Here is a 144179-nt window from a genome sequence, read left to right on the forward strand (position 1 = left end):
AAGTGACTGTGTTTTTACTAATTTTCAGGAAAAATTCTAAGTACTTTACATGTGTTGACTACTTTAATACTGACAGAAATCAGTGAGTTAGGCACCATTTTTAATCTACATTTATAGATGAGAAAATTAAAGTATATAGATGTTGTTACTTGTTATCAAATCCCACGACATTGATTTGCAATGGTGTCAGTGTTAGAGTATACAGCCATAAGTAGAATACAAAGACTATACTAAAAATTATGTTATGCTTGGGAAAATATAAAATTAGTTTATGAGATATATTTTTAAGAGGATCCAAGATTAGAGACTGATGGGTTAATAATTACAAAAGGAAATAAGAAAATGTTTGGGTTGTCTTGTCCTAGGATATGTTTTTATGTGGATAAAAATGATTTGGGACAGGAAGGTAGCAAGAGAAAGTCAGAGGCACTGAGTATGAGATTGATCATACTATACAGAAGGTAAAAGAGTATGTACTCAACACTGAGAAGAGAAAAAGATGCAGATAGATTGGTAGACATGCAATCATGTTGTGAGAACCTCAAACTAAATACAGAGCCTATGTATAGATACTCCAGTAGATAGCCATAGCTGAGTTTCCAGCTGACAGATGGCATTAGCTAACTATCAGCCATGAGAGTGAAACATTTTGGATATCTAGCCTTCCTATGTCTCCAGTCCCAGCCACTGCTTTTGTTTTCTCTTCTTTTATTAGTTTCAAACAGCTTAATGGATTATCAAACCATTCCAGATCCCCTCAATCTTGGAAATAAATCAGCAGCACGAGGGAGAGGAGAAGCTTAATGAAAAAAAGATGTGCTGGGTTTTAAAGCTCAATCCAGCTTTAAAATTTATTTATAATCTGATGTCCATCTATCTCCCTTTGGCCCACAAAATTTCAGGTCTTTCCTGGAAACAGCATAGGCATCTCATTACCTTATGGGGTCAGCCCAATGATCTGCTAAGCCAGGTGTTCAGAAATACTGAGTCAGCAAAGAAAGGCCAAAAGCAGTAATCATCCATGCAAAGAGAGCCATTCAAAATCATGTATCAGAAACAGAAGACCCAGTCACAGTATCATACATGGTGTTTCCTATTCTGTTGTTCCATTGAAAAATGAGATATGATTCATAGACCATAAAGCATCCATTTAAATTGTCCAAGTTTTTTAGTATATTTACACAGTTTTACAAAAATCACTACAATCTGATTTTATAATCAGAAATCTCATACCCATTAGCAGTTAATCTCCATTCCTCAATTCTGAGCTTGAGAAAACTACTAATCTATTTTCTGTCTCTACAGACATATCTATTATAGACACTCCATGTAAAATGTATCACACAGTCTGAGGTCTTATGTGATTGACTCCTTTCACTTAGCATACTATTTTTAATGTTCATCCATGTTGTACCATTTGTCAACACTTAATTCCTTTTAATGACTGACTGATATTCTCTTGTATGGATATACTACATTTTATTTGTTCATTAGCTGAGAAATATTTGGGTAGTTTCCACCTTGGGCTATTGTGAATATGCTGCATTGATCATTTGTGCTTATGTTTTTCCTCTAAACACTTACTTTCAATTATTTTGAACATATTCCTTAGAGTGCAATGGAAATTGTTCAGTGTTTTGAGAAACTTTTCAAGAGAAACTGAACTATTTTTCATTTCCAAAGACAATGTATACGTGTTCTGATTTATCCTCACCTTTGTTAACAATTATCATTCATTGCCTTTTTCATTGTAACTATACAAGGGGGTACACACTGATGCTTCATGGTTTCCATTGGATTTCCCTACTTAGTAATGTTGAACATCATTTAATGTATTTATTGGCCATTTACTTGTATATGTTTGGTAAAATTATCTATTCATGTTATCTGTCATTCTAATTAACGTTTTTCCTCTTAAGAGTTGTAAATAATTCATACATAGTCTGGATATAAGTCCTCTATTATATATGTAATTTGTAACTTTTTCCCATTTTGTGGATTGTTCTTTAACTCTCTTGAGGTTGATTTATGAAATACAAACAATTGATGATGAACAATTTACCCATTGTCTCTTCGGTTTTTGTTTTGGGTGCTATTCCATCACATGAGGTCATGAAGAATTACTCTTATGTTTTCCCATAAGCTTCATAGTTTCAACTCTTACATTTTAGTCTGTGATCCTTATTTTCTTTTATTTTTTTATTTGTTCTTTTTAGTTATATGTGACAGTAGAATGTGTTTTGACATATCATTCATATATCAAGTATAACTTCCCATTTTTGTGGTTGTAAATGATGTGGAGTTACACAGGTTATGTATTCATACATGAACATAGGAAGGTTAAATGTGATTCATTCATTCTACCGTCATTCCCATTCCCATCCCCCCCATTTCAATATGATGAACCTCCCCTCCTCCCACCCCCACACCTATTTGAATCAGCATCTGGATATCAAAGGGAACATTCAACCTTTGTATTTTTAGGATTGATACTTCATTTTTAAATTGATTTTATTTTTAAATACATAACAGTTGAATGCATTACAATTCTTATTACACATATAGAGCATATTTTTTTCATATCTCTGATTGTATATAAAGTATGTTCACACCAATTCATGACTTCATACATGTACTTTGGATAATGATGTGTACCACATTCCACCATCATTGCTAAACCCCTTCCCACTCCCTTCCCCTCCCACTTCTCTGCCCTATCTTTGCTTATTTCATTTAGCACTATAATCTCCAGTACCATCTATTTATTGGCAAATGCCATGATTTCATTCTTCTTTTGGCTGAGTAATATCTATGATCCTTTTTGATTTAATAATTGCATATCATAAGGAGGGATACAGTTATCAGCAAATAGAGATAGTATGAGCTCTCCTTTACCTATTCATATTCTTTTTATTTTTTTCTTTTGTCGAATTGCTCTGGCTAGGTTTACAAGGATCATGTTGAATAGAAGTGGTGAAAGACAGCATCCCTGTCTTGTTCCAGTTTTTAGAGGGAATGTTTACAATTTTTCTACATTTAGAGTGATATTGGCCTTTGGTCTAGCATAGACAGTTTTTTTAATGTTGAGGTATATTCCTACTATCCCTAGTTTTTCTAGTGTTTTGAATATGAATGGATGCTGAATTTCGCCAAATGCTTTTCTGTATTTATTGAGATAATAATGTAGTTTTTGTCTTTAAGTCTGTTGATGTGATGAACCACATTTATTGATTTCTGCATTGAACCAACCTTGCATGCCTGGAATAAACTGACTTGATCATGGTGCACTATATATAAATATGGTTTTGTATGCAATTTGCCAGGATTTTATTATGAATTTTTGCATCTATGTTCATAAGAGATGTTGGCCTGTAGTTTTCTTTCTTTGATGTGTCTTTGTCTGGTTTTGGCATCAGGGTGATACCAACTTCATAGAATGAGTTTGGAAAAGATTCCTCTTTTTCTATTGAATGGAATAATTTGAGGAGGATTGGTGTAAGTTCTTTGAAGGTCTGGTAGAACTTGGCTGAGGATCCATCTGGGCTTGAGTTTTTCTTTGTTGGTAGGCTTTTGATGGCATCTTCAATTTCATTGCTTGAATCTGATCTGTTTAAATTTTCTATGTCTTCCTGGTTCAATTTGGGTGGATCATATGCCTCTAGAAATTTGTCAATGTCATCATGTCTCTCTGTTTTATTGGAGTCTAGAGTTTCCAAATATTTTCTGATTATCGACTGCATTTCAGTTGTGTCTGTGGTGATATTTCCTTCTCCTCATGAATTTTAGTGATTTAAAATTTTCTTTTTGTTAGCTTGGCTAAGGATTTATCAATTTTATTTGTTTTTTTCCCAAAGAACCAAAGTTTTATTTTGTCTATTTTTGGATAATATTTTCTTTCAATTTCATTGATTTCAGCTCTGATTTCAATTATGTCCTGTCTCCTACTGCTTTTAGTGTTAATTGTTCATCCTTTTCTGGGGCTTTGAGATGTAATGTTAAGTTATTTATTTGGAAACTTTCTATCTTATAGAATAAACTCAGTGCAATGAATTTTCCTCTTAGAACTGCCTTCATAGTGTCCTAGGGATTTTGATAAGTTGTGTCACAATTATCATTTACCTCTAAGTACTTTTTTATTCTCATTTACCTTTAAGTACTTTTTTAATTTCATCCTTGATTTCTTCTAGTATCCATTGGTCATTCAATGGTGTATTATTTAGTCTCCAGGTTTTAGAGTAGTTCTATTTTTTTATTGTTGATTTCTAGTTTTATTCTATGATGATATGAGAGAATACAAGTTATTTTCTCTATAGTTTTGTATTTTCTAAGAGAGCTTTATGGTATAAAAAGAAGAATTTTACAGAAGAATCTGTGTGTTGTTGAGAAGAAAGTGTATTAATCATTGATGAAGTAATCATTCTATATATGTCTATTAAGTCTAAATTATTAATTTTATTTATTAGTTCTATAGCTTCTTTATTTAGATATTGTTTGGAGGCTCTATCTAGTGATAAGAGATGCATATTAATATCACCCAGTATTATAATGTTGTGGTATATTTGATTATTGAAATTGAGAAGGGTTTGTTTGATGTATGTAGATATTCCATTGTTTGGGGCATAAATAGTTACAATCATTATGTCTTGTTAATGTATAATTATTTTAAGCAATATAAAATGATCTTCTTGATCCCTTATGATTAACTTTGACTTGAATTCCATTTTATCTGATATGAGAATAGAAACCCTTGCTTATTTACGAGATCCATGTGAATGATATGTTTTTTTTCCCACCCCTTTACTTTGAGTCTTTGGATGTCTTTGCTTATGAGGTGAGTCTCTTTGAGAGAGCATATTGTTGGACTTTTTTTAGTCCAATCTGCTAGTCTATGACTTTTGATTGATGAGTTTAGGCCATTATGTTCAATGTTATTATTGACATATAATTTTTATTCCCTGTCATTTTCCTTTATCTCTTGTTTTTAATTTGAATTGGTTTCGCCTTTGCTTTATTATTCTTAGTGTAGCTCCTCCTTTGCTGATTTTCACTTTTAGTTTTCATTTCTTCTTCATGAAAATTTTATTGAGTATATTTTATAGTACCAGCTTTCTAGTTGTGAATTCTTTTTTTTTTCTTTTTTTTTTGTGGTGCTGGGGTCTAGTTGTGAATTCTTTTGTTTATCATGGAAGGTTTTTATTTCATCATCAATTCTGAAGCTTAATTTTTCTGGTTCATAGTATTCTTGGCTGGCATCCATTTTCTTTCAGAGCTTGATACACATTATTATAAGATATCCTAGGTTTGAGGGTCTGGGTTGAGAAATCATCTGATATTCATATTGGTCTCCTACAAAATGTTACCTGTTGCTATTCTCTAGCAGCCTGTAAAGTTCTATCTTTACTCTATATGTGAGGCATTTTTCATAATAATGTGCCTTGGTGTGGGTCTGTTGTAATGTTGTATATTTGGAGTCCTAAAAGTTTTCTCTGTTGGTTTTCCATTTCTTTCTTAATGTCTAGGAAAATTTCTGATATTATTTCATTGAAAAGACTGTGCATTCATTTGGTTTATATCTCTGAGTCTTCATCTATCCTGATAAATCTTAAGTTTGGTCTTTTCATGTTATCCCACATTTCTTGGAAGTTCTGTTCATGGTTTCCCTTTCCCCATAGTCAACTTTATTTTCTAGATTATATATTTTGTTTTCATTGACTGAAACTTTGTCTTCCAAGAGGTCCAGTCTATTTGTGATGCTTTCACCAATATGATGAATTATTAATTTGGATGACTGAGTCTTTCATTTTGAGGAATTCTGACTGATTGTGCTTCAGGTATCTGTCTTCTTATTGAAGTAATCTTTCACTTGTATTTTCTCTCTGATTTCATTTCATATGTAATGATTTTCCTCATAGATCAGTTTAATCATGAACTTTCTCAATTATATCTCTGACATTTCCTCCACTGTAGTGTCTACCTACTGTAACTACCTACTATTAAGGTAGTCTGGGTTATTTGGGATGAATTTTTCCCTTGCTTTTTCATATTGTTTGTGTGTCTACTGATCTATCTGGATAGATCTGATGACATAGAGTCTCTACCTTATGGGTTTATGGTGTCCATCTATGTTACCTCACAGATTTTGGGGAGGCCCAATGATAGCAACAAATTATGCAAACAATATATAGCAGTAGACTAGATCCTTAGTTCCTATTTTTGTATCTAGTGGTAATAGGTAAAATATGTAGGGATAATGGGATCAGCAATTTTCATCAGTTAAAACAATACATATTCATGTATTAGGTATGGCTTAAAATCAGACAATAGGTGTTGTCTATGTTTTCCAATATATTAATTATTGATGTGACATTGGTGGTAAGGGTAGACACTATATTCCTCAATTATTAAGAAAAAAATGTTAATAACAAGTTGAGTATGTGTAAAGAATAATAGATAGAAGGGTAAAAAAGTGTTTGCAATTTCAAATGGTGCATAATGCAGATGGAAGTGGTAACTTAGGATATGTTGTTAGTTCAAAAATGGATGAAAAATAGAATATAGAGGAGTAAAGAGAGAAAAAATTGAATTTTATTGTCAGGAATAGAGAAATGGGAGTGGGAAAGAAGGGTGATAGAGTACTGAGAAAGATGATACAAAACAAAATCAAAATAAGGAATCATAAACCTAACACTCAAAATACAGAATATGGGAAAATAATACCTTCAAAAAACAAAACAAAAACCTACAACAACAACAACAATAAAGAACAAAAATGAAACAAAAAAATTTTTAAAGAAAAAATACAAACAAGGCTAGAAATAAGGAGAGAGCAAAAATTTGAATATGTGTAGGACTCCTTGAATCAGTCAGTACACATCCAAATAAAGGAAGAATCCAATATGGAAACCCAAAATCAAAAAGCAAAGCAAACTATTGCCATAACAAACAAGCCACAACAACAACAATAAAGAAATATCTTGGTGAAATGTTAAGAAATTAAGGAGTTGTATCCACTGTGAGTATATGTGTTCACTGACTGCGCCCACCTGGTTTTCCTTTTGTTTCTTCTTGAGGTTTGATCTAACCTTGTGAGTATGGGCTGTGGGTTGTGCCTCCTTCCTTTTTATTATGTTGCTCACAACGTTGGAGGTTGAGTTCAAGACTTCCTAATTCCCCTTCTTAGAAGATTAGTGTGGGTGAGCTGGGCTGCACACCTGGTGGCAAAGTAGTATGCTGGGGAATCTGGGTTGCATGTGAACAGCAAAGTAGGTGGCCATGTCTAGAGGGCAGGTGGATCAGGGATGGGTGCTAGATCCTAGGGTCCTGAACCAGGTGGGCCTGGTGGCTAAGTGGCATCAGGCTCTCAGCTGTTCTGTGCCAGTGGATCAAGGTGGGGCTCCAGGACTGGACCCAAAGATGGCCATGAAGTTGCATGCTAGACCAGGCAGGTCTGGCAGTGAAGCAGCCAGTGGATCTAGGATGGGCATCAAAATCATTTGGCCTGCCACAAAGCTGTGAGCAATAGGACAGGTAAGGGGCCAGGGAGGGTTGAGAGATTGGGGATTGGGAAGCTGGAGGATCCTGTTGAGTGCCGGACTGATGCTGAACCTGGTAGGTCCCAGGGTCAGGGGAATGCGAGGCTGGGGAGGGAGTTGGGAACCAGTAAGTGCCAGCCTGGGTGGGTTCTGAGAACCTCATAAATACCAGACCTGCTGATTGGGTGAGCCAAGAGCAAAATGCCCTCACCCCCTCTTACAACCTTTTGACTAGCACTGTCAGTCCCCACCTGCCTCAGGACTCAGAGCTGTGAAGAGCCTGATTCTCTCCAGCCTCTCTAACCTGTGTTCCCCTAGGCAAAATGCTCCCTTCTGATTTTCCATAGATTTGATAGGCTCACACAGGCTGACACAGACCTAGCTGCAAATTCATGGATCTAGGTTTCCAGTTTCCATAGGCTCCACCATGCTGTAGTACCAAGATGGCTCCTGGATCAACTGTTGGCAATGTTTGATAAACTCTGGTGGAGAAGTTTGTTTGTTTGTTTGATTTTTTTTTAATCCAATGGTTTGGCTATGGAAGATTGCCCTTCCAGTCTCAGGATTTTTCACTCTAAGCCTAGGGGAGACATGGTATTCCTGCTGTTTGAGTTCTGGGTAGCCCCTCTAAGAGAATGCTGCCTCATGCTAATCTGCCATCTTGCCCCTCTCCTATGTCAAGATTTATTGACCAAAATGTGAGGGCCTAATTCTGGACCCTTGATTAAATTACAGTGACATGTATATCCACATTTATGCTAATGCCACAATCTTTGATTACTATAGCTTTTTAGTAGGTTTTTAAATTGGGAAGTGTGAATACTCCAAATTTGTTTTTCTTTTAAAAATATTATTTTGATTACTCTGGAGCCCACACAATTCCATGTTAATTTTCAAATGCACTAGTCAATTTCTGCCAACACATGAGGTTACTATTTTAATAGAGATTGTATTGAATGTGTATATGACTCTGGGGAGTATTTTCATCCTAGTGATATTAAATCTTTCAATCCATGAATGAAGGGTGTCTTCCCATTTGTTTGGTCTAATTTAATTTGTCAGCAATGATGTGTAGCATTTAATATACAACTTTTACACTCTGGTGGTTAAATTTATTCCTGAATATATTTTATAATCTAAAACAATTAGAATAATTTAATAGAATAATTTAAACAAAACTGTTTTTTATTTTCAATTTCTTCAATACTTGTGTTTATAAAAATATTTTTGTACATTAATCTCATAATTGGATTCTTTGGTGAAATTATTTATTAGTTCTGACATTCCTGAGGATTTTGTAATGTTTTTATTAGTGCATTACAGTTTTACATAATGATGGGGTTCATTTTGACATATTCACATACACAAGAGATATAATTTGATTCATTTCAATCCCCAATAGTTCCACACTAACACTTTCTCTCTCCTCCTCCCTCTTTCTTCTCCCCCCCCTTATTTTTACTGGATATCCTTCTATTTATTATTTTTAATCAATACACAATGAAAATTTTCTATAGACATTTTACTTTTTAAAATTTAATGGCATTTTTTCCTCACCAAACAACCTTGAATAGAACATCTACTCCAATGTAAAATAGAAGAATAAGTGATATTTGATCTTTTGCACATTTTTTAGTATTTTATTATTTAGGATTGTTGCATCTATATTCACAAAGCATATGACATAAAGTGTTTTTTTTTTCTACTGACAATTTTGTGTGCTTCATGAAGCAGTATAGAGTGGGATGAAAATATCCCACCTCTTCTATTTTTGAGATTTTCTAAAATATTTTCTAAATTATTTTCTAAAAAATTGTAGATTTTGCAGGTAAAACTATTGAAGAAAAGAAGTTTTCTTTTTATGTACATGTTATTTTGTTATCAATTCAAAATTTTCACTTTTTATAGGTGAATTCAGATTTTCTTTCTTGATTCAGTTTTATTCATTAGTGGTATTTGGAATTTGTTCATCGATGTGCTTGTTTATAACATTCCCTAATAACAATTTGGACTTTTATAACAGACATTGCTTTCCCATGTTTATATATGAATACATGATCAGTGTAACTCCACACCATGTACAACCACAAGAATAGGAAGTTATATTCTTTTATGTGCTGAGAGCCTTTGCCAAGTAGGAATGACGCATCAAAATTTCCTTGCCAATGTACCCCATGTTGCTTAGAGGAAGGACTCGTGGAAATGGACTTGCCTTGGACATTCGCTGTGACATTGCATGTATGCTTTAGTAAGGTGACCTTGCTCAAGGACCAGGGCGGATCCCGGTTTAGAGCTGATCAGGTTTTAGGGAGTATCCCGTCCTTGGGTTTAGGGCAGTTCCAGGTTTAAGGTGTACCCTGCCAGGAATAGGGTGTATCCTTCTGCCTCAGGCACGCCCGATCCTTGAGTTCCCATTGAGTTCTCGTGGGATTGAGAAAGTATTTGGGATTCTAAGCCTGGTGGAGTACGTGCATTTTGCGGCAGAACGTGGATTTCAGAGAACGTGTTTGTGAGGGCCAGTGTGAGTTCGGGAATAAATATTGCTGTTTGAATCTACAAAGCTGTGAGTGGCTCGTGATTCTGTGCCCAGCCAGACTGCAGCATGTATGTATGTCAAAACCCACTTGAATCAAACTGTGAAATATGATATATTAAGAACTATGTAATGTTTTGAATGACCAACAATAAAAAAAAAACACATTGTACTTTCATGTATATCTACAAAGAATAAAGAATTTCAAAAAAGATTGATACTGATGCCTCCTCATTTCCTGATTTTAACAATCTATTTGCTCTCTTTTTGTCAGTAAACTCTTTTTGTTTCTATTCTACACTTAATTTATGTCTACTCTAATTTCAGTTATGTCCTTTTTTCTTGCTTTGGATTTAGCCCACTATTATCTCTTAATTTGAAAGATTAAGTTACTGATTAGAGATCTTTATTTATTATATGCATTTACAGATATAAATTTTCTATAAAATGTTCTTTACCTGAATATCATAAATTCTGTTTCATTATCTTTTAATTTTTGTTCTCTTCAAAGATTTTTATTCTAATTTCCCTAAGAAATTTTTGCTGGACTCATTGGTTATTTAGCCTTGGGCTAATTTTTATACTTTAGTGAATTTCCCAAATTTCATCTCTTATTATTTTCTAATCTCAGCCTACTGTGATCATAGAACATATGATATAGAATTTCATTCCTATTAAACTTGTTGCAGTTTTTATTATGTTTTACCATATTGTCTCTTCTGGAAAATATTCCAGGTATTTTCAGTAGTATGTGTTCTGCTGTTGAAAGGTTTTAGTATTTTGATAGTTAAAGATTATTTAAATTTTTTTTTTATCCTTATTGATATTCCCTCTAGTTGTTATGTCCATTAGTGGAATATTGAATATCTAGCTACTATTGATGAATTGTTTTATTTCTTCCTTCATTTTGCCATTTTTGTAAGTCTATTTTAAGTGCATATTTGCTTATAATTGTTATTTTAAACTCATAGCCAAATATTTTTTTAATATTCCAATGTCCTTTTTCTTTCTGGGAACATTTTTTTTTCTGTTCCAAAATCTATTTTATCTGTTAGTACAGTCACTCCAGCTCTCGTAAGATTGCTGTTTGTATGGTATACATTCCCCATAATTTTCTTGTTAATCTACTTATAAATAGAATCTGAAATATGTCTTTCATAAATAGCATGTATATGGATTTTATTTTTAAATATATTTTGACAATCTACATTTGCATTTTTTAATGCAATCATCTTTAGTTTTTTTATTGATATGACTGGATTTACATGTCATTTTAATTTTAACCAGCACTTTCCACTGTCTAAATCTTACTCTGATTACAGGTCATAGTTTCATATTTCTGTGCACTTCATTTTTTAATTCAAAGTCCACATTACAGAAAAAAATACTATTATAATGCTGTATATTATTAATCCCTGCAAGACTTCTTCTTGCTGGTGTTTATTTCTTCATTGACTTTGCTAGAATAGATCAATTAATTATTTTTCTCCCATAATGTCCAATCTTGACATAGTTCTCTGAGGTCCAAACCTGGCATGCACACAGTCTTCCTGACTTTAAGGGATTAGTCTAGTTTTAGCTGAACTTTGATTCCTCCTTTCCTTTATCTCCCTAGTATGCTTCAGATGGGTTTACTCTAATGTTATCTCAGTATGGTAGTAGCCTCCTAAACTGCAATGTAAAGACTTTTGTTTTCAATAATGTTCTCAGGCATACATCTGTCCAGTTGATTTTTAGCTTTGGGTCAGATCTTTGACACTTGTACTTATATTCTGGTTAGATTTTTGTGCTATGGAGCAGAAGCCAAGTGGAGAGAAACTTGCTTTTCAGTAGGATTCCCACTATAAAATAAGAGCTGTTGGGGATCCAGGAGGTAGACCAATGTTGCTGTCTGGTGGCTGCTACTATCTAGTTTGAAACTCTGGTAGCTGAGAGCCATAAAGATGGCAGTTGGATAGTATTGGCCACCTGTTGAATCTACTTGGAATATTTCTTTTATCATAGCCAAGCTGGAGAATATGGAAACTGCCATTTGCCTACCAATCCCTTTGAAGTAGTGCTTATGAAACACAGGACTTTGTGAATAATGGTTCTCATTCCAGGGACTTCTTGGCCCAGGTCCATTCTTTATAGCAAAAGTTGCAGGCAGAGAACCATGAGCCTCACAGATATGGTAATCAGGCAGAATATATTCCCAAAGCAAAAAGAAGCAAAAACTGGATCTCTAATAGACTCAGGGGTAACAGGAATCTAGGCAGTCAGGTTCTTTGTCTTGAAAATTCCAGGAATGAAATTCATGAACACAAGGATGAGAACTAAGTAACAAGACAGAGCTATCAAAAGGGAGGGTCCCCAAGAGAGGGATACCAACAGGTATCTGTTTTTTAGGGGTTTTAAAGGCATATATGATGACCCAATACAGGTGATTTGTAGGGCAAGGGATGTCAGCATGGATCAATCAAGCTGTTTAAGCTCCCAATTTAATAAGCCAATCAGAAGTACATATTTTCAATTCCTTATTTACATAATTAAGAGGACAGGATTTTTTTGACATGTTTATTAGAAAGAGGAAGCATTTAGGATGTAGGTTGTGGTTGGTCAATGCTGCTAGGTATAAGAGCAAGGTTACCTGAAGAAGGGCTTCTGTGGTTGAAGCTGTGGGGAACAGAAATGCTTATGTTAATGCCAGCAGGGAGTAGTGAGTCACAGGATCCCTTTGAGACCTGTGTCTCCTCTTAGGTTCGCATGATGTCCTCCTCCTCTCCAGGCCTTTCTCCAAGGCCCTTTTCCTGTCCGCCTATGGAAGATGTATCTTCCTGCTTCACTAGTTACAGAAACCACTCTGAACAACTACCACCCAAGGGTGCTAGGGGGAGACTGTAACTGCCACTTTACCTTCAGGTTTGCTGGAAGAGCAATTCAGAAAGGCAGAGCTGCAATAATATAGCTGTAGTCATCAGTTCAAATTTCATAGCCTGGCACAGGTTTTATCCAGTTTTTATGGATGTTGTCTAATAAATTCTTCTCAATTTGTTTTCAATCATTTGAGGAATCTCTACAAACTTCCAGTGATGGAGTTTTTTCATTGTTACCAGATTAATAGATGTTTTTTCAGGCTACAGTTTTCCCTAAGCTCCTCTTACCACCATTCAAGAAGTTCCATTCAACCACTATGAGTACAACTGTATATATTACCCCAGGTAGAACCACCTAGCTCCATCTAGTTGACACACATTAGAGATAATAAATTATTGTAAGCAGCTAGTTTTGAGGTTGTTTATTATGCAGTGATAGATAAATACAATACATTACAGGATTTGTTTCTATTTTTCTTATGTCTATTGGGTATTATATGAATCAAGTCTGTAAGTCTTCACTGAGACAGGAAACACCAACATAACAATTATTTTCCACACATAAACATATTAGTAAATATAGCTGTTTTCACAAGTTTGGAAATGCCATACAATATTCTATCATCACTGGGTTTCTGTAAATGTCTTTTCTAGAATAAAAAATGCCAAGAAAAAATGATATTTATAATCTTGTTTTAAACAACACACTCTAGGTTGCCTTTAAGATCAATCATCTGAAGTGCCAGAATTCTTCAGAATAGCCATAATTCTTTACTATCAATCTTGTCTCCTCCATAGTCCTTCTGTCTCACATATACCTACACAAAGAAGAAAGTGAGGAAGAAAGGAAGAACAAAAAGGAATTCCTTATTTGCATTTCTTCTCATGTAGATCTCATATTTCTTCTCTCTTATTATATGCTCTAGTTTTCAAGGCCTGCAAACAGAATTTCTTTCATAAACCACTCACCAATTTAGAAAGATGCACCTAGATTTTAACTGGCTTGAAAATATGTACTATATTTTGGCAGAAAAGTACTAATGTATTAACTTGAATAACAACACTTTTATATCCCTGACAATTTCAACTTAAGTCAGGCAGTATAAAATTAAAATAGTTTTTGTTAATTCTAAAACTAATAGTATTTGTTGAAATTATTTAAAATTTTATAACTATGTTTCCTACAGGAAAATTCTGATGTGATTTTTTTTTTTGTTTTTTCTAACTTCAGAATTGTTTATTTAAATAAGTGAAGAGCTAATAGTTGTGCTATTGGTGAGTTCACTAGCAAATAAGGGAGATTTTTATTCTTTTTGAGTAATGTGTAGATCATAATTCAGAGTAGTTGCCAGGGTACCACTTCTGCTTCTTTCACTATATATCTTTCCTAATGAGAAAAAAATGTGCTCTGGGATACCTGTGGCAGGTAGTTAAATCAGTACATGGATAAATAGTAGAAATTATTTACTTGAAAAGGTGGATAAAATACAATCCAATTATGTGATACAAGTGATGTCAAACCCTAAACTATGACATTTATCAAAATTCTCTTTGAACATAAGTTTCAGGGACTTATTAAATTGAGAAAGAAAAGCATAATCCAGTGTCTGTCAACATAAGAAACACTGAGCACAGAGAGAAAAATATTATGAAAATGATGACATCCCTAGTTGCTTTATACTAACCTACATCTTATATTTCCCTATTCTGTAGCATTTTGTATTTATTTTTATAATTTATGTTATTTTTATAATTATGTCAATGATTGTATACATTGAAACATTGATTAAAAGTGATATGGAATTTCCTTACATTTTAATGGCAACATGGGTAAGGAAAAAACTCATTGGATTAGTTAAGAATCATCAACTTTAAGGTAGAATTTATATCTTTTTATACTTTTTAAAACTCATATTTTAGAAAGCAAATCTCCTCAGAAATACTACCAAATCTGTGACAATCATAAGCTTATAGCACAACCCTGATCTACCCTGAAGTTAGGACAATCCCTTTGGAATATTTTCTTTTGCTTTTTTTTTTTTTTAATCAGAGGGACAGACTTCCCTGTAGGACTCCTTGTGTTTCCCAGTAATGACAGCTTGGCATCTGTGAAGAAGCACTCTCTGGCTTCCTATTTCTTTACTGTAAGACTCAACAGATCTCAACTTTATGAACCATATAAATTTATTGACGATCAACTGTGTGAAAACTTTAAGGCTAAACTCTGGGATGAAGAGTTCTTTAAGCCACTGTGCATTTTCTAGCTTGTATGGTAATTGCTCTCTAATTTAGAAACTGTGTGATTAACAAGTATTTCTTTAAAAATTCTATAATTAGAAAGAGGCATAAAATTTCAAATTACTCATATAAGCATATATTACATTAATACATCTGAATAAATGAAGCATGTAAGATCACAAAACAGAAACATGGACCTAAAACTCCTCACACAGCTATGAAAAGTGCTGTAATTACAAATCAAAATAATTGTCTTTTAGGTCCAAAGCATGAGGTTTCAAAGTCCTGTAGCTAATAAATGTCTATACCTTCTTTATTCCAAATTTATTGCTGTACATGCATTATTATAATTTGTTTGAAGGATCATGTGTTGATCTAATGTTTCATTTTAAACTACACTCTTAAAAGTACTAAGAATTTTTTTTTGTAACATCCATCACTAATAGTATTAGTACCATATTTATATGGTGAATTTTGAGCCTACAGGAGAAGTTTATTTAAAATTTAAAAATTATGTGTCACTGAAAAGGTAGGAGATATATTATATTAAAGGTGATCTATTTTCTAGGAAATAGGAATATGCCAAAGAAATTATTTCCAGGTATTTGGTCATTTTTGATGTACTAATCTGTGTGTAATAAATAAAATTTAATTATCTGCAGATTTATGGAACTATGCTTCAAAATAAATGTTGTTTTAGAAGGAATATTAGTGTATTTAGCTTCTACTTCTATGTCTAAAAATTTACATAATATCACAAAAATTACATGATTTGTGTAGAAATGCTATACACTGTATTTATATAGTATTTTGAGGAGATTCATGGGTTTGAAATTTTTGCTTCAAATATATTTTGTCAAAAATAAACAGAACTTGGTCATAAAGCTTTTTGTTTTATATTGTGTCATCAATTTATGGTGATATTATTATTCTCTTTCAAACACAACTATATATAAAAAATAGTGATTCTTCTTCTTGGTGCCATGTTATCTTCCAAAATTCTTTTTGAAAAAAAATAAATGGAATATTTTCTTGAGCTTACTGAATGGATCATAAATTTAGTTATTAAGTTCATAACTCCAGAATATTGTATATTCTTCAAAGTAGAAATTGATTTTAAAGACTTATTTTTAAAAGACCACTCTGTTCAAATGTAAAATTGTGTGATCCTTCTAAAAATCACAACAATCTTAAAACACTTAATAGACTCAACTCCACTTTTCAAATTTATTATTTTAGAAATATGAAACCTAAAATGTTGATTACACTCAGCAAGGAATACATAGCACTATGGTTTGAGTGCTCCCTCCAAAACTCAAGTTGTAATTAATTTGCCATGGAACGGTTTTAAGAGATGAAATATTTAGGAGGCATTTAGATGAGTCAGTGCTCTCATGAATGTATTAAAGCTTTTTTTTGAGGGAGAAGGTTGGCTATGACAGGACTGAGCTCTTGATGCAAGGACCAGTTTGGCCTAATTTTTTTTATCTCCTCTACCATGTTATGATGTAACAAGAAGTCCCTTATCAGTTGCCAGTGCCATAGACTAGAACTTTCCAGTCTCCATAACTATGAAAAGTAAGTCTTTGTTCTTTATTAGTTATTCAGTCTCAGATACTCTGTTAGAACAGGAAAAATGGGACCAAGACACAAACAAATTAAGTATGTGAATTCATAAGATAAATGTGTTTTTTCTTCCCATGTTATTTATCCTCAAAGGGGGGGAAGGATTTAGAAAATATTTTATAATTTTATATTTGAGAAATTATAAAATTATAAACTTGATATGTAAAAGGTCAATCAAACATTTTTGTCTACGTGGTATGCAAAGGAAATTGATCCTACTGCTAGTGTATGGATTGAGTTAACTCAAAAATATAGGAAGAACCTATGCACATCTGTAATCCTAGCAGTTTGGGAAGATGAGGCAGGAACATCACAAGTTCAAAGCCAGTCTCAGCAATTTAGAGTGGCCCTAAGCAACTCAGAAAGACACTGTCTCTAAATAAAGTATTTTTAAAAGGTCTGAGGATGTGGAATGTGGTTTAGTAGTTAAGGTCCCCAGGGTTCATTCTCTAGTACCAAATACATACACACACACACAACAGTGTTATAGTTTAAAATGTGCATGATTTAAACCATTGTTATATGTGTCAAAATATACACCAAATTGCTTAAGAATAGATTAAAAATCCCTGTGAATTTTTAAGGTCAAAACTTACAACTTCATTTTGAGTTTCATTAGTTTTTAGTGCTGCCTTTTGATAGGCCCTTGAAGTATTAAATACAACATGGCAACTTCTAAATTCTAAGAAGGAGATGGGGAGTTGCATAAGCAAATACTTAAAAATCTCAAAAGTTGTATTTTAAAACATTTTTTTAAAATAATATTTTCTTTCTGAGTACTAAGGGCTCCAACCAAACATCTACCCATTGAGGGTAGATTTGAACTGAAACAGACAAAACTCAATCAAAGATGATGGAATATTAATTTAATCAGGTAATATATAGTCGGTATACTTTATAGTAAAGTGCTTCTATTTTTAAGTGCATCAATATAATGCAAAAAATAATCTCAATAAAAAAAATTCCAGAAATATTGAATCATTTTCACATCATTGAAAAAAAAATGTATAATATTCTAAAGGATATATTTTGAAGGTGCATGTTTGAAACACTTAAGCTGGATTGGCTTAGTAAATTACTGTTAACTCATTATCTTAATGTTATTTGTATTATGATAATTAAAATGAAAATTAGTACCATCACCATTATTATTTTTGTTGTTTGTTTGTTTTTGTACCAGAGATTGAACTCAGGGGCACTTGACCACTGAGCCCCATCCTCAGCCCTATTTTATATTTTATTTAGAGACAGGGTCTCACTGAGTTGCTTAGTGCACCAACATTATTATTTTTGAATAGACAGTATATACACGTGGACTCAACCATGTAGAGATGTTTTAAGAAAGCTTATGTGTCACCCATGTCAGTTATTTTTCCAACTGTTTCTAAGTATCAGCCCTAGCTGCTACAAGATCCATCCTCTCTGGCCAGTGTACTGTACTTCATGGTAGATACAACTCTTCTTTTCTCATTCTGTTATACTAACAAATGTCTCATGGGTATTGTATAATTCAGTGGCATTTTGATGGAAGGTAGTTAATTTTCACAGAAAACAAAAATCAGACCCTAGAAATTGACCATTCCCACCCAGTTAATTACATACCATTCATCTATCTAGTCAGGTTTATAAATGATATGAGATTCAGGAGATAATCTTCTCACCCCTATTTCCTCATTTTTAGCTTTCTTTTATCTTGCTCTTTTCTGGTTTACTGTAGGTACACAATAACTCTTTCACTTTTGCAATTCTCATCTGCATCATTAACACATGAGTAGTTGTGAAGTCGGTCTTTCTCATTGAAAAAAATCCATTACAGCTCAACAAGTTATCATTCTCAGCAACAGAATGTCACTCTAAAAATTTATTGTACCACACCTCAAAAAGATTAGCTTATAATAATTTTTTCTTTGTTCTTGTTATCTTATAAATATCTGGATCAATTAATACATTTACTTATTTATCTTGTTCTTCTTGGTTCAACTTGATATATGTTGGTAATACACGAAAACTTATCTCTTACTTCTACCACAGGCTTGTCCAAGAGAGATAAATTACAACACATGTATAATAAAATGACTTGATAGGTGCTATTAGGGCAGTATAAAATAAGGATTCTATTCCAGAACCAAGAATATTAATTTTCAAAAATCAAAGACTTACACACTTTTTCAAGATGGAGTACAAAACACTGGATTGGTCCTTCTATCTGAAACAATTGGAAAATTAAAAAAAAGAATGAAATGAAAAATTTAAGAACATTAGCTGTCAAGCAACAGGTGAGTGATATTTGAGGTTAGGAAAACAAAATGAGGCCTATGATTACCCTTTAAGAATTTCCAGGCTGTGGTACAAAATTAGGAACTCCTATAGGAATCTGGCAATCCTGGCAATGCGAGAAAACAGAACTGTGATTTTGGAGAGAGCAAAATGGCTAGAATTGGCAGGGGAGAGTACTATAAAGGATAGAGTCTGTACAGAAAAACAACTCCAGAAATTAGCAGGGCCTTCTTTGTATGTACATTTGCATAATGACCAAAAGAAAAATAATGAAGGCATGGGGAATGAACAACCCCATAAATAACATTACAGAAAAATAATGACCAAAACTCATACAAAAACAGAAATAGTTTATACTCCTGCCAGGCAGAGTACAAAATCTCATAAATCAGGGGGCCTCAAGCAGAGAACATGGTAGGATTTTGCATCACCTGTGAGATAAAATTAGCCTTGAAAAAAGGCTACTCTAGTCTTACAAAACAAAGATAGATATTAATACAAATAGGAATTAGAAAACTTTTAGAAGTAATATAAGTAAATTTTGGAAAAAAATAGAAAAATATTTTTTTGGTGTCTTTCTCAGGTTCTTCTGTGTCTTAGATCATTTTGTGTTGCTACAACAGAAAACCACAGGCTGAGAATAAAGAGGTTTACTTCTCTCATTTCTGAAGGCTAGGAGGTTCAGTTCTAAAGAGGTACATCTAGTGAGAGCCTTTTTGATGACTAAATGATGAAGGGATCACATGGTGAGTAGCATGTAAGATACAGAGACATACTCACTTTTATAACCAATCTAATTCCCTGAGTATTAGATTACTAACTCACTTCTGAGACAAGGCCTTTAATCTCTTTATGAACACAGAGCTCTTATAACCTAATCATGTCTTAAACGCCTGCCTCTCAGTACTGTTACAATGGCAATTAAATTTGAACATGAGTTTTGCCTCAAACCATGGCATGCTACTATAACAAAAATGTCATGATTTTGGTGGCTTAAACAATAAACATCTCTTTCTCACAGTTTTCGAGCTTGAAAGATCTGAGGTCAGGGTGCCAGCATGATCAGTTTCTGGTTAGGGCACTAGTTTGGTTTCTTCCCAAGGAAGCGTGTGAGTTTTTGTTGTTGTTGTTGTTTTGTTTTGTTTTTTAATCTCTTATTATGAAAATCCCATCATGAGGTTTCTACCCTAATTACTTGATTATATTCCAAATGCTCCCATTTCCATGTATTATCACATAGGGGAATAAGTTTTGAACCTATACATTTGGGAGTACACATTCAGCCCATAGGAATATGAACACAGCAATATCTAGCAATATGGGCTGAAAGTATACTCACAAATTCATAGATAAAACTCCCTATGTCTAGAAACAAACAAAAAATATTAAGTATTAAAAGAAGCAGGAAATATAACACAATAAAATAATGACCAAAAATAATCACCAAAACTCATACAAAACTGATCCATTAAAGATGAACCAGAAATGACAAGGGAGATAAAATTAGTAGCCAATATGCTCAAGAAGCTACAATAAACAAAGGTAATATTAAGTAGAGACACATAAAATACATCCTAAAGATAATTTTATTGATGAAATTTCAATGACCAAAGTAGAAGATACACTGAAATTAAAATCAGTGAGAAGAAAAACTAATAAACTTGAACATATGCCAACAGAAAATATAAAAAATGAAGGAGAGCATGTACTTTGTGTGCTTGAAACCTGGGTACAATCCACAGTACCAAAAGAAAAAAAAAAAACATGAAACAGGGTTGGGGGGAAGACTGAGACTCCTAAAAGGCAAGAAGTAAAATCAAGAAATAATAAATGGCATGGCATCAAACTAAAAAGCTTCCTCGCAACAAAGGAAACAATAAAGAATGTGAAGAGAGAGCCAAAGAATTGGAGAAAATCTTTACCACTAGTACTTCAGATAGAGCATTAAGTTCCAGGACATACAAAGAACTCAAAAACTTTAACAAAAAATCCAAAAACAAAAAAACAAACAAAAAACAAATAAACCAATCAATAATGGCAAAGGGACTGAACAGGCATTTCATAGAAGAAGAAATACAAATAGTCAACAAATATATGAAAAAATATCCACCATCTATAGCATTAGAGAAATGCAAATCAAAACTACACTGATATCCCATCTCACTCCTGTCAGCATGGCAATTATCAAGAATACATATAACAGTCGGGCTGGGGATATAGCTCAGTTGGTAGAGTGTTTGCCTTGCATGCACAAGGCTCTGGGTTCAATCCCCAGAACAACCAAAAAAAATGTATACAAATAACAGTAAATGTTGGTGAGGATGCGGGGAAAAGGTTCACATATACATTGATGGTGAGATTGCAAATTGTTCCAACCACTCCAGAAAGCAGAATGGAGTTTTCTTAGAAAACTTGGAATAGAACCACCATTTGACCCAGTTATCCCATTCATTGGGTTATACCCAAGGGATGTAAAATCAGCATACTACTGTGACACAGCCACATCTATGGCTGTGTTTATATCACATATGTTTATGGCAGCTATCACAATAGCTAAGCTACAGAACCAACCTAGGTGCCCTTCAACAGATGAATAGATAAATAAAATGTGGTACAAATACTCAATATAATATCACTCAGTCATAAAGAAGAATGAAATTATGGCATTTGCCAGTAAATTGGTGGAACTGGAGACTATCATGCAAAGTGAAATGAGCCAGTCCCAAAATAGCAAAGATCCAATGTTTTCTCTGATATGTGTATACTCACATAGAATAAGAGGGAGGGTAGGGAAGAACAGAAGTTTATTGGGTTAGATGAAGAGAATGAAGGGAAAGGAGGGGGAATGGGAATAGATAAAAGACAATAGAATGAAATGCATATATCCTTCCGTTCTTATATATGAAAACATAACCAGTGAAGCTTCACATCGTATACAACTACAATAATGGGATTATAATTGGAACATATTATTCTTATTCTATATATGTCAAAATGCACTGTACAAAAAGAACAAATTTTTAAAAAAAAAGAATGACAAGAAGATCCAAGCTGGCAGAGTAGAGGAGAACCTATTCCTGGCTGCTCTGTGTGTGAATCCCAGAGAGAGGTCGGATGGTTTTCCCACTAGGGCTCCCATTGACAAATTGAAGCTTCTCAGAGCATGTGACAGGATACAGGACACTGAGTGTGCAAAATCACAATAGATCCACACCAAAACACATTACAAAGAAAATGTCCAACATACAGAACAAGGAGAGAATTTTAAAAGCCACAAGAGAAAAGAACCAGATTACATATAGGGGTAAACCAATTAGGTTAATTGCTGATCTTTCAACATAGACCCTGAAAGCTAGAAGATCCTGGAACAACATATTTGAAACACTGAAAGGTAATGGGTTACAACCAAGAATAATTATCTAGCAAAATTAAGCTTCAGGTTTAAATATTAAATAAAAACCTTCCACAATAAAGAAAAGTTAAAAGAATTTGCAGCTAGAAAACCAGTGCTTCAAAACATCCTTGGCAAAACATTTCATGAAGAGGGAATGGAAAATAACAACGAAAACCAATGGTGGGAGGTAGTACACTAAAAGAAAAACTAATCAAATAGGAAAAGCCAAGTCAAGTTAAATAACAAAAATAAACAAATATGGCTGGAAATACAAACTATATCTCAATAGTAATCCTAAATGTTAATGGCTTAAACTCATCAATCAAAAGACAAAGGCTAGTAGACTGGATTAAAAAAAATCCAACAATATGTTGCCTACAGGAGACTTATTTGATGGGAAAAGACATACACAGACTGAAAGTGAAAGGTTGGGAAAAATCATACCACTCACATGGACCTCAGAAGCATGCAGGGTGTCCATACTCATATCAAATAAAGTAGGCTTCAAGCCAAAGTTAATCAAAAGGGATAAAGAAGGACATTACATACTCCTCAAGGGAACCATACACCAACAAGACATAACAATCATTAATATATATTCCCCAAACAATGGTGCAGCTATGTTCATCAAACAAACTCTTCTCAAGTTCCAGAGTCAAATTGATCAAAACACAATAATCAAGGGTGATTTTAACACACCTCTCTCACCGCTGGACAGATCTTTCACACAAAAGTTGAATAAAGAAACTATAGAATGCAATAACATAACTAATAACTTAGATTTAATGGACATATATAGAATATTTCAACCAACATCAAGCAGATACACTTTCTTGTCAGCAGCGCATGGATCCGTCTCAAAAATAGACTGTATATATGTCACAGGGAAACTCTTAGCAAATACAAAGGAATAGAAATACTACCATGCATTTTATGTGATCATAATATAATGAAATTGTAAATCAATGTTAAAATAAGAAAGAAAAATCGCTACATCACATGGAGACTGAACAATTTACTACTGAATGAACAGTGAGTTACAGAAGACATCAAGGAGGAGATTAAAAAATTCTTAGAGGTAAATGAGAACATAGACACAACATATCGAAATCTCTGGGACACTATGAAAGCAGTACTAAGAGGAAAATTCATTGCATGGAGTTCATTCCTTAAAAGAAGAAAAAGCCAACAAATACATGACCACACACTACATATCAAAGTCCTAGAAAAAGAAGAACAAATCAGAAGCAAAAGCAGTAGAAGGCAAGAAATAATTAATCAGAGCTGAAATCAATGAAATAAAAACAAAAGAAACAATTGAAAAATAGACAAAACTAAAAGTTGGTTCTTTGAAAAAATAAATAAGATTGACAGACCCTTAGCCATGCTAACAAAGAGAAGGAGAGAGAACCCAAATTATTAGCATATGTGATGAAAAAGGCAATATCACAAGAGACACTACAGAAATACAGAAGATAATTAGAAATTATTTTGAAACCTATACTCTAATAAAATAGAAGACAGTAAAGGCATCAATAAATTCCTAAAGTCATATGATCTGCCCAGATTGAGTCAGGAAGATATACACAACTTAAACAGACCAATATCTAGTGAGGAAATAGAAGAAGCCATCAAAATAATACCAACCAAGAAAATCCCAGGACTGGATGGATATACAACCAAGTTTTTCAAGACCTTTAAAGAAGAAATAATACCAATACTCTTCAATTTATTTCAGGAAATAGAAAAAGAGGGAGTACTTCCAAATTCATTCTACAAGGCCAATATTACCCTGATTCTAAAACCAGACAAAGAAACTTCAAAAAAAGAAAATTTCAGACCAATATCTCTAATGAACACAGATGCAAAAATCCTCAATAAAATTCTGGCAAATTGAATACAAAAAATATCAAAAAGATCATGTACTATGACCAAGTGGGATTCATCCCAGGGATGCAAGGTTGTTTCAACATAGAGAAATCAATAAACGTAACTCATCACATCAATAGACTTAAAGATAAGAACCATATGATTATCTCGATAGATGCAGAAAAAGCATTCAACAAAATACAGCACCCCTTTATATTCAAAACACTCGAAAAATTAGGGATAACAGGAACTTATCTCAACATTGTAAAGGCTATCTGTGCTAAGCCTCAGGCGAAAATCATTCTAAATGCAGAAAAACTGAAGGCATTCCCTCTAAAATCTGGAATAAGTCAGAGATTCCCTCTCTCACATTTTTTATTCAACATAATTCTTTTGTTTTTTTTTTTGTTTTTTTTTTTTTTTGAGAGAGAGGGGGGGATTTTTTAAATATTTATTTATTTTTTAGTTTTCAGTGGACACCACATCTTTATTTTTATTTTTATGTAAAAATAAAAATAAAGACATACACAGACTGAAGGTCACTTACATGGACTTTGGAAGCAAGCAGAGGTATCCATACTCTTTATCAAATAAAGTAGACTTCAAGCCAAAGTTAATAAAAAGGATAGAACCCAGTGCCCCATGCATGCCAGGTGAGCGCGTTACCACTTGAGCCACATCCGCAGCCCTCAACATAATTCTTGAAACATCAGCCAGAGCAATTAGACTGATGAAAGAAATTAAAGGAATAACTATAGGAAAAGAAGAACTTAAACCAGCACTATTTGCTGACAATATGATTCTATACCTAGAAGACCCCCCCCAAAAAAAAAAAAACTCCACCAGAATACTTCTAGAACTAGGAAATGAATTCAGCAAAGTGGCAAGATATAAAATCAACACTCATAAATCAAAGACATTTCTGTATATCTGTGACAAATTCTCTGAAAAGGAAATGAAGAAAACTACCCCATTCACAATATCTTCAAAAAAATAGAATAAAATACTTGGGAATCAACTTAAAAAAAGAGGTGAAAGATCTGTACAATGAAAACTACAGAATCCTAAAGAGAGAAATAAAAGAAAACCTTAGAAGATGGAAAGATCTACCTTGCTCATGGATAGGCAGAATTAACATTATTAAAATGACCATACTACCAAAAGCACTATACAAGTTCAAAATGCAATTCTGATGAACATCCCAATGGCATTCCTCATAGAAATAGAAAAAGCAATCATGAAATTCATCTGGAAAAATAAGAGACCCAGAATAGCTAAAGCAATTCTAAGCAGGAAGAGTGAAACAGGTGGTATTGCTATACCAGACCTTAAACTATACTACAGAGCAATATTAACAACAACAGCATGGTACTGGAACCAAAAAAGGCTGGTAGACCAATGGTACAAGAATAGAGACTACCCACAAATTACAACTATTTTATATTAGACAGAGGTGCCAAAGACATGCACTGGAGAAAAGATAGCTTCTTCAACAAATGGTGCTGGGAAAACTGGAAATTCATATGCACCAAAATGAAATTAAACCCCTATCTCTAATCATGTACAACTCAAGATGGATCAAGGATCTAGGAATTAAACCAGAGAATCTGTGTCTAATAGAAGAAAATTAGGCCCTAATCTTCATCACGTGTGATTAGGCCCCAACTTCCTTAATAAGACTCTTATAGCACAAGAATTAAAACCAAGAATCAACAAATGGGATGGATTCAAACTAAAAAGTTTTTTCTCAGCAAAAGAAATAAACTGTGAGGTGAACAGGGAGCCTACATCCTGGGAATAAATTTTTACCCCTCACACATCAGATAGGGCACTAATCTCTAGGGTATATAAAGAGCACAACAAGATAATCACCAAAAGACCAAATAATCCAATCAATAAATGGGCCAAGGATCTGAACAGATACTTCTCAGAAGAGGATATACAATCAATCAATAAATATATGAAAAAATGCTCATCATCTCTAGCAATCAGAGAAATGAAAATCAAAACTACTCTAAGATACCATCCCATGACAGTAAGAATGGTAGCTATTATGAAGACAAACAATAACAAGTTTTGGTGAGGATGTGGGGAAAAGGTACACTCATATACTGCTGGTGGGACTGCAAATTGGTGCAGCCAATTTGGAAGGCAGTATAGAGATTGCTTGGAAATCTGGAAATCTGGACCCAACTATTCCTCTTCTTGGACTATACCCAAAGGACCTAAAAACAGCATACTACAGGGGCACAGCCACATCAATGTTTATAGCAGCAAAATTCACAATAGCTAAACTATGGAGCCAGCCTAAATGTCCTTCAGTGGATGAATGAATAAAAAAATTGTGGAATTTATACACAATGGAATTTTACTCAACACTAAAAAAGAAGAAATTCATGGCATTTGCAAGCAAATGGATGGCATTAGAGAAGATCATGCTACCTGAAGTTAGCCAACCCCCCACCCCCCAAAAAAATGCCGAATGTTTTCTCTGATATAAGGCGGTGGAGGTGACTCAACGTAGGGCAGGGAGGGAGAGCATGGGAGGAAGATTACCTCTAGATAGGGAAGAGGTGTTTGAGGGAAAGTGAGGGAGAAGGGGAATAGCAAGGATGGTGGAAGGTATGATGTCAACATACCTTATATACAATCAGAGATATAATATATTATGGTATAAATGTGTATGAAGAATTGTAATGCAAAAAAGAGAGAGCTCACATATAATGGCATAATTTGGCATGAACATACTTTATATACAGAGTTACAAAAAATTGTGCTGTAAATGGATAATAATGAATGTAATGCATCACACTATTTTCATGTATGTAAGAAATAAATTTAAAAAGACTGACAGAAAATTAAAATAGTAATATTTGGGAGAGCTTAAAATAACAATGTGAAGTTGGACACCCCAATGGAAGAATTAGAGGAAATGACACATATTTGAAAAAATAACACACAATTTTTAAAAATTGGTAAAAAGCATAAACCCCAAGTTTTCACAAAAGCTAGTGTGAGAAACTGAAAATAATTCATGCAAAAACATTTTAATCAGACTGCTTTAAAGTAATAAGTACAAATAAATTAAAGCAAGTAGACAATACAAGACATATTATAAGTAAAATAACATATAATATAAATCAAAGTAACTAAGATAAAAAGAGCACAGATTTTGTTGGTAGCAGCAATGATAATAATAAGGCTGTGGAACAAGATATTTAAAATATTGAAATAAAAATATCTGTCATTCTGTAATACTGCATATAATGAGAATTTTTTTCAAAACTGAGGGTGAAATAATGATTTTTCATATCTCAAATATGTTTAAGAATTGGAAACCATTAGAAATTCATAATAAGAAATATTAAGAAAGTATTTGTGGAAAAAGGGAAATGTGAACAGGTGGAAATCTTGGTGTATACAAAAGAATGACGAACATTGGAAATGGTCACTATATGGGACCACAGAATTTAAATATTAAATATCTTAAAATAACTTACTCTTCATAGCAAAAAACACTGAGATATGTATGTAAAATGTGCATGTTACAATGATTGCACAAAAACTTGAAGGAAAGAAATGGAAGGATAATGTTCTAGGTTTCTTATACATGAAGTGATATAGTATCACTAGAATATACTTGTTATAACTTAGATAATGTATGTTATAACCATAAAGCAATGACTATAATAATACCACAAAATAATTATAATTAAAAACAAAGGATATAAAATTAAATCCTAAAAAAATCAACATCAAAAATAAGGAAGAGGGGCTGGGGCTGGGGCTCAGCAGTAGAGCACTTGCCTCACATGTGCAAGACCCTGGGTTCGATCCTCAGCACCACATAAAAATAAACAAGTGAAATAAAAGTATTGTGTCCAACTATAACTAAAATATAAATATTAAAAAAAGAATAAGGAAGAAAAATTATAAAAGAGAGAAAATAACAAATGAGGTAAATAAGAAGGCAAGATGTTATATGTTAACCCAATTCTAGCAATAATCATCTTAAATATAAATGGTCTAATTGAGAAAATAAAAAGGAAGAGCCCATTGAATTTTATGACAAAGCAAGACATTATTCTGCCAAAATAAAACCTATCTTAAAAGCAAGATTAGGTTAAAAAAGGATGGGAAAATATGTAACATAGTAATACTAATCATAAGACAGCTGAAGTACCTAAACTAATGGCATACAAAATAAATTTCATAGCAAAGAATGTTACCATAAATAAAATGGACTATTTTCCAGTGATATATGGACCAATTCAGCAAGAAGTCATCATAATTCTAAAATTTTATGTACCTTAAAAACAGACATTCAAATTAAGTAATACAAAAAGTATTTGAATTGCATGGAGAAATATGAAATCCACAACTGTAGACAGAGATTTAAATATCTTTCTCTCTACATTTCCTGTCTCTACAAGCAGAGAGGATATCAAAAGTGATATAAAATTGTAGGATACAATAACCAAATTAACCTGAAATTTGTATAACATTCTACCCCATGAGCAAAATAATTTTTTTCAAGTGTGCATAGAACATGTACGAAAATAGAATCAAATCTAAAAATGTCTCAAATTATATCAGGTACTCACTTTGACGCCACTGGAGTTCAATCAGAAGTGAATTACAGAAAAAGACATCTAAAATCCTCAAATAATATACTTTTAAGTAACCTATTCACCAAATAAAGATAAAATGGAAATTATTTTGAAATATATGACAATCAACACAAAACGTAAAATGATATGTGGAATTCAGGCTAGGAAATTATTAGAGGGGGGCATTTTAGCACAAAATTCCTACTTTAGAAATAAAGCAAAGGGTCCAAAACAATTTCCATTTTCCCCTAAGAAACAAAAGAAGAGCCAACTAAATTTAAACTATGCCAAAGGAAAAAGACAATAGCAACAAAAGAGTGAAAATCAATGGAATATGTAGATGAGTAGCATTAGAGAAAAATTTAAGTGTGATAAAATTTTGGGTCTTCACTTTTTTTTTAAATGTGGCGCTGAGGATTGAACCCAGGCTCACTGGTAGAGCACTTGCCTAGCACAGGTGAGGCCCTGGGTTCGATCTTCAGCACTACATAAAAAATAATTAATTAATTAATTAAAGATATTGTGTCCAACTACAACTAGAAAATAAATATTTACAAAAAAACTTTGGTATTTTGAAACATATATTCATTACAAATAAGAACATGAAAAGATGATCTATGGTGCAAATTAAAACCTCAAAGAGATACCCTGGCATATTTAATAAGAATGGCTCAACATTTTTTATAAACTAACTGTATCAAATGTTGGCAAATAGAAGGAACAAGTGGAACTCTTATCTACTGCTAGTGAGGATCTAAAATGGTACACTTTCAAAAGAAGTTTAAAGCAGTCTTGAATAAACATTGAACTCATACATACACTATGATCTGGCATTCTGTTCCTAGTTTTTGCCTTAGTAGTAAAATTTATTTGTCTATACAAAGACATTTTCACAAATATTCCCAGAAGCTTTATTTATAAGGGCAACAAACAACACAAAAACACCACACACAAATAAACACCAAATATCCACTCATGGGTGAATAGATAATGCTGGTATATCCATTTAATAGAATATTACTCAACATAAATGAAGCAATAAACTGTTACATAGATAACAACATTGATGAGTCCCAAAATAATTACACTGCATAAAATAACTTGGACATTTATAGAGTATATACTATTTACCATTCACCTAACATTATAAAAAATATAAATATGTAGTGACAGAAAGAAGACAAGTTGCTACCTAGGGATGAGGGTGCTAATTAGTTATAGAAGGGAAGGAAACAAAATTGTAGGAGAAAACTTTGGGAATTATTTTAATTGTGATTGTGGTTTCAAATAAGTATAAATCAAAACTTTCAAAATTATACATTTTAAATATGTACAGCTCACTACATAATAATGATAACTCATTAAGCTGCTAATATTTAAAAACAACCAATCATACAACTTAATATTTATATAGATTACTTTATAAATGTCATAAAATATAATGGAGCAGTTCAAGATAAGATCCATGTTATGTTGGGGGTGGTTATTGCTTTTAAATAACATGTATTGTTTACTATACCTAGGCAGGATGACATAACTAAATGTAAAATATCATAAAATTCAAAACACTACAATAGTGGTCACTGCTCTTAACTACATATCCAGGTAACTTTGGGAAGTTTTTCTATCTTCCCTACTCATTTGTACTGCAATTGAATCCTGGGGTACTTTACCACTGAACAACATACCCACCCCTTTTAAAAAATATTTGAGATGGGGTCTCACCAAGTTGCTTATGGTCTTGCTAAGTTGCCAAGGCTGGCACTGAACTTGCAATACTTCTGCCTCAGCCTGCTGAGTTGGTAGGATTACAGGTAGGTCACAGTATGCAGAAAGTACATAAATTTCTTGTGGGGGTCATAGGTTTCAGTCATGTCAACACCTGCTCATAAATTAGAAAGAGTCAGATGCTTTCTACATGCTAAGTTCCCCAAAGGTACAAATTATTGAGAATGTGATATTAATAAAGTAACAAGAAAATGACCTATTTCCAGTAAAATAATTCTTTCTGATAATCTTTACATATCTCTCTATATTTTGAAATAATTTTCTTTCTTATAAGAGGGTATTTTCTTCTTTGTATTACCTCAAATACTTCTCATTTTAAATCTCACTTATTATGGTATTATTTAGGTTTCAAGTTCAACATTTTAGCACGGATCAAAATAATCACTAATTTTTAGTCTGAACTTTGACCATCTAAGTGTCTCATGATCAAAACCCATAGTTTCAAATATTTGAAAATTAAATAACAATTGTAACTTTTAAAAAACTTGAGATATACAAAAAAATCTTATGAGGTTGGTATTATTTAATTAACTGTTTAGATGATGAAATTGAAAAATAATGATTGTTATATTTCCTATATGATACCCTGAACACCACTCACATTTTCTCCAGATTGAAATAAAATATATCCCTTCATGGCACTTTTTAATCTTAAAAAACACTCATATTTCATAAACTATAATAAGATAAAAGCCTATAAATTTTTATTCCTGGCTTTCACCTTTCTTATTGCCATTATGTACAAAAGAAAAATTGCTTCTGACCTTGAAGTCAAAGTGTTAAAAATAAATCTGGACTGTACTGATGTTTCTTCCCTGTATCTGAAATAACTGTTTAAATTGACTCAGGGGATAATTCTAATGATTCACTAGCCTTTGATAACTACTGAAAAGAAGTAAAAGAGATGGTTGTGCAGGAAAGTATCTATTAGTTCCTAACATATTTCAAGGAAAAAAAAATATGTGTGCTTAAAGTATGCTAAGCATTTCCAGATATTCCATGTGACCTCTTTGACTTAGCATATCTACTACTGAAAGAAAGTATCTTTTCTAGTCTACTCAGTGAAAAAATAATCTCAGAATCCACAAGTCATATGAAATTCACAATGATAGCATATTTTTAAAATATTCATCTAAAAGCAAACACTACAAACACTAATTCAACTTGATGACATACAGAAAAGGTGAGATAAATCAAGCCTAGTGGTAAATGAACAAGTTTGGATTTTAAAAGTATTCTAGTTCTACCTCTTAAATAAGTCTAGATGCAAATTTAAATTAATAAATCTCACTAATATCTGCGTAACTGATCATTGTGTTCTATACTCATTGTAATATTGTTTTATAAAAATAATCATAAAATACATAAAAGAGGTAACATACAAAACATATTCTGATATCAGTGATTAGTGTACAACTGATTTCAACTCCATTGTAAGAAGTTGATTGTGATTACAAACACAATAGAAACGCTCACAAACAGTATCCAAAATGACCCATATGGAGACAAATATGAAGGATATCTTCACAAATAAATGTATTAAAACCAGAGAATCCTGTTTGAGTAATAAAAAAACAATAACAACAACCAAAAGAGGCCTTACCAAAATTACTCTTCTGGAGAAACTGATTTTAAAAGCCAAACATTATGCAAGAAGTTAATAGATTTAAAGAAATAGAGAATGAATAGACATGCATGAAGGAGGAAGGATATAAAAAAATGAAAGCCCATTTTCCTGAATTTTAGCCTGAAATAAGTTATAGTTATTCACTTTATAAAACAGCTGGGTAACTGTTGGGAAAAAACTACACTTTTTCTCATCTGGACTACCAGACAACTGAAATTGGGATAATATGGCTGAAGGAATACTTCATAGAATGTAACACCTAAAACTCTCTGCCCAACTCTGTGCCTGATATTTGACACCAGTATACAAAGACAAGATTCAGAGCAGTTCCCCAAATGACAAGAGATCTGAAGTGGTCTTCTGGCTACAACTGCCACTAGAAAAGGTGGTTTAATAAGACCATTAATTATTAAAAGGAAAGTCTAAGCATTTAGTTCAGAAAAAATAATTAATCAAAATTCCTAAAATTGATATTTATGTGTCCAAGATACAGTACAAATTTTTAAAGAAAAGAAGAAGAAAACTGGACTGGGGTTATGGCTCAGTTGTAAAGCACTTGCCTAGCATGGATGAGGCACTGGGTTTGATCATCAGCATCACATAAAAAGATAAATAAATAAGGTTATTATGTCCATCTGCAACTAAAAAATATATTTTAAAATGAAGATGGAAACTATGGAACTAGATGAAAAAAGTCAAACAGAGATCAACTATGAGGTGCATATTTTGAAATATCAAACACAAGGATTTAAAAGTAGCTTTTCTAATAATATATCAGGGGGTAAAAAAAACCTCAAAATGAATGAAAAATGAAAAAAAAAATGGGAAATTCCATAAAAATAGAAATAATAAATAAATTAACATGAAAATTTTAGAATTAAAAAGAAATTAAAGAGTAGACTATTGCGGAAGGTCAAGCCCAGAAGCTCAAAACCACTTACACCAGCTTATGCAAGACTCAGGCTCACAGGAGGACTGGTCTACTCCTCCCCAGGTGGGGAAGACAAATCCTCAGAAAGGGAAATGAGGAAAACTACCCCATTTACAATAGCCTCAAAAATAAATAAAATTCTTGGGAATCAACTTAACAAGAGAGGTGAAAGATCTATATAATGAAAACTACAGAACCCTAAAGAAAGAAGTCAAAGAAGACCTTAGAAGATGGAAAGATCTACCTTGCTCTTGGATAGGCAGAATTAATATTATCAAAATGACTATACTTCCAAAAGTACTATCCAGATTTAATGCAATTGCAATCAAAATTCCAATGACAATCCTCATAGAAATAGAAAAAGCAATCATGAAATTCATCTGGAAAAATAAGAGACCCAGAATATCTAAAGCAATCCTTAGCAGGAAAAGTAAAGCAGGTGGCATCACTATACCAGACCTTAAAATATACTACAGAGGAATAGTAGCAGAAACAGCATGGTATTGGCAAGAAAACAGACTGGTAGATCAATGGTACAGAATAGAGGAAACAGACTAACCCACAAAATTATAATTATATTTTTTAATGATTTAAAAAAATATATGACAGCGGAATGCACTAAAATTCTTATTACACATTTATAGCACAATTTTTCATATCTTTGTATATAAAGTATGTTGAAACCAATTCGTGTATAAGTATTTTATATTAGACAAAGGTGCCAAAAACATGCATTGGAGAAAAGATAGCATCTTCAACAAATGATGCTGGGAAAACTGGAAATCCATATGCAACAAAATGAAATTAAACCCTATCTATCACCATGCACAAAGTCAAATCAAAATGGATCAAGGACTTAGGAATAAAACCAGAGACCCTGCATCTAATAGAAGAAAAAGTAGTCTCTAATCTCCATCATGTGATTTAGGCTTCAATTTCCTTGATAAGACTCCTGTGGTGCAAGAATTAAAATCAAGGATCAACAAATGAGATGGAATCAAACAAAACGCTTTTTTCTCAGCAAAAGAAACAATCTGTGAGGTGATAAGAAAGCCTACATCTTGGGAGCAAACTTTTACCCTTCACACATCACATAGAGCACTAATCTCTAGGATATATAAAGAACTCAAAAATCTAAGAACAAAAAAATCAAATAATCAAATCAATAAATGGGACAAGGACCTGAACAGACACTTCTCAGAAGATGATATACAATCAATCAATAAATATATGAAAAAATTCTCATCATCTCTTGCAATCAGAGAATTGGAAATCAAAACTACTCTAAGATAGCATCTCACTCCAGTCAGAATGGCAGCTATTATGAAGACAAACAACAATAAGTGTTGGTGAGGATGTTGGGAAAATGGTACTCTCAAACAATGCTGGTGGGACTGGAAATTGGTGCAGCCAATATGGAAAGCAGTACGGAGATTCCTTGGAAATCTGGGAATGGAACCACCATTTGACCCAGCTATCCCTCTCCTCAGACTATATCCAATGGACTTAAGAACAGCATACTACAGGGACACAGCCACATCAATGTTTATAGCAGCACAATTCACAATATCTAAACTGTGGAGCCAACCTTGATGCCCTTCAGTGGATGAATGAATAAAAAAAAGTGGCATATATACACAATGGAGTTTCATGCAGCAATAAAAGAGAATAAAATCCTGGCATTTGCAGGTAAATGGATGGCATTGGAGAAGATAATGCTAAGTGAAGTCAGCCAATCCCCCAATAAAACAAATTCCAAATGTTTTCTCTGACATAAAAAGGCTGACTCATAGTGGGGTAGTGAGGGGGGACATGGGAGGAATAGATAAATTCTAGATAGAAAAGAGGGGAGGGAGGGAACGGGAGGAGACAGGGGATTAGCAAGGATGGTGAAATGTGAAGAACACCATTATTCAAAGTACGTGTATGAAGACTTGAATTGGGTGTCAACCTACTTTATATACAAACAGAGATATTAATCATTGTGATATATATGTGTAATAAGAATTGTAATACATTCTGCTGTCATGAATTTAAAAAAATAAAATCAATTTAAAAAAGATTTCATTTTACTCCAGTCAGAATGGCAGCTATTATACATACAAACAACAATAAGTGTTGGTGAGGATGTGGGGAAAAAGTACACTCATACACTGCTGGTGGGACTGCAAATTGGTGCAGCCAATATAGAAAGCAGTATGGAAATTTCTTGGAAAATTGGGGATGGAACCACCACTTGACCCAGCTAGCCCTCTCCTTGGTCTATACCCAAAGGACTTAAAAACAGTATACTACAAGGACACAGGCAAATGAATATTTAAAACAGCACAATTCACAATAGCTTAACTAGGGAACCAACCTAGATGCCCTTCAATAGATGAATGGATAAAAAATAATGTGGCATATATACAAAATGGAATATTACTCAGCAATAAAAGAGAATGAAATCAAGGAGTTTGCAGGTAAATGGATGGAGTTAGAGAAGATAATGCTATGTGAAGTTAGCCAATAGCAAAAGACCGAAATGCCAAATGTTTTCTTTGACATAAGGAGACTGATTCATAATGGGATAGGGAGACGGAGCATGGGAGGAATAGACAAACTCTTGTCAGGGCAGAGGGGTTGAAGGGGAAGGGAGGCAGCATGGGGTCATAAATGATGGTAGGATGTGATGATCATTATTATCCTAAGAACATGTATGAAGACAAGAATTGGTGTAAATATACTTTGTATACACCAGAAATATGAAAAAGTGCTCTATATGTGTAAAAAGAATTGTAATGCATTGTGCTATCACATAAAAATTTAAAAAAAAAGAAAAAAGAAATTAAAATTAAAAACAAAACTTTGGTAAATTTACCAGACAAAAGAGATGGCAGAGGGAAGACAAAATACATTTAAGAAACCAGTACATCAGCAACTCTGGAGGCTGAGACAGGAGTATCACATGTTCTAGAACATCTTCAGTAACTTAGCGAGTCCATAGCAACTTAAGGAGAACCTATCTCCAAATAAAACAGGCTAGGAATGTAGTAATGTGGCCCAGTGGTTTAGCACCCTTGGGTTCAATCCCCAGTACCAAAACAAAAATACAAATTTTTCATGTAGAAAGCAAAAAATAAAGTTCAAAAAATAAAAATTAGCTGAAGAGGAAATAATTAAGAGTTGAAATCAATGATATTGAGTATAAAAACTGATATAAAGATCAGTACAATAGTTGGTTCTTTGAAAAGTTGTACAAAATTGATAAATTCTTAGCAAAACTAATGAGAAGTGGGGGAGGGAGTGGACCAAATAAATAAAATCAGAGGTGAAAAAGGAGATATTACAACAGACACTTCTGAAATTCAAAGGAATGTTAGAAACTATTTTGAACATTTATATTCCAATAAAGCAGGAACATGTAGAACAAATTGACAAATTTCACTGACACATATGACCTACCCAAATTGAACCTAAGGATATAGAAAATCTTAATAGACCAATTTCAAGTAATGAGATTGAAGCACCAGATGGATTCTCAGCTGAGTTCTACCTGACCTTTAAAGAAGAAATGTCAGTCCTCTGCAAAGTATTCCATAAAATAGAGAGGAAATACTCCCAGTATCATGTAGCCAGTATTACCCTGATATCAAAACTAGACAAAAACACAAGAAAGAAATAAAACTAGATATCAATATCCCTGATGAATATAGACACAAAAATCCTTAATGAAGTACTGGCAAACTGCATTCAAAAATACATTAAGAAAATAGTGCACCATGATCAAGCAGATTTTATCACCTGGATGCAAGGATGGTTTAATATACACAAATCAATAAATGCAATTCACTACATAAATAGAATTAAGAATCACACAATCATCTCAATAGATACAGAACAAGCATTTGAAAAAATCCAACACCAATTCATGTTTAAAATGCTAGAGAAAATAGAGAAAGAAGGTTACCTCAATATTGTAAAAGCTATACAGAACAAACCGAAGGCCAACATTATGCTAAACAAAGAAAACTGAAAATTTTCCCTCTAAAATCAGGAACAAGACAAGGATGTCTACTCTCACCACTTGTATTCAAAATCGTTCTTGAAACTCTAGCCAGAGCAATCTTGCAAGAGAAGAAAATTGAAAGGATACAGCTATGAAAAGGAGAAGTAAGTGATCTGTTTTCTGATAACATGATCCTATATGTAGAATACCCTAAAACTCCATCAGAAGACTTCTAGAGCTAATCACCATATTCACCAAGTAGCAAGATATTAGATCAACATTCATAAATCAATAGCTTTACTAAACTTCAATAATGAATCTACTGAGAAAGATATCAGAAAACTATCATATTTACAATAAACTAAAAAAAAAAATACTTGGTAATAAATGTAACCAAGGAACTAAAAGACCTGTACATTGAAAACTTTAGAACACTGAAGAAATAAATGAAGGTCTTTGGAGATGGAGAATCCTCCCATGTTCTTAAACAGGCAAAATTAATATTGTCACAATGGCCATACTACCAAAATCTTTATATATATTTAATGCAATTCCCATCAAAATACCCAATTCATCACAGAACTAGCCAAAAAAATGTCCTAAAATTCTTTTGGAAGAATGAAAGACTCAGAATAGCCAAATAAATACTGAACAAGAAGAACAGTTCTGGAGGCACCACAATACTTGATCTCAAATGTTCCTACAGAGATATGGTAACAAAAACAGCATGGTGTTAGCATCAAAACAGACATACAGACCAATGCAAAAAAAGACACTGAGACAAATGTACATACAGTCATCTGATACTTAACAAAGGCACTAAAAACATTTTGGAGAAAAAAATCTTTTAATCAAATCATACTGGTAATAGTGAATATCCATATATAGAAAAATAAAAATAGATACCTATATTTCATCTTGCAAAAAAGTCAAATCAAAGTAGATCAAAGACTTAGGAATTAGATCAGAAAATTTGCAACTGCTAGAATAAAACATAGTTTTAATGCACCAATATGTTAACATAGACACTGATATCCTTAACAAGACTCCTAAGGAGATTAAAAACTTAGGAAATAAAACCAAGAATCAAAAAGTGGGGTGGCATCAAATTAAAAGGCTTATGCACAGCAAGGAAAACCATTAAGTTTATGAAGAGAAAGTCTACAAAATGGATAAAATTTTTGCCTGCTACTTCTGGGACAGGGGATTAATATCCAGAATATGTAAATAATTCTAAAATCTTAATAATAATAAAACAACTCAATTAACAAATGAAAAAATGAACTAAGCATACATTTATCAAAAAGTACAATACAAACTAAAACCAAAACCAAAACAACAACAACAAAAATGGCCAAGAAATATATGAAAAAATGTTCAAAAACCCTAGTTACCAGGGAAATGCAAATCAATGCTACAATAAGATTTCATCAAGATAATACAAATGGAAGAAATGATTTACAGTAGAAGGGGTAGAGAGAGAAAAGGGGAGGGGAGGGGAGGGGAGGGGAGGGGAGGGGAGGGGGGATAGTAGAGAATAGGACAGACATCAGAATACATCAGACACTAGAAAGGCAATATGTCAATCAATGGAAGGGAAACTGATGTGATACAGCAATTTGTATACGGGGTAAAAGGGGGAGTTCATAATCCACGTGAATCAAACCGTGTAATATGATGTATTAAGAACTATGTAATGTTATGAACGACCAATAAAAAAAAAAAGAATGGCTATCATCAAAAAAACAAATATTAAAAAATACTGGCTAGGATGTGGGTAGAAAGGTTCAAACATACGTTTTTTGTAAGAATGCAAATTAGTACAAACACTTTAAAAAGTAACACAGAGATTTCTTAAAACTCTAAGAATGGAACCACTATGAGATCCAATCATCCCACTCCTTGGTATTTATCTAAAAGAACTAAAATAGGCATTCCATAGTTACATAGCCACATCAGTGTTTACAGTGTTGCAATTCACAATAGGCAAGTGTTATGGTTTTAATATGAGGTGTCCCCCAAAAGTTTATGTGTGAGCCAATGCAGGAAAGTGTAGAGGTGAAATGATAAGGTTATGAGGCCTTAAGCATTAAGCCACTAAGAAGGATTAAGTGTAGGTAGGTAGGGTATATATATGTTTTCTTAAGGACTTTTTTATTTCTTAATATTTTATTTATTCTTTTTAGTTATACATGACAGTAGAATGTATTTTGACGTTTTTCACAGTGAGAACTCTCTCCCTCTCTGTTTCCCAGTGCCGTGTTCCCAGCTGCTTTCTTCTGCCAAGCACTTCTGCTATGATATCTGCCTCATCTCAGGCCCCAAGGAATAGATTTAGTTCTCTATGGAGTAGACCTATGAAACATTCAACTTCAAAATAAACTTTTCCTCCTCTAAGGTTTTTCTTGTCAGGTCTTTTGGTCACAGCAGTGAAAAAGATGACTAAAACAGCAAGTTATGGAACCAGCTGGGGGTGCCTGACAACAGATGAATGGATAAAGAAAACCTATACACAGTAAAATTTTATTCAGCCATAAAGAAGAATGAGGTCATGACATTTTCTGGAAAATGGATAGAACTGGAGAATATTATGCTAAGTGTAAAAGTCAGACTTATAAAGTCAAGGGTCAAATGTTTTCTCTCATATTCAGAAGTTAGAAAAAATAAGGGCAGGAGAGAGATCTTAGGAAAATGGAAGTGAGATCAGTGGGGGAGAGGAAGAGGAGAGAGGGGGAGGTTGGAGGGTGGAAATGGGAGGAACTGTGAAATAAAATTTACCAAATTATGCTATGTACACATATGAATATACACAGTGAATTCCACCATTATGCATATATATATAAGGCACCAATTTAAAAAAAACTGCTAAATAAATAGAAGGAAAACCAGTAAGACAGAGGAAGGGAACAGGGAAAGGGAGGAGGGGAAGGAAAGAGGAAGCACTGGGGACTGAAATGGAGCAAACTATATTCCATGCATCTATGATTATGTAAAAATGAACCCCAATATTATATATAACTACAATGCACTAATAAAAAATATTTAAAAATAAAGAGTCTCATAGATTGGTAAGTTAATACTAAATATTCTCTCCAACATATAATTGGAATTCCTCAAATAGAGGAATTGTAGAAAAAGTGTCAGGAGGAATAATTCCCAAAGTTTCTCATATTTAACTGAAGGTAGAAATTTACAAATATAACATGCATAAAGAACACAAATAAAATGACTGAAAGCTAGAGAAAAGTGCAAATCTGTGCTCCATGATTGTATAAATATGTCAAATTATACTCTACTGTCATGTATAACTAAAAAGAATAAATTTTAAAAAACCAGCAAATCTTGAAATGAGGAAGGAAAAATTCAAACCCTCTGCCTTATAGGACAGGAAAATTTTAATTAATAGCCACCTTTTCCACTGAACAGTATAGATGTCAAAACAGAGGATAACAAAGTACGTCAAAATGTAAGTAAACAAAAATATCAACATAGAATTCTACATAAACAGTATTCTATAAAATATCCTTCAGTAATCATAGTAAAATAAAAACATACTGTCAGACTAAACAAATATTTATTTAAAAAGTAAATAAAAGAAGTTTTTACAAGATATAAATTATAAGCAATGCTAAAGAAATTTGTACATGCTGAAATGGAATAATCTAGATGGAAATTCATGTGCTCAGAAAAAAATGAGAAATAGAAATCACCAAAATTGGGTATATGCAAATGACTATTTGCTTTCTTTTACTCTCAACTATATTTATACCAAATACTACTACATTTTTAGTGAACTTTAAAATATTTAGAAATATAACTCATAAAAAGTAACATGTGAGATAAGAAATATCTTTGGTTTTTCAGGCTATAAGGGTTCTGTTGTAACTACTGAACTGCCACTTTGCCATAAAATCAGTCACAGATAATATGTAAGTTGAAAGATATGATTGTGTTCAAATAAAACTTTATTTATAAAACAGGAAGTTTGAGCATGAGCCATTGGTTGATGAATCTAGAATAAGGACCAGAGATATATAGGACCTATAGGGCTGCAGTATCTATAATATATATGAAAAGATAAACTAGATAGCATAACAGAAGAGTAAAATTTAAATATTCAATTCTCAGAACACTCTCTAAAATAATGATGAATATAAATATGGCTAAAAAACAGGAAAATTGAAATACATTTCTAAGAAAAATAAAAATGAAAGTAGAGGCGAGGAAAGGAACAATGGGAAAAAGAGGGAAAAAAGGGCAAACACAATTGTAGATGAGGGCTGTGATTGTGGCTCAGCGGTAGAGTGCTCACCTGGCATGTGCTGGGTTCTATCCTCAGCATCACATAAAAATGAAGGTATTGTGTCCAACTACAACCAAAAAATAAATATAAAAAAATGTAGATGAAAACCAAATGATATAAATATTATATTTAAAATTAAGAATTAAATAAAAAGAGAGGTTTTAAGAAAAGGTTTTATAAAAGGAGACCTACCTTGCTAACTACAAAAATGCACTTTAAATATAAAGTGACAAATAGGTGGAAACTTAATTGATAGAACATTATGTGCCATAAAAGTCATATGAAGTAGTTGTATTAAAATATTTAAAATAAAATTCAAGACACAAACTACAACCAAAGATAATGAGGAATATTTCATTAAAATAAAGGCATGAATCAAAAAAATGAGATAATTAAACAAATAAACCAATAATTCCAAAATAAGAATTATATATTGCAATGTCCCTCTTGCAGTATTTAATGTAACTATGAAAAATTCAACTTGTAGGGATATGGCCAAGAGGGGCAGTGTTTGCCTACCATGCCAAGGACTTGGGTTCAATCCCCAGTACTGCAAAAATTACAGCAAATATACACAATAAAAAGAAACTAAACTATTTACCCATTGATTTGATTATTTATAGAACTCAAATGCAACATCATCAGAATACATAGTTTGGGACTGGAGTTGTGGCTCTACTTGCCTGGCATATGTGAGGCATTGGGTTCAATCCTTAGCACCATATAAATATTAATTAAACAAAGGTATTCTACCCATATACAACTAAAAACATACATAGTTTGTATATATGATACATAGCAGATAAACACACAGATCCATAAAACAAATCCAGGTAATATTTAAAACAATTAAATTATATAAAGTATGTTTCCTAAACATAACATTATTAAATTAAATATAAACATAGAAAATTCCAAAATATTTGGAAATTGATAAACACTTCTAAATTATGGATGGGTCAGAGAAGAGATAAAACATTAAATTAAAAAGTATATTGACCAGAATGATATGTGTGTGTGTGTGTGTGTGTGTGTGTGTGTAATTTTTTAGGCTGAAGTAGCTTTATTAAAAATAGTTAATATAAAATTCAAGTTGACTTCATATTCTGAAAATTTGCTAAATTCATTTAAGTCATGTGTAATATTAGGGTTCATTTTTATATAATTTTACTATCATGGAATATAATTTGCTTTAATTCAGTCCCTAGTATTTTGCCTTTGTCTTCTCTCCATGTTCCCTTTCCTCTACTGCTCTTTCTTCCATTTATTTATACATGTTTTTTTTTTTAGATTAGTGCCTTGTAGGTATACATAAAAGTGAAGATCATTGTCCTGTATTCATATATGTACATAGGAAAGTCTGGTCAGATTCATTCCACCATTTTTTCCTTTTCCTGTCCCTCCTTATCAGCAATCATTTTATATTTAAATAGACAGATGCTTTAAACAGGTACTTCTCAAAATATGTAAATGGGTACTAATAACATGGAAAGACACTCAAATTCTCTAGCCATTGGAGAAATAACTAGCCACGATATGAAAATGTTACACATATAGTAGTAAGGCTAACATTTTGACTATTGGAAATATTGAATGATATTTAAGATGTGAGACAAGTGGGCTCTTATACCTTTCTGGTAAAACTGCAAAATGATGACCCATTTTTAAAAACAATGAGACAGTATCTATAACTCGAAAAACTACCATGATCTGATCTTGGGTTACTTCTTAATTTACTCCCCATAGGATTTTCTTCATCACAGGTCAAAAACCCAAATAGTTCAGTATATATGTGCAGGAGGCAACATGAAAGGAAAGCAGTAGCCCAAGTACTTTTACTTAGTGTCTCAGTGTCAGGAGTCCACAGTGTGCTGGTGAAATAAAGAGAAAAAGCTTCGCGTAAGGACCTTAGAAAGTTATCCTACAGCTCTGTCTATCTGCTGCCATCTGAGCCCATGTTTAAAAATTCTCAACTTTTTAAGATCCGATTTTTATGTAAAATGTCATGATAAATAAATATCTGAAAACAATATTTACAAATGGTAAACACTGAGCAAACTAAACAAAACCTTCTAGCAGACTGATGTTGGCTCAGAAGCTCAGCAGAACATCCAATCTTTCTTCATCTAGAAAGTCTCTATGAATATTCTTGTGTATTTAATTTAGCCTCACGGCTAATAAACCCCCACTCTAATTTTCTCCTCTCTAACAAGATGTGGTTTGTATGCTCTTTATTTTTACTTCCAGGATAAATAGTTACTACTTACTGATTGTTTATTCTGCCAGATACTTAAAAGCACTTTACCAATACTACTTGTTTAATTTACCCACCAACACAGTGAGGTAGATGTTTTAATTATTCCCACTTTTCAGATGGTGCAAATGGAACACAGAGAGATTTAATAATAATCCAAAAATATGTTAGCTAGTAAATATTCAAGTCAGGATTCAAATCCAGGCAATATGAGAGACTACATTATTAACAACCACATGGTAAAGATTCTCAAATTTTATACCACAGTACTATAATCATTGGTGCGTATGTTTCCTCTGTGAACTGTTAAATACTTAGTAACAAAGATTGTGTTTTATTTTTCTTTTGTTTCACCAGTGCTGAAATTATTATGCACCCACTAAATATGAGTTTAGTGAGTGAAGGCATGCATGAATGAATGAATGAATGAGGGAAAGAAGCACTGATACTTTTCAATATTCCTGTAATTATTTTTGATTTTAGGAAGTTATATGGGCTCACAATAAAATTATAATATGGACATTTTTATACATTATAAAAATTAAAATTCCTCAACTTCTAATCCTCTCTTTCTCCTCATTCTAATTTTAAAACTCAGGTATAAATCATTAAGAATTTTAGGATTTTGTCATTCTTTTTTTTTTTTTTTTGGAAGACAGTTTGGCAGTTTCTTTTATTTTTTTTTCTTTTATTTATTGATTGTTCAAAACCTTACAAAGCTCTTGACATATCATATTTCAAACATTAGTTTCAAGTGAGTTATGAACTCCCATTTTTACCCCAAATACAGATTACAGAATCACATCGGCTACACATCCACATTTTTACATAATGCCATACTAGTAACTGTTGTATTGTGCTACCTTTCTCTCCTTGTTTTTTCTTCCAATTCCCCTCACAACCTCTTTTATGTAGTTTTTAATTCTATTTATTTCTAATTTGTTATATATGACAGCAGAATGGAATTCAATTCATATTACACAAATAGAGCACAAGTTTTCATGTCTCTGGTTGTATAAAAAGTAGAGTCACCTCATTCATATTTTCATGTACTTGTGTATTTTCATGTACTTTCAAGTGCATGTACATATTTACATGTACTTAGGGTAATGACGTCTATCTCATTCCACCGTCTTTCCTACCCCCATGCCCCCTCCTTTCCCCTTCCTTCCCTTTGCCCTATATAAAGTTCATCTATTCCTCCCATGCTCCACCCTGCCATCCACATTATGAATCAGCATCCTTATATTAGAGAAGACACTCAGTATTTGGTTTCTTGGGATTGGCTTACTTCACTTAGCATTACATTCTCCAACTCTCTCTATTTACCTGCAAATGCCATGATTTTATTCTCTTTTAATGCTGAGTAATATTCCATTGTGTATATATACCACATTCTCTTTATCCATTCATCTACTGAAGAGTATAAGTATTTCATCTCACTCTAGTCAGAATGGCAGCTATTAACAACACAACAACAATAAGTGTTGGCGAGGATGTGGGGAAGAGGGCACACTCTTATATTGCTGGTGGAACTGCAAACTGGTGCAACCAATCTGGAAAGCAATATGGAGATTCCTTGGAAAACTTGGAATGGAACCACCATTTGACCCAGGTATCTCACTCCTCGGTTTATATATACCCAAAGGACTTAAAAACAGCATACTGCAGGGACACAGCCACATCAATGTTTATAGCAGCACAAGTCACAATAGGATTTTGTTATTATTTAATAAATCTTTCAAGAGTCCTTTTAAATTGAAAAAGGGACTGCAAAATAAATATAAGTAAATAGTTTGGGTCTATTTTGAAAAAAATGCTCAAATTTTAGTCTCAGAAGGGACTGAAATCAACGTTCCATAGTTGCTAATTTTCTCCAAAATGAATAGAAAGTAAAGTACAGCTTATCTGTTTTATTGTGTTATTATTTTTGAGTTTTATTGTATGATTATTATAAATAATGATTATTTTAAAATTATCAATGCTATCAAATTTAAATTTGAATTTTAACTCATTTAAGAGAAATGAATTAGTTCAAACCCTGGTCTCAACTGCACAGAAAATTGCAGTCTAATCAGTGGGCTATAAGATGGAAGGAAAAAATAGCCAGAATATGTCCTCTCAATAGTAGCTGTTTAGCAACTCCAACTACAGTGAAAAGGAGGACAAAGATACCCTTCCTAGCTTCCCCAACCAGAAGTGGGGAAGGAAACCAATGGACCTTTGTGTACAGATTATTACTGGTAGGTAGCCCAAACTTTACATGTATGATTGGGATTCCACATGGCTTGTTAAGAAGAGAGAATTAAGAAATATACAAAAGCTAATCTAAAATAGGGAGGGGATAAGAAAAAGAGTAGAAGAAAGGTCAGTGGAGTAGACAAGAGGGAATGATGGAAAAGGAGGAGAGATGGGACAGGGAAAGACAGTGGAATGAATTTGACCTAACATTTACGTACATATATGAACACACCACAGTGAATCTCACTTTCATGTACATCCACAAGACATTAATTAAAAAAAAAACTAAGTAAACTGCAGAAATATCAGTAGTGTAGAGGGAAGGGAACAAGGGGAGGGTGGAGAAGGAAAGGGGAAGTACTGTGGGCTGAATTAGAATAAATTATGTTCCATGCTTTTATAATTATGTATAACTGCAAAGAACCAATACAATTTGGAAAAGAAAAGAAATAAAGGAGGAGACGGCTAGTACATGACCTCAGGCAATACCATATTACTATGGGACACAAAAAGTACTGACACTGAAAACAAGGCTTTACTGCTGCTAAATCAAATTTCCTAATAAAACCTCAAAACAACAGCAAACATACCACATCCCTTTAGAGTGTCTAAGTCTAAAAGGAGCTGGAAAATACTCAACAGTGCCTATAGCCTAACTAACTGACTGTGTCTGGTTATCCATCAATCAAGTAATTACTTTCCACAAGGATCCCCTACAGTCCACATCCACAGGGAAGGATCTCCACAGATCTGCATCTAAGCAAGAATTTGTGTCAGATACATTTTCAAACAGAATGCCAATTCTGCCATGCACATACATGCCCACGACCTAAAGCACTTTGCTCTCTTTTTAGTCAACAACACAGATAATCAGTGCTTTGGGCTTCTGTCAGGGATTTCAACCATAAACTGACAGAATCCAAAGCTTGCCAAAAACTTGTTGGCAGTATCTCTTAGTTGTGGGAGACAGTTAAGTATTTATTAAGTACCAATTAGATACCAAGCCATATTTTGTGAGAGAGCATTATGTATTTTCAGGAATATAAAAATTTTAGGATAAAAAAGAGTCTAAATTCATATTTTTGAAGAAAGACAAAATGAATAAGAATGATTTTGTTTATGGAAAAATGTGTGCTATATGCCTGATAATTTTAAACTTGTGTAGAAAAGTATTATGCAAGAACAATACTTGCTATTATTTAATTTTACTAGAAAAATAGAAATTGCTATGCACCTATAATAATATGGTACTACCTTCTACAGTGATTAATTTTAGGTGCAAATTTCCTGTGGCTATAATATATATGTAGCATCCTATTCCTCTAATATATCATATAAAGCATTTGTAAAAATTAAATATTGTCTTAATAGATTTCATTCTCGAAGTGCCAAAAACATTCATTCAAAAATATTTGTTGATTAAATCTTATATTTTGAGCATTATGCTATATACTGATTATGTAATGATAAGATACAAGCTGTTTTCATATAATATACAGGTGAATGTTGTAGATGGTCAATGCACAATGATAATAGATGATGCAAATAACAGAAATAAAGAAATAACAGTTAATGACAAATAAACAATAATGAAGTATAATTGAGATGATTTCTTCATTTGATGGGGTCTTCTCTCTCAGAGATCTGTTATAGGTGCCAGAGCATAGAGGGCAATGAGAATAACTTGCTATGTTAGCTATATTTTATTACTAAGATATTTTCCCTGAAAAAATATTCTGAAAATTATGTGTAGCCTACATGCTCCATATCTGAAAATAAAGCAAAGTAATCTTGGGAAACAGTAGTATGAAGTCAGAAAGATACCTACATCACTGTCCATTCTTTCTTGACATTCAATATTTGACATTTCTAGGAAACTATTGATAGCAGAGGCTGAAATCTGCTGCCAGCAGATACTTCTCCCTCAGCCTGGGAGCATGAAAGAACAGTGAAATGAAGGATTTTAGAAGTCAAGCATTCAGGCAGGCACAGGCTGCCATTTTTAACAGAAGTGTATGCTGAATTATATTAAGAAAATTAGTGGCTTCTTACTGCTGAAATACAGTCTCCTTATAACACTTGGCTCCATGTTGTGTTCATATCATTCTGTGAGCACTTTCTATACACGTCCCTCTGTGAAGGCTGTTTGCATGTAAATATTGTCTTTTCCAACAGGTTGGTAGCTTCACAAAGTTGGGGATTGGATGCTAATCCTAGGAAGAATGGCAGTGACTTATTATTCCTCCTTTGATACTGGCTACCTCTGAAGAAATCTGGTTAAGTGCAGAAAATTTTCTACAGAACACAAAACGTTTATCAAAAGAGGATTTATCTTTCTGTTTAAAAGAGGAATACAGTAGCTTAGAAATAGAAAAATCTATATTTAAGATTCATCATAAATACTAAAAATCTAGTAAATTTGTTTCAAGGGAATACAAACTGGGCCTTTTCCATTTTATTTGCTTTTCTGTTACCATTTAGGCAAATATAAAATTCACAGCTGGTCTCTCTTATGCTGTCGAAGCGATTTGGCTTTTCTCTGTGGATTTGACAAGAGGGAATATTCTTGTCTTGATTGCCATTAATAGCAATGTTACACATGTACATCAACTATGAATGAATCCCAAATGCTTTAAATAGGTCTATATAAAGAAATGTATGAAACAAAGGATGAAACGAAAGTACTACCAAGGGAAGGAAAGCTGCGGTTTTATGAAGTTATGTTATTAAGCACCAATTGATATTCAGCTTCCACATGACTTTAAAAAATGCAGCTAAAACATTTGTCCTCTGTGTATGAACTATTAAATGACAATCACCTTAAGACTAACTTTCTTTCTTGTTAGGATTTAAAATACACCAAGAATGAAAACTTGTATGCCTAACTTTGATTAAGAAAAATCCAGTCTTGCCAGGTACATTGGCATATGCCTATAATCCCAGGTACTCTGGAGCCTGAGCAAGGAGGATCACAAGTTCCAGACAAGACTGGGCAATTTAGCAAGGGCCTCTTGGAAAAAAAAAAGGCTGGGGATGTAGCTCAGTGGTAGAGCACTTGCCTAGCATGTATGAAGCTCGGAATTCAATCCCCACTACCAAATAAATGTTCTTGTATCAAGTTTAATATTCATTAAACAGGTGCCAACATTTATATTTCTAACTTTATACAGCCTACAATAAGGTAGTTGTGTCAGGTAATACACATAAATGATGTCTAGTATGGGGAATGACAATTGTAAATATTCTACTAAATTACCTACAATCTTTACTGTTATTTTTACCAACTGGTCAGTGCTAACTGATTATAGTATAGTTTTATGTATTAATATATCACACACATTCAAATACAATGACATCTATTACAAATAAAAAATGTATTTTAAAAATTAAATACAGTAACAGAGTGGAACATTTAAAAGATGATGTGCTTATATTTAGTTGACATAAAACTTGATGAATTTTCCTCATCTATATACATCATGGATGTCAAAGCCTATTGGGGCATGTATCTAAGTTAGTTAATACATGGTCACTCATAAAAGGTGAAGAATCATCTTTTAATTTTGACCTCAAGTGGACCTTATCACTTTGATCCTACTCTTAATAATTTTGGTCAATTAGTCATATATTATGTTTCAGCCATCATCTTCCAGAATATCAAATCCTTAATTAAAGAATATATTTTCACATGAAAGTCCTTATACTTACCTAATTACTTCAATTAGTCCTAGCTTTATCTGGTTATGGATAATATTTTAGGTAGAAATATCTACAAGCAGTATGTTGTCCTAGCAGTCAATGACACATAGATTTATACAATCTAAGTTCATATCCTATTTCTAACCATAATTGTGTTAGCTTGATTAATGAATGAATTCCTTTACTATTCACTTTCTTCACCCTAAAGTGGGGGGGCAGAGAATAGCAATGCTTTCATAATAAGGGTCAAAAGTTGCAACATAAATGGTGTTAAGTGTGAGGAATGACTATTGTAAATATTTCTTAAATGACCTACCATTTTTGGTTTTGTTGCTATTATCACAATGAAAAGATGAATGTCATATAAGTAGAGCCTATATCTGGATTGCATGTTTTACGAATAGGTATTTACCTTATATGAATGAAATTTCTACTCAGTAAATTAAGGAAATGATTTGAAAAAGAAAAATTTTAAATAATTTGATTTTATACACTTTGTTAAATTTAATAATATATTACAACTATTTTCATTTCAAAAGTTGACTTCCTAGTAGGAGAGGTATAAAAAGTACTGCCAATACCCTCCTTTTCCATATGTTTTTACTGTTTTAATAATGTATAATATTTTTCAAAAGTAGTAAATGTTACCATTTCTCATTTACACAAAGTGATAAGGTTCCCTTTCATCTAATAGCATAAATTCAAGTCATATTTTCATAACAAAATATTTTGTAATAAATTATGCTTACAAATGGAATGAGGAAGAAATTAGCACATTTTTAACTTATTTTCCATAAGGAAGTAGGGGAGTTATCAATATTAGGCAATATTCTTAATTTTATACCATGAAGAAGTCTATATTGTTTATTTGATGGGAGCAATGAATATTTTATAAATATTTCATGTGATATCTTTGACATATATTTAAATTTTCAAAATTCCCCAAATTATAAAAAAGATTACTTTTATTACCAGGTGGAATTTATCATGCAAAAAAATGCAATAAAGATAATAAACCAAGGCTACTTCTTCACAGGACTATTTCACCATCACTTTTTAAAACCACTTTTTCTGCCTTCTTGTTTTAACGCTTACAATAGAAAATTATTTTCTATTTTTTACTATTAATATAAAGTTAAGTTGAAAATAAGACCCAAGTAATATGATATATGGATTTCTCAGGAATTAAAAAATGACTTCAGTTTTTGCTCAACCTATTAGACCATAAGATGTCAATATTGCCAAAATATGATGATGATGACAATGACAATGAGGAAAGTGATATTTTTTTTTACTCAAACTCCCTGGGAAAACATCTTCAGCTTTTAAGGTGATGATAAGGATAGGAAATACACTTTCTTAGAATGGAAAACACTAAAGTCTACCCAAATTCAGAAATACAATCTCTTGACCTGGATATAAAAGCAGCTTTATGTGTTTGTCACTTTAATTGGTCTTAAAGTTTGTGAGAAAGATGAGCTACACTGTGATGAACCTGTAATCTTATTGGAGAGCTCTGTTAACACTTTAAGAGGAATAAATTACACATACTACTGAAGAAAACATGCAAAATCTGTGGGACACATCACAAACAAACCATCTTTGAGCAATATGACTGTTTGCATCTACTTAATTGTATGAGACACTATAGTCAAAGATTATAGCTTTTCCCCACAGAATACACCTCGTTAAGATCCTTTGTGTCTTTTGCATGGAAGTTTAAACACATCAGGTTGGAGCTGTCTTTTGGAAGTCAAAAGTTATACCCCATTTTATTTTAGCTGATCCAAGTAACACGATGTGTCAGAATTATTTTTCATTTTCAAAATATACATCTTGAATCAGTAGTTGGCAAGTCATAAGCAATGGTGCAAATTCAGTCTGTAAGTAAGATTTTATTGGAATACAGCCACTGACTCAGTATTGTTTCATGCTAGAACATAAAGTCTATTTGGTAGCTTGGGCATTTTAGTAACTTTTACTAAATTCACAAATGAACATTTAAATTTCCTATTGATGACATCTTCTGGGTTAGATTCTGCTTGCATGCTAGAGCAGTATTTTTGAATAGTTGCTACAAGAACCCTATGTAATGCAAAGCCTAAAGTATGTATTTTCTTGCCATTTACAAGAATGTTTGATTACCACTTACTTAAATATTCATACCAGCAAAAGGCAGAAATAATCATCTTTCCCAGAAACCAAGTATCCTTATGTGTCAACAAAATATCCTAAATATTTTCCTCAATGGGAAAATTGTTTGCAATGTGCCATTTTATATAAAATATAAAGCATTAATTCTTGATTATTTATATATTAGAAAAGTGTTAGATTCAGATATAACCCTCTTTGCTAACTTGGACATTTTGGTTACCTTCAATAAGTTCATAAACCAAAATTGAAATGTTTCCAACTTATGGCATCTGCTAGGTTAGGTTCTAGGAATAATGAGGTGAATAAAATATAGTTTGGTATTTGAGGTTTTCAACAGGCTGATGAGGAAGACAGAAACATTGGAAAATGAAAATCTAAAGAAATATATTAAAGGAAAATATAATCACTTTGTTCAAGGCAGTAAGGGTGGGTCCAGAAAAGAGCTAATATTTGACCTGAGTTTTGGAAGATTCTGGGTGATAATTAGAGAAGGGATGTGATAGTGTCTGGGTAGAGAGAAGAGGAAGTGAAAGGGCAGAAACTTGAAAGGATATACTGTGTGCTGCTTATTGAGGCAAGATTTATGACAATGACAAAAATCTTTTTTTTTTAAAGAGAGAGTGAGAGATAGCGATAGATAGAGAGAGAGAGAGAGAATTTTTTTAATATTTATTTTTTTTTAGTTTTCGGCGGACACAACATCTTTGTTTGTATGTGGTGCTGAGGATCGAACCCGGGCCGCATGCATGCCAGGCGAGCGTGCTACCGCTTGAGCCACATCCCCAGCCTGACAAAAATCTTAATATTTTGTGTGTCATGATTACACATGATACAATCAGAAGGCAGAGACCAAAGTCAAAAAGCCTGGTGTATGATACACTAAGAAAAGTAAGGATTACACAGAGAGAAATGTTGGAAAATAGAAAATGGGTTACTTTTCATGCAAATTTTATAAAATTTATTGATATACAACATCTAGGGAGAGGGCAATTAATAACTGAGGAAATTAATATAACAAAATTGCAGAAGGCTTCAAACTCTGAAGACAAAATTGACTACTTATGTCTGAATGAAGCTTTGGCTTCAGAGAATGATAATAAATATTAAGTTACTTGAAAGGAAACTAGAAGTAAGAAATAAAAGTATCTCTAATATCAGGAACATAGCATGGTTATCCTTGGTGCTTGGAATTTTCTGTCCAACACACAGAAATAATTTCTTCTCCTCTTTATACCTCACATTTTTCCTGGGAACTCTGGCATGTATGGATGACATCTGTTGGCTCAGGTGATCTCTCAGACCTGATGAGGTTGGTAAATGGGAGAATAAAGGCAAGGAGTTAAAATTTTCCTGCTTCAACACTGTGGGTACCATTAAGTCAGCTGTCTCTCTTAAAAGAATCTCACTCATTCTCTCTCAAAGAGGCTTCCTCTCTACCTCTGTTTATGAATAGTTAAAAAAATTCACTTTCTGTCTCTGGTCCTAGTGATGATGACAGCTCTGCTATTCCCATTTCTAGATTTCTGCTGTATTCTGCAAATTTATCTCCTTAAAAATAAGTTCTCCTTGAACTCTATTCAACTGTGGTATCATCTATTTCTTCTTGGGACCCTTACTGTTGCAATATTTAAGATTTATTAATTCTTACAACAAATATTTATTTTCTACCTACTTTTCTGTGTGTCAGTCTTCTTCTCGGTGGTAGAAGACAGCCTTGAACTAAGTGAAGTCTCTACTCTTACAGAAATAATAATCTAGGAAAGAAAAGCAGATAAGATGGAGAGTAAACCTCAGAAAATTAGTTCTGTTTTCTCTCAAGGATCCAGTACAATTACAGTATAAACAACAACAAAATAACCAATTATAAGTAAGAGTCAGAACTATCATTAGATGAGAAAAGTCAAATTCCAGAAGACAAAAATAATGTAGAAACATAAGATTAATTGTATTATACTATAAAGCAGCATATCATGGATATATAAGATTCAAGATAACCATGAAACTCACCTGAATTTCTCTACAGACCAATACTATGTCATGTAGCAGTCTGACACAATATGGCCTGGGGATTTCCAACCCTGACTTAGGGATTTCCAGGACACAAGGTCATCTCAGCACCGATGCAACTCTGATACACCTTAAAACTGGCGCTGATCATAATCTCAAAAAACAAAATACTGAAGCCACAATCCTGAATGTTGAAATGCCCAAATAAAACACCCTAAAGTCTAAACTTTCTGAAGTCTAAAATCTCCAAAGTCGCAATCTTGAAAGATTATGATCATAGCTACTAAAATCCCGGAAACTATGATTCCCAAATAAAATGACTCTATATGAAGAATTCTGGGAATAAATTATTATATTTTCAGCTGTATACAAGACAGTTGCATCAGACTAGGTGGAATAAATACCTGGACACCTGGTTAAGCATTATTTTGGGTGTTTCTGTGAGGATATTTCCAGAGAGAAATAGTGTGCACCTGAGATGACTAGGCAGGGAAGATTCACCATATAAAAAATGAATAGAAACTTATTAATATTATGAGGAGAGCTATTCCCTAAAACAAATCAAATAGCTATTTATTGCAATGCAAGATTTCACAATATATAATGAATGAATATTAAATTTGGCAACCTTTTGCAATATTCAATATTTCTTAATTCTTACAACAAATATTTATTTTCTACCTTGAAAAAATAAATGGGTCATTTATGGACTTCTTCTGAGTAATTTTATGAAAAAAATTGGTAAATGATCTTGACTGAATATAGGTATTAAAAATGGAAAGACACCTCAAACTCTGAGCGTCATCTCTGGATGGAGATTCTCTCCATCGTATGGTCATCTGACCCCAGACTTTATCTGGCCCATACCACTGAGCTGCCTCAGCAATCCATCTTGTATGAGCTCTGCAAAATAATCAGAGGACCAAGTCATCTCTAAGAGTCATTTTGACACAGATGAGACCAGAGGGGAGAAATTACTCCTGGGAAACTGTTTAGCCAGGACCCATTGAGAGCCCTGAACATGGTGCAAATAAAATTAGAACTCAAATAGACATGGAAAATAAAGAGCAAGAAAAGATTAAAACACCCAACAAATCAACTAATAGGTATCCCTAAAAGGCAGAATAAAATAAAATAAATGCAAAGAAAACTTATAAAGGAAAATAATAGAAGCCATCTTAGATTTCACAATATATAGTAAATGAATATTAAATTTGGCAACCTTAGTTTTAGAGATGAAAAAATCCATGAGCCCCCAAGAGTCCCTTACTGACATTGCCTTTAAAGTGAATGAGAGAAGAAGCCCCATAGCTTAACATAGTATCATGAACTTTGAGAATGACAAGGATGAAGGAAAGATCTCCAAAGGTTTTCAAATAATAAAATATCCAGAGATAGGTCACCAACCATTAAATGAAAACTTCCCTATAATCAAACTTGTAACTAGCATAATTGCATGGTTGTCTTCAAAAGTCTTGTGTCAGTGATTATTAAAATATGGTTTTGGACTAGGGATATAGCTCAGTTGGTAGAATGCTTGCCTCACATGCAAAAGGTCCTGGGTTCAATCCTCAGGAATGAAAATATAAATATATATTTATATTTATGTCTATTTAATCTATACATCAAGAGAGAGGACAAAGTTTGGTAATTTTCAAAATTAAAAGTTGAAGAAAGTTACTTTGCACCTCCTCTGAGTCTAGTCTTCTAAGCAACTAGAGTATGAAAACCAAGAAGCAAGAACATAAGAGTCAAAAAATGATGGAATTCTACCAGGAATCAAGTAGCAAAACATTCCAAAATGATGTCTCTTTATAGTAGGTCTAGAAAGTAAAGCTGCAAATTAAATGGGCAGTCAAATGTTGGTAAGAATAATTTATTCAAGATTACAAATAGAATTGGTCACAATAGTAAAGTATAATAGGATATAAATTATTAGTGACACTATGAAAAAGGTATAATCCCTAATCTGAAAACAGCAAGGAAAGAAAAAACAAATTCAAGGGTGGGTGGTATAGTATGATGAACAAAACATCAAGATTAAACTGCAAAACAAACTACAATATATTATGACTGATTTAACTGTAAAAAATTCACTTGATCTTGGTATTAGAAGTGTTATCTATGAGATGAGATAACAGTAAGAATTACAGGATTGGACCTATGCAAATAAAATACCATTTTAGCACAGTATTTTGTTGCATAGTGAGCCAGTTAGAATGAAATTCATCTAATTACCCTTTTCAATTTTTTAAATCAGTACCAAAAAATAAATAGGTCATTTAAATATTATTACTGAAATAGGAGTAAATTCCTATTTGCCTTGACAAATAAAAGATAAAGGAGAGAAAGAAATGAAATATAGTAAAGACACTAAAAGTGGATGAAAAGGTATGTTTACTAATGTATTATTACCCATGAAAGGGAATTGGAAATCCTAAGAAAAAATTATGAAATGAGTCAGTGTTGATGTCTGTTTCTTTCTTCCAATTTCAAAGGTAAAAAAAATAAAAATATAAGGAGTATGGACTACAATGGGAAATCAGATGCGGTGTGACTTATATTCTTATATTTTTGTCATGGATAAAATAGGTTTTGTCTACTGGAATAAGAAAAATTGTGATAAATTTTTGCGGTTAGGAAGTTACTATTCAGAAAAAGTAGAACAAAACAGATGAAAGTGCCAGATTCTGCTATGTGGAGACAGAGCTTGGTGGGGACATTGAAGCCTGATGCATTTATTACCTCATGCATTTATTTAATATTTTAAATAGAAAAGTATTCAATAGTTTGTTTTATGTGAACTTCAAGAAATGATGAATTTGTACTCTCTCCGAATCTCTAAATTTTGAAGATATGTTTACCAATTATGTGTTTGTGCAAAGAATATTGTCTTCATAGAATAAATAATGATATAGCAACTCTTATCAATTTAATTCAAAATAAGTAAGGTATTAATCCTCTAATTGTGCTTTAACAAGTAGGGAATATTTATTTTTATATTAGTGCAAAATAGTTAATCATAACATGGGGTGTTCATTTAGATATATGCACATAACATAATTTGCTCCCCTTCAATCCCTATTACTTTTACTTCCTTCCCCTTATCTTACCCCTGATTGTTAAATACACTGTATTTTATACAATTGGAAACCATTTGATAGGAAGGAAAATAAAAAATGAAGTATTTTCAGTGTGACCTGTTTTCCTTTTTAAACTTCTCAGGTATTAACAGAAGTAAAGACTGTGAAAATAAAAGCAGTACATATAAACAGTACAGCAACTAATATTTGTAATAGAAAATACTGCTCAAAATAAAATTTTCCACTTTTTATGTTTTACAGTATACAATTATATACACACATACTTATATTAATTTGGCAAGATAACTATACAATAGAAATAACAGTTCTCTGAATTTTATCTACCTAAAAAGAGAGCAATTATGCCTCAAATTTATTTGACCTATGCTTTCTCAAAAAGCTATAATGGCAATAAAACTATGAAAGCTCATTTTAAAAGTTAATATTTTAATGGAAGAAATAGCATGACAGAGTTTTTCCTCCATAATCATATATACATAGGAAATGAAAGCCCAGAGGATGGTTCAAATTCTTAATTACAGAAAGTACTACCAAAGAGAAAACGAATGTCTGTACAATAGCCAAAAGTTTTATCATGATCAGACATGAAGGTCATTGTCTTGACACGATTTTTGTAATATCCTATCCTTAATACTATAGCATCTTTATAACTAACACACACACACACACACACACACACACACACACACACACATCCCTCCCTCTGTTCCTGGCTTCTTAATTTGATGCTATTAATGTGTCTATTCCCATTTAAATACCATACTTTTTGAATTGAAGTAGTTCTAAAATCCATTTAGCTAATCTAGTAGGTAGCACAAGTATCACAACCAGCTTTGTTTCTTTCCTGTTCCTCCAGTCATTCATTAATTCACTTACTCATTGATTCATGATAATATTGCATGTTAGTCTGGTTGATAAATTTTATGCAAAACTTGTCAATTTCTACCTAGTACCTATTAAGTTTCTAATTAGACTGTCTTCCTGAGTTAAGTCAACTCGTGTATTTATCTTTACTTTTGTCTGTTGCAACTAATGTAATCACAGAAATAATTTTTTGAGAAAATCACATTGATAAACTTTTCCTAAAATATTGTACATTCTTTATAAAGATTAAAGAAAAGTATCAGCAATGGGAAGGAAGGTAAAAGTATCTTTTTTCAAGAAAATTGCCTAGACTATAATGCTAGAAAGTAGGATTAGTGAAAGAGGTTAAATATAAAAGTATTATTGAGATAAATAGAGCTTTTTCATTTGATATAAATCTTTGCCTAAAGTCTGGAAGTTTAACTCAGAGTGCTATTAATATCTGTATCCCAATTTTAGACAAACAATTTTATCAACAAGTGTATGAAATGATGGATAAAATCACTAATAATTAGGGAAATGCAAATCAAACTTAAAATGAAGTAACACTTCATTATAATAAGAATGACTATGTGAAATAAGTCAGATTCAGAAAGACAAGGATTCAGTATTTTCTCTCAAATGCAGAAGCTTAAGCAAAGTAAGGGGAAAATGGGGGATGACAGGACAAAGGGGAGATAAGTACAGTCAAAGAAGGGGATCGAGAGAGGGGAAGAAGGATTGGGAAAGGGAAGAACAGTGGAATAAAATTAACCAAATTACACTATGTACATATATTAATATACCATAGTGAATTCTACCTTTATGTATATTTATAGAGCATCAATGGAACCGTTGTGAATTTGCAATATGTATAACGGGGTAAAAATGGGAGTTCATAATCTGCTTGAATCAAATGTATGAAATATGATATGTCAAGAGCTTTGTAATGTTTTGAACAACTAATAATAAAAAAGAAAGAAAGAAATAAGAAAAAAATCCTCTTATAACAAAAAAAAGAATAATAAATAAATAGAAGAAAGACTAGTAGAGAGCAAGAAGAATGGAGGAGGGAGGAGAGGAGGAAAAGTAGAATCACTGTGGACTGAAATGGAGCAAATTATATTCCAGGCATATATGATTATGTCAAAATGAACCCCACTATTATGTATAACTATAATATACTATTAAAACCATGAGAAAATATAAAATATAACAAGTTTTAGTAAGGATGTGGAGAAAAACAATGCTTGGAGCCTACTGGTGGGAATGTAAATTAGTACACACATTATGGAAAATAGTAGCAGGTTTTCTCAATAAATTTAAAATAGAACCATCAAAAGATCCAGCAATTCCACTCCTGGTTATACATCCAAAGGAAGTGGAATCATTATTTTGAAGAGACATCTTCACTTCCATGTTTATTAAAGTACTTTTCACAATAGCCAAGAAATAAAAACCACCTAAATAGCTATCAACTGATAAATGGATAAAGAAAATATGTTCTATATACATAATGAAATACTACACAGACATAAAGAAAATTGTGTTACTTGTGACAACATCAGTGGAACAGAGACCATTCTGTTAACTGAAATAAACCAAGCACAGAAAATCATGTACTACACAATCTCACTCATATGTGGAATCTAAAAATGTTGATCTCTTAAAAGTTAAGAATACAATGGTGATTACCAGAGTCTGGGGAAAATAGAGAAGGAATATATGGGGAAATGTTGATAAATAGATAGTTATGGTTAGACAGAACTGAGAAACTCTGGTGTGCTACTGTACATTAGCATGACTACAGATAATGATAATATACTGTATATTTCAAAAGGCCAGAAGAAAGGACTATGAAAGCTTTTACCATAAAGAACTGATAAGTGAGGAGATGGATACCTTTAAAACTGATGTGAATATTATATAATATATACATGTATTGAACCATGTTACTTCATTAGTATATACAATTATTGTGTCTTTAAATATCAGTTAAAATGAACTTTAACAAAATTTTTAAAAGATAGGGGATAAAAAATGCTAGTGGGATACAGAGGAAAAAGAATCTGTGCAATATTAATGTTGATGGGAAGGTAAATGAGGACAACCAATATCAAAAATAATATGGTGATTCCTCAAAAATTTAAACAAAAAACTACCATTTGACCCATAAATCTCACTTCTAAGTATATATGCAAAGGAAATGAAATCAGTGTGCTAAAGATACATCTGCACTCCCATGTTTATTGCAGCACTAATTATGATGGCCAAGATCCAACATCACTTTCTTCTACAACTTACTTGACGATTCCTATTCTTGTAATCTATTGCTGTATTACACACTCCTCTATATTTAGCAACTAAAAACTACTGCGGTTGCTCAGTTTTGTGGGCAAGGAATTTAGGAAAAGCTCAATTAGGTGGCTCATCTCTAATCCATTGATGTTTTTGCATCAGAGGGTGCAGCTGGAGTGGCAGGTTCCAATTCCAAGATGTATTCTTTAATAATGATTGGTTCTTCAGTGTTCCTGTTTCTGCTTGTCTTTTTTTTTCTGTCTCTCTTAATGGTGTATCATCCTTCAATACTCTGTACTTGTCTTGTGCTTCTTAAAGAAAGATACTTTCTTGGAAGACATATTTCTCTGTCTTAGTAGGCATAGCAGCTCTATTTCAAGCATAAAAGGGTCCAAAATTTAGGAGATTAATCTTCTAGTACTTTAAAGCCTAGGCCTAGAAACTTGCACAGCATTACTTTCTCCAGAATTATGCTACTAAAATTATTCATAGTGCTTTCCTTACTTCAAGGGGATGTGTCACCTCATAATTGAATAGCAGAAATTTCAAATAGTGTGTGGAAATTTTTAATTCCCCCCTAAGTTCTAATGCTTTCATTCAATATAAATTTATTTTTTTAATTCTCTTTAGTTGTGATACAGCATCAGGATACACCTTGACATAAATACAAAGCATGGAACCCAATGCACTCTGATCAGTCCCCAGCACTCCCTCCCCATTCCGCTCTCTCCAACTCTACCAATCCCTCTTCAATCCATTTACAGTTTACTTTAACAAAAAAAAAAAAAAAAACTAGTGTCCTGTGGATACAGCTGATGCTGGGACCCACCATGCCACATCCGTGAATGCACATACTAACATTTGGTCAGATTCATTCCACTGTTTATCCCTATTCCTGTTCCTTCTTCCTCTTCTTAATCCCCATTCAACTATTATACTAACCTTCTCATTGTTTTGATGAAATTCCCTCACTCCCCTTTTATTTTCTTTCATCTCCACATACTATTCACTATTAAGCTATTGCCTAATTTTACAAAATTATTTTACCCTAACATCTAAGAAAATTGGTCCTCTCAACATTTTTCTTTTATCTTATAAATGCACCATAATCCCTCAGCAATTCAGATGCATTCAGACTTCCTGGTTCCATTGGAGACAATAACAAGATAATAAAAGCTCCATTGTCAAAGTTGGTAGTTTTGCAAATTAACTATGTTCAATTTTTGACATTAGGGCTATGTTTTAATAACTATTTCCATTATGTAAAAGTACTTTAAAATAAGTAAAGTTCAAACAGTTAATATCAGCATTCAAAGCAAAACAAAAAAAGTTCCAGAGGAAAAAAGCAAAAAACATATTTTATGTATGGTAGAACATGTCTTCCTGGTGACATTTTACAGTCAATTCAAACATGTACAACTTCTGATACATAGCTATGGAGTGCCAGAGCAAGTTGCTCTGAAGTATCACCAAGGAACAGAGAGATACCTTTAAGTTTATAATACACTATTTGTGAACTAAAAATATTATTGTAAGTTTATAGAACATTGTGAGCTCTGTCACTACATAAAGTTTGTTCTTCATGAATATAGGTTCATATGTAATCTCAGTATGTATAAGGGTAACTTGATGGTAGAATAAAAATTTCCTGAATACTAAAAAACAATTATGGGGTAGATTTATTATTTCATATGAATGTTCATACCTGCATAAGAATTCCTCTCTAGTTATGGAATTTCATATTCCATAAATTCTCCCTCTAAGAGTTTTTTCTTCTTTGAAGACAGCTATATAGCTACACAATACACTGCTGAATATTTTACAGATAATTCTGAACTCATATCTGCCCCAAGGTGTCCCAAATATTCTACCCAGGTAGATTGTGATGAAATAGGGTTATGGCTCAAATTTTGATTTGGAAAAATATCTTCTTCAATCATCTACACAAATTCCAACACAGATAATGCACTTGATCTTTAAAATACATATCAATACTCATGGAATCAGAGTACCTTCAAATATTATTAGTTCCACCCTAATAGACTCACAATTTTTGCACAGATTATTAAATTTTCCAAACTACTCAAAAGGAGAAGCATGACATCACTATTTTTTTTTTTTTATGCTCCACAGGTTCACCAAGAAAGCTGGTGAAATGTACCTCATAACATTAAATTATCAGGCCAGGGAGTGAGAGTAAGTTCAAATCCAACTTTTCCCTCTTATTAGAAAAGTGAAAGCAGGCGAATTATCTTAATTCTCTGTGCCTTAAATTTTCAACATTAAAATATAAAACATTATATTATTTGTCAGGATTAATTTTTATATTAATAATTTTAATTTATATAAAATTTCATTATATAATAACTCTCAACCAACAGTAGATATTTTACTTTTACTATTAATATTTTTGTGGTTGTATTTTCCTGGGCTCCATTTTCTTTCATCTGACTTTTCTCAGAAAACATTGAGATTACATACTTTTAAGAGCATAGCCTTAGTATATAAGCAATCCAAATAATTTTTAATATCAATTTTTCTGAAGGCATGACACAAATAGCATTTATCTACTATGAATTTATTAATAACATGTGAAATGTATCAATGATAATACAATATGAAGCACAAAAGCCCCTCCTCATATAGAACTAATGCATAGCATATGTAAATTGCTTACCCAATGTAGCCTTTTTTAATCCTTACCTCTAATGTGAAGTCAATTTTATTATTATGTGTACTTTATAAATAAATCCTCATGAAAATTATGATTTATTCAAAATTTGGTAGCTAGAAAGTATCACAAATAGGGAAGCTATTATAATTCATCTTCATTTTATTTTGACTTTCTGGTTTTGACTATTCCAGAAACATAGCAAGCTAGTTAACCATTTAAAATTCAAGCTCCCTTTCTGAAACATAGGGAGGGTTGATTCAAGGATAAGGCTGCTCAACAAGGAATTATTATTCTTATTCCTCTTATAATCAGTTGGTGTCATGGGCTTTGTTCTGTCTTTATGGTGAGAGATAAGGGCTTAAATTTCATTTTCCTACATATGAATTTCCAATTTTCCTAGCACCATTTGTTGAAGAGGCTACCTTTTCTCCAATGTTTTTGGAGGCTTTGTCTAGTATGAGATAAGTGTGTTTATATGGGTTTGTCTCTGTATCCTCTAGTTTGGACCATTGGTCTACTAGTCTGTTTAGGTGCCAATACCATGTTGTTTTATAACTTTGCTTTGTAGTATAGTTTACAGTCTGGGATTGTGATGCCTCCTGCTTCTTGCTAAGGATTGCTTTGGCTATTCTGGGTCTCTTATTTTTCCAGATAAATTTCATGATTGCTTCTTTAATTTCTATGAGGAATGTCATTGGGATTTTGATTGGAATTGTATTAAAATTGTATAGTGCTTTAGGTAGTATGGTCATTTTGACAATATTAATTCTACCTATCCAAGAACAAGGGAGATCTTTCCATCTTCTAAGGTCTTCTTTAATTTCTTTCTTTAGCATTCTGTAATTTTCATTGTAGAGGTCTTTCACCTCTCTCATTAAGTTGATTTCCAAGTGTTTTATTCTTTATTTTTTAGGCTGTTGTAAATGGGGTAGTTTTCCTAGAGGATTTGTCACTGATGTTGTCACTGATGTACAGAAATGCCTTTGATTTACAGGTGTTGATTTTATATCATGCTACTTTGTTGAATTCATTTATTAAAATTCTAAAATTTTTCTGGTAGAACTAGGCAGCAAAATTAAGGCCCTATCTCTCACCATGTACAAAACTCATTCAAAATGGATCAAGGACCTAGGAATTAAACCTTGAACCCAATAGAAGAAAAAGTAGGCCCAATTCTCCATCATTGCAGATTAGGCCCTGACTTCCTTAAAAAGACTCCTAAAGCACAAGAAATAAAATCCAGAATCAATAAATGAGATAGATTCAAACTAAAAACTTCTTCTCAGCAAAAGGAACAATTAGTGAGGTAAACTGAGAGCCTACAGAACAGAAACAAATTTTTACCACACAGACATCAGATACAACACTAATCTCTAGGATATATAAGGAACTCAAAAATTTTAACACCAAAGAATCAAATAACCCTACCAATAAATGGGCCAAGGAACTGAACAGATACTTCTCAGAAGATGATATACAATCAATCAACAATTATATGAAAAAATGTTCAATATCTCTAGTAATTAGAGAAATGCAAATCAAAACTACTCTAAGATTTCATCTCACCCCAGTCAGAATGACAGCTATTAAGAATACAAACAAAAATAGGAGTTGGTGAGGATGTGGGAGAAAAGGTACATTCATACATTGCTGGTGGGACTGCAAATTGGTGCAACCAATAATGTAAAACAGCATGGGGATTCCTCAGAAAAGTTGAAATGGAACCACCATTTGACCCAGCTATCCCACTCCTTGTGTTTATACCCAAAGGATTTAAAAATAGCATACTACAGTGATGCAGCCACATCAATGTTTATAGTAGCACAATTAGCAATAGATAAATTGTGTAACTAAACTAGATGCCCTATGGTAGATGAATGGATAGAGAAACTGTGGTATAATACACAATGGGATATTACTCAGCATTAAAGAGAATAAAATCATGGCATTTGAAGGTAAATGGATTGAGTTAGAGAATATTATGCTAAGTAAGCCAATCCCCAAAAAACCAAATGCTGAATGTTTTGTCTAATATGTGGATGCTGATCCAAAATGGGGGTGGGGGGAACATGGGAGGAATAGAGAAACTTTAGTTAGGGCAAAGGGGAGGGAGGGTAAGGGAGGGGGCATAGAAGTAGGAAAGACAGTGGAATGAGATGGACACCATTACCATAAGTACATGTATGAACACATGAATGGTGTGACTCTACTTTGTGTACAACCAGAAACATCAAAAAACGTGCTCTATATGTATACTATGAATTGAAATGCATTCTGCTGTGATAAATAACAAATTAGAATAAATACATAAAATTAAAATTAAAAAAATGTTAGTGTAACAGGGCACAGTGGTACATGCCTGTAATCCCAGCAGCTCAGGAGACTGAGGCAGGAGAATCACAAATTCAAAGCCAGCCTCTATCCATTCATCTAGCAAGGCCCTAAGTAACTCAACAAAAAGACCCTGTCTCTAAATTTTAAAAATTTATAAAAGGAATGGCAATGTATCTCAGGGGTTAAATACCCTTGGATTCAATCCCTGGTACCAGAAAAAAAAAATACTCAAACCCAATTTTTAAAAAAAAAGTTAATGCCATGATGTGGATCCCTATTGATCTTAGGGAAACTGGAGCCTTCTCCACACTTTTATTCTTTAGCAGCAACAATAGAGGTCATGTATTGTAAGGGTAGAAAATTCACAACTGAATGCTTAAATTCAGGATAAATACTGTAATCACTCTTGATTTGTAGTTGAGAACATATTTTACATGTCCCTGGTTATATAGGTATATGGTTAGAAAAGAGTTAGAAAAGTACAAGAGTGCAAAAAAAAAGATAAGCAATATAATATAGAGTTGAACAAAGGTGAACACAGAGGGAGCATAGAAAATAATGGTGAACTCTGGATTCAGAAAATATTCTTGAAATAAAAAGATACTGTAAATGGTCCCCTAAAAATGAACAGACTCTGCCACACAGAGAAAGGGAATGGAAACTCTGAAATGACATTTTTTTCCTATCCCAATAAAGAAAATAAACTTTCTAGTGATGTGATAGTCTTATTTTGAACATGGTTCTCTATTCAAATACCTTTCCTGTTATCTACTGATGTTTAACAAAGCATCCTTAAACCTAATAGCTTAAAACAACAATCATTAGATAACACATGACTATAATGCAAGCAGAGTTTGATGAAGAAAGCTAATGTCTGCTCTATCTGGCATAAATTGAGGGGGTTTGATTGAGATGGTAGAATAGAGGACACACTCCAAGATGGATCACATGCTTGGTTGGCAAATTGGTGCTTAATATTGCAAAAGTGCTCAGCCTGGACTGAAGCCATGTGAGCCTTTCTATGGCCCTATGATTCTTCAGAGGATGATAGGTGAATTGTAGGTCAAGCATACAGAGATGGTGGGGGAGAGGAGTAGGGAAAGAAAATGCAAGCTAGAAGCTATATCATCTTTTATGACCTAGCCTGAATAATCATATAATGTTACTTCTGGCATAGTCTTTGAGTTATGATGTCCCACATATAAATTTAAGAGAAGGGGAACAAGCATATCTCTTGATGAATAAGTGTCAAATTACTGGAAAATAAATCTGATTTATAAACAATCATAGCTGAGAAAAATCTAAGGATATGATATGGTGAGTGGAAAATCTGTGCTAATCCCCAAGTGTCATGCCAAATTGACAAAACAAAGTTCAATGTGTATTTCAACTTGACTGTACAGAATTTCAGAATTTTAAGTCTGTTTCATTTCACCTTTCATATGAAGTGCTTTAGGTTGACAATACCTGACATACTACTAAAAGTTATTGATATATACTTTCCAGGTTGATTTGAAGCTTGACCACATATATTGAGAAAGTTGAAGTAGATGATTCTCAGCCTTCAAGAAGAACAACTAAATTAAGTGCTGTGTTGGGAAATATTTGCAGAGTAAGGCAGTTAAGACTCTAGAACAGCTTACAAAAATGGGATGACTTCTAGACATCTTCAAGAAAATGTGCAAACCTTTTTATTGAATTGTTTCATCTCTACTATAAACAAGAATTGAAAGGCAGATGTAATTGCCTTTACCTTCTTAGTCATTTGTCATTTACACCTTCAATGTTTAAATTTTAAAAATAGACTTCAGATTTGCAGACTTAAGGTTGAATAAGACCTTGTTCCCTGACTCTAGGGTACATAGTTTAAGACACAAAAGAAATGCAAGAGAATGGGATAAGAATTATGATACTTTAGGGTTTGGGGGATATAGTTCAGTTTGTAGAGTGCTTGCCTCACATGCACAAGGCCCTGGGTTCAATCACCAGACCCAAAAACAACAAAAAAGAATTACGATACTCTGTGTATGTATACAATGGAATATTAATTAACCTCATAAAAGAAAGCTGTCCAGAAGAGGCAAGATGGCAAAATAGAAGTTCCCTTCACATGACTTGGAGAGTAAGCAAAGCCAGACCAACAAAGGTTAAACTATATCCCAAGGAAAGAAAGGGAGGAAAAAATCTGAAGAACAATAAAAAGTGACAGCACAGCGAATCCAAAATGTAATGCAGAGGAAAGTGAAACACAACTCTGTTCTCTGATGAGGGGATGGGAATCATGCACAACAAGTATAAGGTAAGCTGAACAGTATATTCAACTATGATAATAACTTCAGAGTAGCAGACCTGACTGCAGAAGAAATTTATGTTTCACACAAACTTTATATCTAGTTAAGAGATGTGTGGTCTGAGTCTCCTTCTGCACAGCAAGCATACTTAAGAATAAAGTCAATACATTGCACAGAAAGCTCTAAAAGTGCTACAGCCAGATGTTATCTTGACAGGGGTCCTATTGGTAAGGACCAAACTGCTATGGGGAGAAGGAAAATCTGAGCAATCACAATTCAGGATCACTATAGACACTCTACCACAGACTGAAAGGAAGACAATCACACAAGACAGTTACAATTAGGGGGAGAGATAGACATGAAATCACCAAGTGGTTCAAACAGCAGAAAATATGGGCAGTAGAGGTCAGTGGTCCCACATTCTAGGATGAGTATTGAGATCAGTTGCATGTGTTTTATCAAGGACCCACATATGAGACTGCCAAGATCAAGGGTGGCAAAATGCATATTTCCCAGTCCTTCCTCTCCAGAGAAGATTTCACTACTTTGATTGTTCCCTCATTTCAACTTGGGGCATCCTAGGTGTATACCGAAGTTTGGATATATTCCATACGCTCAGATGCACGGACTATAGTCAGTTGTACCAAATTTATATATATATATATATATATATATATATATATATATATATAAAGAATATGAGGGCTTGAAGCCAAAGTAGATAAATTAACATATTTACATTGTGATGAATAAAATATGACACAGAATGAAGAGAATATGTAAGACCTATGGGACTCAAATGATTAAACATGTAAATTATAGGTCTAGGTAAAGGAGTAGAGGTACAGCCTAAAGGCATAGAAAATTTATTTGGTGAAATAATAGTAGAAAATTTCCCAAGTTTGGGGAAAGATATGAACATACAGATACAGGAGGTATTTAGAACACCAAATAGATAAGACTTAAAGAACCTCTACACATTATCTTATAATTAGATTACCAAAGTACAGATCAAAGAAAGACTATTCAAAATTACACGAGAAATGTGCCAAATTCACGCATAAACACAGCCCCATTAGAATAACAGATTTCTGAGCAGAAACTCTAAAGAACAGGAGGGTATGGAATGATATATTTTGAAATCTAAAAGAAAATAACTACAACCTAGGGTACTCTATCCAGAAAAGTTATCCTTCAGAAGAGAATTAAAAATAAAGAAGTTTCAAGGTAAACATAAACTAAAGAAATTTATGAACACCAAAACAGCTTCAGAAAAGACACTTAAAGGAACACTACTGGGAGAAGAGGAAAGAGGAGAAGAGGAAACAAGATAAACAATCATGAGAGGATAAGAAAGAACAAATCTTTTTAGAGTAGATAAACAAGTAGTAAGAAAGAATCAAACATTATTCATTCAGTAAAGCATGAAAACTCCAAGATGAATAAGGGAAGAAGAAATAAAAATAGATTATCTTAATTTGACTGGATTAAGCAAACAAGATCCAACAATATGCTGCATGCCAGAAATTCACCTCAACAATAAAGAAATACACAGCCTGAAAGGAAAAGAATGGAAAATCACATTCCAATCAAATGAAATTCAAAAGCAAGAAGAGTTATTATTTTATTTTATAGGACATATTTTAAGCAAAATGAATAAGAAGAGAGAAAAGATCATTACATATTGACAAAGGGAACAATCAATCCATTAAGAAGGATAATAATTATGAACGTATGAACCAAATGGCAGATCACCCAATTTTATAAAACAAACACTACTGGACATGCAGAAGGAGATAGGTTCCCATACATTAATAGCAGGTGAGCTTGGCAGCCCATTTTCACCAATAGATAGATCATCCAGACAAATAATCAACATAGAAACATGAAAGATATACTGTAGATCAGATAGAATTAGCATACTTCTACAGACTATTCTACAGCTACAGAATACACACCCTTTCCATTTACTCATAGATATTTGTGAATACAGAACACATTTTAGGCCACAAAGAAGGACTAAACAAATTTTTAAAAACTGAAATAATTTCTTGCATCTTATCAAATAATAATGGAATGAACTAAAAATCAACAGCAACAGTAGCTACAGAACATAAAAAACATACTTTTAATTCAATAGTAAGTCACTAAATAAATGAGGAATTTTAAAAATGTTTAGAATAAAATGAAAATTTTAACCCAATAGTAAAACTAGAATTATGGGATACAGTTAAAGCAGTACTAAGATAGAAAATTATAGTTATGAGTGCCCACACATAAAAAATGAGAGATCACAAATAACCCACTGATAAAGCTCAAGGTCCTAGCAAAACAAGAACAAAACAAACCAAAAAGCAATATAAGGAAATAAATAATAAAAATTAGAGCTGAACTAAATGAAATAAAGACTTAACAGAACAATATAAAGGATCACTGAAACAGAGTTTGTTCTTTGTAAACATAAACAAAATTGACACACCTTTAGCCAAACTGACCAAAAGGAAGACACAGAAGACCCAAAGAAATAAAATTGGGGTTTTAAAGGAGGGTATTACAACAGAAACTACTAAATTTTAGATGATAATTTGGGGGCTGTTTTGAAAAATTTCATTCCAATAAAATGAAAACATACAAAACATGAGTAAATTTCTAGACATATGACCTACCAAAATTGAACCAAGAGAATATAAAAACCTAAACAGATCAATACAAGCAATGAAATTGGGGCAGTAATAACACTCTCCCAACAAAGAAAATCTCAGGAACAAATAGATTTGCTGCTGAATTGTTTCAGAATTTAAAAAATAACTAACACCAGTGCTCCTCAAACTATTCCATAAAAGGAAAGGAACCATTCCTACTCATTCTATGAAACAAGAATCACTCTACTACCAAAACCTTATACGAATAGAACAATGAAAGGCAAAGTAAAGTCAAAGATGATTGATGAGCTTAGATGCAAAATTCTGAGTAAAATACTTGCATTGAATTCAATAACACATTAATAAAATTATACACTGCTATCAAGTTCCTTTATTTCCAGGATACAAGGATGGTTAAACACATCCAAATCAATAAATGTAATACAGAACATAAATATAATCAAGGACAAAAATCACATGATCATCTCAATAAAGAAAAAGTCTTTAATAACATTCAATATCCCTTCATGATAAAAGTCCTGAAGAACCAAATATAAAAATATCAGACCTCAGCATAATAAAGGCTATATATCACAAACTCATAGCTAACATCATACTAAATGGGGAAAAATTGAAATAATTTCCCTTAAATTAGGAATGATACAAGTGTGTTAACTCTCAGCACTGTTACTAAATACAGTAATTGAAATTTTAGCCAGAGGAAACAGGCAAGAAATATAAATAAAAGGGATAGAAATAGGAAAAGAAGAAGTCAATTTATCCCTGTTTGCAGAGGACTTATTTCTATACTTACAGAAGACTAAAGACTTCACAAAAATACTCTTATACCTGATAAGAAAATTCAGGAAAGCATCAGGATACAAAATCAGTATATGAAAATGAGTAGTTTTGGGTTGTGGCTCAGCAGTAGAGTACTAACCTAGCATGTGTGGGGCTCTGGGTTTGATCCTCAGAACCATATAACAATAAATAAATAAAATAAAGATATTTTGTCCAACTGCAACTAAAGAATAAATATTTTTTAAATGACTAGGTTTTCTATTTTCAATGAAAAACTTATTGAAAAATACCAGTAGATTAAGAAAATAATTCAATTTCAATACCTAAATAAAAATACCCAGAAATGAATCCAACAAAGGAAATAAAATACCTCTACATTGAAATTATTAAAAAAAGGTGAAGCAATAAAAGAAGACACTAGAAAATGGAAAGATCTTCAATGTTCATAGTCTGGGAAAATAAATATTTTTAAATGGCCATCTGAATTTTAAGAATAATACAATGAACTCATGTATTCATTCAAACTAATTTTATCCATGGTTAAAATTTTGCTAAATTTGTTTCATATCCACATATTAAATACATACAGTCATCCCCCCTTCATACACACACACACACACACACACACACACACACACACACACCACAATTTTGCTAAACTATGTGAAGTTTAAAGCCATTAAAGTCATTCACCACTAAATTCTTCAGCATTTATATTCTATCAGGACATTCTTCTCACTTTTTAGAGAAATATTTTGTAATACCTTTTGATATTATAAAATTCACAAAATTAGTGGGGAAACTACAGAATACTTCAACTGTAATGATATGGAAAATATTAGGACAGTGAATATAATGGAAAAATTAAATGATAGTCATCTATACTTGATGTAAAAAAATTCTGTATTAATACCTATTACAACCAGTGGCTTTTTCAAAATATTCTATTCTCAATTAATATGAAACCACAAAAGACCCCAATAACCAAAACAATCTCAAGAACAACAAAGCTGAAGGCCTCTCACTTCATTTCAAATTAAATTGCAAAGCCATAGTAATCAACACAGTATGGTACTTGCATAAAAACATACATAGCCTAATGAAACATAATAGCTCCAAAATAAACCCTGGCATACATGGTCAGTCAAATTTTCAACAGGGAGAAAAGATACTCTGTTTAATGTACAGTATTTGTAAACCAGATATACATGTGAAAAAGAATGAAACTGCACATGTATTTTATCCTTTATACACAAATTTAGCTGAAAATAGATTAAAAACTTAAAACTAAGCCCCCAAAATATATAACTCTTAAGAGAAAATATTAACAAACTTCTGCACAGAACCAAACAAAATGTAAGCTCCCTTTACTATACCCAATCATTGAATTACTGGAGAATCCATGGAATATTTTAAAATAATAATAAAATGTTTGTGTTGATCTATAAAACATGTCTATGCTCAGACATATATAAGCAAGCCTCTTTCCTTTGTGAGTATATGACTACAGGGCATTATAAAGTTATACGCAAGAGAAGCACAGGGCTCTGTTAGCTATGTACTACAGGATCCCCAGCATAGGTGATCTTGCCCTCTTAAAGAACTCCTATAATACCCCAGAAGCTTTTTAGGGAAGTACAACCCTTATTGGGAATAAGTGATTTAAACAGAGCAGAATGAACACAAAATGTTATTTATAGCTATTAGGCATTCATTTTTATTAAATAGTCACATGACATTCATTTACATATTTATTTATAAAACAACTCAAAAAAAATCAAAACTGCATGTATTTGACAGAGAACAAATTTAAGGCCTAATAACCTACCTTTATATAATTCCTGTAATACTAGTAGGTATAAGAAGAAAATTTTTCTATCATAACTACCTATCATGAGCCTCCAGATAGAGCACTAGTACAAATGATAGAATAAATGGTAGATCCATTAAGTCACCTTGATTAATTTGCTATTTCACTCATTCTGTACCTGCCTTCAAAAAATACTCCATTTAGAGAGAATTTCTATAAAAATGGTAAAAATATTTCTCCCTTTGTACCTAAGTAACTCCCAGTGTGAAACTAATAACATATTTTAAACAAATATGAGCAATTATATACCAAATATCTCTAGTAGTTTGATATTAACATATTGTATCAAGTGCATACTGAACTTCAGTACCATATGTGGATTTTCTTAATTCATAGTAACACTATCCATGATTATGGGTAATTGTACTGAGATATAGGCAAATATACCAGTACCTGATATTAATTTTGTTTTCATGATTAGGATTCAGTATTCTCTTTCTTCTCAAGATATACTTTATAAAGCAAACTTTGGAATACAAAATCATTCTACAGTAACTAATTTATTCAGTTAAAAAGGAGTAAAAGTTGTACAGTTCATAAAATAATATTTCAGTAATACTATTTTATCAAAATATCAAGGGGGTAAATTGTGAAAGATTATATTTTTAATTTCTATTTCCATGTTTATTAATTATGATCAGAAGCATGTAACAGAACCAAATGAAGAATCTTAATAACAAAATGTCAAAATGTTCCTCCCTGACCTAAATCAGATTTGACAAGATAGTAGACATTTTTTCTCTATATGTAACTTACATACTATATAAAAGAATCATGAACTAGAAAAAATGATCCCAAGGTTTTTTCAGAATGGTGTAAAATAAAAAATGTCAGTGATATATTTAGCCACTGACCTCTATTCATTCCTAGTTATGATGTAAAGAGGAATAAAATCACAAATGCAATTCAGATATTTTTCCACCCAGGAAGTGTTTTAGATTAAAGAGAAAACAAGCTTTTGTTTTATGGCCACTTGTACAAATGCCAGTAATGTAGACATCAAACTTTAACATAATATAAGAGTAAAATCTATGATTTAGATCAACATTATTTAATAAAAATATATTGAATTCACCCAAAATTCTAATTCAGTTTAGACACAGGTATTTTTAAAAAGCCATCTGGCCTCCAAATGGGTATTAACTCTACCAAAACATGAAATTAACCTATATATCCTATACCTAAGAGTACCACTTCTGTTTTTATACTATAAGCAACTGAAGAAGATATAAACATTCAACTTCAGTGTGTATGTATATGTATGCATGTATGTATTTGTGTGTGTCCCTAAAACTCCTTGAATGACACCACCAGGATTACAAAACAGCACAGAAAATTTTACTATCTATATGCCTGTAAATATGTAAGTATGCACATCTACACACACACACACACACACACACACACACACGCACAGCCTCACATCCTGACAGCAAAAAGCATATTATGATTCAGTCTCTCAGCTCTACAGAGTGTATTCCTTCAACAATGTCAAATGTGATTATACTTTATGTCATATTGACTTTGGATAGTAGATTGAATTCAACAGCTTTCAGTGCAGGTTGTGATACAGTTGTCAAATACCAACCAGAATCACATTTCAATTTACAACCTAGAACTCAAAGGTCTTTTCAACCTATTGAAATGAATAGAGGAGGAAAAAGATTTAGAATGAATTTTGACTTCTGAGAGTCAATGATTTAATAAAGTCTAGTTAAAATATTTATGTATAAACATTATTTTCTTAGACACAAGTCAATGAACATTTCTAAGTAGTCTATTTATGGCAGAAAGTCATTTATCACTACAAACTATGAAAACCTACAGGTAAAATTTACCCAGAAGAATATTTTTCGAACTATGGGTATTTTTTTGTTTAAAAATTATAATGATTTGCAAGCATGGTCACACAATTATTTCTGGTAATAATATTTCATTATGAGTATAAAGTAATTAAAGTGTTTACTCAGGCATACTTTCCAAAATCAGTTAATGGCATTATCTTAAAATCATTTACATTAAAAATATTTAAATGTAAAAATGTTATAAATCAATATGCAAAAATATTATTTTAAAAAATATACCTTAAGAGAATAAAAATATTTTAAAAATTGAAAGAATTTCCATATTATAGTAAAATTATAGGTGATATTTTTCCCATGCTTATTTTTTCTCAAATTTTCTATGTTAAATTACTATTACCTTGGTAACAAAAGAAAAGCAAAATATCTACATACCTATGAAATGGTATTCTCTTTCTCTAGACGTATAAAATTGTATAGATATGTCCAGTGGGTAACAAACCCACCAATCATATCAGGGAAATGGCTGGAACAATCAGAATTAGATATGTTTTCCGTTTTGTGTCTGTATTGTATGGATGGTCAGGGGGATGCATTCTAAAAAACAAATACACACACAAATGCATGCATACATTCTGAAAAACAATTTTTTTTGCAAAAAAAATCAGACTAAATTTTTTTCTTTCTTCCCATAGATGGTTTTTTGGTTCCTTTTCTGTAGTTCTATATTAAATTACCCCATCCAAAGAAATGAAAAGTTTTCCCACCTTTGGATTTCTTGCTAGTAAATTGATCTCTTCACTCAGACCAGAAAGTGAGCTTTCTAACACTTCAAGAGAAAGCCAAATCAATATATAAAAACCAGAAGGAAAATTGGAAATATTTCAGAAAGTCCTCTTTTAATGTGTGAAGTGAGAGATTAAGTTTTAGCAGTTTCCTATAACTGGTCACAGCCTTCACCACTGGAATGGGGAAAGATTGCAGCAAAGTTCTATCTTCAATTTAAAACAAAATCCTTCAAAGCATTACTGTTTGGTAGAATTAGCTACCATGATGGAAATGTTCTATAGCTTCCCTGTGCAATAATATTTTCAATCGACATATGTAGCTAGTGAGAAACTGAAATGCAATTATTACTGCCCTAAAGAAATAAATGTTTAGTTTCATGACACTTAAATTGTTACATATGACTAGCATATGTAAGATACATTCCATGTAAGACTATTTAATGCCCATGATCCAAAGGAAAGAGGTTAGTTTTAGAGTTAAATGTAGTAAACAAAATGACAGGGTATACTTGATAGCTTCATTAAGATACAATTTTTATGCCATAAAAATCCATCCACTTATTTTAATGATTTTAGTACATTTACTAAGTTTTACAATTATTACCACATTTCTTCACCCTGAAAAGAAACCCCATACATTTTTAGTCATGCCCTTATGCTTCTATTTCCATCTCTACAAAAAAAGAATATACTATGTCTTTGTACATTTCTATATTGTGGACATTTCATGAAGTGAAAGAATGTGCCACCCTTGTGACTAAATTTGTTCACTTAGCATGTATCAGTATTTCAATATTTTATTACCAAATACTATTCAATTTAATGAACATAAACACAATTACCTTATCTATGGATCAACTGAGAGACAATGGAGTTGTTTTTTTACATTTTGGATAACATGAACAATTCTGCTATGAATATTCTTGGACATGTTTTATGTGAGTATGAGTATGTGCTTTCAAGTTTCTTATACATATATTTAGAAGTAGGATTTCTGAATCATTTGGTAACACAGTGTTTAACATTTGAAGGAATACCAATTTTTTCAAAGCAGTTGCACCACTTTAAAATCCTACCTGTAACATATTAGTGTTCATATTTTCCAAATGCTCACCAATTCTTCTATTTGTCTGCTTTTTTATGGCTATCCTCATGAGTGTGAAGTGGTTTTTTATTGAGCTTTTGATTTTCAATTTCCTATTGCAAATGATGTTGAGCAACTTGGGACTGATTCTTTTTTTTGAATAACGTCTCTTCAAATCTTTTACACGTTTTAAATTGGGTTATTTTTTCCATTTTTGACTTATAAGAGTTCTTTCTATATTGAATATAAGCCCCTTATAAGATATATATTTTGAAAATATTTTCTCCATTCTGTGGGTTTTCTTTCACAGATGGTATTATTTGCCCCATGAAAGTTTTTAATGCTTTAATTTTTTCTTGGTTTTGAATAACATATATTGATGATATTAATAGTGTTCAATGTGATAATTCAACATGTTCACATAGCATTGATCAAATCCAGCCTCCCTTTATCCGTACCTTTTCCAACTTCTAGTAATCACTATTCTACATTTACATTGATTTCTTTTAGCTTCAATATATAAGTAAACAAGTAGTACTTGACTTTCTGTGTCTGGATTATTTCACTTAAGATAATGATCTCCAGTTCCATACATTTTGCTGCAAATAACAGGATTTCCTCCTTATTTATTGCTGATTAATATTCCATGAGTACCCATATTACAGTTTATTTATTCATCTGTTAATGAATAGCTAGGCTGATGATCATATCTTAAGTTTTTGCAGTGCTACAATAAACACAGGAATGCAGGTATCTTTTTGCTCTGCTGATCTCTTTCCTTTCAATAGATACCCAGAAGTGGAATAGCTGGATCATATGGTATATTGTGTTTAAATTTTTTAGGAATCTCCACACTGTCCTCAATAATGGCTGTACTAATTTACATTTCCAACAACAGTATATGAGATTTTGTTTTACTCCACATCCTTGATTGCATTTGTTATTATTATTATTTTTATGATAGCCATGATAATTGGGGTGAGTTGATGTCTTTGTAATTTTGATTTGCATTTTTCTGATGGTTGTTATTGGACATTTTTAGTATCTTCTGGCAATTTCTATTTCTCCTTTTCAGAAATGTCTATTCAAATATTTTTCCATTTTTATTGGATTACTTTTTTTTTCTTATGTTAGGTTTTTTGGGTTACTTATGTATTCTGGATATTAATCCCTGTTTTAGTCAGATTTTCCACTGCTGTAACTAAAAGACCTGACAAGAATAATTTTAAGGAGGAAAATTTTATTTAGAGGCTCACAGTTTCAGAGATCTCAGTCCATAGACATCTGGCTCCATTTCTCAGGGCTCAAGGTGAGGCTGAACATTGTGGCAGAAGAGTGTGATAGAGGGAAGCAGCTTGCAATGGTGATCAGGAAACAGAGATTCCACTTGCCAGATACAAAATATATACCCTGAAGCCATGCCCCCAATGACCTACTTCCTCCAGCTACACCCAAACTGATTTCAGTTACCACTTAGTTAATCTTTATAAGGGGATTAATTCACTGATTGGGTTATGAGAGCTGTAACCCAATCATGTCACACATAAACCTCCTTGCATGGTCTCACACATGAGCTTTTGGAGGACACCTAATATCCAGGCCATAAAAATATGCCTCTGGGCCCCCAAAGCTCATGCTCATCTCACAATACAAAATAACATTTAGTGCATCTCCAAGACTCTCCATAGTCTCAATAGTTCCAGGATTTCCCAAAAGTTCAAGTCCTAATTCTTTGAAACTCAAGGCAAACTCTCATGATGTGACTCCATAAAAATCAAAAGTAAGTTACATATATTTTGTATATACATGCATATAGTAAACATTTCAATTCTACAAAGAAGAAGTAGAAGAATTGAAAGAGGGATGAGACCAACACAGGACCAAAAAACAGCTGGCCAAACATGTCCTGTAGCTCCATGTGCAGTATCTCGGACAGATGCCATTATGATATTTTCTCCAAAGGGCTTGTGTAGCTCTGCCCCTGTGGCTTTGCTGGTTGCAGCCCACATGGCCTCTCTCTTGGCTTAACTCTGATATATTCTTGCAGCTTTCCTAGGCAGATGTTCCATGGTACTGGTATTTCTTGATCTCAGGGGTCTCCACTGCAGCTTCAGATTCCTTTTCATATCTCCACACATTACCCTATCAGGGGCTTCCCACAGGAATTCCAACCCTGCTGTACTTTATCTGTTCTACCAGGCCTTCCTTTGAAATCTCACTGGAAGACTCCATTACCCCTAACTCTAGTATCCTACAGAGCTGCAAAACCAGTACTACATGGTTGCTGCCAAGGTCTTCTGCTATCTTGTGCAGTAGGCAAGCCTCTGGAGACCCTGACTGCAGCAGCCTCTGAGTACCCAGGTGGCTGACCATGGTGAAAAAGCTTCCTAGGCCAACCTGTGCAAGCAGAGTGCTCTACAGGTCTCTTCTCAAAGGAATTTTTGCTTTTTCTTCATTAAGCCTGAGATGGGTATGGTATTTCCAATTCATGAGATGCCCTCAAACCATCTTTCTTATTTTTCTCTTTGCAAAGTCTTTAGCATTTCTTCAATGACCATAAAGTCCTTAACAACTTCAACTTCCTTAGCCCCAGTTTTACTTCCAACTTTCAAGTTCAAGTTTTTCAAATATTTTTTCTCTGCTTTCTGATCCTTATAACAATAAACTTGGCTAAAAGCCACCAGCAATATCCATGCCACTGCCTGAATGTTATGCTGCCTAAAAATTTCTTTTGCCAGATTAAGAAATCCATTGCTTTTAAAATTAGCCTCACAGAAAATCTCAGGACATGCCAGTCAGGGTGATGCATGCCTGTAACCCCAGAAGCTTTGGAGGCTGAGACAGGATGATCACATGTTCAAAGCCAGCCTCAGCAAAAGCAAGACACTAAGCAATTCAGTGATACCCTATTTCTAAATAAAATACAAAATAGGTCTGGGGATGTGGCTCAATAGTGGAGTGCCCCTGAGTTCAATCCCCAGTGCCAAAAAAAAGAAAGAAAAAAATAGAATGTCTCAGGACAAAATGTAGACAACTTCTCAACCAGAACATAAAGCAAGTCGTCTCTAGTCCAATTACCAATAGTGTCTTCCTTTTCCTCTGAAACCTCTTAACCCTCTCTTTACTATCCCCAGTAGTATGGGAATTCTAGTCATCTGAGCTCCTGCAAGAATTGCCTTTTAAACTCTACTTATAACAATCTAAAGCTTTTCCAGCTTGCATCTCTAAACTTTCCAACATTTCTCCCACAGACTGCAAAAAGCTCCAAAAGCTTCTAAACCACATGGTCAGGTTAGTCACAGGATCATGATTCTAGGTACTAATTTCTGTTTTAATCAGCTTTTTCACTGTGATTAAAATACCCAACAAGAGCAATTTTAGAGGAGGAAAAGTTTATTTGGGGAGACATGGTTTTAGAGGTCTCAGCCCACAGACAGCTGGCTCCATTCCTCAGGGTTGGAGGTGAGATTGAATATCATAGCAAAAGTGTGTGGTGGAGGGAAGCAGCTAAAGACATCATGCCAGGAAGCAGAGAATCCACTTACCAGATACAAAAGATATACCCATAAAGACATGCCCCTATTGACCCACCTTCTCCAGCCATACCCTACCTGCCATCAGTTAATTGCTATTGGGGGATTAATTCACTGATTGGGTTAAGGCTCTTACAACCCAATCATTTCTTCTCTAAGCCTTCTTGCATTGTCACACACATGAGCTTTTAGGGGACACCTCACATTAAAACCATAAAAAATGCTTTTTTAAATGAATAGTTGGCAAACATTTTCTCCCTTTCTATAGGTGGTCGGTCCTCTATATTGTTTCCTTTGCTATGCATAAGTGTTTCAATTCAATGTAATTTCCTTTGTCAGCTTTTACTTTTGGTTCCTGTGCTTTGGGGTATGTTCTCCAGAAAATCATTGGCTATACCAATGTATTGAAATATTTCCTTGGTTTTTTTGGTTTTGTTTTTTGTTTTTTGTTTTGGCACTGAGGATTGAACCCAGAGGTGCCCAACCACTGAACCATATCCCCAGCACCTTTTTATATTTTATTCAGAGACAAGGTTTGTCTAAGTGCCTTGCTAAGTTGCTGAGGCTGGTTTTGAACTTGTGATCCTCCTGCCTCAGCCTCCCAAGCCACTGGGATTATAGGTGTGCACCACCACACCTGGCCATTATATTTTAGTAGTTTCATGTCTTACATTTATGTCCTTGATATTGGTGCTATTATAGAGTGAAAGATAGAGGCCAACTTCCTCTGTGGATATTCAGTTATTCCAGAATCATTTTGGCACCTCTGTTAGGAATCAGATAGCTCTAGATGTGTACGTTTCTTTCTTATTTCTGTTGCATTGAATCTGTGTGCCTGTTAGGCCAATAAATCTTTTTTTTTATTGCAATGATTCTGTCATCTCTTGAAATCAGGTACTGTGATGATTTTAGCATCATCCTTTTTGTTCATGCTCAATATTGTTTGGATATTCAGTATTTGGGTCTTTTGTGTTCCTATATGAATTTCTGTGAAGAATGTTATTGGTATTTTGATGGAGACTGCACTCAATCTATAAATCAATTCACATAGTTTAGATAATTTAACAGTATTAATTTCTCCATCCATGAATATGAAAGGTCTTTTCATTTTTTGGTGTCCTTAATTTCTTTCATCAGTATTTTCTAATTTCCATTGTAGAGCTATTTTACATGTTTGATAAAATGTATCCCTACATATGTTATTTTAGTAGGTAGTGTAAATGGGATTTTTTAACCTTTATTTTATTTATTTATTTTTATGTGGTGCTGAGGATTGAATCCAGTGCCTCACATGTGCTAGATGAGCACTCTACTGCTGAGCCACAACCCCAGCCTGTGAATGGGATTTTTAAAATATCTTTCTCAGCATTTTCATTGGTTTATAAAAACCCTACTGGTTTTTGTATGTTGCTTTTATATTCTGCAACTTCACTGGATTCACTAAATCCAGTTCCACTTATTCTTTTGTCAAAATTTTGGTTTTGTATCTAAGAGAAGATTGCCTAACCAGATTCATAGAGATTTACCCTTTGTCTTAATCTAAGTATTTTTTATATAGTTTAAAATCAGACATTTAAGTCTGTTTTCCATTTTGTGTTAAATTTTGTGTACAGAGTAAATGAGAAAGCTCATTTCACTACTTTGTAAGAGAATTTCCAGTTTGTTCAGCACATTTTCTGAAAAGGTTATTCTTTTGCATGTTTCATTGTCTCAGAGCACTTCTTGAAAATCAGTTCATCATAAATATAGTTGTTATTTTGGGGATATGAATTATATTCCATTGTTCTTTATGTCTAGGCTTATGTTAGTACCATGCTCTGTGATTACTGTAGCTTATTTTTAAGTTGTAAATTCAAGATTTGTGAGGCCTTTAACTTTATTCTTCTATTTCAATATATTTTGGTCCTTTGAACTTCCATATGAGTTTCAAGTTGTCAATTTATACAAAAAAGCCACTGTGATTTAGGAAGGGAATGTATTGATTATATAGATAAAGGTTGGAAGTTTAGTCATATTGACAACATTGAATCTTCTAATATATGAATTTCTTCTAATTTATTTAGACTTGAAATTTAATAATCTAAAATATAAATTTAGATTTAATATGAATCTAAGTTTAATAATCTAAAAATCTATGTAAATAGCATCACCAAGAATAAAAATGGGAATGAATTGAACATACAAGACTTTTACCACAAAAATAGTAAAAAGAGATGGGTGTGGTGGCTCAGGTCAATAATCTCAGCAGGTTAGGAGGATGAAGCAGGAGGATCACAAGTTCAAAGACAGCCTCAGTGAGTTAGTAAGGTGCTAAACAACTTAGAATGATCCTGTATCTAAATAAAATTTTAAAAAGGGCTGGGAATGTAGATCAGTGGTTGAGCATCCCTGGGTTCAATTCCTGGGAAAGGGGGAAGAAAAATATTGCTAAGTAAAGTTAAAATTATATCCATGAATTTCATCTGTCTTGATTCTGTTCTTCCTTTACTGATTATTTTTAATAAAACAAATATTTTCTAGTGTAACATAGTAATTCATTTAGTGATTTTTAATTGAATGTTTAAGTTATATATTATTGTATACCTATAGCCTGCAATATGCTTATTAAATCATAAATATGTAATTGATTTACAGTCACATAATTCTAGTGAGAAGTGGAAACTTTACTTGTATACAGTTCTGTTTTCTACCCTCCTATTTTACAATATTTTGTTAAAGATATTTGCACACACTTAAAACCCAGTGATATATTGTTATAATTACTACTTTATATAAATTACCTCATTCAAAGAAGCAGAGACAATGCATAATAAGTAGATATTTACACAATTTTTAATATTCTTTTTATCCCTTCTGATTTCATTCCTTCCCTCCTTCCATCTGCTTAAGTATCAATCTTTTAATATTTCTGAATTCCAACAGTTTTGTTCCCACCTACCTCCTTTGTGTTTTTAATGTGAAATATGTTATATTTCTACATGGTAAAATCTAGCAATATTATTAAATATGAAAACATATGCAATGGCTTTTAAGTCAGTTAAAAGAAGAGAGAAGTGGGTATATATAAAGTTGTACTGTCTTTAATTATCTGTATAATAACTTTACAAATCCTGATTTTTTGTGTGTGGATTCAAATTATTATTTGGTGTCATTTGCCTTTAGTATGAAGAAATTCCTTTAGTTTTTCTTTTAAGGCAGATATGATAGTGACAAATTCAGTTTCTTTAACCTTATTTATCTTTCACTTTGAATGTTTTGTTGTACATAAGATTTCTTGGTTATTATTTTCTTTAGAATATGTCATCTCCCTGAATTATGGTCTTAATCATGACTAATGAGTCTGCAGTTAATCTTCTTACTGTACACTTGTATCTGATGCATATCTTCTTGCTTGCTACTTTCATGCAATTATTTATTATACAGTGAGATACTGATTTCCATGTTTATTTTGCTAATAGCTATGGCTCTCCTTCGATATTTAGAATAATGTTTTTGATCAACTTTAGAAAGTTTTCAACCAATACATATTTGGGTATTCTTCTGTACCTTTATCTTCCCTTCTTCTAGTTCCTCCCTAGAGAGGCATCTATAACAAATTAGCCAAAGTAATCAGGACAATAATGTGAAGTTTCTATAGATTCATCAAAACTTCACAACAAATTCAACAGCATCTTTTGAAATTCAGTAATAATAGTGAGAATATATGGGATTTGAGCTAGGTCACACTTATCCGCCCCTCCCACCACCAGTTATGCCTTTTCAAGTACAATCAGCAGCTGGAAGCTTGTTACTTTCTTCAGCTTCCTGGGGGTAGAAAAGCTTAATGATAAAATAGTTCTCATTAATTGTGAGTTTCTATTGTGATAAGTACTTAACAGACATTATATTATTTTATTTCAGTTGCCACAGTACTCTGGGTTGGAAATAATTATCACATTTATTGTCATTATTATACCATAATAATTCTATAACATTGGGTATAAATGCCAATTCAAATATAACTACATTAAGAGTTTAGTTGAATGAATTTTAGACATATTTTTAAATGTTGAGTTTTTGACTCAAGGTCAACATTTCTTTGGGTTAGGGTTTTGGCTACTATGTGCCTTAGGATTTTAGTGTTCTTTCCGTAAGTTTGTTTTTTTTCCTAAGCCCTGGGATGGTTAGTGCATAATTTAAAAAAAAAAAAAAAACAAAGTCTTTTCTATAACCCCTATTCAATGCCATATAAGAAACATTTTACATTAAAACTATGACTTATAATTCCAGCCTTGGGGCTGGGGTTGTAGCTCAGTGGTATAAAAGTTGCCTAGCACATGTAAGGATCTGGGTTGAATCCTCAGCACCACATAAAGATAAATAAATAAAGTAAACGTATTATATCCAACTACAATTACAAAAAATATTTTAAAAACCCCAAGCTTACATCAGATTCATGAATTGATACAGAGTGATATAATTATTTTAAATTGAACAGTAAAGTGAATCAGACACAGCATTCCTATGTTCATATGAATACACTACACGACCAGTGAAACTGAAGCCAGATTTAAAGATAGGTAGTTAGTGTTGTTAGGTAAATTGGGTCTAATATCGAGTAAAATAGAAAATGAAGGCCATATTGAGAATGGAGCCCGGGAAAGCAGAACAGCACTTGGGGAAATTGAAATGTTAATGTTCCTTTTTTAGTGCTGCGTAATATTCCATGGTGTATAAATGCCACATTTTTTTATCCATTCATCTATTGAAGGGCATCTGGGTTGGTTCCATAATCTAGCTATTGTGAATTGTGCTGCTATGAACATCAATGTGGCAGTATCCCTGTAGCATGCTCTTTTAAGGTCTTCAGGGAATAGTCCGAGAAGGGCAATAGCTGGGTCAAATGGTGGTTCCATTCCCAGCTTTCCCAGGAATCTCCATACTGCTTTCCAAATTGGACGCACCAACTTGAAGTCCCATCAGCAATGTACAAGAGTACCCTTTTCTCCACATCCTCGCCAGCACTTGTTGTTGTTTGACTTCATAGTGGCTGCCAATCTTACTGGAGTGAGATGGTATCTTAGGGTGGTTTTGATTTGCATTTCTCTGACTGCTAGAGATGGTGAGCATTTTTTCATGTACTTGTTGATTGATTGTATATCCTCCTCTGAGAAGTGTCTGTTCAGGTCCTTGGCCCATTTGTTGATTGGGTTATTTGTTATCTTATTGTCTAATTTTTGAGTTCTTTGTATACTCTGGATATTAGGGCTCTATCTGAAGTGTGAGGAGTAAAAATTTGTTCCCAGGATGTAGGCTCCCTATTTACCTCTCTTATTGTTTCTCTTGCTGAGAAAAAAATGACAAAATCATGGAATTTGCAGGGAAATGGATGGCACTAGAACAGTTTATGCTTAGTGAAGCTAGCCAATCCCTAGAAGACATTTGGTATTTTTTTTTTTTTGATATAATGAGAGCAACTATGAACAGAGCACTGTGGAAGAGCAGGAAGAAAAGATTAACATTAAACAGAGATGGGAGGGAAAGGGAGAGAAAAGGGAAATTGCATGGAAATGAAGGGAGACCCTCATTGTTATACAAAATTACATATAAGAGGTTGTGAGGGGAATGGGAAAATAAACAAGGAGAGAAATGAATTACAGTAGATGGAGTAGAGAGAGAAGATGTGAGGGAAGGGGAGGGGGGATAGTAGGGGATACGAAAGGTAGCAGAATACAACAATTACTAATAGGGCTTTATATAAAATTGTGGATGTGTAACCGACATGATTCTGCAATCCGCATTTGGGGTAAAATTGGGAGTTCATAACCCACTTGAATCTAATGTATGAAATATGATATGTCAAGAGCTTTGTAAGGTTGTGAACAACCAATTAAAAAAAAAGAAATGTTAATGTTCCCAAGGCCCAGAGCCCATTCTAAAGAAAAGTTACTGGAGCAGCTCCAAGCAAACTGAGAGGTGCTATCAAAAGCCGCCCCAGGCCCTTCCTCCCAGATTACTCCTCAGGCCCATCTGCCCCTCACCTTTTGGGTCTTCCGACCCACATTCTAACACTGCAAGATAACAGAACAAAGGACAGGAATGCTGACAGAAATGTGGGAAAGCTGAAAGAAGACCTTAGCTATAAAAGAGGGAAGACATCAACTTCCACAGATTCCATCTCTTGGGTCCCTTTCTTCCTCCAGGGAGAAGTTTTTTCTGCTGTCCTTTAATGAAGCTTCTACTTTCCACTCTAAACTTGCCTCAGCGTGATTCTCTGGTGTTATACTTCAGCATTCAGGGAAGCAAGGAGTCGTCACCAGTAAACAATGGTAACAAAACTCCACATCACATATAACCATAAGAATCGAGAGTTATACTCCATGTATGTATGATATGTCAAAATACATTTTACTGTCATGTATATCTAAAAAGAACAATTTTAAAAAAAAAAAACAAGATTGAACAGTAACAAATATGAATTGGCATAATGAGAATATGTATTTAGACTATTTAGCCTCTCCACATAAGCTATAATCAAGTCCTAAAAAAATTTTATCCCTGATTTTGAAATGCAGTTTTGAGTTATTACTAACAAATAGCTATCCCTTTCAAACAAGTATGTGTATTTGGGATTTACCCTATAATGAAAAATAACTTAAGCAGAGTTAATCTACCAGTTTTTCTAAGAAATCTGAAGTTCGTTTCCTACCGAGGCTGGCATTCAAAGCTAGAGAAAAAAATGTAGAGAGACTGGACATCACTCTCTGAAACAGATTTACTTCATAATTGAGCAACTTTCTGAACAAAGAAAATTGTCCATTTGTTTGCTTTTCTCTATTTTGCAAACTATTCTGTGAGATTTGCTGGACATTTGAATGCAGATAAAGTTTAATAGTCATTTAAAAATCTAAGTTTTGCTACAATTTTGACCTGTTGCTTGTTTAAAAGATTACCACTTAAAATCATTTATGAAACTGATTTTGTGAAATAAGTCCAAGATCTGGTAAGGAAAGGATAAAAACCTAATGAAACATCACAAAGATGATTTAAATTGATTCATCGACAACCCATAAATTATCCATTTTTTTGTGTTTGACAAAGGAAAAACATAGAATGTTAGAATGTTTTGGGAAAAACGTAAGAGGTAGCAGACTTGTCCTGTAACTAAAAATATGAATATAATCCAACAGGAGTTTGGGATATAGCTCAGTGATAGAACAAATGCTCAACATGTATGAAGCCCTGGGTTCCATCACTAGCAAAGCAAACAAACAAACAACAAAAGGAATATAACAAAAATATATGAGGAAATTGTTTTCAGGAATTGAACAATAACAAGTACAAGACTGTGATCCTTTAATAAAGGGAAACACAAAGGGAGCAATAGTATCTCCCTATATTTCTGCCTGGAAGTACATTCTTTCTGTGTCAGGATAATATATCTCATGTCATGCTGGATACTGCCAAGCAATGGTGGCAGAGATGAAATATGATGGTAAAATCTGTGCATCTGTGGGTGTCATTAAAAAAAAAAGAATTAGGCAGAAGGAGGGCCCTGTAAATCTGCCTGGGGATTCACCACCACCACTCATCACTAGTCAATAATAGAGTTTCACCTGTGTAAAATTGTTGATACCTTAGTTGAAATCATCTGTTGTTTTGCTGAACATTGAGCAGAGTTAAAAACGTCATGTAAAGCTAGGTGACATTGAAGCAGATGAAGTAGAGTGGAAAGGCCTCTTTGAACACTTTGGGATGTATACATTCTTGATACCCAAGGAGGATCTTGCCTTGGCAGTATGCCCCATGTCCTAGAACAACAGCCCTAGCCTAGGACTAAGTTAAAGACCAAATACCATTCAGTTAATAAAGAATGTAACCATATCTAATATATCCCAAATAAGCTACCAATAATTTAACAATCTGAATAAAACTTAATGCCCTTTTAAAGAGGATGACTTTCCCTAATATATTATTCATTCTTCCATCAGATATTTTTTCTCTAGGTGTAAAAAAAGGATGAAATGTGCTTTACACTTAAGGTTTAGAAGAATATCAATGTACCCTCCAGGAAAAAAAATCATACCTCTGTTTAAACATGTCTAACATTTCTCATTATATTTTTAATCATGGCCAGCCAAGCTTCTCAACTATTTTTAGTTTAGTGACTACAAAAGCTATATTATTTCATTGAAAGCAATTTTGGCTGAGTATTTGGTAACACATAATTCAGGGTATCACCCAAATCATGTTACTCCTTCATCAAACTTGAAAACGTGATCAAGATGCCCTTCAGTGGATGAATGGATTAAAAATGTGGAATTTGTACACAATGGAATATTACTAAGCAATAAAAAGAATAAGATCATGGATTTGCAGGGAAATGGATGGAATTAGAGAAGATTATGCTATGTGAAGTTACCAGTTCCCCCCAAAAAACAAATGCTGAATGCATTTTCTGAAATAAGGGGGGTGTCTCAAAATGAGGTTGGGAGAGAGAGCAAGGGAGGAAGTTTATCTCTAGATAGGTAATAGGGGTGAGAGGGAAAGGGAGGGAGAAGGGGAATAGCATGGATGGTGAAAGGAGACCCTCATCATTATACAAAATACATGTATAAAGATGTGAATTTGGTGTCAATATACCTTATATATAATCAGAGATATGATAAATTATGGTATAATGGTGTATTGAGAATCATAATGCAAAAATTAATTAATTAATTAATTTTAAAAGAATGTAGTGATGATTTTTAAGTTCATATTTTCATATATATTAGTGAATCATTCAATGAGAATGTTGGAATTGCTGCTTTCCTTTCAAATAAATGTTTAAAAGATTTTAAATTGTGAAAATATATTCAGCAAATAAAATTATAAATCAATTTAAAATTTAAAAAAAAGAAAAGAAAAAGTGATCATTCCCTAATTTGAGTCTGGGGTTTTTGAGGAAGTTACTGTGGTCATTGGGAATCTCAAGCAACTAAGGATTGCTAAAAAGAGGTTGGTAAGCTTACCCACACTTGTGGTTTTCTACATAAAGTTTTCCAAAGATTCCATTTAGCTATAAACAGAGATCTCTGACTCAGTTATAGGTACACACATTACCTATGTATCTTCTAATATCTTCATGTAATAGCTTATATTATTCACTTCTATTTCTTATTAATTTTATGTTTATTAGCAGGATGGTTATTACCAAGAATATAATTTACTAGAAAAAAATGTCTAATATTATTTTCTCTCTTAAGCTGGCCCTTTGTCCAAATTTGATAAGTCTATGAGCATGTAATAATTTCCTCTTCTATTTTCCAAGCATAACTTTTCTTTAAACTCCACATGCCAATGAACGCTTACCAAATCCATCACTTTAAAAGCTGTTGGTAAAGCCCCTGCAATGAGATAGCAAGCCTAACAGCTACTTTAATAAATTATTTTAATTGTTTTTATTCTTCTGCTCCTATGGCTGGGTAGAAGAATACTATTTTTTTAAATTTAGTAAATAGTCATATTTTAGTTGTACTATAGATAAAGTACCTTATAAAATTAAATTTCCCTAGCTTTAGGAATTACATATTTCTACAACTTAAAGTCAACCAAATTTTCGAATTTCAGCTGCTTCCCAAGTGCTAAAAGAATGACACCTAGCTCATGACTATACCTCTGACCATAACAGTTCCAAATCATTCCTCTCTAACTTCCTGAAAATGCTAAAGCCCAACTCACATCTCATGTGCTCCTTGAAGCCTTCCCTTCAAACATACCTTCATTGGTCCATTTTCTTCCTCATCTAATCCTCAATGATATGTCCATATTTTTCCCATGAATTAACCACAATGTTATTTACATAAATGAAATTATTACATAAAATAATTAGATATGAAATCTATCAACTGGACATAAAAACATAAAAACATGAATCATATTTCATATTTCCTTGTATCCACTGTAACAATATATCTTGCACCTAACATATCCCCCTACTCATATTCTATCTTTAAAAGTTTAAAAAGTGAAGTTTTGAACAAAATAAAATCTATGCTTCAGAAAAATTGACATCATTAATATTTAAAATTATTCTTTAATAAAATAATGAGGAACAAATCCTTTTCTAAATATTTGTTTCTAATCTCAATATCTTCTAAGTAGTAATTACCTATTTTTAGCATGGTAATATGTTTTGTATCCCTTTTCCCCTTTCCTTACATTTATTTATTTTTCAGTTCTACTCATCATTTTATAATTCAAGGCAAATTTAAAAGTTCAAAACTATATAATATATAGTTAAAGAATATCAAAATTTGTTTCAAAAATTATCTCATAACCAGGTCTGTAACTGTAGTGATTTGCTCTTTTTCCACAGAAAAGCTAAAGGCTAGCTTTATAGTAATAAGATTGATAGAACTTGTACAGTCTACCTGATAAAACTGAAAGCTTTATGCTCACTTTTTGTTCAACTGTTTATCATCAGACAACAATATTTTTTTTCTCTAATCCCTGATCTGCTGTATCTCGGTAGTCTATCCAGGTTTCAAATGCTCTTTACTGAGCATTAATTTTATTCAGTGTTCAGGATTCTCTTATGTGCTGCTTAAGACTAACTTATTTAGTTGCATTTTTTTCCTGGAAGAAGCATATCAATAAAAAGGAGAATATTGTTTTTTTTCAGGTTCCCACTGGGAAGATAAAACTCAGTAATCTTTTTGCATAGCAGAGATGAAAACAGACAAATGTAGTCAAGCCAGAACAATACACACGAGAATTCAATTTGATGTCCCATGAGGGCCATGGAAGGTAGATGCATGCATTTTCTCTGCTCAACAATTTAGAACCAATCAAGACAATTTGCATATTTATATGAAAAGCTATGGTGAATAAAACAGAATATTTACTTTTACTTTTCAGATGCTTTTGATGTAGAGAAAACAGAAATATTAGTCACAATATATTTTATAATATAATCCATTTAACAAACTCTTACCAGAACACACTAAGGCCTCTCAAAGGGAAAATGTTAAAGGTCTCGAAAAACTACATTTAATCCTATCTTCCATGTTGAACTCCTGTTATTTAAAGAACACAGTTCATCATTAACCTTCAATATTAAAGAAGCATAGTACAATTATGCATCTCACAGTATTCTTTTCTTAATCATCTTTTCCAAGCACAAGTTAAATTCTAACAGAATCATTAAGTCAACTGGAGAAAAACAGACCTGTATTGTTTCTTTTATTCCACCTGGGTAAGAATGGAGTAAAAAATGTTCATCTCCTCTGTAAGCTTCCTTCAAGGTTCCCTTTCAGTAAATTACCATAAAAGCTAAACCTGGAAGAATCAATAGGCTTTACTCAACATATAAGAAGTGCTGAAACAGAGACAAATAAAAAAGCATCACAAGTCATAAATAATAAATTAGTTTGACTGCAGTAGTGACATCAGGCCACTGTGAGGAAAGACTTGATTCTGAGCTATTTAGTCTCTATCACAGTAAAACAATTTCACTGATGAAAGACAAGTTAAGCACAATAACATGTTTCTATCCACCTGCACAAAATAATTTCCTCTTATCTTCGTCAACTTTTTAAATGAAGAAAATAGTAGAAATTTTTTCCCACTTAACTATCTGTTTTAGGCTCTTCTAGCTAAAGCAACATAAGCATGTAATGCTAAGAAAATCATGAAACAGTTTCCTATATGAATTTAATGCAATATTCTGTGAACCCATAAAACAGACACTGAAATTAGGGAAGATTTGGGATCTTAAAAGAAAGAAATATAGCAAAGAAATGGTTGGTGGAAGATTGATTTCAAAATTATAAAACAAGCTCTAAAAATCCATGAGTTACAGATAGATATTTCAAATATATTATTTTCAATGAACTGTAATTTTCATACAATAATCTCTCTGCTGCTAGTTCATTAGCATGTCAGATTCTTCCACCTATGTTCTGCCTAATACTCTGAGTACAAACAGAAGCATAAGTACAGAATCAAGTTAATCACCAAGTTCCCTTTACATCTGAAATTCTCACATGCTTCAAACCTTTATTATTTGAACAACAAATATAAGTCTTTAGTTTTCTCAATGCTTATTGTCTCCACAAATTTTTTTATCAGAATTTCCATTTACATGTATAGCCAGAGACTTTGAATACCTAACTTACTGTAAAAAGACTACTATATAATCTAATTTATTTCCATAATATACCTCCTTCATTGTTTTAACTGACCCCTGATTTTCTTAGAAGATGTACCTTTACCAAAAATCCCTCAAAAGTAGAGGATGTTTCTCTTGTACCACACTAGAGATCACCACAGAGATGTGGTTCTGCCATGGTCAAACTCTCCAATGTCAAGTCTAAATCATTCTTCTTTTACCCTCAGAGAAAATACTTTTGAGAACAGGCACATTATGCAACAATACTCTTCTAGTGTCACCCTCCTTATTTTCACATGTAGAGTTTCTTGCTACTATATCTTCATTATGATTTTTATTCCTAAGCTTTAGCCTTTTCCACAACCCAAAATCCTTTCATCTAAAGATAGGATAGAAATATATATTCTATTTACCATTTCTGCATCCTCACATCTCATTTGGTCTTCAATCCACTGAAATCTGTGATTTCATTGACAAGACTCTTGCTAAGTTTCTCAATTTCACAATAATTTGCTTAATCTGTTAAGCATGTTTTAGCTATTGTCTCATTCAACCTCTCTGCATTATTAATATTGAATGCTACTCACAGTTTCTGGAATCTATCTCACCTGAGTTTCTAAGACATCATTTCTTTTGATTCTATGCTTTCTCTGTTTGTTCTTTATCATATTCATTCACTGACTTTATTTTCTCAATAGAAATTAGCATTCTCAAGCATTCCGTCATTATATGTCATCTTTACTCAACTTACACATTCTCCTATTTTGTTTTCATATTCATGGTGGTAGTGAATACCTTTATGCTTGTTATACTCTCAATACATCATTAATATTCACCTATTTCTAGTCTCAGTCATAAATAACCAATTATTCAAAAGGATGCTTCTATTTGCAAGGATCATAGGAATATAAAAATCAATATGTCCAAAATTGAACTCATTTTCCTTGAGCAATCTTTGGGTATAATTATCCCAGGAGTTGTAAGACCATAAATCCATATATATCCTAGCCATTAAATAATATGTAAAGTTTTGGCAAAACTTTTTTGCAGAAATTGATTTCTCCAGTGTTATGCTTACAGCATTCCTCTATTAACTGCTCAGTAAGTTTATCAAAGGATAGACAGTTAAATTAAATATTTATTCTTTGGAACTGGAGATTATCATGTTAAATGAAAAAAAGCCAGTCCCCAAAAGTCACAGGTTGAATGTTTTCTCTGATATGTGGAAGCTAATCCAAAGTAAGGGGGGGGGAGAGATAGAGATAGATAGATAGATAGAGATGAGAGAGAGAGAGAGAGAGAGAGAGAGAGAGAGAGAGAGAGAGAGAGAGAATACATAAGGGAGAGGGAATATCAGTAGACAAAGTTGACTGAGGAAGAGGAAGAAGGGATAGGAAAAGAAAAGAACAGTAGAATGAATCTGACCAAACTTTTATATGTGCATGCATGTATGTGGCATGATGGATCCTGGTATTGGGTATATTCACAGGATACTAACTTTTTAAAAAAAGTAAACTATAAATAGTTTAAAGAGAAATTGTTGGAGTAGAGGGAGGAGCCTTGGCAGGGCGCTGGGGATTGAATTGGCGCGCGTAGAGATCCATACCTGTGTGATAATGTCAGAGTATATCTTGGTATTGTATATAACTAAAAAGAATACAATTGATTAAAAAGTTCATCCTTATTAATAAAAATATTTTAGATAGCAACTAATAAAATCAAGATTTTAATTAGATAACAGAAATATAATATCTAATTCACAAGAATGTATAGTTTTCTCATTTGTAGAACCATATCTCGGTATGTACCTTCAGTTTTGTATTGGTTGTCATTTTTTTTAAGAGAGAGAGAGAGAGAATTTTTAATACTTATTTTTTAGTTTTTGGTGGACACAACATCTTTTATTTTATTTGTATGTGGTGCTGACGATCGAAGCCAGCACCATGTGCATGCCAGGTGATTGTGCTACTGCTTGAGCCACATCCCCAGCCTTGATTGTCATTTTAATAGTATGGATAGAGTGAAAAATAGACTAAAAATATCACAAGAACATTCAAAGGGTTGAGTATGAAAAGAAAAAATCACAAACATCGAAAGGGTGGTTATATTACTTCTAAATGTAGAAAGGGGAGCATGAGAAACAGTTTATATTAGAAAGAAGGCATGGCCTTTCATAATGCCATTGTCTGTCTGCCTTATAATCTCCCAAATTTTGTCTCTCCGGGGTTGTTCCAAAGGAGGCAAAAGAACATTTACAAAATTCACTGTGGAAGAACATGCCATTCTTTGTATGAGACTGACTTAATGACTACATAATCATCTTATAGAAATTATATTTCAACTCTACACATGGAGCAATTTCAGTTTAATACTCTACTTCTTACTAACTTTAAAATAGGTTAGACAAGTGAAACTTTTCTTCCAGTGTCTTAAAAACCTTATTTTGAGATAAGAAAATAACTTATAATAAACTTTAGCTACAATTCATGACATTTAAGATTCTTCACTATCACCTCCAACTTCTCTCAACAGTGCTCAAGACCAGCTTACCATTCCTAAATCAAGATTTAGCTATTCTCTCCCTTTACTGGGAAAGGTAGAAAAATAACAGGTTATTTTTAAAAAGTAGTACATTTGCCTCTACTCATTAACTTTACGAGAATTCCCAATATTTCATCAGGTACCTATGGGCAAAACAGAAAGTAAAAAGTCTAATTATTCAAATAATCTGTTCCTTCTGCACTAAGGCATAAATAGCTCACTAAACCATTAGAGACTCCAGAGAAAGTAAAGTTACAGTTCTTCTTTACAAAAACATTAACTATATACTTATTTAGCTTTAATTCTGGATCAGGCTCTTAAGTGCAATACTTTTTGTATCTTTCACTTAACAGAAAATATTTTTGTTATTTACATTATTTTCATTTGCTGATTCAATGTACCTAGCATTTCAAAGTCATTGATAAGAATAATACATTTTTAAAACATGAGCACATATGTGGTCTTCTCCCCCACTTTGAATTAAAGACTAAAAATTAAATATTTTATGGGTTATGGCTTCAAAAGACCTTCTTTGTCATTTGCAAGTTAAACAAACATGTATATGTTCACAGTTATTACTGTTGATTCAGGTCATAATTCATAACTTTAGTACATACCAGAACATCCCTTAATTTCCTTTCAGCAGATCTGATCTATCCTTCTCTATCTCCTTCTGTATTGCAGCCAGAGTAATATTTTAAAACCCCAGGGTCTAATCACCTTAAGTCCCTCCTTATTTAAAATGTTTCAGAGTCAGCGGCCAGCATCCGGGAAAGCTGAAGGATACACCGCCACTCTCCTTCAGAGTGCGACATCAAAACAGGTCGGTGTCATTCAGCTCACCCCCCAGACAGCGGGAATTCGCATAAAATCTCTCCTAGGCTTGCCGGGAGAGGGAGTATCAAGCTGAACCTCCATACAGTCTAGGGGGAAACCAGAGACACCTGACCTCCAACCCCTCCTCCCAGTAGCAGCCAAAAGGAAACCTGGCTAGCCAGCGCTGGGGGAGGGGCAAGCAGAAAAAATCAAAGTGATAGAGTGCCAGGGATCCCAGCAGCCTGCAGCAGGGCCCGGAGAGCCAGGCCAACTGATTTGCGTGGCCTGCCCTGCGGCTACAGAAGGCGTGGCGCCTCAGTGAAGCCATTAATTGGCAAGCAGGGAGGTTAGGGAAGGCCATTAGGTGGAATCCCACCAGCCAAGCCCACACGGACCCTTGGGCCGAGCACGGGTTCTCAGAAGGGGAAGGAAGCGGTACAGTCCCATCCCCCACAGCGGACACCCCGCCGAGGCAGTCAGCGGCCAGCATCCGGGAAAGCTGAAGGATACACCGCCACTCTCCTTCAGAGTGCAACATCAAAACAGGTCGGTGGCATTCAGCTCACCCCCCAGACAGCGGGAATTCGCATAAAATCTCTCCTAGGCTTGCCGGGAGAGGGAGTATCAAGCTGAACCTCCATACAGTCTAGGGGGAAACCAGAGACACCTGACCTCCAACCCCTCCTCCCAGTAGCAGCCAAAAGGAAACCTGGCTAGCCAGCGCTGGGGGAGGGGCAAGCAGAAAAAATCAAAGTGATAGAGTGCCAGGGATCCCAGCAGCCTGCAGCAGGGCCCGGAGAGCCAGGCCAACTGATTCGCGTGGCCTGCCCCGCGGCTACAGAAGGCGTGGCGCCTCAGTGAAGCCATTAATTGGCAAGCAGGGAGGTTAGGGAAGGCCATTAGGTGGAATCCCACCAGCCAAGCCCACACGGACCCTTGGGCCGAGCACAGGTTCTCAGAAGGGGAAGGAAGCGGTACAGTCCCATCCCCCACAGCGGACACCCCGCCGAGGCAGTCAGCGGCCAGCATCCGGGAAAGCTGAAGGATACACCGCCACTCTCCTTCAGAGTGCGACATCAAAACAGGTCGGTGTCATTCAGCTCACCCCCCAGACAGCGGGAATTCGCATAAAATCTCTCCTAGGCTTGCCGGGAGAGGGAGTATCAAGCTGAGCCTCCATACAGGCCAGGGGGAAACCAGAGACACCTGACCTCCAACCCCTCCTCCCAGTAGCAGCCAAAAGGAAACCTGGCTAGCCAGCGCTGGGGGAGGGGCAAGCAGAAAAAATCAAAGTGATAGAGTGCCAGGGATCCCAGCAGTCTGCAGCAGGGCCCGGAGAGCCAGGCCAACTGATTCGCGTGGCCTGCCCTGCGGCTACAGAAGGCGTGGCGCCTCAGTGAAGCCATTAATTGGCAAGCAGGGAGGTTAGGGAAGGCCATTAGGTGGAATCCCACCAGCCAAGCCCACACGGACCCTTGGGCCGAGCACAGGTTCTCAGAAGGGGAAGGAAGCGGTACAGTCCCATCCCCCACAGCGGACACCCCGCCGAGGCAGTCAGCGGCCAGCATCCGGGAAAGCTGAAGGATACACCGCCACTCTCCTTCAGAGTGCGACATCAAAACAGGTCGGTGTCATTCAGCTCACCCCCCAGACAGCGGGAATTCGCATAAAATCTCTCCTAGGCTTGCCGGGAGAGGGAGTATCAAGCTGAGCCTCCATACAGGCCAGGGGGAAACCAGAGACACCTGACCTCCAACCCCTCCTCCCAGTAGCAGCCAAAAGGAAACCTGGCTAGCCAGCGCTGGGGGAGGGGCAAGCAGAAAAAATCAAAGTGATAGAGTGCCAGGGATCCCAGCAGTCTGCAGCAGGGCCCGGAGAGCCAGGCCAACTGATTCGCGTGGCCTGCCCTGCGGCTACAGAAGGCGTGGCGCCTCAGTGAAGCCATTAATTGGCAAGCAGGGAGGTTAGGGAAGGCCATTAGGTGGAATCCCACCAGCCAAGCCCACACGGACCCTTGGGCCGAGCACAGGTTCTCAGAAGGGGAAGGAAGCGGTACAGTCCCATCCCCCACAGCGGACACCCCGCCGAGGCAGTCAGCGGCCAGCATCCGGGAAAGCTGAAGGATACACCGCCACTCTCCTTCAGAGTGCGACATCAAAACAGGTCGGTGTCATTCAGCTCACCCCCCAGACAGCGGGAATTCGCATAAAATCTCTCCTAGGCTTGCCGGGAGAGGGAGTATCAAGCTGAGCCTCCATACAGTCCAGGGGGAAACCAGAGACACCTGACCTCCAACCCCTCCTCCCAGTAGCAGCCAAAAGGAAACCTGGCTAGCCAGCGCTGGGGGAGGGGCAAGCAGAAAAAATCAAAGTGATAGAGTGCCAGGGATCCCAGCAGCCTGCAGCAGGGCCCGGAGATCCAGGCCAACTGATTCGAGTGGCCTGCCCTGTGGCTACAGAAGGCGTGGCGCCTCAGTGAAGCCATTAATTGGCAAGCAGGGAGGTTAGGGAAGGCCATTAGGTGGAATCCCACCAGCCAAGCCCACACGGACCCTTGGGCCGAGCACGGGTTCTCAGAAGGGGAAGGAAGCGGTACAGTCCCATCCCCCACAGCGGACACTCCACCGAGGCAGTCAGCGGCCAGCATCCGGGAAAGCTGAAGGATACACCGCCACTCTCCTTCAGAGTGCAACATCAAAACAGCGGACACTCCATCCAGGCAGTCAGTGGACACCATCCGGGAAAGCTGAAGAATACACCACCACTCTCCAACAGCTTGCAACATCAAAACAGCCAGCAGCAGGACCCCGGAGATCCAGGCCAACTGATTCGCGCGGCCTGCCCCGCAGCTACAGAAGGCGTGGCGCCTCAGAGAAGCCATTAATTAGCAAGCAGGGAGGTTAGGGACTGCCATTAGGTGGAATCCCGCCAGCCAAGCCCACCGCCCACGCCCGGAACAGGCCCAGCGATCTGCCAGCATTGTAGTCACGACACCCCAATTGGAATAGGGACAGAGCAGAGCCGCCTTCCACTCCCGGAACAGGCCCAGAGAGCCGCCAGCGTGGTAGACACGTCACCCCAATTGGAGTAGGGGCACAGCCGCCGCCCGCACCTGCAAGGGAGACTTTTCAAGTATACAAGAGCAACATAAATAAATAGGGGGTAAATTTCAAAACACAACAGTTGCACCAAGCAGAAAGAAACGCGAGCAGTATGAAAAGACAAGGAAAGAAAGGTCCACAAGCAATGCAGGTCAACTCAACTTTAGAAGAGGTAATAGCTGCAACAGATGGAATATCAGATAAAGAGTTCAGGATATATATGCTTCAGATGATCTGGAGTCTCAAGGAAGACATGAGACAGCAAAATCAGACAATGAAAGATCACATTGACAAACAAATCCAGGAAGTAAAAGATCAATTTCACAGGGAGATAGAGGTAATAAAAAACAAACAAATTGAAATTCTAGAAATGCAGGAAACAATAAACCAACTTAAAAACTCAATTGAGAATACTACCAGCAGAGTAGATCACTTAGAAGAGAGAACATCAGACAATGAAGACAAAGTATTTCAACTGGAAAAGAACATAGACAGCTCAGCAAGTCTGCTAAGAATCCATGAGCAGAACATCCAAGAATTATGGGACAATATCAAAAGACCAAATTTAAGAGTCATTGGGATACAGGAAGGCACAGAGCTCCATTCCAAAGGAATAAACAGTCTATTCAGTGAAATAATACGAGAAAACTTCCCAGAATTGAAGATTGAGACAGAATCCCAAATCCTAGAAGCCTACAGGACGCCGAATGTGCAAAATCATAAGAGATCCACACCTAGACACATTATAATGAAGATGTCCAACATACAGAATAAGGAGAGAATTTTAAAAGCTGCAAGAGAAAGAAAGCAGATTACATTTAGGGGTAAACCAATCAGGATAACAGCTGATCTCTCAACACAGACTCTGAAAGCTAGAAGATCCTGGAATAACATATTTCAAACACTGAAAGACAATGGGCTCCAACCAAGAATCGTGTATCCGGCGAAATTAAGCTTCAGGTTAGAAGATGAAATTAAAACCTTCCACAATAAACAAAAGTTAAAAGAATTCGCAGCTAGAAAACCATCTCTTCAAAAAATCCTTGGCAAAACATTACAGGAAGAGGAAATGGAAAACAACATTGAAAACCAACAATGGGAGGTAGGACAGTAAAGGGGGGAAAGTAGTCAAAGAGGATAACAAATCAGGTTTAGTAACATCAATAAACAAATATGGATAGAAGAACAAACCATATCTCAATAATAACCCTAAATGTTAATGGTTTAAACTCACCAATTAAGAGACATAGGCTAGTAGAATGGATCAAAAAACAAGACCCAACAATATGCTGTCTACAGGAGACGCATTTGATAGGAAAAGATATACATAGACTGAAGGTGAAAGGTTGGGAAAAATCATATCACTCATATGGACCGCGGAAACAAGCAGGAGTGTCCATACTCATATCTAATAAAATAGATTTCAAGCCAAAGCTAATCAAAAGGGATATAGAAGGACACTTCATACTGCTCAAGGGAACCATACACCAACAAGACATAACAATCATAAATATATATGCCCCAAATAATGGTGCAGCTGTATTCATCAAGCAAACTCTTCTCAAGTTCAAGAGTCTAATAGACCAACATACAATAATCATGGGAGACTTCAACACACCTCTCTCACCACTGGACAGATCTTCCAAACAAAAGTTAAATAAGGAAACTATAGAACTCAATAACACAATTAACAACCTAGACTTAATTGACATATACAGACTATACCACCCAACATCAAGTAGCTACACTTTTTTCTCAGCAGCACATGGAACCTTCTCAAAAATAGACCATATACTATGTCACAGGGCAACTCTTAGACAATACAAAGGGGTAGAGATAATACCATGCATCTTATCTGATCATAATGGAATGAAACTGAAAATCAATGATAAAAGAAGAAAGGAAAAAGCAAGCATCACCTGGAGAATGAACAATAGGTTGCTGAGTGATCAATGGGTTTTAGAAGACATCAAGGAGGAAATTAAAAAATTCCTAGAGTTAAATGAAAACACAGACACAACATATCGGAATCTATGGGACACATTGAAAGCAGTTCTAAGAGGAAAATTCATTGCTTGGAGTTCATTCCTCAAAAAAAGAAAAAACCAACAAATAAATGATCTCATACTTCATCTCAAAATCCTAGAAAAAGAAGAGCAAAACAACAGCAAAAGAAGTAGAAGGCAAGAAATAATTAAAATCAGAGCTGAAATTAATGAAATTGAAACAAAAGAAACAATTGAAAAAATTGACAAAACTAAAAGCTGGTTCTTTGAAAAAATAAATAAAATTGACAGACCCTTAGCCATGCTAACGAAGAGAAGAAGAGAGAGAACCCAAATTACTAGCATACGGGATGAAAAAGACAATATCACAACAGACACTTCAGAAATACAGAAGATAATCAGAAATTACTTTGAATCCTTATACTCCAATAAAATAGAAGATAGTGAAGGCATAGATAAATTCCTTGAGTCCTATGATCTGCCCAGATTGAGCCAGGAGGATATAGACAACCTAAACAGACCAATAACAATAGAGGAAATAGAAGAAACCATCAAAAGACTACCAACTAAGAAAAGCCCAGGACCGGATGGGTATACAGCAGAGTTTTACAAAACCTTTAAAGAGGAACTAACACCAATACTTTTCAAGCTATTTCAGGAAATAGAAAAAGAGGGAGAACTTCCAAATTCATTCTACGAGGCCAACATCACCCTGATTCCGAAACCAGACAAAGACACATCAAAGAAGGAAAACTACAGACCAATATCTCTAATGAACCTTGACGCAAAAATCCTCAATAAAATTCTGGCGAATCGGATTCAAATACATATCAAAAAAATTATACATCATGATCAAGTAGGATTCATCCCTGGGATGCAAGGCTGGTTTAATATACGGAAATCAATAAATGTTATTCACCACATCAATAGACTTAAAAATAAGAACCATATGATCATCTCAATAGATGCAGAAAAAGCATTTGACAAAGTACAGCATCCCTTTATGTTCAAAACGCTAGAAAACTTAGGGATAACAGGATCATACCTCAACATTGTAAAAGCAATATATGATAAGCCACAGGCCAGCATCATTCTGAATGGAGAAAAATTGAAGGCATTCCCTCTAAGATCTGGTACAAGACAGGGATGCCCTCTCTCACCACTTCTGTTCAACATAGTCCTCGAAACACTGGCCAGAGCAATTAGACAGTCAAAAGAAATTAAAGGCATAAAAATAGGAAAAGAAGAACTTAAATTATCACTATTTGCAGATGATATGATTCTATACCTAGCAGACCCAAAAGGGTCTACAAAGAAGCTATTAGAGCTAATAAATGAATTCAGCAAAGTGGCAGGATATAAGATCAACACGCATAAATCAAAGGCGTTCCGGTATATGAGCGACAAATCCTCTGAAATGGAAATGAGGACAACTACTCCATTCACAATATCCCCCCAAAAAATAAAATACTTGGGAATCAACCTAACAAAAGAGGTGAAAGATTTATACAATGAAAATTACAGAACCCTAAAGAAAGACATAGAAGAAGACCTTAGAAGATGGAAAAACATACCCTGCTCATGGATAGGCAGAACTAACATCATCAAAATGGCGATATTACCAAAAGTTCTCTATAAGTTCAATGCAATGCCAATCAAAATCCCAACAGCATATCTTGTAGAAATAGATAAAAGAATCATGAAATTCATATGGAATAATAAAAGACCCAGAATAGCAAAAACAATACTAAGCAGGAAGTGTGAATCAGGCGGTATAGCGATACCAGACTTCAAACTATACTACAGAGCAATAGTAACAAAAACAGCATGGTACTGGTACCAAAACAGGCGGGTGGACCAATGGTACAGAATAGAGGACACAGCAACCAATCCATAAAACTACAACTATCTTATTTTTGATAAAGGGGCTAAAAGCATGCAATGGAGGAAGGATAGCATCTTCAACAAATGGTGCTGGGAAAACTGGAAATCCATTTGCACCAAAATGAATCTGAATCCCTATCTCTCGCCGTGCACAAAAGTTAACTCAAAATGGATCAAGGAGCTTGATATTAAATCTGAGACACGGCATCTGATAGAAGAAAAAGTTGGTTATGATCTACACGCTGTGGGATCGGGCTCCAAATTCCTCAATAGGACACCCATAGCGCTAGAGTTAACAAATAGAATCAACAAATGGGACTTACTCAAACTAAAAAGTTTTTTCTCAGCAAAAGAAACAATAAGAGAGATAAATAGGGAGCCTACATCCTGGGAACAAATCTTTACTCCACACACTTCAGATAGAGCCCTAATAACCAGAATATACAAAGAACTCAAAAAATTAGACAATAAGATAACAAATAACCCAATCAATAAATGGGCCAAGGACCTGAACAGACACTTCTCAGAGGAGGACATACAATCAATCAACAAGTACATGAAAAAATGCTCACCATCGCTAGCAGTCAGAGAAATGCAAATCAAAACTACCCTAAGATACCATCTCACTCCAGTAAGACTGGCAGCCTTTAGGAAGTCAAACAACAATAAGTGCTGGAGAGGATGCGGGGAAAAGGGCACTCTTGTTCATTGCTGGTGGGACTGCAAATTGGTGCAGCCAATTTGGAAAGCAGTATGGAGATTTCTCGGAAAGCTGGGAATGGAACCACCATTTGACCCAGCTATTCCCCTTCTCGGTCTATTCCCTAAAGCCCTAACAAGAGCATGCTACAGGGACACTGCTACATCGATGTTCATAGCAGCTCAATTCACGATAGCAAGACTGTGGAACCAGCCTAGATGCCCTTCAATAGATGAATGGATAAAAAAAATGTGGCATTTATACACTATGGAGTATTACTCTGCATTAAAAAATGACAAAATTATAGAATTTGGAGGGAAATGGATGGCATTAGAGCAGATTATGCTAAGTGAAGCTAGTCAATCTTTAAAAAACAAATACCAAATGACTCCTTTGATATAAGGGGTGTAAACAAGGACAGGGTAGGGACGAAGAGCTTGAGAAGAATATTTACAGTAAACAGGGATGAGAGGTGGGAGGGAAAGGGAGTGAGAAGGGAAATTGCATGGAAATGGAAGGCGATCCTCAGGGTTATACAAAATGTCATATAAGAGGTAAGGAGGGGTAAGTCAAGAGAATACAAATGGAAGACATGATTTACAGTAGAAGGGGTAGAGAGAGAAAAGGGGAGGGGAGGGGAGGGGAGGGGAGGGGGGATAGTAGACAATAGGACAGACAGCAGAATACATCAGACACTAGAAAGGCAATATGTCAATCAATGGAAGGGTAACTGATGTGATACAGCAATTTGTATACGGGGTAAAAGCGGGAGTTCATAATCCACTTGAATCAAACCGTGTAATATGATGTATTAAGAACTATGTAATGTTATGAACGACCAATAAAAAAAAAAAAAAAAAGAAGCAGAATAAAAAAAAAAATAAAATAAAATGTTTCAATGCCTTTGAACCATTCAAAGAACCCATACACACACATATGGCTGAGCCTACTCCTCCAGGCATTATCTATCCCCCTCTGTGATACTGCTGTATTGCAATTAGTTCCTATTCCCTCCAATCATTAGCTCTTGGTTGAAACTCCCCTCCTCAGAGATGACTACACTGACCTCAGTTTAGTTCAGAATACTATTCATGGGCTCTCATAAAAACCATTTTTCCTTTCTTCAGAGTTTTTTTTTTTTTTTAGAGAGGGAGGGAGAGAGAGAGGGAGTGAGGGAGGGAGAGAGAGAGGGAGGGAGGGAGGGAGGGAGAGAGAGAGAGAGAGAGGGAGAGAGGGAGGGAGAGAGAGAGAGAGAGAGAAAGAGAATTTTTTAAAAATATTTATCTTTCAGTTCTCAGCAGACACAACATCTTTGTTTGTATGTGGTGCTGAGGATCAAACCCTGGCTGCACGCATGCCAGGCGAGCATGCTACCGCTTGAGTCACATCCCCAGCCCTCTTCAGAGTTCTTATCTTGAATTTTATTCATGTATTCAATAATAGAATTGTTTAATGAATGCCTATTTCATATACTAACAAAGTTTCTCCACTGGAGACATTATTGCTATTTGGGCTGGATAATTCTTTATTATTAGTGGCTACTGTGTATTTTGTAGAATGTTCAGCAGCAGCGCTGGCCTCTACCCACTAGATTCCAGTACCATAGCCAACTCTGCACTTCATTATAACAACCATAATGCCTTCTTCAGTCACTCTACTGACCAGTTGGTCTAGGGAACTGCTATCAAACCATTAACTCTATAAAAGTAGTGACCCATGGTCTTGTTCTCCATTTTACCCCTACACTGAGCATAGTGGTAGGTTTTGGTGGGGCCTTAATAAATATTTTTAAGTGATAAACATTGAGTCATGAAGTTATTTCTATACTAGATAATGTATCATAGAAATAAATAAGCAGTGACACAATTCATTTTATTTTTTTTCAAATGCTAAAGAAAATACCTATTATTACATTCATAGTTGAGTTCATTTAGCTCTGTTTTAAGCATTTCTCCAGAAGCAACTATTTTTAATATTATAATGTAAAATGTGAGAAACCTATCATTTAAAAAAGTTCTGCCTTTTTATATCACTGTACTACTGTTCAAAAGACTTACAAAGATTCTCAGATTGGTAAAGGTAAAATATTATACTAACTCCTATATATTCCTTTGCTTAATCTTATTTTCAAATAATTAGCTGAAATTATTTTCTACATGAGTAGAAACAGAGATGAAGTTTGGGCTACTAAAAATAGCACCATATTTTGAAGTGTTTAATGTTTTTAAACATTTAACCATTGAACAAATGATTGATATTATACCTTGAGGAAATTATGCCTTTTATGCTTTGTTCTTTTTTTTTTCCAAAATAGAAACTCAGCTAACATTCATAAAAGTATAAATAAAAATTTAAAAGGCTAAAATCAAGAGATTGTGTTATGATGAGAACAACTTCAATATTCTGTCTTTAATTTATCACATCAGACCCAGGTTACTGGATTTGTGTTACTGCATTCATAATAATTAAGTTAATCATGGGTGTAATAGTTGTGATTTATTTGAATGCATCCACTCAAACTATACTCCCAAGCTCTTTAGACCTATAAGTAATTTATCTGTTCTTATACTTGCTTGGTATTCAGAATAGGAATGATTACCACTTGAGATGAGACAAAGCACAGTTTTTATAAAGGTTGTAATAAAGGGTTCTGGAAAAACCGCATGGCAATCACTTATTTTACTGCATACAAGAGGAACAGTCTTTAAAAGGGTGATCTGACTGAGGTACTCAACATTTTTCTGCATGTGTGGCTGTGATTTAGGTAGAGTAGCTAAAAAAAGAGGATAAAATATAGAAAATTTTTTTCTTTCTGTTGTACCATACTTCGATACTTTAATATTTTTCTTGAACACTGTATTATTCTTCAGTTAAAATATACTGTTTAACTACAGAAAAATGACCCCTCATATAACTCAAGAGGTGCATAATGTCATTTGAAAATGAAAGTGCAAGGTAATTGGGTCAAAGGAAACCAAGCTAATTATCAAACTGACTTTGTAGCTATATTATACTGGATGAATCTATGAGGAAATATGTACACTACTCTTCGTTATTTTTACCAGGAAAGTAGAGCTAAATCTTAAAACTGGAGTTTAGTTCTGAAATTGAACAAAAGTAAAAAGCTCACATATTCAAAATTACCATTAAAAATCCCTTAAAATATTTCTCCTTGGGATCCAACATTGCTCAATAATGGCATTATAGTGGGGACAAAGATCTCATTAAGTGCCACCCAGGCAGTTTTTCCTAAAGCATGGTTACAAATGGTTATTTATTCAGTGTGATACCATAAGAATTAGTCAACTGATTAGCTGTTATGGGCCATAATATCTGAGTCATACTCAGGAGAGTGAAGTACTCCCATTCTGAAAGGGCCATGGAACTTCAATCTTCTGAGATAAAAGCAGAATCACATCTCTTGCCTCAAGCTTCCTCCAGGATATATGCTTATAAATGAGAGGAGGAGAAAATGCCCATGATATTTATCTCTAGGTTCACCCTACAGTAAAATTTTTCACATATTAAATGCATGTTTTACTAACCCGGAGTAATAGAAATAGGTTTGCATTCATTTGTATCTTCTAATATAAACCTAAAGTGGAAAGCTACATACACTTACAAATCATTTACCAAGAAAAGAGTTTCATCCAAGATCTATATAATCATCACCAAAAACATAATTTTATTTCTTGCATCTTCACATTGTGCTTATGCCTCCTCTTTGATACTGATCTCCCCATCAATAATTTCATATTACCCACTGTTATAACATGGCAAGTCATATATCCTCCAAAATGTTTCACTTTTCTTACCTCACATAATAGCTATTAATACCTCTTAATTTTATTCATAATGTGTATTCCAGTTACAGCCATGTGCATTTTATATATGATTTTATTCAATCCTTAAAATAGTGTAATATAGAGATGATGATTCTCACATTTTAATAATTTATGCTAAAATTTGGGCTGGAGCTGTAGCTCAGTGGCAGAGTGTTTGCCTAGCATGTGTGAGGCACTGGATTTGATCCTTAGCACCATATACAAATAAAATAAAGGCATTCTGTCCATCTAGAGCTACAAAAAATTATAAAAATAATTCATGCTAAAATTTAAATATCTTATTCCAAGCCAAAAACCACTAGTATAGAGGAGCTGTGATATGAAACCAGAACTCTTTGACCTTAACATTATTTTCTTTCTATATACATTATGAAGTCTCATTCCCTTCTTGTGCCTTTCATTCTGACTTATTAAAATTGTTTTTTTTTATTCTTAATTATAGTTTTTTTTTTTTTAAATATGTGGTGCTGGGGATCAAACCCAGTGCCTCATTTGTGATAGGCAAGTGCTTTACCACTGAGCCACAACCCCAGCCTCTTAATTTGTTTTATATGAGTAATATTTCATCAACTAGATTTGCTATTAAAAAAAGTCCAGGAACACAGAAAGTGTTCAATAAAATTATTGAACCACCAACTTCTAAAATAAGCATACAGAATTTGTATGTTCCTTTCTAGCATACTTCTCTGATTTCATTCTTAGCAAAATACAGCATTTCATTAAGTAACAATGCAAATAAAAATTCTTAAAGAATTTTTCTAAACGTTCATGTGATAAAACTTCATTTGTCCCTGTAGGCCTCAGGTTCCTTATCAGTAAAATGAGTTCAATTCTAAAGTCATTACTAGTTTCAGAATTCTGGATAAACTCCTAAGATTATTGGATGATTCAATTTAAATGAATGTAAATGGACTTTAAAATAAAATATTATGAAGACCTAAATATATATTACAAGTTATGGTATAATATTCACAGCTGAATACATTTATGTATACATTTGTACACCAAAAAATTCATTTGCAATATGTGCTACTAAATAGGGCATCTGATATTCTCAGTGGCCCTAGTGTTGGAAATTTAGAAATTGTATAATAGTATTTTTTAAAATATTTTGTTTTAGTTGTAGATGGACACAATATCTTTATTTTATTTTTATGTGGTGCTGAAGATTGAACACAGTGCCTCGTATGTGCTGGGCAAGCACTCTACCTCTGAGCCACAACCCCAGCCCTGTATTATAGTTTTATCCTAGAATGTTATAACAATATATCAAAATCAGATGAAAAGCCATGTAAATACTTTTATACATGCTGTTACTAAATTCTGATTTTAAATATTAGGAAATACACTATACCAAATATTAACAATAGGTGAGTTTTTCATTATTTTAATCATATATATAATAATTAGCCAACCGACATCTTGACTTGAATATTTCCAAATACTTTTGTCTTTTGTTTTTGGTTTCTGTGTTTTACTTATTTCATAATAATTTCATAAGGAAGAAAATGGCACAAATTTTCTTTAAGAGCTTGACTTTCCCCTTTGATTTCTGTATTTTGTTTATGAGAAAAAGAACTGCTTATTGGAAATACAGTATTTCATATTTCAGTAATCAATCAAAAGCAATAAATGCTGCACAAACAGCATCTTAAGAATGCACTTAGTACATTATTGATCCCAAGAACATTAAACCTTTTACCATCATTATGACTCCTTTCTGCTTTTGGATGCATATGCTGTTCCCTGACTCAATTTCATTAAGAGATGTGTTCATATAGACAAAAGCAAAATTATACCTAAATATGGACCCTATAATTGCTTGTAAAGGCATGTTAGGAATTTCTTATTTTTCTATTTTTGTAGAATATAGTATGCATACTCTCCACTGCACTATTAGAGCCTTACTACTTAAAACAAACCAAAATAAGTGGTCTTATAATTCAAAGTAAACATTCTACAACTCCACATGGAATTTGTCAAATTTGGTTAACATGAACTAATCTGTAAATAGAAAAAAGTACAATGCTATCTATACATCTGTAGAGATATTCCCAATGTTATGTAAATATTAAGTTTGAATTTAATTGAATGTGATACAACCATACATATAGAAACACTTTGGAAACATAAATATGAGTAATACACACCTACTCAGTTAATTCCATTTGGAATATGTCAATTTTGTGGGGAAACTGCATCTCACTGACCATAATAAAGTAGGAACATGCAAAATGTGATATATCTCCAAAGAGAAAGACTCATTATCTTGAAGAAAAAATTAGTCAAATATTCAAGACTCTCCCTTTCACAATCCTATGATATTTTCAGAAAATATTTAGTTTAAAAACATGCAATGCAAATTTATAAGCCTTGGGTTCTATGGCCACAACTCTGGATTATCCATTCCTTAATATTTGCTTTTAAAGAAACAAGATAAATTTATTTCTGTACTATTATGGAAAATAAAGTTTCATTATCTGATTTCTAATGGTAAATGAAGGTAATATTTCTCTTATGGTTTAGACATGTGGTATCTTCTAAAATCCCATGTTTGTAAGAATGCATGAGAGTTTAGAGGTGAAATAATTGGGTTCTGAGATTTCAGAGGAAAAGGAAACTTGACCAGAGGTCATTCATGTTGCGTTCTGGTTAAGAACTTGTCTACATTTTACCCTTGTTCTGAGATTTTGTGTGAGGCTCTATTGAAATCTGAGTGACTAATTAATTTGGTGAAGGAACTCCCAAGGAAGCACAGACTTCAGGAGGTGGCATTGGTATATTTGGTGGTTTTTAGCCAAGTTTATTGTGATTATCAGTAATACAAAGCAGAGGAGAAAAATTTGAAAAACTTGGACTTGAAATAGTGGAAGTAAAACTGGGACTAAGAAAGTTGTTGTTGTTAAATACATATAGCTACTAAAGAGATGTTGCTAAAGATATAACTATAGACAATAGAAAAGATGGCCTAAGGGCATCTCAGGAATTGTCAAGACCACACAGATGTCAGACTCAAGTATGTAAATATAAAAATTCCCTTGAACAGAGACCATTGGGGCACCCTGCTTGCACCAGGGGGCCTAGGAAGCTTTTCCACCATCCTCATCCACCTAGGTGCTCAGAGGCTGCAACAGTAAGGGTCTCTGGAGGCTTGCCTACTACTTAAAATGCCAGCAGACCTTAGCAGCAACTACATGGTGCTGCTTCTGTAGCACTGCAGGATGCTAGATTTAGGTGGTCATGGAGGCTCCTCCTGAGATTTCAAAGGAAGGCCTGGGAGGCCAGATAAAGTGCAGCAGGGTCAGTGTGCCTACAGCCTGCTCCTAATAGGTGATATGTGGAGATATGAGGCAGAAACTAAAGCTGTAGTAGAGACCTCCAAGACTAAGAAATGCCAGTACTGTGGAACATCTGCCTAGAAAAGCTGCAGGAATCTATCAGGAACCAGCTAAGAGAGAGGCTATATGGGCTGCAACCAGCAAAGCTATATTGGTGAAGCTATACAAGCCCTTTGGAGAGAACATGTTGCCATGTGTCTCAAATAATGGACATGGACTTACAGGACTTGTTTGCCCAGTCAGATTTCAGTCTTGCTTTGGGCCCGTTACTTTTTTCTATGGCTCTATTTCTCAATTGTGGAATGGGAATGTGTACTCCGTGTCTTTATATATTGAATATGCGTAACTTGCTTTTGATTTTTACAGGGGCTTACACTGAGAGTTTGCCTTGAATCTCAGGGGAGACTTTGGATTGGACTTTTGGGCAATCCTGAAACTGTTGATACTATAGGGACTCTTTAAATGGACCAAATGTATTTTTAATTGTGAGATGAGAATGAGCTTTTGGGGGCCAGAGACAGAATGTTATGGTTTAGATATTAGATGTCCTCAAACATCATTATAAGACAATGCAAGAGGCATTAGAGGTGAAATGATTAGGGTACATGAGCTTTAACTTAATCATTGCATTAATCCCCTGATAGGAATTAACTGGGTAGTAACTGTAGTCAGACAGAGTATAACTGAGTAGGTGGACCACTGGGGGCTTGCCTTTCAGGTATATATTTTATATCTAGTGAGTAGAGTCGATGTTCAGCCTCACCTCGAGCCCTAAGGAATGGAGCCTGTGGTGTATGGACTGAGACCTCTGAAATGGCAAGCCCCTAAATCAAATGTTCTTCCTTAAAATTGCTCTTGTCTGGTCTTTTGGTCACAGGAATGAAAAAACTAACTAAAACACTTTCCACCAGGTCAAGATGGCAAAATAGTGAAGATGACTTTCCTGGTTGCTTTGTGGCATGAAACCAAGAATGTAGATAGGCAGTTTCTCAGCAAGGTGGATGAAAAAAAGCATGGGGTTCCAGCTTTACTGGGATTTAATACTGAACATTCAAAGCAGACTGGGAACTAAGGAGGTTGGATATAATAAAATAAGAAAGAAACCCCCAGTGCTATCACGGCTGCCATATCCAGAGGCACCAGCCAGAGTGGTCTCCATGAGAAAAGTTGAGGGATAAAGGAAATAAAAGAACCTACATTTCCAGGAGACATGAAGCATATCTGGTTACAGAGAGTTTAGAGATCAAAAACACTGCCCATATAAACTGAAAGGTATTCTGTACCATATCATTGTGCTGGAAAAAAGCCATATCTCTACTGACTGCATGTGGAGGACAGAGAAAGGAACCATTTTTCAGCCATAATGTTGGGGCTGGCAGCTAGGGAAGCTAATTTCTGACAAACCTGAGTTTGGCCCAAAATACAAGCATGGCAAACTCATGGTGTATAACAGAGCGAATCTAAGTTACCAGGAGAAAGCCAAATGTGGAGAGGGAAATAATGGTTGTGGAAACCCACCCAGCTCTCCGCCTCCTCCTCCAATCCAGTTTGCAGGACTGGCTGTGAAAGACATACTTGGTCAGGAATTGGAAAGGGCAGGGGCAGGAGAAAGGGAGTTTGGAGACTGAACTCAAGAGGCCAGGAAACGTAGGGTTTGCAGGTAATCAAGGGTACTAAAAATTGATTCCTCTACCACACAGTGGAACCCAGGGGAGAACCCTGGGTTCCAGTCTTCCAGTGTGGAGTAGCAATTGCTGGAACCTGGAGCGGCACCAATTTAAAAATCTCCAGACCAACTGGCATTCAGCAAAGATCCTGGCTTACCTCTCTTATTCCAGCAATTCTACCCTGAGGGTGGAGCAAGTATCACACTCCGGATGACTACACCTAACACTCCTGAGAAGGGAATCTGAGAATCTTTTGACCTCCAACAGAAATAATTCTTTAACTTTTCATTGAGATTTTTTTTCTTTGTTTAATTGTGACCTTATTGGTTTGTGGACAGACCCACAGCAAGGATTATTATCATGAAAATGCCTATCAGAGAATAAAGATAGAACTTTAAATGCTGCCAGAGGAAAATGACAGGTAATATTTAAGGGGAAACCAACCCAGATTTCAACTGATACCTCAACCCAGACCTTCAAAGCTATGAGGTCTTGGAATAATATATATCAAAGTCTGAAAGAAAATGGATGCCAGCCAAAAATACTATACCCAGCAAAATTAAGCTTCAGAATTGACCATAAAATAAAAACTTTCTATATTAAACAAAAGTTAAAAGAATTTACAACTTGAAAGGCTGCACTAGAAAGCATACTCAGTAAAATATTTTATGAAGAAGAAATTAAAAATCAAAGTAAAAACTAGCAAAGGGAGGCACTATGCTATAAAAATAGTCAATCAAAAGAGAAACTAATTCAAATTAAAAACCAGAATTAATTTATAGTCATAAATGTCCTAAACCCATCAATCAAAAGACAGACTAGTAGACTGGATTAAAAAACAAGACCAACAATATGCTCTTTTGAAGACATTCATGTCATAGGTGAAGACATCCACAGCTGAAGGTAAAATGATGGAAAAAAAACTTTGAATGCACTTGGATCTCATAAACAAGCAGGGGTTTCTATCCTCACATCAGATAAAGTGGACTTGAAGCCAACCTTAATCAGAAGGAACCAAGACAGTCATTTCATATTGCTTAAGGGAATTATACATCAAAAAGACATAACAAGGGGCTGGGGATGTGGCTCAAGTGGTAGCGCACTCGCCTAGCAGGCATGCGGCCCGGGTTCGATCCTCAGCACCACATACAAACGAAGATGTTGTGTCCGCCGAGAACTAAGAAAAAATAAATATTAAAATTCTCTCTCTCTCTCTCTGTCCCCCTCTCTCTCTCACTCTCTCTTTAAAAAAAAAAGACATAACAATTGTAAATTTTATCCCCCAAACAGTGGAGTATCTACATACATCAAACAAACCCTTCTCGATTTCAAGAATCAAATAGACCACAACACAATAACACTGGGTGACCTTAACACACCTCTATAACCAATGGGTAGACCCTCCAAACAAAAACTAAATGAAGAAGCTATAGAACTAATGAAAGCAATTAATAATGTAGACTTAACAGACATGTAGAATACTTGCATCCAACAATGACTGAAAACACTTTCTTCTCAGCAGCACATGCATCCTTATCTAAAACAGACTACATAGTATCTTAGGCCACATAGAAACTCTTAGCAAATACAGAAAAAATAGAGATAATACCTTGCATTTTATCAGATCATAATAGAAGAAAATTATAAATCAGTTCTAACAGAAAATTTCATTAAATTGAGCTTATTCATTAAAATCATCAAAAGGCACCAAATAAAAAAATATAACATTAATATCTCAAAGCCTTAGAAAAAGAAGAACATATCAATATCAAAAGCAAGAAAAGACCAGAAATAATTAAAACTAGACCTGAAATCAATGAAATAGAAATGAAAAAAAAACTATTCAAAAAACAAAAAGTTGGTAATTTGAAAAAATAATAAAATTGATAAACTCTAAGCCAAGATAATAAAGAGAAACAGAAAACTCAAATTACTAAAATTCATGAGGAGGAAGGAAATATCACCACAGACACTACTAAAATACGGATGATACTCAAAAAGTATTTTGAAAATTTGTACTTTGATAAAATAGAAAATTGTGAAGACTTCAAAAAAACTTCTAGAGACATATGACCTATCCAAATTGATTGAGAAGGATATGGAAAACTTAGACAGATAAATTTTAAGCAATAAAATTGAAAACAACATCAGAAGCCTACCAAAAAGAAAAGCCCAGGACCTGATGAATTCCTAACCAAGTTCTATCTGACATTTGAAGAAGAACTAACATGAATCCTTCTGAAATTATTTCATGGAAGAGAAAAGTAGGGGTCCCTTCCAAACTCTTTCTATGAAGCTAGTATCACTCTGATACCAAAACCAGACAAAGACACATCAAGGAAAGAAAACTTCAGAGTAATATCCCTGAGGAACATAGATGCAAAAATTCTTAATAAAATACTGGCAAATAACATACAAAAACATATTACAAAGATCATGTTCAAGCGGGGTTCATTCAAGGGATGCATTGTTGTTTCAGCATACGGAAATTAATAAATATAATTCATCACATCAACAGAGTTAAAGACCAAAACCACGTGATTATCTGAAGAGATGAAGAAAATCATTTGAAAAAATTAAGCATTAAATTCATGCTCAAAACACTAGAAAAACTAGGGATCGTAGGACCAGACCTCAACATTGAAAAGCTATAAATGGTAAACCCAAGGCCAACATCATTTTTTAAATTTGTTTAAGTTTAATTGGACACAGTATCTTTATTTTATTTATTTATGTGGTGCTGAGGATTGAACCCAGGGCCTTGCACATGCTAGGTGAGTCCCCTGCCATTGAGCCACAACCCCAGCCACAACAACATTTTAAATGCAGGAAAAAATGAAAGAATTCCTTCTAAGAACTAGAATAAGAGAAGGATGGCTTCTTTCACCTTCTATTAAACTTAGTCCTTGAAATTCTAGCCACAGCAATTTGGCAGATGACAGAAGTTAAAGGGATATGAAGAGGAAAAAAAGAAGATCTCAAACTATCCCTATTAGCTAACATCATGATTCTATATTTAGAAGACCCCCCAAAAACTCTAATAGAAAACTATTAGAATTATAATTCAATTCAGGAAGTATCAGGACATAAAATTAACACATATAAATCAATTGTGTCCCTGTAAATCAGTGATGAATCAACTAAAAGAGATATTGGAAAAACTATAAATTCACAATAGCATAAAAATACTTGGGAATCAATCTAAAAAAGAGGTGAAAGACCTCTATAATGAAAAGTACAGAACACTAAATAAAGAAATTTAAGACCTTGGAAAATGGAAAGATCTCCAATGTTCTTGGAGAAGCAGAAATAATGTTGCCAAAATGGCCATACTACCAAAAGCACTATATAGATTTAACACAACTTCTATTAAAACTCCAATGACATTCTTCAAAAAAAATTGAAAAGTCATTCGTGAAATTCATTTGGAAAAGTAAGAGGCCCAGAATAGTCAAAGCAATCCTTAGTGAGAAAAGTGAAGCAGTAATCTTCACAACACAAGACTTTAACTTATTCTACAAAGCTACAGTAATAAAAACAGCATGCTATTGGCACCAAAAAATACATGAAGACCAATGGAACAGAACAGAATACACAGAGACAAACCCACATAAATCTAGTTATCTCATACTAGACAGCAGTGTCATAAACATACATTGGAGAAAATATAGCATCTTCAACAAATGGTGCTAGGAAAATTGGAAATCCATATAGCAAAATGAAATTAAACCCCCATCTCTCACCCTGCACAAAACTCAACTCAAAGTAGATCAAGGACCTAGACATTAGACCAGAGACCTTGTGCTTACTAGGAAGAAGATGTAGGCACTGCTCTTCATTATGTTGTTTTAAGAACCAAATTCCTCAACAAGACTTCTAAAGCACAAAAAGTAAAATCTGAAATCAATAAGTGGAATGGTAACAAATCAAAAAGCTTCTTCGCAGCAAAGGAAATAATTAAAAAATGTGAACAGAGAACCTACAGAATGGGAGAAAATCTTTGCCACCTCCATCTCAGAGTATTAATCTCAGGATATGTAAAGAACTCAAAAAACTTCAAACCAAAAGTACAAACACTCCAATCAATAAATTTACAAAGGAACTTAACAGGCATTTAACAGGCATTTCACAAAAGAAATATGGTCAACAAAAATATGAAAAAAATGTTCAACATCTTTAGCAATTAGAAAAATGCAAATTAAAACTGTACCGAGATTCTATATCACTCCAATTGGAATGGCAATTAAAAGAATAAAAGTAACAATAAATGTTGATGAAGATGTGGCAGGGGGGAGTACACTCATACATTACTGGTGGGAATGCAAATTGGTGCAACCACTATGGGAAGCAGTATGGAGATTCCTCAGAAAACTTGGAATGGAACCACCACTTAATCAAGTTATCCCACTCCTTGGTATGTACCCAAAAAACTTAAAATCAGCCTTCTATACTGACACAGCCATATCCATGTTTATAGCAGCTCAATTCACAATAGCTAAGCTATGGAATCAAACTAGATGTCCTTCAACTGATGAATGGATAAATAAAATGTGGTATATATACACCACAGACTATTACTCAGCCATAAAGAAGAATGTATTATGGCATCTGCTAGTTAATGGATGGAACTATACACTATCATGCTAAGAGAAATAAGTCAATCCCCAAAAAACGAAGGCTAAATGTTCTCTATGATATGCAGATGCTAACACACATTAAGTGGGGGGAAGGAAGAATAAAAGTTCATTGGATTAGACATACTGGAATGAAAGTTAGGGAGGGGGTATGGGAATAGGAAAGACAGTAGAATGAATCAGACATAAATTTCCTATGTTCATATCCAATTAGTCAACCAGTGTAATTCCACATCATGTACAACCATGAGAATGGAAAGTTATACTCCATGTATGTATAGTATGTCAAAATGTACTCTAATGTCATGTATATCTGAATAGGAAAATAATCTAAAACACTTTCCATGTATTAGTGCAAAATTATTCACTCTGAAAATTCAAGGTGACAATCTAACTTCACTATAATCTACTTATTTAGAAAATTATATGTGTGGTAAAAAATGAGATGCTTATCTTTTTTTATTTAAGTATTGTGGGGAAAAGGACATATTTTTAAATAATTTCAAATGGTTAAAAAATTTTGTTTAGTAAATTTTAAATACATATCTAAGTTCCACAGATCAACGTCAGAAAATTAACCACAAAACAGAAAATACTAGGCAACTGCAGGCTTTGTATATATTTTTTTCTTTTTAAAAAGTTATGTAACTTGGGATGGGCACAGTGGCCATTTCTATATCCCCAGTGCTTGGGAGGTTGAAGGAGGAGGTTCCTATTTCAGTCCAGATTAGTGAGGTACTAAGCAAATTAGAGATACCCTATCTCAAAAGGGCTGAAGATGTGGATCAGTAGTTAATTGCTCCTGGGTTGAATATCCAGTACTAGAAAAAAGGAGTCCTAGAGAGAGAGTTCAATGGTAAAGCACTCAATACTCTGTACCACAAAAGAGTTCAATACTCTGTACCACAAAAAATAATAATATAATGTGGCAACTCTAGAAATTAGATTCTTTTCCCTCCTCAAAGTTTATTGATGTAATTTTTGGTGGTTGCTTTTTGTGCTTAATGATTTTCTGAACTGCTTCCAGAAAATTGGTATTCTTGTCATGTGTGGTCACTGATGTCGCTGCTAAAGTAGCATCTATGTGGTCATTGATTAGGACACATATTTTCTTAGTACCTGGATCCTACAAATCCAGATTTTCCTGACATGCTCTGTATCCATGCTCATGACACCTTCACTACTCACCCAGGCAGTTTACAGCCCTGTCTTAACTTCAAATTATTGCATTAGCAGAACTTTACAATTTACAAGATGTTAAATTAGGGTTTCTCGGTCCTTTCCTGTATATCTGTGCAAATTTTGACATGCATATAGTCCTATACATGTGGGAGAACTTTATTCCAAGGAAAACTGTGGAACTTTTCAAACATCCTATGTGCGTATTATTTCTTAGATTTTTCTTTCAAGCTCATTGATTAGTCTATTGCTCCCCACCCTAACTCTTATCTTCTACCATAGTCGACTTCAATGCTAAGTAATTACTTATGATTGTTTTTGAAAAAATATTCCCAGAAAAGGCTGCTCATAGTATGTGAACTTTAATTCAGGTAAAATATAGATAGCTTATAAGTGAGGAAAAATAATGACACTTATCTGGGGGAAAGACTTTGAAGGAGCTGTAACTTCATTAAACCCCCAAGTGACTGATTTTTAACGCTACCTTCCAGGTGGGTATGGGATAGTAAGTTAAAAACCACAAAAGTCACTGGACTTACTAAGAATATGTAGAATAATGTTCTCAGTCATTGTTTAAGAAATAGTACAAGAATGGCTGAAAGCTGTTGCTTAATTTCTAGAGTTCAGAAAAATTAGGTTATGAGAATTTTTGTCTGTATTATCATTGTTTTTTGGAACAGAGGATTTATGGTGGTCCTTATTCTGCCATTTCTGCTCATTACTACCTAATTTTACTATATTGATATTTTTAGCCCAGATACCTTGCTAAATTTTCTTAAATTGCTTTTCTGGAGATCATTTTTTTTTCAAAGGAACACAATGATGAATCTGTAAATAAAGAAAATCATGCTATATTCCTTCCAATTCTATACCTCTCATTTCTTTTTTTTTCTTCTTTATTGAAATGATTTAAGACTTCAGTATCATAGTAAATAGAGATAATGATAATGGGCATCTCCCTTCTATTCCTACATTCCTTAAGAAATCTTTAAGTTTTATCATAAGCAGATTTATAGATGTTTCCTTCTCATCCTAGTTTGCTATTTTTTTTATTCTGAACTAAAACTAAATTTGATATAACTATCTTTTTGCATCTTATAATATGATAATATGGTTTTAGTCCTTAAATATATTAATGTGATGAATTATCAAATGTTAAACACATGGATCAAAATCATTTATGCATGGTTTTAAGAAGGACAAATATAGGGCTGGGGCTGGGGCTCAGTGGTAGAGTGCCTGCCTCACACATGTGAGCACTGGGCTTGATCCACAGCACCACATAAAAATAAATAAATAAAGATAATGTGTCCATCTACAACTAAAAAAATATATACTAAAGAAAGAACAAATATAGCAAATGAAAAATGTCAGGAAGCAGTGATTAAAAAAACTTAGCTTTTTATTTTCAAAAAATAAATATCTGGTCACACTCAATTGCTACAATCTGCTGAGGGTAACACTGAAGAGAATACTGTTCCAATTGAATGATGTTCTGTGCTGCCTACTCTAGCAGATGCATTCAAAATATATAATTACAAGTGATTTTGGGTCATAATATCCCTTTTTTCATATATCTACTTAAATAATTTGTGATCAAAAGTAAGACCAGTAACAAAATATTCGTGTAAGCACCAACTTTACATATAGCCCAGAATTGTGAGGCATGTGCAGTGTTGCCTTGGTTTAAATCCATGATCTGCCACTTAACATCTGTGGCTCTGAGAATTGCACTCATTTATCCAGTTTTCCTCCCCCATTAAGACACCAAAATTATCCTCATAGAACTCTTATATCGATTTTATGTGTGATAAATGTCAAGTGCTTAGAAGAAATCTTGGTAATAAGAAAGGCTACAACTGAGTTGTTAGTATTTCTGAATGTTCTGGCTACTTTAACACTGTTAACTTATATATGGATGAGTTCTATTACTAAAATTACCATTCTTTTCTGTAACCATCATAAAGAGTTTTTGTCGTTTTTTTACTGAGTGAAACTATTGTTTTAGTATATTGTAATACCTATCCCAAGAAATCAGTCTTAACATGTAGAAATCAGTTTTTAAATTATACCTGACTCCAAATTTAACCACAAAGATCTATAAAAATGGGGAATTAATGAGAACCTCAGTTGATTTTACAGATATAATATAGGTTTTTTGATGTCATTAAAATCTTAAAAATTCTAGGGCTGGGGTTGGGGCTCAGAGGTAGAATGCTTGCCTAGCCTGCATGAGGCACTGGGTTCAATCCTCAGCACCACATAAAGAAAAATAAAGACATTGGGTCCACCTATAACTGAAGAATAAATATTTTTAAAAAGTTAAAAATTCTAATTTAAATATTGCTTACATTTAGAATTTTATTAAAAATTAACTATAAGAGGCAAGGTACAACATTACTTACATATAATCCCAGTGGTTCTAGAAGCTGAGGCAGTAGGATCATGAGTTCAAAGTCAGCAACTTAGTGAGGCCCTAAGCAACTCAGTAAGACCCTGTCTCTAAAAAAATAAATGAATATATATATATATATATATATATATATATATATATGTATATATATGTATGTATGTATGTGTGTGTGTATATATATGTATGTATGTATGTGTATATATATATATATATATATATATATATATATATATATATATGAAAAGGGCTTGGGATGTGGCTCAGTGATTAAGTGCTCCTGGGTTCAATCCCTAGTACCAAAAAAAAATTACCTAATAATAGACCTTCAAGAATAAGGTAATACCTCTTATGAGATTCATATTCTCATACATTCCCATGTTGCTCTTTAGTATACTTTTGTATAACTTCAAGGATTTAAAAAATGGTAACTATATAAAGATATACCATAATTTACTTCATTGTATCAATCATTTTCACTGTGTATAAGCAACTATCATGTCCTACAGCTTATTTATATATATTTTTTGAAACATTAGCAAAAATAACATGTGATATTTCAACTATGTAACGATAATTTTCTATTTCTTACAGAGAACTTCTAGGTTGTGAAGTAAGCTCTCCCTAAAACAATACTTCAAATTTTTCAAAAGTTAAGAAGCATTTCTTAATAATCACAAATTTAATTCCAGTCATATAAAAATCAGTAGAAGAGATGAATGGCATGTAAGATTAATGATGCCAAAATCATCAATGATATTTTGAATCATGACAAGTCAAAGGACATTAGAAGTAATGATAAAAATGAGGGAATTCAAAATGTGAAAGAACCATTTCAAGGAAAGCTTCCTGTGCTATTGAATCACTATTTTGATTAATGACAATTTTTTAGATAATACACTTAGCCAGATTTCATCCAACCTTTATGAACAAATAGAACTGGCTAAAATTACAAATGACACCATGGCAGAACTGAAGCACTGGTGACATATAAACAATGTTCTTTAATTCATTCATTTGCCTATCTGATATTTCACTCAGAAAATATTAAGTACCTGCTATGCAGTTGGTGTTAGAGATAAAAAGCAAAAAGGACAGATGTGGTATCTTTACTCACGGAGAGTAAGTAAACATAATCCAACAAATAAGCAACAAGCAGACAAAATAACTTCAGTAAGTCCAGTAATATAAATAAATTCCAAGAATAAATTAATCAGAATTCTATGATAATGCATTCAATTAGAGGCAGACATATTTTAAATGTTTGTAATGGTAGCCCTTGCAAAGGAATTGACAGGGAAAGTAGTTTAGCAGAAATGTGCAAAATAAGGATTCTGACATAAGAATGGCTAGTGTATATTGCTAGCACTCAGATCGTACATGCCCAAAGCTTGCATCATTAGTGAATCATTACATGTTTTTACAGAAATATTGGAAGGAAACCCAGTATCTTTCACAACTTTCTGCTCAGAAATCAATGCCACATTCCTATTGGCATGCAAGATGACAATTACTTGCATTCTGGTTCTAAATCTCTTAGAGTAATAATTTCTATTTACTACAACTCCTAATTCCACCCTTTCAAAAGCCCCTTGTTCAGGAAAAAAAAAGAAACCTCTAGCAGTGTTTTCTATTTTAATGTTTTGTGAGTAGTTTTATCTTTATATTTAGGGAATTCAACAATTCATCTATTTAGAGGTCCATCCATGCATGATAGATTCCTGGGATAGTCTTAATTTTCATACAGTGGTATTAATTTCCCTATCACCCTATCGAGATGTATTAATCACTAGTATTCTAGTCTTGAAGAAACTGCAAACAACACAAATTCAAATGGGCTGCTTAATCCAGAGGATGGCTAAATTATGCCATGTGCATATATGACAATGTGTTTCAATTGTATATATAACTGTAATGCATCAGTTTAAAAATAAACAAATAAATAGAAGAAAGACAATACTAAAATGCACTGAAAAAAATTAAACACAAAAGAGTTACATTTTTAATATTATACATTCATCCTTCTACCTCAGTGAGTTTTTTCAAACTTTAAAAGTCAAACTCTTTTGCTGAGAAAAGGGTACTTGATCCTGCCAACTACACAACCTCTTCATCCCTGTTGGTAGTCCCTAGGACTCTCTAGATGATGTTTATTTCTGTGAATAAAGCTGTAAGCCACAGCTCTAAAGATAAATATCCTTTAATCAAAAAGACCAAAAGAACTTTGTATTTCATAGTTGTACTATATTTTCGTTAGATTTCATTCCTATGCACAAATGGACTCAATGTGTGTTGTTTATGTGTGATGTTCCCTACTGGTTTAATAAAAATATAAGAAATACCCTTTTGAAATATCCTATCAAATGTTCCAGAAGTATATTATTGAGGAATTATTTATTTTTCCATATGATCTCTCCTACTTGAAACCTGACATATCAGACTTAGTGGGCGAGTTTTTTGTGCCCTACAGGTCTAGAATGCCCTACAGGTCTCTTCAATAATTAGGTGATTTCTAATTGACTGCATCTCCATTTGCTCTGCTTGTCAAAATTCGAAAATAAAATCTCAATCATGTGCTTAAGTAGGCCTGCATGTATTAATTATACTTTTTCCTTCTCCCGTGACCTGCTTGATGATTTATGTCATTTGTTTTATTAAAAATTTGTTTATTAAATATCTACTATGTAAGGAGACTATAGTATTTACATTTTAAAACCATATTATACAAGGCATTATTTGACTTTAAGGGACAGCATGGAAAAGCCTGGAAGAGAATGATTGGATATATGAAAAGCAAAACTCTCTGCTATGAATTGATCATCTGACTCTCACAATTACTCCTTGTCTTTGAAGTACTGTCCATATTTTTCCCAACCCCACTGACAACTTGAATATTTCTCCTACCTACTAAAACAAATATTTAACTCTGAATTTTAACATATGAAATGCTTATAATTACAGAGCTACAAATTTAATTTAGCCACCAATAGCTTTGCCATTTAAGGAGCCTTAATGTGAAATAAGCCAGTCCCCAAAAGTCAAAGGTTAAGTGTTTTCTCTGATGTATAAAAGTTAATCCAAAATTGGGGGAACAAAAAACAAAAAACAACAACAAAAAAAAAACAGAGAGAAAAAAGGGGAGAAGGCATTTCATCAAAAGAGAAGAAAGATCAGTAGAACAGAAGAAAAGGATTGAGTAGGAGAAAGGGAGGACAGGAAAAGGGAAGAACAGTGGAATGAATCTGATTCAACTTTCATATGTGCATGCAAATGTGACATGGTAGATTCTGGCATCAGGTGTATCGACAGGACACTGATTATTAAAAAATAGACTGTAAATGGATTGAAGAGGGATTGGTGGAGTGGAGGGAGGGAGCAGGAAGGGGGGAAGTGCTGAGGACTGAACTGAAGCAGGTTGTGTTCCGTGCTAAGAACTAAGCATAAAGAAGTATTACAAAAAAATAATGTCCACTGTATTTGGTCAAAGATTTGGTCAGAAGTATCAATTTTTTTTTCTTTGCATGAATTAAAACAATGAAGGTATTATTTTGTAATATTTCTACAGACAGGTGCATTTTTAAAATAATTTATTTTAGTTGTAGTTGGACACAACACCTTTATTTTATTTTTATATGGTGCTTAGGATCAAACCCAGCGCCCCACATGTGCCAGGTGAGCACTCTACCACTGAGCCACAACCCCAGCCCCCAAAGGTGCATTTTTAATGTATCATATTGAAGTTTGAGTTTCATTTCATTGGTTTGCCTGTTTTTCATGTTGCTTATATCCATAAAGATTCACACTGCACTCAAAGTATCATTAATATTTTATAAAAATAAGGAACTGCTGACAAAATCAGTGATATAATAATAGAATATAAGTAGCCTATTTAGTAAAAAAAATCCACTGGTTTTGTGGTTGCATGTAAGTAAACTTGTTCAAATAGTCAAAACTATATTTTTGTCTCAACAGTAGAACCTGTTGCCTAATGGGAAAAAAATCTTCCCTTTACATAAAGCTTAATATAGTAGAATATTTTAGGGTTAATAACTTGGCCCTGACATATTCTTCTATAATCATAATGTCCCAAAAAGTATAAAGATGACACACAATGGGATAACTAAACTGAGGTGGGTAGGGTTAAATTAACCATGAGTGTTGTGAAGCACACAAGGTCTAATAATATTAGAAAGCCCTTATCCCTTAACCCACCAGGTCTAAAAGACCAGTGGGAAGGCATGTAAGAGATATAGGAGCCCTGTAAGAGATGAGCTTTGGAAGAGAAGCTAGCCTTACTAATTTCACAAGAGTCTATTTTCATCATATATATATATTTGAAAGGGTTAAAAAAAAAGAAAAAAAGAAAATGCAGCCACTGTGACTGCACAATGCTGATGGTAGGTCAGAAGGGAGTGAACCAGGAAAATAAATACCTCTTTCTCCTCCAATGCTCACTTCTCTTGTCAGGGATTTCTACTGGTTCCACATAACCAGAAACGCAAGGATAGATGGTGGTTGACAGAGGCCAATGAAATCAGTCTCCTGAGAATTGGGCCAGATGAAAAAGGGTATAGTGGAAATTTGGAAGGGCAAGAGAAAGACATCTTGAAAGTAAATAAACTCTATTATTTAAGCAATTGTGGAAATAATAATAATCCACTTAGTTGTTTGGCTTAAAGGGAACATTTAATACTCAACTAATATGTTTAGGATGAAAATTCATAGTCTAAAAATTTTCATAAAAATAAAATATCAAAAAAATCCTCCTGCTTAGAAATTCAGAAAAGACATGCAAATCAAAATTAGTCTCCTTACAGTAAGTCTAAATTATTTTTTATAATGCAAGTTTTAAGAAACTAAGATACTCTGTAAATCATGTTATTAAAACATTCCCTGTTGATAGGTATTTAAATTGTTTCTAATTTTCACTGATTAATACCTTGTATCTCATTTCTGTGATCTGAATTCTTGGTCTCTTTATATCCTATTGTCAAATTATTTTCCAAAAGGATACACCTATTAACATTCTTTATGTTATAATGGAAATTGGTGTCTGATTGCTTTATTAGACATCAATTTTCTTGCTAGTTGCACATACATACATATATACATCATGTGCTACATACCCTATAAGCCTGACTTTCTGTCCTGCTTCTTCAAACTTCAAAAATTCTCAGGAATTTCTCAGGAAATAACTAGAATTTTTTGGGGGGGATACTGGGGATTGAACTCAGAGGCACTCTACCACTGAGCCACATCCCAGTTGTATTTTGTATTTTATTTAGAGACAGGGTCTCACTGACTTGTTTAGGGCTTCATTAAGTTGCTGAGGCTGGCTTTGAACGAACTCGCCATTCTGCTGCCTTAGTGTCTGGAGCCACTGGGTTTATAGGCGTGCACCACCACACCCGGCCTAGAATTTTTTTTTTTATTAATCGCTTTTCTGTTGATAATAGTTAGCAGAAAACTGAAAATCCTGACTAATACAGTCTTCCCCAAAATAAATATTCTACTTAAAAATAAAAATTGTTATAATATTTTAAATAATAATAGCTTAAGATGGCAAAAAAATACATTTTTTTGCCTTACAAGGATTCCTAATGTAATGAGAGAGGAAAGGACACTATGAATAGATGATGAAGATTTGCTCAATGCTCAGTTTTCAGAAGCCTTTTATAAAGCATGATTAAAACAACAACAACAACAACATAAGAAGCAGCAAAAATCACTTATGGTAGTAGAAAAGAAAAGAAAATTAATTAGGTATATTTCTATTTATAAAAATCATATGAGATGAGATTGGTCTATCACTGTACAATGCCTTTTTCTGAAAAACAACATTCTGCATTGTTAAGGGCATTAAACCCAGGAAGCATAATAACTTCCTTTGTTTTACAATAATATTGATGAGTTCTTCACTTCCAGTTCTGGTCTGCTTCTCTTAAATTGGCAAAAAATAAAACACTGTAGATAGTTTGAAGATCAGCAGATTTCAACTCAGTCTATAGCAACATTTCTAAAACAACTAAATTCATAATGACTTTATATATAAAATGCAGAGCATAGTAATTTAAAGATCAAACCAAATCATAAAATATTTATCTTTTTGCTCTCAAAAATACCTAAATAAATTTAGATTAATATGCAAAAATGCATTAGATATATTTTAAATCAACATATTTATCTTTTTAAATTTTTTGGTGCTTTTTCCTCTCAGAAAAGTAGGGAGGGCATTTTTGATATCTATAGTTTCCATGAAATTTAATCATCTTTAGCTAGAAATTAAAGGAATGGAAATAGCCATAGAAATATTTTAAAATAAGGAACAATGATCTTAAATAATAGAGATGATAAAATATACTTATAATGTTTACACTTTGCTCATCTCAAGTCTAACTTGTTTTCCTTAAGCCATATGTGAGAAAACATTGTGAAAGGAAATTGTGAATATGAATCTACTCTTCCTTTTAAAGGTAGTATTCAGTTACTAAAATAATTTCGAAATCCCTGCTATTCTTTTGGAACACCTAAGCAAGGTGTTTACAGAAAAAAATCCTTATGTTACCTGTGAGAAAAAACTATATCTAATCTAAAGTTTACATATAACTGGACATTTCTCAAATAGGATGAAATAAATTAGAAGAAACTGACATTTATATATATCTGCTAGTTATTTTTTCTAAAAGCAAAATGAATTTTAAAATAAATCAAGAGGTTCATTCTCTATTGTATATTTCCCCTATCTTCTAAAATACAGAAAATTTATTTACTTATTTTATAAGGGTCTTACCATTTTTCTATAAACAAAGAGCATGCAAAATATAAAGTTTTATAAACTATATATAAGATATATGTTCATACATATTTTCATTGTAATTTTTTAATGTTTTTTCATGTTTTCTCTTCTGATAATATTTCATTGATTATCTTTCTTAATGGTACTGTATGAAATATATGGCAAGATCTATGGACATCACCATTTAAAGAAGGGACTCTTAGAGACATGGTTGATTCAAGTAGAATTGGAATGGGGAGATCCAAATCTATATGGCTATATTACATAAATAATTCATGTTAAGATATCTCTTGGTATCTCTTTGCAGAAGTCACACATGAAATTTCACCTTCAGATTGAAGATACGGGTCTCTGTTCAGAACTCTCCTTCAGACTCTAAATTCTTGGAAAAATCATAAGGGATATATCAACAGTGAGGTCAAATCTCAGTATACAGATGTCTAATGACAGGACAAAAAATAAGATAATAGAAAGAAAGAAAGGAAATATACACAGGGAAAGCTGAAAGTGATATATTAGTTTTGTATACATTTTAATTGATGTTTTTGTTCTAGATCCTTCAATTAAAGGCAATAACATTTTAAAAAATGAGAGCATACTTCCTAATACTTAGATATTTGATTTCTACCAGGATGCTGAGTACCAAGAAGAAGCTCAATAAACACTCACATAATGTGTAGAAGCAGCTTTATGGCTCCATGAAACTGTAATATTGAGGTTTCATGGTCACAGGAAGGCAAATAAATATAAAGTCTAAAATATACAAATACACACATAGTAATAAATCTGTGTTAAAATTCTTACAGAACAATGAACCACTGTCTATAAGCACGCCATTTCTTACTGTTGTATAATAGGCAACAGTAAGAAATAAATTGAAATGCATATCTGAAGCTTATTTTCCCTAAAATCTTTTATTTATACTAAAGAAGTTTCACAAATAGCCTAATAAGCTATTTTAATTCATTTAAATATATTAATAAAATGTATCAAACAAAAGAATCAGGATTCCATATTTCTAGATGACTATTCTAAACTTGATATAATTTCTATACTATTCATTTAATTGCTTCCAATTATACAAATAAACTCATGTGTCATTTTCTCTAGAAGTATTTCTTATTTTCCATTTTTGTATGCTTTCTCTATTTTTCCTTCTTTCATTTTACTATGCAATTTCAATGACATGTCATATTCTCTCTTGAAATATACTCACATTTATACAAATGTTATTCTGTTACTAAATGATCAGCTCCATGAAGATATATTATGGACCTCTTTGACACAATTTTTAATCATCTGTTTGTGGTAAACCCCATCAAAATCCATGAATGTTACCCCATCATAGACCTATACCTTTCACTATGCAATTTTACATTTCCTTCCAGTCACAGACATAACAAATTTCCCTGCCTTTGGGTTCAACTATGAAACTTACTTTGAACAATGGGACTATTAGACATGGTGCAAGCAAAAGTTTCAAACAGGCTTGCACATGAACCTTGCTCTCTCTTTCATCTCCACCATCAATGTGAAAGCACATCCTGTATTGTTTGCTGTAGTATGTGAAACACATAAAGCAAAGCTGGGTCTTTGAATTCATAGAGACCAGTCTAAGTCCAGTGATAGCCAATTGATTCTCAGATTTGTGAGGAAGCCTAGATATGACAAGAAGAGTTGCCCAATATATTCCTACTTGGAAGAGCTATTTCCTGAAGTTAAATGAGAAATAAAACTGAGAAATAACTATTTTCTTGGAGCTACCAAGTTTTGAGATGGTTGGTTACAAGACCACAGATACACTAGTATATTGATAATCTGGGCTCAAAAAATGTAGAATTAAAAATATTTTATTTTGAAAATTTTAGAAAACATGGAAGCTGTAATTAAAACAGAACCATCAGACCCTAATCAAAAACTTGCAATGCATTGTGATTTTATCAGCTTCCAGGAGTGAATGAAATAGTATATAGCTCAAGGACATTCAAATAGAACGGTATCTAAATGACCATAGTACTCCAACACTTGGACACAGTGACAGATTTGTGTTTGAATGGATAACATAATATAGGCAACACAGAATTTTTCTGTTTCTGAAAATTACTTATTATCTTTGAGGTTTTTAGACAATGGAAAATGTAACATAGATGCATATAATAATATTTCTCATTTTAGGGGACATGCATGAATAAATCAGGGATACAAAGTAAGCTCTCAGAAAACTGTCCAGTTGTTAATATTAGTACAAACATGGCTATATTATAAAAGAGAGTTACATCATAGTGTTACAAAGCACAATGGGGAACATGGCAAATATAGAAATGTAATCGGTGGAAGTAGAGAGATGAAAGACAGAGAAAGATTAGTTACTATATTTTTGAGGTACTGTATCTAGCCTTGCCTGAATTGTTTTAAGTTTTATGAGCTAATACTAACATATGTATATTTGTTTTTGTATAAACTAGTTAGTAAGTGAAACATATTATTAAATTGATGATTATCATTAAAGTTAACTTAATTCATATTATTTACTATTTATACTATATGCAATTGACACCATGTTATATATTGGAGAACAGTCCAAAGTGCTAATCCCAGCAAAACTTTCATATTCAATCCCTCATTTCCATGATAAGAAGTGGTGAATAGGGAACAGATAAATTTTGGTAATAAAAGAAGAAGTTAGAAAAGATAAAGGCATAGAATTCATCCCTAGAGTGATAAAGCCTAAAGACTGATATAGAGTCCAATAAGATATGTATGAAATAATTAAGAATGTCATGATAATATGATTAGTTATATAGAAAAACTATAAATCCATCAAATAACTAAATAAGAATGCAATGATACATAGTTTAAAGGATGTATTCTTGTACAAGAGAGTATGAGAATTATAAGTTCTTGGTCTAAAGGGAAAGAAAAATAAATAAAACATAACATGAAGTGTGCTATATAATAAAAACATACATATAATATTGGGTCCCAGTGCTCACATCTTAATTTCTAATACTGTTCTCCAGTAAAAGGAACCAGGGCCTCTTGGAGACATGACTGATTCTAGTAGAGGATGGAAAGGGAATATATAGAATAAAAGTAAAGAACTGTCCCCTCAGTACACATAAACACACATGGATGTGGGCATGTCAGAGAAACACAGGAGACAACTAAAAGGGTTTACAATGGTGAAAGACTGAAAAATTCAAACAACAAAATAAAATATATTAGATTATAAACACACATATAAAAATATCCATGAGTCTTATTGAAATAAATAAATAAATAAATAAATAAATACATGAGAGTGAGAAGATATCCTGTTCAGAGGAATTTCAAATAATTTATTTAGTAAATAATCCAGCTTCAAAGAGCTAGAACACAATTCCTCAGTTCGTAAGTGTGAAATGCTCACAGTGACTTCCTTCCAAAAAAGACAATAGGGAAATGGTATTAAAACAAATGACTTTACTGTGGAAAATCTGACAATCACTATACCTTGTCTAGGTGATCAAGGACAAGCAACAATCCTAAGTCATGTTTGAGAGCATGTACCCTTGATAAATGCAACGAAGAATGACATTTCCCTCTGTGGTATACCTCTCTACAAGAAAAACAAAAGCAAAAACAAAACCCTATAACTCCAATATTATCATGACAAAAAAGTTCAGCCCAATAACAACTGAGGAATATTCTACAAAACTCCTAACCAATACTCAATTTGTTAGGCTAATAAAAATCAGAAGAAAGTCCAAGAAATTGTCCCAGTCAAGAGAACCCTAAGGAAATATGGCAAATATATGTAATATGATATCCAGTGGGTGATCCTGGATCAGAAAAAGGACAGTAGGTAGAAACTAAGAAAATTTGAGTAAAGTAGGTTTTTTAAAAAAATAAATTACAGCAGAATCCATTACAATTCTTACTACACATATACAGCACAATTTTTCATATCTCTGGTTGTATATAAAGTATGTTAACACCAATTCATGTCTTCATTTATGTACTTTGGATAATGATATCTATCACATTCCACAATTCTTGCTAATCCCCTGCCCCTCCCTTTCCCTTCCACCCCTCTGCCGTATCTAAAGTGGGGTTTTAGTTCCTAATAATGTATCAATATTGGATTATTACTTCTGACAGATGAACCATGTTAATATAAGTTGTTAATAGAAAAAACTGAGGTATGGGAACTCTGCACTATCTTTATGAGTTTTCTGAAAATCCAAAATTATTTTGAAATACATGTGTTTACATAAAGATAGTGCCAAGAGAGCTCAAGAGAATGTGTGACCATCTACTTGGGAGAGAGGTGGCAGGACAAAGCCAAATTCTGAGAGATGTCAAACTATAGGTTTGGCTTCAAAAAAGAATTGCAGATTGCAAGAGAACGAAAGGTATTTTAAATAGAATAAAGAGTAAAAATAGGTGTTTAGAGTCATGTGAAGACATGAGGTATTAAAAAAAGAGATAATATTCAGTGCCAACAGATTTATGAAGAATATATGATTAATTGAGATAATTTTCTTAATAGAATATGAAGTCTTTACATCCCATGATAAGGAATTTGAATTTTGTTCTGAAGACAGGAGATTTCACAAAGATACTGAAGTAGAAGTGGAGAGCACATACAGCTTTAAGCATAAGGCACTGGTGGAGATGTTGTGAATATAGTCTGGAAGCTGTGATTAATTTACGAACTTTTTGTCTTCTGGATGCATATGTTAATTACATTGACAATTATTCCTCATTGCATTCACAAATCATAACATTACCTTCTACCGTGTAAATATATACAAGTATTATTTGTCAACACACTATACAAGTATTATTTGTCAATACACAATTGAAAAAAAAAGACAATGTCAACTACAGTGTTAGTAAAGGGCTACATTTGAAAGTCATTTTGTCAATATTATCAATATTTGGTGGCAAGTAAGCTGAAGAGGATTCTGAATTCCCCAGTTTAATTTACCCAGTAGATATTGCTACTGTCAACTGAGGACAAAAAAAGAGGGATGCTAACAATTAGAGATTGTAACAAAAAGGGTAGAAAAGAGATTATAGAATTATGGTTGTATATGGAATTATACAGCATTATAGTGACAAAGTATATTTATTTCATATGCTTTCCATTTTTTCTACCCATATTTGTGTCACTCTGTAATTGATAGCATTTTATGTAATATATGCTTTAGATAACCAAATGGTTATCTAAACCATTAAACATTTATCCAAGTGAACATACATGAAGAAAAAACTTTGTCCTGACTAAGAAAGTTTGGTTTTCCATGAAGGTCAAGAATAGCAGAATTTATATGGTATGGCTTATGTAAAGATTCCTTAGTTACAGACATTACCACAACCCAATATCCAGATCACTTCATCGTGCATCATGTGAACAGTACATCTTAGATAATTACTGAACCATATTGTCTGTTACCATCATGTCATTGCTAGCTTTGTAACCTAGGGAAAGTTGCTTTATTTCTATGTCTCATTGCCACAGTCTGGCTGGGCACAAATCACGAGCCACTTGAAGATTCAAGCAGGAACAAACTTTATTTTTTTAACCCATACCGCACACCTCCCAAGCAAACAGGAACTCCTGAGAGCTCCACCGGAACTTTGGGAACTTTGCGAGCACTCAACCTGAACTCAGGCCCCCCAACTCCACCCACGAGAACTCTCTAGGAATTCCCCAAGAGCCTAACCAGAACTCAACCAACCCACTGCAAACTCCCTAGGGACTCCAGGAGAGCTCAAAAATAACGGGCACCAGAGGCAGCAGGAACCACTCCTTCTGGCAAAATGACCTGGCCGTGGCTCTCCACATCTCATTTCTTTAATTTGTTATAATGGGTTGTTGAGATGATTAAATGAATTAACTCCATGTCAATTATGTACAACATTGTCTGGAACATACTAATACAGAATAACAATTAGCTATTCATTACTATTAATAGTAATCTTCCTTGAAAGTTTATTTGGAAGAAAGGAATATTACAGGAGTAAAAGATTCAAAAACATTTTTTAATAATGCTTCATAATATAAAATACACTTCCATATACATTGAATTGTTAATTTTTCCTATACGCATATTTAATATGTCAGGGGAGATTGGCATATTCAGCATTCATGACCTTAGACTCATATTTGATATATTACATGAGCTTTATCATAGGCAATTCATAGTTAAGGACAATGAAGCTCACAGTACCCAAGATATTATTCCAAAATTACAAAGATATTAAGTGTCAAAGCCAGATGTAGATCTTATGCCTTCTAAATTCTGATTTATCTAACACTCTTTTTAAGTTATAGCTTTGGCCAATTAATACTAATTGAAATACAGACAAGATCATCATTTGTACATGTTTAGGCAGATATGAGCTCAGATTTTAACTTTTGCATTAATTATCCAGATGATTTTGGAGGAGTTACTTCTCTAAACTTTCTTTAATGTGAAAGATGAAATAGATTTATAAGATATGCAGGCACTGATTAAGGCAATGCATATAAAGCACTTGACAAGTTCTTGGCATGTGGGAAGAAGTCCTCATACTCATTATTATTATTCTTATCTCAGTCCTCTAGCAGACATTTTAGCATCTATAGAAATACAAATAGGCTCACTGAGAAAGTAGAGTTGCCCATCCCTGAATGTAAACTACTGTAACATATCACACAATGTTTCAGTCAATGATAGACCATATATATGATGGGAGTCTCATAGGATTACAAAGGAGGCAAAAAGTATTTCTCATGTACCCATACTAATATCATAGCACAATGCTGTGCTCATGTTTGTGAATATGCTGGTATAAAAAAACCTACTGCACTGTCAGTGGGGGGGGGCTGTAATAGCAGATTACCATATTGGTTTATGAAAGATACAGTGTGAGCACCTTCTATATAATAAGTATTATGCTAAATATTGTTGCAAATGTGTTTAAGATATTCCCAGTACAAAAAGTATTTAAGATCTAGATGAGAAAACAGAAGAAAAAGTATAATGTGTATATAAGACTTATAATTAGAAAAATCAGTTTGTTGCAGAAAGATCAGTAGAGGAAGAGGAGTAGGCGGTAGGTGCTAGGGACTGAGTTATAGCCAATTACATTCCATGCTTTTGTGAGTATGTAAAAATGTATCCTGATGTTATATATAACTAAAAAGAAAGTAGTCAAAGTGGTACACCAGAATCTATATCACACAAAAGAAGTCAATATTGGGGACTTGATGAATAAAAAAGATGTAAGATATATATAAAACACAGGATAGAAGCCTTTCCTTATAATTAATTGTATTAATGATTGAATAAAATTCACTAAAATCAATAATAATTACAACTGATTAAAAATGACAAAACCAATTGTAATCTATAAAAGATTCACATTAGATGCAAATATATAAGCATTTTGGAAGTATAAAATAGAAATACAGATTTCATACTAAATAGTATTTGTTTACTGACAATCTTAAAAGAAATGGAGTAATTACATAATATCACACAGAATACACTGTAAGATAAAAATTCTTAGTAGAGACAAAGAAGTACAATGCATAATTGGAAAACAGATAATTCATCAAGAAAATAATATAATCATAAATTCACAGGCACCTAAAAATTTAGCCTCCAAACATACAACACAAAATTGGCAGATTTAAAGTTCAACTAAATTTATTGAAGACTTCAATACCTCATATTCAACAATGGTTACAATAATTAGGCAGACTGGAGGAAGAGAACACTCCATAAACACTAACTATACTTAATATGCATCTAATAGATCATTCAATCTCAAAAGAGCAGAGTATATATTTTTTCTTAAGTATACTTGTAACAATATTTAAGATAGACAATATGTTACCTTGTAAAATAAGTCTTAATAATTTGAAAAGTTCCAAATCATACAAAGGAGATTCTATGATCAATAAAATTAAACAGAAATTAATAACAGAAGGAAACTTGAAAAATTCATAACATGGTAATTTAACAAACTAGTCCAAAATGATCATAAGAAAAATGTAAAAAGATACTTAAAAGAGAATGAAAATCTAATTGCAATATACCAAAACTTTTGGTATTCAGAAAAATCAATGCCTGAGGGAAATTCAAGTCATAAATGCTTATATTTGTAAAAGGAAAAAAATCTCAAATATGTACCTAACCTATACTTTATAAAACTTTAATGAGAGCAAACGACACCTAAAGTATCAAGGAAGGAAATAATAAAGATTAGAGGAGAAACAAATGAGATAAATAAAAAATAAAGGTGATAACCAAAACCCATTGTTGGTTCTTAAAAAGATCAACAAACTTTATAGAAGTTTTGGGGCTGGGGTTGTGGCTCAGTGGTAGAACACTCATTAGCACGTGCAAGGCCCTGGGTTTGATCCTCAGCACCACATAAGAACAAATAAATAAAATAAAGGTATAAAATTTTTTTAAAGTTTAGTTATTCTGATAATGAAAAACAAAAGAGAGGATTCAAGTTGTTAAAATTAGGAGTGAAACAGCAAATATTTACCACCCTTTTTATAGAAATACAGTTAAATGTACATTTAAGATACATCATTCAACTCCCAGGTATTTGTGCAACCTAAACAAATGTACATTTCTATGTAAAATCCTCCATATTTATAGAAGCTTTATTCATAATGACCCAATATATGAAATATCTGAAATAGCCATTGGTTTTTAAATGTATAAGAATGTATTAAATATAATGGAATAATAATTATGGAGTAAATCTCAAAAATACAATGCTAAATAAACTAGATACATAAAATAACATTATATGATGTAATTTAAATTATATCTTAAAAAATCAAGTCAATAGCAACATAAAGAAGATCAGAGGAGGCTGGGGTTGGGTTGTCACTCAGCAGCAGAGCACTTGCCTAGCATATGGGAGGCACTGGGTTAAATCCTCAGCACCACATAAAAGTAAAATAAAGTAAAAGTGTTGCATGCATCTACAACTAAAATTTTTTTCTTAAAAAAAGAAGATTAGAGAGTGGCTGTGGCTTGAGGTAGAGATTACTGCAAAGCAAAATAAGGTAATTTCAGGGGTGATAAAATATTCTAAATCATTATTGTGGTGGTGATGTATTTTATACATTTATGAAAACATTCAACTAAGCCCTCAAAATATATAAATTTTATGGTTTATAAATTATGTCTCATTTGGGGCTGGGGACGTGGCTCAAGCGATAGTGTGCTCGCCTGGCATGCGTGCGGCCCAGGTTCAATCCTCAGCACCACATACAAACAAAGATGTTGTGTCTGCTGATAACTAAATAATAAATATTAAAAAATTCTCTGTCTCTCTCTCTCTCTTTAAAAAAATAAATTATGTCTCAATAAAACTGTCAAAATACTATTACAATTTCACCAATTTTGATACACATTTTGATAATATCAATTTGCCCCTTTCTTCCAATCAAGTGATGTAATTTATTTCTCTACTTGACAGTGTGATTTGGTTTGGCCAAAGATACAATAACAAATGTTATATGTTCAGATGCTTGAAAAGTTCTTCTTGGAATTTCCCCCAATTTACTGCTGAAAATAATAAGACCCCCTACATGATTGAGCTCAGCTCACCCTGAGGGTGATAAGACCATATGAGCTGATACCAGTTATGCTATCTATGATGATCCTGTTCCAGCTGAGTCAGGATAAGCATATATAATCACCCAGTAAACTCACATGACATCAGAATATATTAAATGCTTGATATATATATATATATATATATATATATATATATATATGTGTGTGTGTGTGTGTGTGTGTGCGCGCGCGCGCGCGTGTGTGTGTATTTTATTTTTTAACATAATTTTATTGCTTTTCAAGTAGCAGGACTTTTTTTTTCTTTTTTGTACCAGAGATTAAACCTAGGGGTGCTTAGCCACTGAACCATATCCCCAGTCCTTTTATTTTTCATTTTGACCTGGCCCTTTTATTTATTTATTTAAAGATGGGGTCTCTTTAGTTGCTTAGGGCCTTTAACTCATGATCCTCTTGCCTCAGCCTCCTGAGCTGATGGGATTACAGGCATGAGCCACCACACCCAGCTGCTTGATGTTTTAAATGCTGTTGGAGTGCTTTTTTTTGAAAGCTAACTGATAATGTAAATAAGCTGTTTCAGTAAAAATTCAAATTTCTAAGTATTACCTAAAATAAACTAACTCCAGCAAGTGGAAAAGATAGCAAGTATATGTTATATCTGAAATGCGTCATAAGCCATCAATATTTCTTTCACATTGGCCCATTTTTGGATTAGGGCATTGGAAATATCAAGCAGCCTGCATACCTAGTTTAAAAACTACTCAATAAATGTCACTTGAAACTCATGCACTCATAATAACATCATTATTCTTCTCTTATTGCCTCACTATTGTCTTGATGGAAAGTGACTTTGGCCAGGTGAGCTCCATTTTTGTTGTCAAAATTATGGTTATTTGAATATGAATTACAGTAAAATTCACAATTTTTAGGAGTAAAGTACATAAGTTTGAACATGTATTAAGTCATGAAACCTCTACCAAATTTTCTATACTATTTCCATAACCTTGAAACATTTCGTTGTACTGTTCTGTGCTTATTTTCCACCTCTAAGTCTTTTTTCCAGAATATTTTATAAATTGAATCACACACTATATAGTTTTTAAATAGCTATTTTCACTTACTATAGTGCTTTTGAGATTCACTTACATTATTGGCATCAATAGTTTGCTCCTTTATATCACTAACATTAAAGACTTCAGTAAACCAAGAAAATTGAGCAGGTATGTACAACTTTATGAATTAACACAAAGGTGACAGACCTATGTAATTATTTAAGGAAGAATATAGTCAATTACCAACACAGCAGAGGCCCCAGTTGTATCTAGTAACTCAAATTCAAAACCTTCCTCAGGAATAGTAACTAGGATCCTTACATTTAAAACAATATTTGACACTTGAAGAAAGACTTTAGCACAATTATGAACAAAGCAATTCCAAGCTTGCATTCCTCCACAGAAAGCTAATTGGAAAGTTTATACTATCTAATCCTCAATTTTTAATAAAAGACTAAATATACACATATAATGTAATATTAGCCATAAAATAATGAACTTGTGTTATATGACCCCCAAAGGTTCATGTGTTAGAAGCTTGGTCCTCAGTGAAGCAATGATACCGTGGAATATTTAAAAGGTGGGTCCTAGCAGTACATCCTTAGCTCAATTGGGGGTGCTCCCTTGGAAATGTGTGTCCTTAGCCTCTTTAGGTTCCTGTAAGCAATGTGATCAAGTTCTTTCATATGTGCTTCCACCACTGTGATTCCATCAGCCATGAGGTCCTCACAATAGCCTAGTCAATGCCAGCACCTTACAAATGTAATGAATCTCTGAAAATGTCAGCTAAGTAAGCATATTTCTAGTTTTAAATGTTTTTAATTAGTTCATTATTATTATACAGAATATTTGGGTTCATTATGACATAATCATACAAACATGGAGTTTAGCTTGTTCCATTTCAATCCCTGGTCTCCTTTTCCCTCCCTTCCTCTACTGATCTTCCTTCTATTTAATAATTTAAATTATTTTTTATGGATATACATAAGGTGAAACTCACTGTCGTATATTCATACATGCACATAGCATACTTTTGTCATATTTATTCTGCATTTCCTCCCCTTTTCCATCCCTATTCCCTACTATACAATCTCCTACTTTACTGACCTCTCCTGTCTTATGATATTGAATCCACACCCCTTTTCCCTTAACTGCTATAGCTTCTACATAATAGAGAAACCATTCAACCCTTGGCTTTCTGAGTTTGGCTTATTTCACTTAGCATGATGTTCTCAATTTCTATCCATTTACCAGCAAATGCCATAATTTTATTCTTCTTTATGGCCGAGTAAAACTCCATTATGTGTGTGTGTGTGTATCACATTTTCTTAATCAATTCATGTACAGATGAGTACCAGGAATAGTTTCATAACATGGCTATTGTGAGTTGCACTGCTATAAAAACTGATGTGACAGTATAAGATGCTGATGATACTTTTGGATAAATACTAAGTAGTGGGATAGCTGAGTCATATCATGGTTCCATTCCTACTTGTTTGAGGAATCTTCATATTGCTTTCCAGAGTGGTTGTACCAATCTGTAGTCCCACTAATTATGTATAAGTGTACCTTTTCTCCCACACCCTCACCAGCATTTATTATTATTTGTGTTCTTGATAATTGCCTTTCTGACTGGAGTGAGATGAAATCTCAGTGTGGTTCTGATTTGCATTTCCCTGATTGATAAGGGTGTTAAATAGTTTTTCATATATTTCTTGGCCTTTTTATTTCTCTTGAGAAATATCTGGTTCCTTTACCCATTTATTCAGTGGGTCATTTGCTTTCTTTTGCTTAACCTCTTTTATTTTCAAAGTTAGCCTACCTCAAGTATTTCATTATAGTAATTAAAATGGATGCCTCACTGATGGATGCCACACATGATGCCTCACTCTAGAGAATTTTGAAAACGTATGCTAATTAAAATAAGGCAGATGAAATAACAGAATAGGCAAGTTAATACACACAGAAAGGAAATGGTATGTAACGTTTGTTTACTGGGTATAAATCTTATATTTGAAATGATAAAAAAAAGTTCTGGAAATTGATAGTGGTGATGGCTGTAAAACATTATAAAATTTAGATAATACCACTGAACTGTACATGAGAAAATGGTATATTATATATATATATATATATATATATATATATATACTTTAAAAATCATAATTTCCGTATCTTAAATTTATGTAAATCGAATCTTACATGCTGTATACTTTGCTGTACCTAGATTATTTCCCTCAGTGTTCTTTGTGAAGTTCATCCATATTTTATTAAAATAGTCCATTCAATGTCACTGCTTTATAGTATTCTACTCTGTGGACGTAGTACTATTTACTAATTCATTCTATTGTTAATGGACATTTTGGCTATATCCATATCTGGGCTACTGGATGATATTGTTATGCAGTAATATATTAGTTTCCATAAAAGAACAATCTTATTTCTGTCACCACACATCATAGATAAAAGGGACACTATTGTTAGTCAATAATTTTCGGAGGTTATTATGTAAACATGAGATATCTTCAAGTGCCTTATATGTAGTCTATTTATAATACACTTCAATTAAATTATTCCCAGCTAGCTTTAGCTATCCATGCCTTTCATTAATCTTCATCATTAGTCAGACATGTTTAGTATAACATGTAAGAATGTATAGATATATTACTTAGATCTTTTTTTCCCTTGGCTCAAATGTCACATACCATATTCTTAAAATCAGGTTAAATGCTCAAGGGAAGTGAGCATGATTTGCTTCAAGTGTTAAAGTTTTCTTATTTCAAGATTTACACAATGACTACATTTCCAGGTTGTATTTATCAGACAGTTAAAATACTTTATATATATTTACATATACATATATACAACATAAACATAGTTTATGGTTAAAGGTATTAATATCTGTAATTTTTCTTAAGCAGAAAAGTACTTTACATTATCTTATAATTTTTAGAATTCTAAATTTTGATTTCAAGTTTGTTTTACAAGACAAGTTGTCAATGCAATCCTGTCAAATTTATATATAAAGATATAGACCTAATTTCCTTTCTTTTAGGTTTTATGAAATTACTTTTCCAGAAGTGAGAAAGTACCAACTTCTTGGAAAGCATTTTATTCACTTAAAATAGCTTTTGTACCTTATTGCCTCCACTTTAGGCAAAATCTGCTAAGTTAACATTGGCATATCTTTGCAAACGCTTCAATGATGATGGTTTGGATAAGAAGTGTTGACTTTCAATTCTAAACTTACTCATCGTGGAATCCCTGATATGCCTGGTATCCATGGATACGATAGGCTGGGCAGAGCATCCTTCATCATCTGAGTAAATTCACATGAATGGAGAAACTATATTAATTACCAATAGAGCATGTTTAATCCAGAGTAAAAAAAAAAAAGGAAAAGATAATTTTATGTGGTATTTTTGAATCAATATGGAAATTCCTATGTTAGACATTTATACAATATTTTTATACTAAATAACACTGGGTTTAGGGGCATTGTAATTTAGATATGAGGTATCCTCAAAAAGATCATGTGTGACACAATTTAGGAAGGTTTAGAGGTGAAAAAATTGGACTATGGAAGCCTTAACCCAATCAGTACATTTATTCCTGATAGGGATCAACTGAGTGGTAACTGAAGGTGGGTGGGGAATGAGTAGAGGAAGTGGGTCATTGGGGACATGCCTTTGAGATTATATATATATATATATATATATATATATATATATATATATAGAGAGAGAGAGAGAGAGAGAGAGAGAGAGAGAGAGAATTTTTTAATATTTATTTTTTAGTTTTTTCGGTGGACACAGCACCTTTATTTTATTTCTTTTTTTATTTTTATGTGGCGCTGAGGATCAAATCCAGCACCCTGCTCATGCCTGGTGAGTGCGCTACTACTTCAGCTATATCCCCAGCCCATGAGGTATATTTTTTTTTTTCTCTAAACAGTGGAGCATCCCCCCGTCTCTTTCTGCTTCCTGATACCATGTCCTATAACACTTTCCTCCACCACACTCTTCTGCCATGATGTTCTGCATTATCTTGAGCCCTGAGTAATAGAGCCAGTCATCTATGGTTTGAGATCTCAGAAACTATGAGCCCCCAAGTAATCTTTTCCTCCTCTAATTGTTCTTGTCAGATCTTTTGGTCACAGCAGTGAAAACACTGGGTAAAAAAAGAGAATAATTAAAAATTGTTTTCACTATTAATATGAGAATATAAAAAAGATTAAAGCTGAAAAAATAGCTAGTACATGAGCTCTAAAGATTCAAAATGAACCCTTTGAGTTGGAATGAAATTTGATTTCAAAGCACTGATTACCCAGAACTTTGGTGTAAACTATAGACTTTGAAAAGATTTCTAATATAGAAGAAGTAAAAATTTCCACATAATATCTATGCAATAGATGGTCATATGATGATCTCAAGAGTTTTGTTATTGCTATATATAAACTAATGTTGGTATTCCTAGCATTGCAATATTTCAAAAGATAAGAAATAGAATACATGGATGACCAGTCTTTGTGCATTTGTTCAGACTGGATTTTAAATAATTATACAAATGGTGACAAAGAAGTTTCTCACTATTCATAAAAGCAATTATTAGGTTCCCAGGTAATCTGCATTAAAACACCAAATCTATCAATAAGTAAATTATTGTTAGACATTATATATTATCAAATATGAATTGTTTCATAACTTTTATATAGAATCACCTTGGAACATTTTTAGGCTTTATGGATTAATTACAATGGCTACTTAAGCTAAGCTATTGTAACTCCCTGAATGTCTACAAAATAGCCTCACAAATGTAGCTACAGAATTCATACTTGTGGACAATGGGTAGTTAATAATTTAAACAACATATATCCTAGAAAACATTCTATACTCTCCACCTTAGACACATTTCTGTGTAAAATATTTCTCTGTTCTACTTATATCATGTCCTATTATATCTATATCATTGGTTTCTTGTCAAAAGAATCAAGAACAATATTATATAAAAACATTATCATAAATTTTGAAGCTTATTGAATCTTCTCATAAATATTTCTTAATGACAAAGCATTATTTTCAGTATGAACTGTGCCTCATATGGAGGGATCCAACAGTGAAGCTTTCAAGGATTATTGATTACTCTGCTAAATGACCCAAGGATAACCTTTATTTATCAAATTATGTTTAGGGAGATGTTGCTAGTTATTCCCATTAATGTTAATTGTATAATGTCAAATATATTTGAAAAATGCAGCTATCTTGAACTCTTGGAAATTAACATAACCTATTAATGTCTCTCAATATTCTAAATATATAATTTTATTTAACCTAGATATTCAAAGAATTGATCTTAGGCTTCTATTACCACATATCTATTATATTTTCCATAAAACACTGAGGAATTCTAACCTGGAGGATATTTCTTTTTAATTATTTTAATTATTCATTTTTATTGATTATTGCAAAAAATACTAAAAAAAACAAGTCCAGTCTAATACTCAGTGGCATAAAATAATAACTACATGCAGGCTTGGGCTGATCAGGTGGGTCAGCTAAGCTTCATGTATCTCTTATCCTTCTTAGACTAATAGGATAGCAGAGGCAAACTCATTTCATGGTAATGGACAAAGCACAAGGGAACAAACACATACCAGGACATATTAAAGTCTAGGTTTGGAACTAGCACACTTTTACTATTGCTTCATTCTATTTCTAAGCAAGTCACATGACCAAGTACAAAGTCAAAGGGGTAGGGAAAAACTTCCTTTAAAAGAGGTATGATAAATTCCATGAAATGGTTTATAAATAAGAACAGTTTAAACATTAGGACCAATAGTAAAAGTACCTTTTCCATATTTTCAAGCTATCAGCTATCAATTTGTACCATCACAATGGTGTGATTTTGATTACATCTAATGTCCTACTAATAAGACCTAGGCCAAATCCTTAAAAAACAAATGCCAAATGTCTTCTTTGATATAAGGAGAGCAACTAAGAACACAGCAGGGAGGAAGAGCATGAGGAAAAGATTAACATTAAACAGAGATGAGTGGTGGGAGGGAAAAGGAGAGAGAAGGGAAAGTGTATGGAAATGGAAGGAGACCCTCAGTGTTACACAAAATTACATGTAAGAGGTTGTGAGGGAAAAGGGGGGGGGGACAAGGGAGAGAATTGAACAACAGCAGAAGAGGTAGAAAGGGAAGATGGGAGTGGAGAGGAGGGGGGATAGTAGGGGATAGGAAAGGTAGCAGAAGACAAAAGTCACTAATATGGAATTATATAAAAATGTGAATGTGTAACTGATGTGATTCTGCAATTTGGGGTAAAAATGGGAGTTCATAACCCACTTGAATCAAATGTATGAAAGATGATATGTCGATCCCAGCAGCCTGCAGCAGGGCCCGGAGAGCCAGGCCAACTGATTCGCGTGGCCTGCCCTGCGGCTACAGAAGGCGTGGCGCCCCAGTGAAGCCATTAATTGGCAAGCAGGGAGGTTAGGGAAGGCCAT

The sequence above is a fragment of the Urocitellus parryii genome, unplaced genomic scaffold, assembly GCF_045843805.1.
Source record: "Urocitellus parryii isolate mUroPar1 unplaced genomic scaffold, mUroPar1.hap1 Scaffold_43, whole genome shotgun sequence".
In the NCBI taxonomy this organism is placed as follows: domain Eukaryota; kingdom Metazoa; phylum Chordata; class Mammalia; order Rodentia; family Sciuridae; genus Urocitellus; species Urocitellus parryii.